We start from the raw sequence: 120,125 nt of genomic DNA on the forward strand, positions 1-120,125 counted from the left end.
TCATCTGCAGTCAACCAAGAACAAATCACAGGCTTGGTGAAATTGCAATCGATCACGGCCGGCCAGCAGTGTTTGTGCCGAAGACTCACCTTTGCCGACCTGAGCGACGTGGATGTTGAGCCCGCGGATGGGGAGGTGGGTGTGCTCGATCTCCTGCGCCATTGCTGCTCGCGCTGCTGCTCCTCGAGGCCGGCCGGAGACAGAGATGTTTCGTTCAGCTTACAGGGAGTGTGGACAGTGGAGTGCCCAGGCAGTGAAATAGATGTGCACCAACGGCTCGGCACTACTAGTTTATATTAAAAAAAAACCGGCTCGTCACTTGCCGTTGCCGATTTGTCTGGTGCCTCGGGTTTGTTTTTTTTCCTTCCTACACCCTTCCGCTACGTCGCTTGCAGCCTTGGTGTCTTCTCTTTTTTCTTTGTTTTTTTATCCTCGTTGCTGTCTTCTCATGAACAAGAGTACGGCTGTGTTTAGTTAATGCGAAAAGTATTTGCGAAAAACACTGTATCATTTTTCGTTTATATGTGGTAAATATTGTTTTACCATAAGCTAACTAGTCTCAAAAGATTCACCTCGCAATGTTCATCAAAACTATACAATTATTTTTTTATTTATCTATATTTAGTACTCCATACATGAGTCATTTGTTATATTTAATATTTCGATGTGATGGAAGATTTAGAAAGTTTGGAGGAGTCATCCGCACCGCTCTGGAGCAACGTGGCAGCGACCCTCCAGTCAGGCTGGCTCCCTCCTCCCACGGGGCCATGATGGTCGTCTTCCGGCATCCTTTTTTCCGGGAGGAGACCATTCGTCGCGGTCCGATCTGCTTCGATGGACACTTCCTCCGTCTGGTGCGCCACAAGGAGGCCGACTTCCGCTTCGTCTGCCGCTATCGCCGGCTCGCGGTGTTGGCGGCGAAGAACTTCCCCCCCGAGCACTGGACTAGGGCGCGCATCACGCGTGCCTTCCAAGTCTACGGCCAAGTCTGCTGCATCGACAAGGAGTGCCTGAAGGTGGTGACCGATCGCCCGGCCGACGACGTCTCCGGTGCGGACATCGCCGACTTCTCGGTCGTTCGGGTGCTGGTGCTCCTCGACAACGTGCGCGAGGTGAAGCCCTCCCTCGTGGTGCGCAACCTGGGCAGTTCCCTCGCTGGGATCGCCATGGTTCGTGTGGTGCGCTTCTGGTCGCATCCGGACGGCGCGCCACTCCCTGCCGAGGAGGACTTCCCCACCTGGGCAACACCCCCCTCCACTGGTGGGCCCCATTCCTTCAGCGGGCGCGGGTCCCCCCTCTTTGGCGGATCCGGGCCTCCGGCTAGAGCTCCTGGGCCTACTCCATCGGCCTGCCGTGAGTTGGGCCGTCCTTTGTACCCTTCCGTTCTCATTTGGTCCTTTGTTTCAGGTGCTGTTGGCGCGCTGGGGCATGCTCTCTCGCTTGCTGCTGTACCGCAGGTGGTGATCCGTGATCTCCCGCCGCCCGTGCGGTCTCCTTCTCTGCTGCTGGGGGCGCGGGAGATCAGTCGGTCGCCGTCTTTTGCGCCTTCCCTGAGCGATCTCTTGGCGGCTGAGGAACATGCGGTTAGCATTCGCCGTCGACGTGCTCGCCGCAAGCGGGCCCATGACTCTGCGGCCAGGACGCGCCGCCACAGCCTCCGCCTCGCCGCCAAGGAGGACCCGCTCTACGTCGATGCCACTTCCAAGGCAACTCGCGTCAAGGCGACCAAGATGGATCTTGCGCGTGCTTCCGCACGCATGCGGGAGGCGCTCGCTCGGTCCGGGGTTCTCAAGCGCCCTCCGCCTCGCCGCATCTCCTCCAACAAGCTGCGCTGCCTTGGGCGTGTGTGCGGCCTCCCTGACCTCTCCGACGACGACGAGGTGGCCGAGGTGGCCTGATGCTGATGCTGTGTGTAGTCAATAATTTGTACTGCGAACACCCTGCTAGAGGGTGCTCCTACGTCCGGCATGATCCTGTTTTTCATGTCCGGGCTCCTCCTCCTCTGCTGTGTGAGCATGTGAGTCCTTGGCCTGATGCTTTGCTCGGCCCCCCTGCGCTAGGTCGTGAGCGTATGGCGGTTTGTTCTGTGTGGTTGGGGTCCCGGCTTGGTGGCGGCCGGTGTAACTTGTATGCCTCATGTTTGTCTCGTGGACTCAGTTCTGTGTTGTGCTTGTGTCGTGCGTTCTGTTCCTCTTGTTCATGTTCTTGTTCTTCTGGTGCTCCTCACGTTCCCCATGAATAAGAACCTCTCTGTCTGCTCGTGGAACGTTCGTGGACTTGGCCATGTTTCCCGTCGGGACGAGGTGCTCGCTGAGCTCATCTCTGTTCGACCCACTATTGCGGCGCTTCAGGAAACCAAGCTCCTGTCCCTCTCGGTGCAACGACCGACGTCCTTTCTCCCTAGCCGGTTGCGGCACTGCGTGGCTCGTGACTCCACCGGTGCGTCGGGCGGGATTCTCACTGCTTGGAACGATGATACTTGCTGCCTCCGTGCCTCCAGTGCTGAGCAATTTACCCTCACCACCAGGTTCCTCCTCGCGCAAGACACAACTGAGTTTACTTTCACGAATGTCTACGCTCCTGCAAACCACGAGGACAAGCGATGCTTCTTTTCTGAACTTGCTGCGGTTGCTACCTCCGTGAATGGCCCCTGGGTGGTGATGGGAGATTTTAACCTCACTCGTGATCCTAGGGACAAAAACAATGATCGTTTCAACTTTGCCGAGGCAAATGAGTTTAACGAGTTAATCAACTCCCTCTGCCTAATTGAAATCTCGCTGATTGACCGGGCTTACACATGGAGCAACAAACGAGACGAGCCTACTCTGGTGCGCCACGACAGGTGTTTCGTCAACGTGGATTGGGATGCAATCTTCCCTAACACCACCCTCTCCTCTCTGACATGCTTCTGCTCGGACCATGTTCCTCTTCTCCTCACTGCTAGCACCAAAATCCCTCGTAGTGCTTGCTTCCGGTTTGAGAATTCTTGGCTACTCCACCGAAACTTCCGGGCGATCATCCACGATGTGCTTGCGCGACCTGCGCGTGGAGGAAGCAGCAAGGTGTTCGTCCAAAAGCTCAAGCATTGCCGTGGTGCTTGTCGCTCCTGGGCGAAACGTCTCATCCCAATTGACCAGCGGGCACAGGACACACGCATTTTGATCAACGCCCTTGATCTCCTTGAGGAACAACGTACCTTATAGCCAAATGAGAAGAAGCTACGGTGCATTGCAGTCCGAGGCCTGCAGGACATCCATGCGGAAAAGCTGGCGTTCTGGCGCCAGCGCTTCCATGTACGTCTTGCCGTTGAATGGGATGAGAATTCCCGTTTCTTCCATGCGGCTGCATCTGGGAGACGTCGGCGCAACAACATTGCTGTTTTGGAATGTGATGCTGTCATTGCCACGACGCACAGTGCCAAGAGTGCTATCCTCCACAACTTATACTCGGATCTGCTGGGAAGAACCAGGGGCACCTCTTGGAACTTCAACCTCGGCGACTTCTACCCCTCCCTGGATCTCGCCTCTCATAACCTCTCCACCTCAATCACTACAAGCGAGATCACTGCCGCTCTGTTCGCGATGGACATGCACGCGAGCCCTGGCCCAGACGGTTTTGGTCCTTCCTTTTACAAGCATTTCTGGTCGTCGATATGGGAGGATGTCGCACTTTTGTTCCAGGATTTCCATGGGGGGCGTCTTGACCTTGATGCGCTCAACAGAGCTTTGCTCGTCCTGCTCCCGAAGAAGGATGGCGCGCGCACTGCCGATGCCTTTCGTCCCATCTCCCTGCAGAACTGCCCAATGAAGCTATTCACCAAGGTGATGGTCAATCGGCTGAAACCAGTCATCCCGCTTCTCATTGACGCTGACTAGACTGGCTTCATTCATGGGAGGAGCATCGCCGAGAACTTCGTGTATGCAGCTGATCTCTTAAGCTGTTGCTACAAACGCAAAGCCCCCACGGCGGTTCTGAAGCTCGACTTTAAAAAGGCCTTCAACTCGGTCGAATGGGGGAGCTTGGACATGATTCTTGCTGCTAGAGGATTCGATGATCACTGGAGGAACTGGATCTCCAAGATTTTGACCAGCGATAAAACGACTGTCATGTTAAACGGGGTCCCCGGCCGTTGGATCACCTGTCGGCGCGGGCTCCGTCAGGGTGATCCCCTCTCCCCGTACCTCTTCATCATCGTGGTAGACGTCCTTCAACGACTTATCCAATGCGGCGCTGAGCGGGGGGAGCTGCAACACCCCATCGATGCTACGCTCCCGTGTCCCGTCCTTCAGTACGCGGATGACACGTTGATTCTCATGAAAGGGGATGTGGCGTCCATGACTGTGCTCAAGCGCATTCTTGAGGACTTCTCTGCCGCGACCGGCCTGACGATCAACTTCCACAAATCCACTTTCGTTCCTATGCATGTTGATGTCACCACCGCTGCGGCGATGGCCGAGATCCTGGGTTGCTATGTCTCTTCTTTCCCACAAACGTATCTGGGACTCCCTCTTTCCCCACACAAGCTTAAGTTTGCTGACTACCAGCCCCTCCTGCTCTCCTTTGATCGCTACCTTGCGGGCTGGAAAGCGAGGCTACTTAGCACTGGTGGTCGAATTGTACTGGTCAACTCTGTGCTTGGTAGCTTGCCCATATACTACATGTCCTCTATCATGCTCCCAAAGAAGGTTGTGGAAGCTCTTGATGCCAAGCGTCGAGCCTTTCTCTGGACTGGTGAGGAACAGTGCCATGGCTCCAGCTGCCTGGTGGCTTGGACGGACGTGTGCCAGCCTAAAGAGTTTGGTGGCCTTGGTGTCAAAAATCTCGCTGATATGAATCACTGCCTCCTCCTGAAGTTTGTGCACAAGCTCCATGACCCCGAGTCGCTCACCTGGAAACAATGGTTCCTCACACACTCGGATCTCAGCAGGGAGGCAGCCAGGGATTCCTATCTTGGCAAACTCATCTCTCACGACCTACAGCGCTACCAGGACCTGACGAGAGTGCGAGTGGGAACCGGGGATCACACCTCCTTCTGGCATGACCGCTGGCTCCTCAACACCCCGCTGTGCGACGTGTTCCCCGCTCTTTATTCTCATGTCCTACGAAGAGATCTCATTGTCCGGTTTGTTTTGGATGTTGGCCTCCAAGCACACTTGCGACCTCGGCTCACCAATGCTGCTAGGGCTGATGAGAACGTCCTCCAAAGCTGTCTGGAACAGGCGGAGCTCAGCGATGGTCCGGACACGCGCCTTCTTCACGCATTAGACCGGGAGCCATTCAACACGCGGGGGCGTACCGAGCCATGCAGGAAGGGACGTCTGCTGCGGACGTGACAAAGATTTGGTCTACCAAACTCCCTACTAAGATCAAGTTCTTCGCCTGGCTGCTTAGCCGTGGGCGCCTCAACACGCGCGCATACTTGCACTACAGAAACATCAAGACCCTGGAGGAATCTTGGTGCGCGCATTGCACTGGTGTGATGGAAACCGATGCTCACATCTTCTCTGAATGCCACAGGGCGCGCGATGTTTGGGCTAGACTGGGTTTCTTCGTGCCTGGTAACCTTGTGCAACGCCCTTGGGCTATAGGAGTCAGTACTCCTCTTCCTGACAATGTGCGGCTTGACATTGTCCTCCTGATCCTCTGGCACTTGTGGAAGTCTAGGAATGCTGCTATCTTCGATCAAGCGGACTCAAGTTCTCAGGATGTTATCAACCGCGTCGCTAGGGATATTGACAGTTGGATGAGCAGATACAGGAAAACCCTACCATGTATCCGTGAGTGGCGAACGTGGCTAGACCAGTTTGTAATTCCGTCTTGAAGTTTTCTCTCCTGTACCCTCTGTTTCCTAATTCCCTCTCATGTAACTCTCTTTCTGGGATGTCATGAACCTTTTTGTAACTATGAATGTTTCAAGTTAATGGTAGGTGGGGATCCCCCGATATTGCTCGAAAAAAAAGTTTGAAAGAGTTAGGGGAACTAAACACAGCCGTACAAGACACACCGCACAAGCACCAGTGGATCAGCATCGCTGCACCAGTGGCGTGTCTGGGGGCGTGCAAGGCCGTTTGTGCGCTCTGCTCAGAACACTGTTCGAGTGTCCTTCCCCACCAGTGTTTTCCTTACCGATCGGTAACCGGCGGTTACCGCCGATTTTTACCGATATCGGTAATAGGCGGTAACACAAACCGGCGGTAAATTTTGAAAAATTTCGCCCAGTTTTAAAATTTTCAAAAAAAATTGAAATAAAAAAGGAAAAAATATGGTAAGAAAGTAGAGATGACATACATCATTCTAATATAGAACATGTTCAAATATTTGACTGTTTGGGTACTCAAAAAAATAAAAAAAACTTTCGGAACCCATTAAGGCCCGTTTTCCGAGCAGTATTCGGCGTTTTCCGAGCGGTATTCGGCGTTTTCCGAGCGGAAATCGGCGCGTTTGGACCGGAAACCACTGCATTGTGAGTATTTCTTGATTTTACATTGATTTTTATATGTTTGTTGTGTAGCTATATTTAAAAACATGTGTTCATATTAGCTATATGGATCCATTTGTCCACCAATGTATGCTATTGGATAGAAGCTCATTTAGAATGACTAATTGAACTAGAACTTGAAAGCTAAAACCGGAAATTAAGGATATACTCTTAATGCTTTTCGGCAAAACAAACCCCTCCAGCCAAAAGTCGTGCATGTCTAGATAAAGGGCTAAGTATATACCCTTAGTCGGGTAAGCCTTGCTGAGTATAAGTATACTCAGCCTTGCTTGTGGCTCAACTTTATTTTCAGGTGATACGTTTGAAGATCAGATAGCTAGCTTGACTTGGCCGTGTACTTTACCTCCTGGTTGGTCGGTGGAGTGGGATACGGCTCCAGCCAACGATGACAATGCCGAGTGATGTCATGTACGGGCTTCATCATGACATCATGTATCGTCGTTTAGAACTCGCTTTATTTCCGCTGCAGTTGAACTCTGAACTACTTTCAATTTGAATTTCAAGTATCTTTTTAAGATTTCAAACTCGGTTTGTAATATTTAAGTTAAGACTCTGTGATGTAAGAATTTATGAAATGTTGTACTCTCCGGACTCACCTTCGTGTGAGTTGCATGTAAGCTTTGGGTTTCGAATGCAGCTCAGGTGGTTTTATCGGGACTCTACCCGACTGGACTGTCGGATTACTCCGTTTGAAGTGCGTGTTAGCCGGGATTACCATTATGGTGATGTTTAGCGCACTTGAGCAGGATTAATTCGGGCGGTTCTGCCACAAAATGCTACCAAAATTTTCAATTTTCCAAAGTCATACGGTGTTTACCGGTTAAAACCAACGGTTACCGGTCGGTAAACAGCGATTACCGGTCGGTAAACAACGGTTACCGGTTTTTTGAATTTGAATTGTCATTTCGAGTGGTTTCTAGCGGTTTCCGGCGATTTACCGCCGGTTTACCGATACCGCTAGTTGGCGAAAATCGCTTTACCGTCGGTAAGGTGAACCCTGTTCCCCACCTGCAGGGCGGTAAACTTCCATGGAAACATACGTAGCAGTAATTAAGGAACATCAAGTTCCTCATGCAGTAATTATTCTCAGCCGTTGATTGTAAAAGGAGAGGATTTTTATTAAGCAAGGGTAGTAGAGTAATTTTTCTCTGCTGATTAAGTTGTGACCGTTCAGCGAGAGCAGATCGGAGGTTGAAGAAATCTCTCCTTGCGTGGCTTACGGAGGGGCTTCAAAGTCCGGCTGCGCGTGCAGTCGCCGGCGGTGGCCGGCAAATCCCTCCTCCGCTCGACCTACGGAGGGAGTCGGCGGCGGCGGCCGGCCATGCAGTCCGAAGAAACTTGATGCCACCAGCAATTGCCATCGAGAGGCTATTTAATTTTTTTTCCGATAATGGGTAATTGGAGATTGACTAGATGTTGCCATGAAAATACTAATCTACCCTTTCAGTTAATTTCCCAACAATTCTTGGTCCACAAATTTAATAGGTTCCTTCTACTTTTTGACCATTGAATCTGTCTTTTTGACCACTGAATCTGTGTTGTCATTTCCTCTACCTGTATAAGCTCAAAATCATGCCGTACAGTAATTGTAGAATCAAACTGTAGGGTACTCCTTCTGTCCCAAAATATAAGTATTTGTTGACTTCTCTTGATCATTCGTCTTGTTCAAAAAATTTGAGAAAATATTATTTATTTTGTTATGACATGTTTTATCATCGTATATATTTGAAGCATATCTTAATTGTTTTTTCTCAAATTTTTTAAATAAGATAAATGTTCAAACATGATCAGCAGAAGTCAACAAATACTTATATTTTATATTTTAGGACGGATGTAAGTACATAGTCAGAACCACGAGGGCAACGAGAGCTACCTGTCAGTTTTCAGGCCTCAGTGCTACCCGTCTTTTTCCTCCAGAAATCACATGTTCGTTAGGGGGTGTTTAGTAGGTGAAAAAGTTTGGGGTTGGGTACTGTAGCACGTTTCGTTGTTATTTGACAATTAATGTCTAATTATGAATTAATTAATATCATTATATTCATCTCGTATGAATCAGTCAGACTGAGTAATTAGTTATTTTTTTAACTGCATTTAATGCTCTATGCATGTGTTCGAAAACTTAATGTGACATGCACTGTGCAAAAAAATTGGAAACTAAACGCTGCCTTAGCAAGTCTTGTCGACCGCTTGCTTCCAGGCTCCAGTCCAGAACCAGAAGTCCAGATGCCTCAGTAGTCAGTGTTGACGAATTGGGGAATATATTCCACATGGAAAGACCTTTTAACCATGAAATGAAGAACTAGCATAAACCTATGTGAATGGCTATATGTTTTCCTTTTCTACTTCCCGCCACCGAAGTGTACTGATGTGGGCTCGAGAATTGTTCAGGAAACTTCCTCTGCCTACACAGGAATTTCAGATTGATTTCCTTACCAATTTGACCTCATTCTTGGCACAATTAGTTCTGGGTTTAAGCAGGTTCATAATATCATATTCCGCTGCGGCGCTCTGGCACTCGTCGTTGGGCAGAGAGGTAGGCCGCGAGGAGGAGCTTTAGTAGGCGGCGCCCATCAACCTCGCGTGCGGATAAGGAGGTAGGCGAGGTAGGCGGCGCGTTGGGCCCTCGCCGGACGGCGGAAGTGGCGGAGGAGATTGTGGTGACTATGGTGGCGGCGGCCGCTGAGCGGCAGAGGGGACTGCAGTGACTGTGGTGGTGGCGGCGGCCGCCCCCTTGCGGTTCCGCCCAACATTGAACCCACAAAAGTATTGCAGCTGGGCTGCACTGCATCGGCCACTAGATTTGTTTTTGCGGGGCGGGTTAGCGGGCTCGTTTTAGAACCCACCCCGCATGCAATTTGAATAATATAAGTGGCACGTCCGCTACTGTGGAAATGGCCGGCGTTGGGGAATGCCTGTGCATCGATGGGAGCACAGTGCTGAGGCCTCCCCAGCGGAGGCGACGTCTGATGATGTGACGCCCTGGAGCTAATCTCATGCTTAATTTGCTAATCATGAACTTAAGTGGTCATTAGTAGGTTTCATCCTCGTTAGTGAGTTTTGCTATTAGTAACTTGGCTCAAGATTTTCTTTCTAAACTAAACCTCGAATTAACTTTCGCCCAACATCAAAGTTGTAGAATTACTTATTCTCTACAACTTTTATTTTGGCCGAATTTCAAGTTCTAATTGAGAAAATCGAGTTCTGGCAGTGGAAAGTTGAATCAGGAAATTGAACTTGGGCAGTGACCGGTCCGACCGGCGGCGAGCTCCGGTCAAACCGGTGTACGGCACCGCCACTGCCAGTGAAGCCACGCGTCGCCGCGCTGTTGGGCTGCCACCGCCTAAGCACCGCCATCCCGTTCGTGCTAATCCAATCGCCCTCAACTCCGTTCTTCTCCCTCGGGCCCGTGCAGAGCAAGCGGAGCTGCCAGTGCGCCGCCGCCCGCCGTGCCGGCCATCCTCCGCCGCCGTCCTTCGTATCCAAGCCGCCCGAGAGTCAATTTCCCTCACCCCGCACCTCCACAACCCCATCCCGAGCTCGATTTCGCAGTCTTTCTGCCGGAATCAAGCCCGCCACCACTGGCCGCCATTAACCCTAGCACTGAGCTCCGCCCCCTCCGTTGAATTCCCTCTCCCGGCCTTCCTCCGTCCAATCCAAGAGCACGGTGAGCATCCTAGTGACCCACTCATGCTCTCCGACCTTTTTCCCCTCGCTCCGGGCACCGCCGCCGCCAGAACACCGTCGCGCTGCCGCCCGCTCGTCGCCCCACACCCTGGGACGGGCTCCTGCGCCACGGCCGCGCGCACGGGTGCTGCCTTCCCTACAGAAACCGTTCCAACCTTTTCCGGCTGCCGCCCCACCCCACACCGGCGAGAACGCCGCCACCAGGCCGCCGCGCCGAGCAGAGCCCTGCTCTGCAGCGAGCGCTGCCTGGGGGCCGGTCTGACCGCTGGCAGGGACCGGTCAGACCGGTCCAGGCAGGCAATCCGGTCTGACCGGAATGGAAACCGGTCCAACCGGTTTTACTTCCATTTTTAGTGCTAAAATTCTAAAATTCATAGGAAATCATAGGAAAATGCAAAACGGCAAAACCAGTTGCATTAGCTTCATAATTTCATGTTCTATTTTGCTTGCTGGTTTTGCTTACTCTGGTATAAGAGTTGTTGAGGTCTAGAATAGAACCACTCATATATGCTTGGATTCGAGCCTGATGTAATCAAGGTGTCCTCTGGCCTTCTTTGATGGAGACACTTCATGCTAAAAGGAATTTGAAACCAGGATTCCATCTCAGCACTGAACCATCCCTTTGAACCATAGTTAAGACTGTTGTGTATCGGTTTTGTCCATGCATTTTTGTATGATTACTGCATTGCATTGCATTGCATCTTTTCATAAATCTCATGCATGGCATCATTCTTTGCTATAGACACTGCACCCGAGGTCGCTTACGAGCTGATTGCCGAGCCAGTTCAGGAACCTCCAGCAGAAGGCCAGCAGCAGGAAGAAGCCGTTGAGCCAGCGCCAGAAGAAGTTGCTAACCCCGCTGACTTGCAAGGCAAGCCCCGGAGCATATTCTTTACTTTTAATTATATCATGTTATATCTAAAGTATTGTGCATTTACGTTCAAGGACTTGATTGGAACTATAGATGCATAATCTCTTTTACCCAATGTCTTACTAGTTATTGGATCGATAGCACTGCTTTGCTTAATTAGGATTCGGTAGAAGACGGGTGATTTCCTGTCACCCACGAGATAGGGTTTGTTACTTCAAGGTTGTTTGAGAAAGAATCCTATGAGAATGAAATGGAGACCAGGCGGAGAGGATTGGACGTGATCAGAATATTAGGGAAGTTAAACCTCCACTTGTGTCGATTGAGGACCGTACCGTTGTTGGCCCTTTGACTGAGGATTGAATAGTACTAACCACATGCCAGAAGTAGGAGGTAGTCGAAACCGGTAAGCTAATTATCTAATTGCAATTGAATCTGACTCTCTATCCGCTACTCTGGCGTTGGGGGGAGGGGCGGATGATGTTGTCGTCCACGGGTTCACCGGGTGTTCGCACGTGTGGGACTCATCATCTGAGTGTTTGCGGCCACGAGTCAGACTTTGAGGTAATTATGGGAACAGTTGCTCGGTGTGACTCGACGGGGTTGCACTTGGTGTGTGAGTTAGGTCCACCTTGCAAGGTTAAATCGGATCGATTCGCCGTGACTCGCGGATATGAGAGCCTTGGCCAATGCGTCGCATCGTAGTAAAGATTGAAAGGACAGAAAGATGGAATTGGATTTATGATTGTGATACCTTATTATGTTCAACCAGGTTTGCTTTAGAGAAGTAGGCAAATCTAGTTTTTATAGCTACTAACTCAATTTGGGCTAGAATACTGAAAATAAGGATCTAGTATTAGCAGCTTTTCAGCAAAAGAGCTACAGAGCCAGGGGTGAAGCCGCAGTGTCTTTGCCTGGTGCACGTGCACCATGGTCAAAATCAAATTTCTAGTAGTTAACTCCATTTTTACCATGTAAATTATATAATTTTGTTCTAGCTAATGGAGAGTGCACCAGGGTCATTCCATTCCTAGCTTCGCCACTGTACAGAGCCAAAGAGCCTTGCATGTTAGGAGTCGGCTAAGTATATACCAATAGTCGGGTAAGTCTTGCTGAGTATTAGAGTATTCAGGCTTGTGGTTGTAACATTTTAAGCAGGTTGTGTGCCGGAGGATTTTGAGGAGATCTGCGCGTCATGGATTGGTCAACCTCCCCCTCCGGGCTGGACCGTCGAGTGGGTCTCATCCTCACCGTGAAGCCGGCAGTTTGACTTCACATCTGTGGGCTAGATGTGAAGCCCACCTTTTTATCAACACTGCTGGTTATCGTATTGTATTTGAAACTTGGTTTTACCTTCCGCTGTGTTTAAAAACTCTGTGGTTTGAGTTGTAAACCTGGTTTGTAAACTCTTGATGTAAATTAATTTGGTAACTACTGTTTGAACTGTTGTTGTAAATTAAGTTGAAAATCCTTATTGCTTGTAATCATCTGCGCTCGTCTTCGTGCGAGATTTCCAGTGTAGCCGATTCTGGTTTCGGCAGACTGTTCGGGTATGCCGTTTGGGTGCAATGAGCTATGGATTAAGTAAGAGATGATAATTATTGCACTTAAACCGGGTTTATTTGGGCGGTTCTGCGACAGATGATCCGCTTCAGCTTCCTCCGGCTCGACATGGTCGGCGCCGGCCGCCGGCCGCCGGCCGTGGGATATACACGTTTGCATCCTAGATTGGATTTTTAACGAAAATAGAACGGCACTGTGCGAGTATTTTTGGCGAAAATATAAAAGGTGCTCTATAAAGTATACTGGTGTCTCTCAGTCTGACTCTCAGGCTTCTAAGCAAGCCCTATTTGGACCTTGTTTGGTTTGTGCTAAGAAAATCCTAGAACACATTTGACCGTCCATTAGGGGTGTCAAACAAAGCCAGTTTACCAAATCAACTTCAGAACCGCGCTAGGAACCCTGAAGAATCTAATGAGTCCTTTGACAGAGTGATTAGAGAATGGTTACTGTAGCATTATTGTAGCCAATCATCGATTAATTATCGTTATTAAATTCGTCGCGAAAAATTACATCCATCTCTAAAAATATTTTGCAAATAGACTTCATTTAATACTTCATGCGGGCAAAATTCTCTTTTGAAATGCGTGCGCTAAGGATTCCTTAGTGCGAACCAAACACGGCCAAGGATCTCGTACCAATTTAAGCAGAATTTAGATACCAATTTAAGCAAAAAAAACCCCAAAAATTCTTAAAGCGAGCGACAATGCGGACGACGATAATCTGCAGTATGGTTACTGTTTAGGGGGTTTGATGAGTGAAAGGATTTTCCATTTCCACAAAAACTGCTCCGGATTACATCGAAGATATCCCGTAAACTTCAATATGTTGCATTCTGAAACAGCCGCAGGTGTACAATGGTACTCTTAACCGTGAAGGTTTCGTTCTAATCAAAAGTCGTAGGATCAAACTCATATTCAGCATAAACATGATCCTTATTGTCAGATCGTTTCACACATATACTTTACAAAAGGTCAAGTTTGCGACATCAGGAACACTAAAATTTACACAATAGTAAATGCTACCAAGGTCCAAGTTGCACGTTACAACAGAGTAAACGAAAACAAAAGACCAAGTTCTTCACACTCATGGATCACTGAACCTCACAACAACTCACAGGAAAAGTGTACAGTGTACAGATGAAGTCTATCAAAGTTCATAGGCTGGGAACCTTGATTCAGATGGGTCAATCATATCCAAGAGGAGGTATGCCATCCCAGCCTTCCCTTCAAACAGTGAAAACGGGCGATCACCGCCATGCATCGCCCCCTCAGCGATCAACTCATCAGCTTTCTCGAGAAGAAAGCATGCAAAAGCCTTTGCTCGATAGAGGTACTCGATGTTGCCAGTCAGCCTGTACAATGAGAGGAACACGTAGGCATTCCCGCTTACACCGTGACATATTCCAACTCTCTTCAGAAGCCCTCGGTTCCAGACAACCTCCGCAGCATCTGCAGCTGATTGCTTGAAATGATCATCATGGAAAACCTGAAATACAAATGTAGTACCCACGATGACATACAAAGATTAATCGATCAACAAGTGATTCACAGCTTCAGTCATCATTTAAACACAGCCAAATCTGAAAACCACATTGATTAAACATGCAGACACACAATGGGAGATGCACTAGAGCAAGCTGGTGCTAGGGATCTCCAGGGTCTGTTGCCAGGATAGGGCTGGTGCTTTTTCTTTCTGGACCTTGTTTTTCTTGTTGTTGCGTGTATGTACTTGAATTTTACCTTTTTTCTTCTATAATGAAATGATAGTATCATACCCAGCTCTCCAACGTGTTTTTGATAAAACAAAATGCATTAGAGCAAGTGTAACTGTAAACAGATGGATCAATCACCTCATATGCTTTAGCCAGTGTCAGCGCAACACCAGGGGCACCATGACACCAATGCACCAACCGATCAGAATCATTGCCTTCACTTGAGGGATAGTTGCCACTAGGAAATCTGTTCTTGATCATGTACAGCAGGGTGTTCTTCACATCATCCTGCTCATCCAGTTTAAGTTCAGTGTGCATGAGCACGTGCATGATTCCAGCAAGACCATGGGCAGCACCCCAGTACTTCTTCCCATGCCATTCGTACATCAGCGGGCTACTCCCCTTGCTTGACAGCTTTCTTCCCTCCTTAATGATGTCCTTTGCCACAGAATTCTACGCAATTGAAGTGGTTGATCCAGTAAGATTTCCAGTGCCTTTCGCACGAGCCTAATTAAAAAAAGGAAATGTGAAAGAAAATTATATAACAGAACTACATCATCAACATACAATGTGCTCAAGAGGGATCGTCTTCTCGCTGAGATGCTTATTCAAGAACAAGCAAGCCCATAGATACCCCGCCCTTCCATACAGCAGCTCATTTGGTACTTTCTCAGTGATTGTTATCTACAAAATCACAAACAGGAACAGCTGAGTCTACAACATCAGGACTACCAATTATGCCATCTGGTATGCCATCTGCTGTTGTACAGCCATGTAGCAACATCATATTGCACACACAAGCAACAAATCGCAATGCTTGGCAATCACCTCATCAGAAGCCTCACCTCATCAAAGGAGCTCAGATATTGGGTGACCCTCAACTAGTCATCGCAATGCTTGGCAATCACCGCCCCAAGAGCGCAGACACCGGCCCTCCCACATATGAATGTCAAGAACCTGCGCCTTACACACCCAGGCGGCCAGGCCAGAGGCCACGGCCACACCCCTCCATATCATTATCAAACAACCAGTAACCGAAAGACCCAACCAAAGCAACAAGCATCAAGCGCGACCAGAAAAGGGCTTCATCTTACGGCAGTCCCCGCGACGCGTCGTCGCAGGCGCGGACGATGTCGGCGGCGAGGGCGAGGTCCCCGCGGTCGCCGGTGACCCGGAAGGACTTGAACAGCAGGAGCGCCGTCCCGAGCGCGCCCGTGTAGAGCGTGTAGTCCGTCACCTGGCGCCCCGCCTTCACCCACGTCTCCTCCACCACCTGCAGCCAGTGGGGATGCGGGAGAAGCGGAACCGAGCAATCAGTCGAGCAGCTGGCGGGCGCGCGGCAGGAAACCGTGGAGAGCGATCGAGTAGCGGGGCGGCGTGCCTTGTCCTTGAGCCGGCGCGCGGCGCGGAGGAAGCGGTCGGAGAGCCTGGCGTACGGGAGCGAGAGCAGGCCCCGGAGCCCCGCGGGCCGGTCGCCGTCGCCGCCGGGGGCCTCGGCCTCGGCGACGAAGTCGGGGAAGTCGTTGGGGAAGAAGCGGTCGGCCATGGCGTCGCCGCGCGTGCTCCGACGCCGCTTCGATGCGTGAGAGGAAGAGGAGCAGCGTTCCCGACGGGTGGTGAGCCTTTCGGTGGCCTTCGTCTTCTCGCCAGTCCCACCGCCGTCCCCCATGGCTGCCGCGAGCTCGGTTTATAAAAACTGCTCGCGACTCGCGAGGTCGCTGGACGCCGCGGCGCTGGTGGGGTGCCTGGGTGGTGGCACGTCTGTCGCGAGCTCGGAGCAACGCGTGGAGCGCGCCGCTGATTTTCCTGTTCCCAACAAACTGCCGCTGCTGCTCGTCGCCTCGGCGTCGGTCAGCGTCTGGTTAGCCGTTACCCGAAAGCTGGTGCAAGCGTGTCGTCTGATCAAGCACGTCGTCTATTATTCAGTGGTGCGTTATTTTTTTCTTCTTTGTGGGACCCACCAGCTGAAGTTTCCCGCATTCCTTAATTTTATGATCCTCTGTTTTGCCACTCTATATTTTTTTCTATTTTTTATTTTGCATTCCTCCGTTCAGAAAAAAAAAATGGGAGCGTGTTCCTGCACGACAGCACGAGCTACCGCTTCCTCTACAAATTCTGTCGAAGGCCCTGCGAAATCAGAGTGCGCGGGAGGACTAGCCACAAACTGGCCTTCAATCATTTATGTTCGCCCGTGTCCCACCAGGGACACAGATGTGTGTCCGCTCACTCAAAAAAAAACTCGGCCGGGAAGGGGAAACAGCCCACACCCGTTCTTCATTAAGAGGAAACCTTTCGGCGCTCGACCGAGAAAACCCCCCGAACCCCGGCCTATACCCACTTGGGCCATGACCCTTGCGGACCGAGCACGGCGAGGGGTTTTTTTTTTACCCCGCACAGGAAATTCCCGAAAACTCCGCCGAGAGTGCACCGACTGGGGCTCGAACTCTGACTGCAGGGGTGCCGCTGGCGCGCTTCGACCATCCGGTCTAACGGCCTTAGGCGTGTCCTTCAATCAGAGTGCGCGGGAGGACTAGCCACAAACTGGCCTTCAATCATTTATGTTCGCCCGTGTCCCACCAGGGACACAGATGTGTGTCCGCTCACTCAAAAAAAAAACTCGGCCGGGAAGGGGAAACAGCCCACACCCGTTCTTCATTAAGAGAAAGCCTTTCGGCGCTCGACCGAGAAAACCCCCCGAACCCCGGCCTATACCCACTTGGGCCATGACCCTTGCGGACCGAGCACGGCGAGGGGTTTTTTTTTACCCCGCACAGGAAATTCCCGAAAACTCCGCCGAGAGTGCACCACCCGTTCTTCATTAAGAGAAAGCCTTTTCGGCGCTCGACCGAGAAAACCCCCCGAACCCCGGCCTATACCCACTTGGGCCATGACCCTTGCGGACCGAGCACGGCGAGGGGTTTTTTTTTACCCCGCACAGGAAATTCCTGAAAACTCCGCCGAGAGTGCACCGACTGGGGCTCGAACTCTGACTGCAGGGGTGCCGCCGGCGCGCTTCGACCATCCGGTCTAACGGCCTTAGGCGTGTCCGCTCACTGAGACTCCAAGCTTTGCAACAATGTTTTAATGTGATCCAGTCTCCGTTTAGGCCAACACAAACTCGTCTTAAGAAGCACAAGCTTCTTCAACTTGCCATTCCTTCCGCTTGGGACGTATTTCCTCCGTCCTAAATTATGTCATTTTAACATTTTTATTTAGATGCATAAAGTTTACTATGTACTTAGATATATATTATATCTAGATGCATAGTAAAATTCATGTATCTAGAAAAGCTAAAACAACCAATAATTTAGAACAAAGGGAAGTAGGAAATAATGCGTAGCAACACACCATTTTTTTTAAAAAAAAAAGAAGCTGTTTTCATCATCTATATACTGCATCCTATCTTGATTTGAATAAGGGCAATGGCAGTTTATACACCCACGCGTCCATCTCTTCTGAATGATCAAGTTCATCGGCCTAACATGTTAATGTACAACATAGTTCCTAAGACTAAGCCTCGGTAACAGCTAGAAGGAAAAACTGTAAATTAATTCTCTATGGAAAATCGACACCCTCAACATGTGCTAAAATGTCCGCAAATCTGAACCTGTGTGCGACCTGCAAAGTGTTGAAAAGAAAATCCAATAAATTTGGAATGTAGCTTCGGAGTTGACCTCAGGCATTTGAATATATGGAGGAATAATATTTTTGCAGTATGCAAACTAATAACATAGCTGAAGGACCATTCTGGTTTCTGAGCGAATTCTAGTACCTGAGGTCTGTGTTTTCTTGTATCTAAATTTTGTACTCATGAACGCGCATCCACTTTGTCGATGACCATTTATTGCCTTTTATCACCGGACATCCACCTAAAGAGAATTTGCAGTTGAATAGAAGAATCAGAGTACTGTGGCATAACACTACTGCTGGATAATATGCCATGTCATGAAGATTAGAAATTTCACCATGAAGGCTTGTGGGATCCAGGGATCCATCAGGCTTCATGCTCCAGAAGAGTAGCGCATCTCCCATCTTCGGTTTAACAGATAGACCATTCTTTGCACATTCAGATAGCTCATTATAAAATGGTGATGAGCTGCTGTTTACTGGCGCTGAAGGGAACACAGTCTCGCCACCATCTTCAACGTCCGAACTAGTAAATAACAATTGCCATGAAAAAAAGATAAGTGTCAATTTGCTCATCAATGGCACATATTCAAAGAATACCATACTATAGTACATACAGATACATAAGAAGAGTTGCTATACGCTGGCCTCCATTTTTGGTGTTGTAATCATCATGGAAGTAATCAAAGTGAGGCTCGTACTTCTGCCCAACTTCATAGTGGAGGACTTGAAGACCCTCTCCATGCTCTGCAAAATTACAGGGAAACTATGAAGAGAGGGGGTGATGGCAATTGAAGTAAAATTGTAAAAGCAAATAGTCAGGCACCGAGGCACCAATGGCCAAAGAAAGACTAATTGCATTTCATGATTAATTGCATTTCATGATTGTTATTTACATTTACGACTGGCCATCAAAATTTGTTGTAATGGGTTATTATTTGATTCTATTTGCTGAAATAGAGTTGATTCTTGTAGCTTGAGGACTTGTGTACCTCGCCATATTGTTGGGTATGTACCTCAATGTACCTTTTGGTTTGAAATGTATGTTTAGATGTCAAGCAATCAACATTTAGCTACTGCACATGCTGTACTGTTCTAAAAACACACTGGTCGGTGCACAAACAGTACATTCAATTTTTTTTTTTCACAGCATGCAGTCTTTAATGAAACCTTATAGAGCAACATGTATGGCATTGAAACCTCCAAATTATACTAAAGAACACAGCAAGCTATCCCAGAACTGTGAAAAAAATCAAGGATAGATCTACCTAATGCACTGTTTAGTACATTTGCAGATAGTGATTTTGTTAATAATCTCTAGTGCAGTACATCATGTACAATTTGGTGATTCATAAGGCAGTTAAAGCAGGAGTCATGAGTTTTTGAGTTCTAACACAGCCTATTTTATTTGTATGCTGGACCTAAAAGTGTACTTTGAAGGTAGGCACCATTTATTAATCATCAAGGCAGTAGTCAGGACTTTCAAGTCATTCCATGAAGCAGACTATTTCTGAAATAAAACTGATTTTTTTTTAAATGTACGAGTTAGCTGTGTCAACCAGCACAATCCAAGCATTAATCTAATGATTAAATGTCTGTTGACCATACCGGAATTTTGTTCACAAAATAATACACAGAAAATTCAACTTTTAAACCCATGGTAACTATACGTACCTACAGGTATGAAGGTGTAATCTGCTATCCTTTTCTCAATTGTACGAATAATTTTGTCCTGCCCTCTTCTAAGAAACATTCCTGAACTTGTCCGCACCCTGCATATATCGCATCATGCAAAATGAGCACCACAGGTGGTGTAACATCCATGAAATTGTAACTTCAGCTATGTTCAGACCTGCTATCCTTGCTCCCTCCAGTTGCTGAATCAACTACTGTCGACTTCTTCATGTGAGGCTTGGCCAGTGAAATCAAATAGTCACATTCTTCCTTGGACTGGGTAACATAAAATTCAGTCATAACTTAGTCTTGGTAGAGCAATTGCAAACAGTCAGCACTAAAAACAGAGTTGAATATGAGCAATTGAAAAAGAAACCAATCCTGACATTACTTCCTTTTCTATTATGCAGCCTCTGCAGCAGCAAACATGAATTCAATTGCATCACTCAAATGAATTGGCAAGAGGATAACTATGAGTTCAGATGATAAGCTTAACATGAAGGGAACATCCAGACCATATGGTTGAAAACCTGAGTTTAGACTCCAGATCCACCACTTTTAGCAATTCCCAAGCTGCGTGACACTATGAGACTATGACTATGAATGTCGAGTACAATGTAGCACCTGATGTACCCAAACTCTTGTGAAGCTCAATGACAGCTGTATCCCATATGTACACTAGCCATTTCAAGTAAACTGACAGTATAGCGGCCGCCCAGATCTGGAATAGAGTCATCAAAACTACATTTCCTGTATCCCACTCGCAGCCTCACTAGTAGAACCACTTCGGTGACAGGGCTGCCCAGAGCATTTGTAAACGATACTGAAAAAGGAGCAACGGATTTGGCAGAGGGCTCAGCAAATTCGATCGCATAATCGAGGTTTTCAACTAATGGTCTGGTGTCGCGCCAATTGCTCAACTAAGATTTCAAGGGGACTCGAGATCTCAAGATGCATGGAGCAAAATCGCATCTAGAACATGTGGTCCATTGTACCAAACAAAAACGAATGAAGCGAGGGACTCACGAGGAAGTTGTGGTACACGAACGCACGGGGCTCCCACGATAGCACCTCCGTCCACGGCTCCCCCTTCTCCCCGCGCACGTCCCTGCAGCACGCAACGCGAGCGCGAGCGACCACGCGGTTAGCATCTCGCAGGAAACCAAACGCGCGCGCAAGAGAGAGAGAGAGATCGCGGAGACGGAGGCAGGAGAGAGAAGGAACAAAAAAACGCACGACTCGGTGGCGGATCTGCGGGAGCGCGCGCGCGGGCGCGGGCGCGCGAGGCCCGCTCCTCGTGGCCCCGCGCCGTCGGAGGCCCCCGGCAGCGAGAGCGCGCCGAGCGCGAGGAGGAGGAGCAGCGCCGCGCACGCCAGCAGCAGCGCCGCCACGACGGCCATCGACGGCCTCGCGCCCCGCTTCCCGCCCCCGCCGCCGCCGACGCCGCCCAGCAGCGGCCTCACGGCCCGCCCCGCCGCCCGGCCCGCCATGCCACCCGCCCGCCCGCGTCGCAGCGCACGCACGTCGGGCCCGCTGCCTCTTGCCTCCCCCTCCCGCTCTCCACCTGCCTCTCTGACCTGAGTCGCGGGTTTTTTATCGCAAAGGATGCTGCGGGCTGCGGTGCGCTGATCCGTCGGTACTTGCCCCGCTATTCCATTCTAAAAGGGAATTTTTTATACATAAAAAAGTAAATAAAGTTAATTTTAAAAAAATAGGGATAAGTATAATTTTTGAATCTAACGACGGTAATTAATTAATAATTAGTTACATTGATGCTACAGTATTATTATCTAATCGCTTGGTTAAAAGCCTCATTAGATTCTTCGGGGTCATTAGTGCGAAGTTTTAAAATTGGTTTTGTAAACTGATTTTGTTTAATACAATAAGTAACGATCAAATTGTCACTATTCATTAGCAAAGTGTCACTATTCATTATATTCATTAGGACCGCACAAATCAAACCAAACGAGCCCACGATACGGCTAGGCGCGGCCGGGTTCGGTATGTGACGTGTCAGACTGGTAGGGGTGGGCCCGGTGTCGTCCAAGTCCATCCATCTGGGCCGTATCCCACCCGGCGCCACGTTGCTAATTTAGTTGGGCCGGAGAATTCATGGACTTGACCCAAGACCGAACAAGCCCCTGTCTAGGAATGGCAATGGGTACCTGAAATCCGAAACTCAATGAATTTTTGTTCCATTAGGGTACGGGTTTGGGTCAACTTTTAAACCCGTGGGTTTGTTAATGGGCACAAAGTCCTACTCGTTGGATTTATTGGCACGGATTTGTTCCTATAATATCCGAACTCGTGAACCCATGGGTTTTTTAAACCCGATCCAACATAAAATAATTGTCATTTTATTTTGTGAGATTATGACAAATTTGACATCTCTTTCCTTCAATTCTTATTTTAGTGACCCTTAAGTGGTGGGTATGGGTGTTGTGGCTTTTGCAGTTGTCATGTTTATATATGCATATGATTAATTTGTGACATTGTATGATGTTATGATCATTTAAATATAGAGCTTGTTATTTATATATTTATTTTCTTTTGTAATTTTTAGTAAACATATATTTCTTACTCATACTACGCTATAATGATGTTTACGATATTAAACTTATAGTAAAGTGTAGACCCACAAGTGATCCGTGGGTACCCGCTAACCCGATGGGTGTTGGTTTGGACAAAATTCAAAATTCGTCACGGGTATGAATTTTTTAATGGGTTCAAATATTTTTCATGAGTTTGGATTTGAGATGGCAAAACCCGATAGTTTTAAACCCGTTGCCATCCCTACCCCTGCCGTGTGGACCAAACGACCATGGTGCTCGCTAAACCGTACCAGTACATACAAAACCTTTCGAGTTTTGAACTCGAAGAAAGCCGAAAGGAATGCCGTGACTGTGAAGGAGGACGAGCTGCAAAAAGATAGGCACACACCAACCTGCTAATGGTTTTAAACCCAAACCGAATCCGCACCAACCCAAATTACCGTGGCTTGCTAAGCCCAAACCAAACCATCCATCGTTTTCCATCTCTAAACCAAACCGAATTAATCCATAAGCAAAAAATGAGGTCAAACCACACCAATCCAAAGTTTCAAACAGGTTAATTCATATCTCGCTTCAGAATCCTGCTGGCCTGTTTGATTGCGTGCTTTATTGCTGGGATCAGGTGCTTGACAGGGAGCTCCTTCCGCTCCACCGGGATGGCGAGCTCCTTCTGCTCCACCGGCGGGCCTCCAGCCCCATATCCCCTTCTTCTCCCCGGCCACGGACGACCTCGCGGTCACCGCGGCGAAGCTCTGGCTCTTTGACAGCAGCGCCACGCCCGCCGCGACGTCGTCGTCGTTCAAGTTCTTGTCCAGCTTGGGCCTCGACCGGAACGGAGTTACGGAGACATGGACAGGCAGCAGGAGAGCGGGCGCGCCTCTACGCGGGCGGCGTTAGCGCTGCCGGCATTGGCGTCGCCGGCCACGCGGGGGAGCGTGAGGGAGGCGGTGCGGCGCTTGGTGTGCGGCTGGTAGAGCGTGTGGCTGAGCGCGTCAATCTCTTGAGGGTCTGATCGTCGGACCTGCTATCCCCGGGCATGGCGATGCGGCAGCACTCGACCTCACTAGCGGCCGCTAGCAATCTAAGCTCGTCCACCTAAGAAGCAAGTGAAGTCTCCCAAGCGGATAAGTTAGGGAGAGGAGACGACGGCGCCGACCGTGCAGCCGCCACCGAGCGGATAAGGGCGACGATGGAATCGAACCAGTAGGGAACCAAGCCAGACTAGACCAATCCATTTTAATCCTCAATCCAAACCAAACCAGCCCAGTAGCTTTTTCAGCCCGGTTATTTCCAAATCAGATAGGCCCAAATAAACAAACCGAACCACAGACACCGGTTTTGATCCAAACTATTATCAGATTGAGGCACACATTGAGTCGTGCGCTTTAGCTTTATTTCATCATCAGGCAGCCTGCAGGGACATACGAGCTCAGCGCAACCGTGCGTAGGTGATCAGTTCGTGTTTTAATTCTTTTTATCCGCGTATCTATTGGAGTTCGAATATTCAATCATGCATAGCACTCTCTTTTTTTTCATTTTCTTTCTTTACGTCGTAGATGACGTGCTCGAGAGACTCCTACGACAAGTTTGTTATTCTCAAGATCTATTAGCTCAATCGGAATGCTCAAAAGGTCAGTGTGCGTGCGTTTATGTATGCATATATGTATTGTGTTTCGTTGAAAATTATAAATACATGAAAAAGTTTATTCAGAGTAAAATGTATAGAAAGAACAATGACATTACATAGTGTGCTTGGGGATATTCCAATAATTTCTTGAGTTGAAGATTGCTAACCACCTGTTTCACTGCACCAAGTGAATTCTCAATAATAGCTTTGGTGTGTTGGATGATAATTAGAGCAGTCTGGGCACTGCAAGTTTGTTTGTTTAGTTTGATTCGGTAGCTGTAGGGGTGAAAACGGGACGGGAACTCCGTATTTCATTTTACCCGATCATATACTATTTTCATCAGGAAAACAAGAAACCGGTCAGGAAACGGGAAGAAAGTCTCGGTTACAGGAACAGAAATGATTTTGCGTTTTTCCTACCGTTTCCTCGGATCCCGTTTTCCATTCAGGAATTACCGTTTTGTTCCTGTTTTAGTTCTCGTATTTTATATTTATTCAGTCAAGCCAACAGCCCACAAGTTTATGGAGGCCCAACCCCAATGGAGCTTGGCAGCGCATTTTGTAGCCGCTTATATAGCGAGTCCATTGCCGCACTCTCCTTTGCCTTCACGAGGTGGTACAAAACTAATGCTTCACCGATAAGAGCCGGTGCATATGTCTCTCTGCTCTCTGCTAAGTGGGCTGGATGGTGTGCTTGCTGCCGGGCCTGTCGAATTGAACAACAATCGAAGCCAAGCAGTAGTAGGATACCAGGGGCTAGGAGCATCGTGATTTGATCCAGATTTTTTATATATTAATTTTTTACTATTTAATTATTATCCTTGGTAGCTTTAAGTGAAAATGGACCCCAACCCTAGTCAGCGTCATTATACTTGGTTATTTAGTTATTTATTTTTTAGCCATGCATTTGGCGAAAGATAGTCTCGTTCTTTTTAGTTTTTACTATGGTTTGGCGTGAGCATAAAATGCCTTGTATGAACTATAGACATATAGTGTTCGATGAACATGTAAGTACTTGATCACATTGGTCTATGTTCAACTTAAAAACATATGTGACTATGTCGTTGTCATCATGTATGTATTTAGTGCTACTGCAATATCTACTACGTACTTGGCAATTCATAGTTATTTTCTTTATGTTGAGTTGAACGTATGAAGGGGTTATATGATTTGTTATTCCCGCTTCTAAGTACCGGTTCCCGACCATTATCGACATGTTTCCGATCGAATTGTATCGTTTCCGATATCCCGAATAACCGATTTCGTTTTCCCGACCGAGCATTCCCATTTCAGTTTCCGTTCCCGAATAAAAATATAAAAACGGAAGTGGTTGGGCAATTTTCCCGATCGATCCCGACCGTTTTCATCTCTAGGTAGCTGTGAGCTGTGCAGCCTGCATGTTGCTTGTCTTCTTTTGTTGGCTGCAGACATTCACTTGTGAATGATCGAGGCAGGGATTCTCTTTAATCTAAAAAAAATAAAAAATATAAGAAAAACAACACATATGAGAAAAAAGGATGAAGTAGGACAAAATGTAAAATATATAATTGACTCGTCTATTTTTCTTGCTTTGCTTCAACATATGTCATCCTTCAACAAAAATTTGTATACGTCGTCAAGAGCATTGTCTCTATGGGAGGTGATTCTCTAAGACAAGTGATTACATGGCTAACAGTGATTCTCCTTAATTTTCTAGCATAATCTTTTAAATTGGGATGGAGAATCAGTCAGAAATAGAAGATACTACTTTTTTGAACTCTCAGCCTCTTAATTCATCATAGAATTACTTTATAGAATCAACAGAAAATCACTTCTCTCTGAAAAACTGTTTTGACAGAAAATCAGGTTTAAAAACTCTGCCAAACGCATCTAAGTATATACATGGTTCTCCATGGTAAATTAGGAAAGGAACGCTTTTCATATTTATATCTGTTTCTCAAACATTCTCCGCTTTGTTTGTTTTGACTAGGGAAGATGTACGTGCCACAGTGTAGGGTCGAGATGGCGGACTAGAGGGGGGTGAATAGTCCTTTCTAAAATTAATTGCACCGGCTAACCGAAATTTATGCGGAATTGAAACTATTCGCTTAGCCAAGACTTCACCCCTCTAACTATAACTCAAAGACACCTCCAAAAGATCCTACACAAGACAAAAAGAGTGCCGGGCTAGGTAGAGCTCACCTACACAATTCTAGATTGCAAGGCCACACAAGCCTATGCAACTAGTACTTCACACACCGGGGAGCTCCTACACAATTCTAATGAGCAAAAGCACAAAGCCAACCTAAGCTCACTAGATGCACAATGGACAAGGTTACACAAACCAAATCCAAAGGCTCAAACTAACTTAGCTACACAAACTAAGTACGGCAACTAATTATACTACACAAGAAATGTAAGAAATAGCGGGCTAAGATATTTAGCGGAAGCCCTTCCAAAAAGCTAAAAGAGCTATAGCGGAAGCTAAATTATTTAGTGGAATAATAAAATAATCAATAATTACATACAAATTTAGAAGAATCATTGGTCTAACACTCTAAAATAGACTCAACACATATCTTGACTGTCCAACTGTGCCTCTACTGTTTTGTTTATGATCCACTCTAGTTATATTAATTCTTTATTTCTTTTGAATAAATTTTTAGCGGACATAGGGGACATTTATTACCGCTAAATCCTGTAAAACCTCCTTTAGCAGATATAGCAGACAAATATTGTATAGCGTAGCGGTAGGTCTTTTAAAAAACTAATAGCGGGCTATTTTATACATTGCACAAGATAATTAGCTACACTATGATCTCTATTTCTATGCTACACAAGCACGAAGATGATTAGCAAGCTACACAAGCTAACTAATCACTAGAGCAACTACACAAGCACAAGATATATATAAATGTAAATACAAGGCTTGTGATTTGGAGAATGTAAACCACCGAGAAGAGTAGACAAAGATGACACAGTGATTTTTATCCCGAGGTTCACTTGGTTGCCACCAAGTTAATCTCCGTTGAGACAAGCTCCAAGGTTGCCGCCGATCCTCTTGCTAGTGGTGACTCTCAAGTCACACTCTCCCACGTGGAGTGCTCACACCGAGCTCTAGCACATGATCCGGCCGGACCACTTATTGCTCTTCGCGTCTCGCTCAACTAAAGATGCTTTTCACGGCTCCCGCGGGGTGAGTACAATACCCCTCACAATCTCTTCTCCGAAGCACCGCACAATCTTCTTGCGGGCTTCACAACGGAGACACACCACCAAGCCGTCTAGGAGGTGACAACCTCCAAGAGTAACAAGCACTACCGGCTTGCAACACAATCACCTAGTGCCGACTCTTGCAATCTTTCAATTGCAAGCTCTAGAATCGCTTTATCACTTAGCGAATATGGTTTGCTCTAAGCACAAGTGAGTTGGAGGGATCTCAAGCACTCTCACACAAGGACACCAAGTCCCCAAGGTGCTCAGCAGCATCAAATGACCAGCCACACCCTCTATTTATAGAGAGAGGCCCCAAACTAGCCGTTACCTCAAAAACCTGTCAAAACAGAGCATTCGCGGACTATACGCCTCACAAAAACCGGACCGTCCGCAATTCAAACCCAACGGCTAGAAATGCAATGATTATGTGTCAGAGTCGATTGTTAGAGCCCTTCGCGGACTATCCGCGCCCTAGGGGCGGACCGTCCGACGTTCAGACACTCCGAACCACCAGAGATAAAATCGTCTCTGGTCATTTTCTCAAATGACCGGCGGACCGTCCGCGCCCCATGGGCGGACCCTCCGTAGTTCAACCTCAAATCCCACCAGAGACCCAATATGTCTCTGGTCATTTTTGTAAGTGACCGGCGGACCGTCCGCGCCCCTGAGCCGGACCGTCCACCGTTAAACCTTTCAGCCCTTGCCAGAGAAACAACCACTCTGGACGATTTCTTTAAAACACCTGCGGACTATCCGCGCCCCAAGGACGGACTGTCCGCAGCACGGCCTTCAAGCCCAAACAGAGCTGCAACCTCTCTGGACAAAAAGAATTATACTTGCGGACAGTCCGCCCAATCGGGCCGGACCGTCTGCCCGTCACTTCCTTTTCCCACAAGTTGATCAACATCAACTCCAACACTTTCTCCTTTGCAAATGTGCCAACAACACCAAGTGAACAACACCATGTGCATGTGTGTTAGCATTTTCACAATCATTTTCAAAAGATTTCACTTTATCTCATCACGCCACTCAATCCTAGCAACATCGCAATGTTAGATCGCTCAAGTGGCACTAGATGACCGATATGCAAACAAGATTGCCCCTCTTGATAGTACGGCCATCTATCCTAAATCCGGTCAAGCACTTCTCTACTCAACCTTAGACTAGTGAAATGAAATGTCCTACAAGTCATACCTTTGCCTTGCGCATTTCCATTTCATCTCCATTCATCAACTCCATCCTTCAAGTGTCGATGCAACCAATGCACCAACACAATCTTGAATGATATGATCCAATACATATCATCATATGACCTCTTTAGTCCATCGATCTTGACCTTGCCTGCTCTTTAACGTTGCCTCGGTCCATCGGCGCTGAGTCTTGCCCAAGCTTCACCGTCTTGCGGTCCATCGCTTCAAAGCCTTCACTTGCCCTTCTCCATTGCAACCGGTCCATCAAGCCAAGCCAAGCCTTGTCTTGATCTTCACCACCTTAGTCACATGACTCCATGTCATGAATCATATGCAATGAGTTCCTCCATCACACTATATGAGCATAGCATCAATCCTTTAGCCATTTCTCCTCCATGGCACATGTTGCTCATACTAGTGTCTTTGTGTGGACTAATCACATGTGTATCTCAACATGAACAGTTATTAGTCCACCTAAGTTGTCACTCAATTACCAAAATAAAACAAGGGCCTTTCAGTCTTCCCTTTTTTGGTAATTGATGACAATACTAATTTTTAAGTGATAAAAAGTTTCAAGTCAACTTTATACACAAGACATAAGGTAGACTTGGAATGGAACTTTGGAAGAACTTACTCATTTATCTTGAAAATTTCAGAATATGATATGAATAAATTCACCTAAGTTCGATGAATAGAGAGAACTCCCTCTTGATATGTGCTTATAAATTTGAATGAATACCAAGAGCACGTATTTATGAAATTTGAAAATTTTAACGGAGTTTCCCCTACAAATAGAAATCGAGGCATACAACATACAAGATATATATGATATAAGCTTGTAACGATTAGCACAACCTCATCAAACCACAAAGATGAACATAATCGATAAGAGTATCACAATCCAACGTAGTTCATCACGAATTACAAACCAAGTTCAAGTTCAAATCACAAACCAAGTCCACGCAAGACATAAAACATAGACGTGCAATGCAAGACAAAGTTCGACACAAATAACTCATGAGTGGCAAGCGGAAGCAAAAACAAAAGATCTCCATGCGAAGTCCATGAGCTCACCCTAGAACCATGCATCACTCCATGAGCTCCCCCTAGAACCATGTATCACTCCATGAGCTCCCCCTAGAACCATGTATCACTCCAAGCTCTTCTCATCCTTTGGCATCAATTTCCAAGAAGATCAATCCATCGGCGGTGGAGGCGGTGGCGGCGGGTAGAAGGGCTGATGTGGGTAGAACTCTGGAGGCGGCAATGGAGCCGGAAAGACCGAGTAGAAGTGGTCAGAAAACCCAGTGAAGTCAGCACTGAAAGTGTCAAACCGCTGCTCAAGCTGCTGCTTTATGGCCTCAAGCTGACCAAACTGCTCAGTAGAAGGCATATCCTCAAAGCGTGAGTCCAGGGCTGCTATGTCAGAGTGGAGACTCTCCTGAACCCCCTGCATCTGAGTCATCATGGGCTGGAACATCTGCTGCTGCATGTTCTGGAAGCCATGGTTCATCTGACTCTACATCTGGCTGGCCAAACCCTCAATCTGAGAAGACATGCTCTGCTGCATGGATGCAAAATACGAATCAAAGTAACCAGCTGAAGGTGCCCACTGTGGCTGCACTGGAGGTGGTGGATGCGGCATGGCATGTTGTGCTGCCTCTGCTCCCATGTGGCCCTCATCATCACTACCATCATCATCCTGATCATGCTGCTCCTCCTCCATATCATCTCCAGGGAAAGGAGTCAGTGGCCTCAAGAGAAAATCTGTGTCATTCTTGAAAGGCCTAAAAGGTATATGCCTACACTCACAAATGCCTCTGAAGCTGGTATTGGCCTTGATAATTGACATGATATATGGAGCAAAATACAAGTTCATCTCAAGACTAAGTCTCAGATCTACCAGCTGATCCATGATAAGAGCAACAATGTTGATTCTGTTTCCATTCATCACATGAGAGATCACATTCCAGTAGAGACCTCTGATCTTATCCTTATTTCCACTCTTAGGCATGAAAGTAACTCTTGCAATCTTGTTTATAACAGCTGGATGATGCCTAAGACCTTGAATGCCTCCAAACATTCTAGCTATCCCCACATTTGCAGGCTCATAGTAGATCGGATAATCATTCTCATCTAGTGGGTTTTTCAATACAACGTTCACACTTTGCTCACTTGTAATAAAATCATAATCCAACTGATTTGCAGTAGCAAACTGAGCAAAGCTAGCATATTATGTTCTCTTTCCAGTTGTCCACCAAATTGTTTCTTCTTCCATACTAATCTCTAGGGTGGCATAAAACTGACGAATGACAGTCTCATTCCAATCACATCTATGCTGAAAGAAATTGGCTAGACACATGTGCTCAAATCTGTCAACAAGTGCAGACATAACTGGCTGTGATCTCATGTATGCTAGGTCTATGGTCTGATGTTTGAATACATTTTTCTTAACTAGATGACCAAAGTAAGCATCTTGTTGTACCTCAGTTCTGAAGTACAGAACGTTGGTGTCCCGAGGCATGCTGAGCTGATTCACTGATCTTGCATTTGCACATGACTCAATCGTCCACTGTATGCTAGGAAGATCTAGCCCCATCAGGCCAGTGACACCATCATCTTCACCATCAACATCTTCCTCGGAAGAATCATCTCCTACACCACCCACTGAAGATGCTACAGCCAAGTCACTTGGGTCAGGAGCATAGTCAACATCATCTGAGTCATCACTGTCTCTTAGTCTCTTGGAGGACACGACCTTCTTGATCTTGGATGTAGTGGCCTTTTGTATCTTTCGAGATGGCCTGAGTTCAAGAATCAATTATAAGAAACAATCATGCAAGCGTAGTATCTCAGACAAGCCATATTGACACATCTTAGCACAAATCTGCAGGAAACTGCTCTGGCGGACCGTCCGCAGCCTGAGGGCGGACCGTCCGTGGGTTACAGAAACCCTACCGCGGACCGTCCGCAGTCAGGGGCGGACTGTCCGCGACCCATCTGTTTTGCGCAGTAACACAAGAATCGTCCCCAACTTTGATTCATCCATAATTTGAGTTTTGATTCAAATCTACCAACCAAATTTTAACCATAGTATCTCCTCATCACTAGGAACAAGATCCCCCAAATATTTTCATGAATCCATGGCCCAAAAACATATCAGAGCATCCCAAACCCTAGCCTCTTTTATGATGAAATCCAAGAACATAATGAGAGGAATCATTGAAATACCGAGAAGACATGATGGAGAGTTGCAAGAAGAGTCTGGGGATGTTCTTGGACCGTCCGGGAATCACGCCAAACACCCTTGACCTTGATGTCTCCCCCACGTGCTTGAGAGAGAAAGAGAGAAGCCTTTTGGGTGTTTGTGGTCAGTTTGGTGGGGAAGAGGAAAGAGACATCTCAATATAAGTCAAGTCTGGCCGACCCCACCTTTCTGCGCATAGGCGGACCGTCCGCGGTAATTGGCGGACCGTCCGCCAGTGCACACAGCGACCCAGTGTAACTGATCCATCGCGGACTGTCCGCGGACTAGTAGCGGATAGTCCGCAGTACATTGCTGCGGCTAGTTTCATCTCTGCAAAGCCTCTGGTGAAATTTGTCTCAACACAGGCGGATCGTCCGCGGACCCTTGGCGAACTGTTCGCGCTTCGCTCAGTGGACCCATCACCGGTGTATTCGAAGCTGACCGGTTGCACCGATGACCCGCGGACCGTCCGCGGTCCGTTGGCGGACCGTCCGCTTCATTCGATTTCAGCTGAGTCAGTCCTCTGGTGAAAAATCCCATGAACGGTGGACCGTCCGCCTCTAACCCGCAGACCGTCCGCGCTACCAAATTTCTGACAGCTCTGAATTTTGCCAACTTCTACAATTCCAACTTCAATTTTAGATCATTGCTCATATAAAATTCCTAAAATCTCAAAGATGGCATGAACATCATCCAAAGACTCATGTGAGTATGTAAGAACGAGAAATCGAAAATAAATCGAGTTAAATCAAGAAAACTCATAAATAGCCCAAAAATACCTCAAAAAAATTCAGAAATTTGAACCAAAGATTGCATAGGAGAACCAAATATCATGTGTACTAGTTTTCAAGCCACATTTATGAAGTCAATAACATTAACTCATTTTCCAATATGCAAAATGATTTTTCATCCAAAAGCAAGATTCAACACAAATAAGTTTACAAGCCAACAAATATATTCAATGAACCACCCACAATAAGATAATTGTGCTTATGTGTTGAAAGCACTTTGGACTTCATTAGCTTGACATGGCATTGGGATGAGAATAGCACTAGGCTTTAATTACTTGGCTCAATCATAAGATCAAAAATATGAATATCATTTGAATCAAGCCTCCAATGCCTTTGGTACCTACACACATTCATCCTCGTTTTGATGGTACCCAAACTAGGTTGGGTCCTCTCAAATTAGGAGCAACATACTTAAGCAATGCCTTAGTACAAATAGCGGGATGTTTTGCAATAGTAACAAATAAGGTACCATTACCATCCTTTCTAAGAATATTTGCATCAATTGAAATTGGCTTAGAATTGTTACCTAGGGAACATGAATTTGCCATGTGTCCCCTTTCCCAGCATAAGTAGCATCTTCTCTTTTGTTGAGCCTTTTCTTCCTTGCTCATTTGATGCTTCTCATTTCCTTGCTTCTCAATGTTTGCTTGATCCTTCTTCTCAAGCTTGTTTGGACAACCCGAAGCTAGGTGACCCAATGTTGCACAACTATAGCACTTGATGTGAGCAAACTCATTCATTTTTTTCTTGAATCTTGTTCTTGCTCATTATCTTGGCATCTGGGATATGCATTGGATGCCTTGCTCTTTTTCCACCCCTTCTTGTTCTCTTTTTCTTCATCTTTAAGTCATCAACTTGATCTTCATGATTAATCTTGACTTGATCTTGGGGTGTCTTCTTTTGCTCAACTTGTGACTTTGGTTGAGACTTCTCTTGTTGCTTCACCAATTACTTGGTTGGGCACATTGAGGTGAGGTGACCCCAATTGCGACACTTGAAGCATTTCACATGTTTAAACTTCTCTTCTTCCTTCTTTAACTTGAGCTTTTCTTTGTTGGGGCAACCATTTGCAAGATATCCCATCTCATGGCATTGAAAGCACATGAAATGAGAGAGCTTCATTTCTTCTTGCTTCTTCATCTTCTTATTATATTTCTTCTTGCCCCATTTCTTGTCTTTGACTTTGCACTTGTTGGAACCAATGACACTCATGTCACCGAAACTTCTTTGATTTTTGATTATGCTTTCAAGGGTGACTTTTGATTTTGTCCACCTCTCTATCTCGTTGCTCAAATACTTCACTTGACTTTTGAGCTTTTTGTTTTCTTCTACAATGTTAGTCTCATGTTGCATAGTAGAAGAAGAACAAGTATCTTTATGTGAAGAACATGGCATAGATAATAAACCATCACATGAGGTGGATACATGCTTCTTGCCTACATCACAAGGGTTAACAACATTTTGCAATTGATCATTTGACCCATGTGATGAGCTCTCACTAGTTTTAATTCCTTTATTAGAAAACTTGTTAGTGAGTAAAGCATGGTCTAGTACCAAATTTTCATGGGCAACACTAAGCTCCTCATAAGTCAATTTTAGCTCCTCATGTGAACAACTCATGACATAAAGTAGATGCTTTTGTTGTTCACATGTGTCTTTGAGAAAGGAGTTTTCTTTTTCCAATTTGATTGTTTTAGCTAACACTTTCTCAAATAGTTTGGTCATGCTAGCATATCTACTCAAAAGCTCCTCATACGAGTCAAGATCAATCACATCGCAATTTAATACCTTTGTGTCACCTTGTGACATGAAGCAATGTGGTGATGGAGATGAGCTTGATGTAGCAACATCATCTATGCCTAAACCAATTTGATCATCAAGTGTGCTTGGAGTAGAATCATCATTTGCAACACTTGAATCATCATCATCGATCATGTCAAGTGAACTTGTTGTAGATTGATCATCATCATCACTTGACCATGAGGTGGAGCAATCTTCCACAACCACCATGTCGTGGATGTGCTCATCATCCTCATGCACTTCCTCCTTGGTCTTATAATCATCATAATCATCGGAGGCCGCCCTATATTTCTCATTTAGATAACTCCAAATCTCATGGGCGGTTTCCTTGTCCATGATCTCACCAATAATGCAATTATGCAAAGATCTAAACAAGATGTTAGTAGCTTGGATGTCTAGATCTAGACATTTCTTTTGTGTTTGAGTTAGATTTCCTTCATCTAACCATATTTGAGGGCAAATAAATTTAAAATTGCATATCATCCAATTTTTCCACCGTGCAAAGTGTGTGCCATCAAAAATGTGTGGACACTCAACATCTAGCCCATAAGTCGCCATCCTCTCGGGTCGGTAAAGACCACAAATGAGAGACCTCGGCTCTGATACCACTTGTAGGGTCGAGATGGCGGACTAGAGGGGGGTGAATAGTCTTTTTTAAAACTAATTGCGCCGGCTAACCGAAACTTATGCGGAATTGAAACTATTCGCTTAGCAAAGACTTCACCCCTCTAACTATAACTCAAAGGCACCTCCAAAAGATCCTACACAAGACAAAAAAGAGTGCCGGGTTAGGTGGAGCTCACCTACACAATTCTAGACTGCAAGGTCACACAAGCCTATGCAACTAGTACTTCACACACCGGGGAGCTCCTACACAATTTTAATAAGCAAAAGCACAAAGCCAACCTAAGCTCACTAGATGCACAATGGACAAGGTTATACAACCCAAATCCAAAGCCTCAAACTAACTTAGCTACACAAACTAAGTACGACAACTAATTATACTATACAAGATAATTAACTACACTATGATCTTTACTTCTATGCTACACAAGCACGAAGATGATTAGCAAGCTACACAAGCTAACTAATCACTAGAGCAACTACACAAGCACAAGATATATATAAATGTAAATACAAGGCTTGTGATTTGGAGAATGAAACCACCGAGAAGAGTAGACAAAGATGACACAGTGATTTTTATCCCGAGGTTCACTTGGTTGCCACCAAACTAATCCCTGTTGAGACAAGCTCCAAGGTTGCCACCGATCCTCTTGCTAGTGGTGACTCTCAAGTCACACTCTCCCACGTGGAGTGCTCCCACCGAGCTCTAGCACATGATCCGGCCGGACCCCTTGTTGCTCTTCGTGTCTCGCTCAACTAAAGTTGCTCTTCGCGGCTCCCGCGGGGTGAGCACAATACTCCTCACAATCTCTTCTCCGGAGCACCGCACAATCCTCATGCGGGCTTCACAACGGAGACACACCACCAAGCCGTCTAGGAGGTGGCAACCTCCAAGAGTAACAAGCACTACCGGCTTGCAACACAATCACCAAATGCCAACCCTTGCAATCTCTCAATTGCAACGCTCTAGAATCGCTTTCTCACTTAGCAAATATAGTTTGCTCTAAGCACAAGTGAGTTGGAGGGCTCTCAAGCACTCTCACACAAGGACACCAAATCCCCAAGGTGCTCAGCAGCATCAAATGGCCGGCCACACCCTCTATTTATAGAGGGAGGCCCCAAACTAGCCGTTACCTCAAAAACCTGTCGAAACAGAGCATTCGCGGACTGTTCGCCTCACAAAAATCGGACCGTCCGCAATTCAAACCCAACGGCTAGAACTGCAATGATTATGTGTCAGAGTCGACCGTTAGAGCCCTTCGCAGACTGTCCGGGCGCTAGGGGCAGACCGTCCGCCGTTCAGACACTCCGAACCACCAGAGACAAAATCGTCTTTGGTCATTTTCTCAAATGACCGGCGGACTGTCCGCGCCCCATGGGCGGACCGTCCGCAGTTCAGCCTCAAATCCCACCAGAGACCCAAGACGTCTCTGGTCATTTTTGTAAGTGACCGGCGGACCGTCCGCGCCTCTGGGCCGGACCGTCCGCCGTTAAACATTTCAGCCCTTGCCAAAGAAACAACCTCTCTGGACGATTTCTTTAAAACACCTGCGGACTGTCCGCGCCCCAAGGGCGGACTGTCCGCAGCACGGCCTTCAAGCCCAAACAGAGCTGCAACCTCTCTGGACAAAAAGAATTATACTTGCGGACTGTCCGCCCAACCGGGCCGGACCGTCCGCCCATCACTTCTTTTTCCCACAAGTTGATCAACATCTACATCAACTCCAACACTTTCTCCTTTGCAAATGTGCCAACAACACCAAGTGAACAACACCATGTGCGTGTGTGTTAGCATTTTCACAATCATTTTCAAAGGATTTCACTTGATCTCACCACGTCACTCAATTCTAGTAATATCGCAATGTTAGATCGCTCAAGTGGCACTAGATGACCGATATGCAAACAAGATTGCCCCTCTTGATAGTACGGCCATCTATCCTAAATCCGGTCAAGCACTTCTCTACTCAACCTTAGACTAGTGAAATGAAATGCCCTACAAGTCATACATTTGCCTTGCGCATTTCCATTTCATCTCCATTCATCAACTCCATCCTCCAAGTGTCGATGCAACCAATGCACCAACACAATCTTGAATGATACGATCCAATACATATCATCATATGACCTCTTTAGTCCATCGATCTTGACCTTGCCCGCTCTTTAACGTTGCCTCGGTCCATCGGCGCCAAGTCTTGCCCAAGCTTCACCGCCTCGCGGTCCATCACTTCAAAGCCTTGACTTGCCCTTCTCCATTGCGACCGGTCCATCAAGCCAAGCCTTGTCTTGATCTTCACCACCTTACTCATATGACTCCATGTATGTCATGACTCATATGCAATGAGTTCCTCCATCACACTATATGAGCATAGCATCAACCCTTAGCCATTTCTCCTCCATGGCACATGTTGGTCATACTAGTGTCTTTGTATGGACTAATCACCTGTGTATCTCAACATGAACACTTATTAGTCCACCTAAGTTATCACTCAATTACCAAAACCAAACAAGGGCCTTTCACACAGGCACATATTTATTTTTTCTTCCATCAAGCAATGATGTTATTTATTTTTTTCCAAAAATAATACACATCTTTTTTTCTTCCTAAAACAATGGTGTCAATTAATATCCTTCCAAAACCATCAAGCAATAATGCCATTTATTTTTCTTCTAAAAATAATACACGTCTTTCTTTTCCTTCCATAAACAATGATGTCAATTATGATCCTTCTAAAAGAAAAAATGACGTGAATTATGGGTTAACGTATGTGCAAAGAAAAGTATGTGCAAAGAAAAGTATGTGTATACTGAAGGAAACTAATATGTGGGTACAAGAAGTGGGTATACAAAATTGCTGGTATAAAGAGTAATAGGATTTTGGTGGAAAACATCGACAAAATCAATCTCCCCCTCCCTTTCGTCAAGCCTTTTAGCCTGACAAGTGAGGCCTCCATGAGGGGTACGGTGGGCGTAATCTTGGTGAGAAATATTTTCAATTATTTTAACTTTTATAGTATAGAAAAGAGTGGGGCCATAGGTTTCTACTGATGGCTTTATTATTCTGTCAGATGATGGCCGATCTGTAGGGTTTCACACAATGAAATGAAAAAAAAAACGCTAAAGCACATCATGTAGTGTGTTTGGATTTTTCTCAATCTCAATAATGTTGAGGTTGCTAACCACGCACTCCGCGTGGTCTGGTCGCCGGGTTTTGTTGTTAGTCCCAGTGGCGAAGCCAGCTCGAGAATTCACCTAGGGCGGACTCATACTCTAAGATCCGCTGGCAGCCGGCGCAGCCGGCGGGAGGCGCCCTGCAGGCGGGCGCGGCTGGCCGGTGGCGCTGAGACGGGCTGCAGGTGTGCGTGGCCGACGTGAGGTGCGCGTGGTCGGTGAGAGGCGCTTAGGGGCGAGGGCTGAGGGGCTGCAGGCGCGGCCGGCGGGAGGTGCAGAGGTGGCCGGTGGGGCGAGGCTACGGGTGGGGCGCGCGCCCCGAGCAACCCTATCGGCCGCGCTGGGCTGAAGCCTAAAGAGGCTGCGGTCCACTGCCCACGAGGACATGAAGTGACAAAATGTCGACGGCTCGACGCGGTCGCCTCTCGCTGTCGTCCTCACATCCGGGACACCTCGAGCACTGCCGCGCCGCCATGCGCCAATGCCGGGGTTCCGAACCTGGGATATTCTCTCTCGGCCGAGGGGAGCTAGGGTGGACGCCCTAGCTTGCTCTAGTGGTGGCTCCGCCCCTGGTCACGACTACGTAGCCAACGTAGTACTTTATTTCCTTTATACCGCAGCCAATGTGGTATATAAGAGACTAAAAGGTTTCTACTCCCTCCATCCTGAATTATTAGTCATTTTGATTTTTTTAGATATATAATTTTCGTTATGCATCTAGATATATATTATATACAATATTAAAATCAATTTATCTAACAAAATAATTAATAATTTGGAATGGAATACCTTCTAAGCCCAGTTTCAATGGGTGTTTATAGTATTAAATATTATCAAATTTGCTAGCATGACAAGAAGAGAGAATGATAGAGTTTCATGTGATGTGAGGAGAGTTTCATCATTATAAAATTTATCTGATATAGTTACATAGTTTTCAATCCGAATAATTGTGCACTAAGAGTGGTCTAATTGCGAGACTCTACGATAAAAGACCCACCGCTAGGCCCGAAAGATTTTCAAGTGCCGTCCGCGAGCCCAACAGGTTCGATGTAGCCCAGCAGGAATGGCTAGTAGCCTGCTTCATGCACGACACTGATTTTGCATCAATCTTCACGTATTTTTTTTTTTTTGCCTTCAATCCTCACGTACCTGTGACGAATACAAGTCTCATGCCCCCCCCCCCCCCGGCCCCGGGGCTCGTTGTACTGAGGCGATGAGGCCGCATGCACAATTGGCTAACCGCTGTCCACTTACAGATTCTGCCATTCGGTAAGAGTACTAGAGAAGAGGCGATCCCCGATTCAGCATTTTTCTTTTAACTGTTCCCACAAAAAAAAGCATTTTTCTTTTAACAAAATGGTAGAAAGTATACGATTTCCTACCTTATAGATATTCATTGATAATCGCAAAGCGATAAACCGAGATTCATACAAAAACAAGAAAAGAAATAAATAGATAAAAAGACGATAGAGTAAAACGATGATAAAAAAACGATTCAGTTCGGAACCAGACACCGTCAAAGCTGCAAAAGTAGCAACCGACAAGTCTTGTTGGGAAGCCTACGGCCGGCTACCTCAAGAACCAGTAAAAGAAGGGGCTTTGATGCTCCCATGTTCGACTTTGAACCAAACTACTTTTCAAAGTGCCCGGTTGTCCAGTCAATGTCCAAACCAAGGGGGAATTCCATTGCAAAAATGGCAAATTTCACATTGGCTTTATTTTCCATCGAATGAAGATGACCTCTCTGCCTTTTACATCGCTGTTACTGTTACACAACAGAAAAATAAAGGGAAGGGGGGATCACAACATTGGACCGCAAGTTACAACTACCAATCCAGCTCCAGCCTTTACATCCTGCAGCAAAGATAAAAGCACATAAAACCTGATACAATCATACAAGCAATATGGAAGAGATCATATGGCTAATATTTGACGAATCAGGCATGTGATCTTTTATTGGCTAATATTTGCTAGTAAGAGATCATGCGTAGTGTTCACTGTGCTACATCTGTTTGAATGTAAGAACACTGCACATGTGTGAACATGCACCAAAATCACATTCTTCAGAGCACTGATGTACAAGCTAATTTGCACCTGCGGAGACAATGCACCTGATATTTGAAGTTGCTGCCCACAGGAAGAGCACATTTCATACTCCGGTCCCAAACACAAGTAGTTTTAGGTTTGCCCTAGGTCAAACTTGTTTACCTTTGACCACAAATAGTTAAAATTATAAATAGTTTGGCAAGACAAGGTTGATGCTACTATATTCATCATGTAAATAATTCCATGATATAATTCTATTTTTTAAAAAAATAAATATATCTTTTCAGAATTTGCTGGTAAAAGTTGCATCTTGTAGACAATATCGGTGTCCTAAACTTCTAATATTTGTGACCAGTGGGACTTGGGAGTACTAATAACTTATATATCAAATCAAAAGGATAGAAGGACAAAGAGCAAGTATAATTCCAGCGTTAATCAGTTCCATTATTTTCAAGTATAACTCCAGCGTCAATCAGTGGAGAACAGCCTCAAATATCTTCAGCACAGAAGGATCTCGGGCAATTACAGAGCATAAACAAACTTTTTTTGGGTGAAAACATAAACAAAACTATTCCACAAAGAGCAACCAGAACTCCTCAAGATCAAATATTGCCTAGCTTCTCGAAATATCAGAGTGGGTAGTTAGCATCAGTACCTGGCAACAAGCTTTGCCTCAAGTACTTGTGCCTTGGAATGTCTTCTTGGAAATAGACCAAAGCACCCAATTGCTTTAGTGCACTCCATAACCATGTAGAAGAATAGTGTCTGCAATCACATTCCTTGTTTCGGAACATAATGTTTCTGCATTATTCCCTTGAATAGGTCTGTGAATAATAACCTTTACTGAACCTGAATTGAGGATGCCTTCCATTCCAGAAGGCATCAATTTCCCAGTCCCGATAAGAGTAATAGGTATCACAGGAGCACCGGTCTTTGTGGCGACACTGAATGCGCCTCGCTGAGAATAATTATAAGAGCATGTCACTACTCCAAGAAAATTTAAAAGCATAAAATGCAGAGAAATAAGAACAACTCCTTTGATAGAACCTAACCTTAAATACACCTAACTTGCCATCTCTACTTCGAGTCCCCTCGGGAAAGAAGAATACAGAAGCTCCTTTTCCAACCAAGTCCACACACCGTTTGAGACAATCCTGCATTTACAAAACCAATTTTATGGCAAAACGTGGAGATAGTTAAAAAGTAAACAGTAAGATGGAAAGAACAAGAAAAGGCATTAACTGCAAAACATAATGTATATTAAAGCTAAAAAATGACACTACATAAAGTTGGTTATCTGGTTTGCTTATTTGTTTCAAACCACATGCCAAAGTGTGTTAACAGAAAAATAGAGCATGTTAGGCCAATTCTTAGTCACCGCGGAACGGGAACGATGCAGCGTTCCATGTTCCGGGAACGGTCGTTCCGGGACAGGAACGCGGGAACGTTTTCGTTCCCACAGTGTAAAAATGCATCGAAAACGTCATTCCTGTTCCGGGTTCGTCGTTCCTCGATCCATCGTTCCGGGAACTCCGGTGACTCCAATTACCAAACAAATTGTCCCATGTGTCCCTCTAAATAACATAGAGGGTCCAGAAAATATTGCTTCATAACAATTTTATCTAAATTATATCTAAAAGGGATGAATTTACTCATACCAGTTGGCTTCTGCTGTCCATGCGCCGCAGAGGAATCACACCCAGGAGATACATTGCCCAACCTATAATAGGGAACATAAAGATACTGGTCTTGCTTATAAACTTGAAGCACCTCCCTAGAGTTAGAAGGGTATAGATATCCAAGAAGCTCTGATGGTTAGCAACATAGACAGCAGGGCTACTATTTAGAGGTAGATTCTCCATTCCCTCAACCTCAAGCTTGTAGAACATGGAAATCGTCAAAGTAGCCCAAATCTTCGCAATGTAGTGCTGCGCTCTTCCGCGGTACCGATCAAATAGCAACACGAGTGGATGAACCACAACCATAGCAACAAACAAAACGATTGCTGCAACTGCAGTCACCAAATAGAAGCAAACCCCTCTGACTCTTGAAGCCACTTGCAGATCTGTTAAAATAATTTCAAGTTAGCACAAGGAAACCAATTCTAGAATTTGGTCTCTAGCATTTGTCTCCATAGACAGTTCACTTCACACAAGCTATGTGTTGCCTTATTGGACATGCGTGACTGCTTTCCCCAGTAAGTATGAGACATAGGTAGTACCTGACGTCTACTGATTCTTCTGTGATCATGAAACGGTGAAACACCATGGTGGGGTACTGCAATTGCATGCCAAGGCTACGCACTGCCATATTTCTCCCTGTTTCTATCGCAATGTTTCAAGGGTCACAACCGTTTGATTTTTGTGTCATCAATCTACCTAGAATGGTCTATAATGGACGGAGCATTAGCAACAGTAATCTAGTCAATCGAGGTCAGGAGGTGCAACAGCCGGGGGGGGCACGGGATTAGGGGGCCCAAAATCATATATATAATAAGCAATATTAGTAGATACATTAGTCCTTTAATTAAAAGCCCAATAGCCCATTAAGCCGAATGACCACGAGGCCAATACGTGAGGCTGCTCCGATCCGATGCTTGCTGCCCTGTATCGACGCTTCGCTTTCTCATTTTCTGCCGCTGCCGGCTGCCCTGGCCACAACTCCTCCGATCGTGTATTGCTAGTCGCCCTGCGCCCCTGCCCTACATCTGCACGGGTGATGATCTGCTAGAAAGTCTGCCCTGCGCCCCTCCTCCGAGCTGACGGGTGATGATCTGCATCTGCTGGGGAGTGGAGGCCGGAGAGGAGTAGAGGATTAGAGGAAACGATCGGACACGGCGAGCGGCAAGTCGGCAACCGGCAAGGAAGCAACGCGATCACAGTAAGCAATACATCAGCACCCATGATCGATTAGTACTTTCCCATTGTTTTTCTTATTTTCTCAACCGAGATTCTTCAGTTTGTTAAAGCTGCAGATTGCTATCCGAATGTCTCTATTGCATATCGGATTCTCTTAACTATTCCAGTGACAGTAGCATCAGCCGAAAGAAGCTTCTCCAAACTGAAACTGTTGAGAAATTGCTTAAGATCAACTATGTTACAAGAAAGATTGAATGGCTTGGCTATGTGTAGCATTGAGCAGGATATTTTGGATGACATTAATCTTGATACAGTTCTTGAAGATTTTGCATCAAGAAATGCCCGAAGACGGTTTTTTACAAAGAACTGAAGCACTATATTTTATTTGAGGTAATCATAATAGTTATTGTTCGTCTTTTTATTACACTATTGTTATATTTCAATTGAGCTATATATGTATTGCACAGTAATTTTATTATTCGTACCATATACTGTGGTTTTGACACCAAAAGTTAGTTCAATGGGCCCTTCTCTTGTTTCTCGCCCAGGGGCCCTTAAAATTATAGAGCCGGCCCTGATGATTTCTACGCTCATAACTTCCCCTTTCGCCGAGGTATAAGTCACCCCGCCCACTATTTCAATAAGTGAGATCATCTCCATTTTAAAACGGTAAAAACATTTCGACGGATTCAGCTGGATACCTGACAGCGCCTGCGTGGAATCCCCGGCTGCGGCGGCGGCCGCGCCGCCGGCGACAACATCCGAGCGCACAGCCGTATCACTCCGCCGCCGCCACCTCGTCGCCAGAACCTGCGGGCTCGGGGACCGGAAGGCCGCCACCGACACCCGATGCCGCGAGCTCCCTGCGCGTCCCCCGCCAGCCACCGCTACGAACCAACCATCCATCCATCAATAAGATAAGATGAGCACCGAAGCCTGCGCCGGAGAGAGCCAGGCGCCCGAGCAGAGCGGCGAGGCGGCAGTACCGTGGGCCGAGGAGGAGGCGATGGAGATTGGCGACGCGGCGGGCCCCGGCCGGAGGAGCGTCCCCATGGCCCGCCCGCCTCCTACTCGCTGCCGCGCCCTGCGAACGGCGGGCTCGCGATCTTGCGACGGAGGCGGCCGCGGCGAGGGAGGTGGCGCGCACGTGGCGAACGTGGAGGTGGGGTGGATCAGGCCGTGTTGCCGCGCGCGGCCTTTTCGGTGTGGGAGGGAGAGAGATTGGATGGGGGGGCGCCTTCGCTGGAGAGGATGGGATAAAACCGTGGGGACTCGAGCCGGGCGCGGCGAAGGAGACGAGACGGGAGGGGATTGGGCGGGGTTGCGTGCCTGCGCGCCAGCGGACGCGTGGGCGCGCGCGTGCGCTGGCGCCGGCGAGGCGAGGCCACCGGTGGGGCCGTGGCGGCGGCTGGGGTCTATAGATAAGCAGCACCAGCCTCCCCGGCCGGCGCTCGTGGGGCTCGTGGGCTTGGCTTGTCCGTTTTGTTTTGACGCGGCACGTTGGACAAGCTGGCGGCGGGCGTCGTGGTTTTCGAAGCTTCCTATGCGATTTGGAACTTCTTCACCCTTGGACGGCCGTGTTTTCCTTCCTGTCCCCGGGGCATGCTCGTGCTCGCTTCATCTCTTGTTTGTGCCGGACGCGGCGTTTCTGCCGTCATTGGCAAGGGGAAAGTGAGGAACGCACCGCGACATGCAGGCAAAACTCGAGCGCCAGGCCTCAGCCAGCGTGAGAGGAACAAGAGACACGCCAGCCTTTTTTGTTTGAACTGACGCTGTGCTAGCAGAGCAGATTGCCGGAACTCTGAAGCTTTACCGCAGGGGTATTGCTGCTGCTGCTGATACAGATAATCACCACTTTCATTGTGCATAACGAGAGCACCCACCTGAGCTCTCGTCAGGCCGTGCAGTACATAGCAGATAGCACAAAGTTAACAACCTGACAAACACAAGACTTCTATACCTGCAATTTTACATTGTTATGGGCGCACCACTTTCTGCGGCTGAGAAACGCCACATAACGAACTATCCACTGATTGTAGTGCAGCATCCACTCTAGTCAAAGGGGGCATTTCAATTCAGGGAGAGACAAACTAAAACTGCACGGCTATCATGAGATACGTTCTGATTTCTAGATCAGGCTTGTGTGGTCACAGATTGCATGTGACAAAAGTACAAACTGTATGGCTAGGCAGGACACGAAACAGACAAATTACATTCCCCATGCTGTTATTATACACTCAGCATATGCGCTATTCCTACGATATGAGAAACAACATTTGGAGGGAGGTGAACAGGGAACTAAAAACAGGATCAAAACAACAGCAGGACACAAAGGAAAGAATCAAATCACTGTTAGCTCCCAAAAACACACTGCAGGTCAGCCTCCGGTGTCCACCTACCGTGCCCCGGCCAGGTGATGAGCAACACCTGTGTGCGCTTTGGCTGCAAAGAGGCCAGTTAATCTGTACAGGCGGCCTCTTCACACTTCTATGATGATCTGCATCTTTCGATGACTTCAGTGACGGATGAATATGTCTCCTGCGACATCATGTTGAGCTGCAGATGAAATGTCTGCAGGAACAGAGGGTAAATTATCATTTTGAGCTCAAAGCAGTCACAGAAAGATATCAAATGTCTGGAGCAGCGGAAAATGGGAAGACACCACAAAATCTATTAAAGCTAGAGCAGTCAATATTATCTAGTAAGCATGCCAAACAAAAGTTTTCTAGAAACGAACATCATAAGGACTAGAAGTACAATCTATGGACATGAGAAACTGTTGATTCCACAAAATGGTAGCTCGTGTATCTTTCAAACTTTGCGCAAGACAGTTCTTGGCAGTTCAGAAATTTTGCACATACCACAAATTTCTCAAGCACAGGAACAAGAATCTTCAAGCTGTTGTCCGGAAGGCAACTGGTAATGGCTTCTCTAACCTTCATACTGTTCCAGCAAATAGACAATTCAAGTTAATCACCATGGGGATTAAATTATAATCATAACAATTTAACAAAAATTACTAAACAACGCAGATCACGAACCTTTCCGTTGAAAGAAAAGCAAGCACAAGTGCTGCATAGGCCTCCACAATCATCATTTCAGCTTCTCGCGCTCCTTGCAACAAAGATTCTTCATCATCCTAACAATTACAAACAGCAATTAAACAATGATTCACAAAAGCCAAAATGATATGCAGTTAAATCTTTCTAGGAAGCATGTACAAAAACATATAGAAGAGTCATATATTGCATTGCAAACCAAGGACTAAAAGGTGTTGATCTAAAGCTCTTGGCAATCTCTCTATAAACTTCTTATTACATTTCTTGTGTTCCTTTTGACAACATCACAACATAACTATCAACTGATACTCATTATATAGGTAAGATCAAAACAGGATACAAAATAGCAGGAATAGGAAGAAAAAGGATGGTATCGTCATGAAAATTCAGTGTTTTGATGAGGGGGGACAGGGGAGGGGAAAGTAAGATGACCAAAACATTGTAGATCATATTAACTGAAGAATCATACACCTAGGAATAGGTACTGTTTGAAATAGAACAACAGAGACATTAAGTGCACGGTCTATATATACAGTATGTGGTGGACTGCCAAGATAAGGGCAGCCTGTCATTGCTGATATAACAACATGTGCATTGGTTCTATGCCATTTGCAAGCATGCAAATCTATCTTGAAGTAAGTGAGATCCTAGCTTTGTTATGTTGTAATAACATACAAAAACTTGAGGATGAGAATTACCGGTGATATAGCTTCAGCAGTTTCCCCTGAACTTTGACTCCCTAAGAATATTGAACAGAGCAGGGGTATGACATCCCTCTGTACCTCTTCACTATCTGGATTTTGAGATGTGTTGACAGAAACACGGGCATTCGCAAGCCGTATCCTGTAGCCAGGTACATTTAGACTTACAGACATTGACTAGAGTAAGTATAGAAATGCGCCTGATTCAAGAAAAGGGCAGAATAGTAATATGGGCATGAATGAAGCAAATGAAATGGAGGCAAGAAAAGGTACTACCTACCTATTAAGGCTATCTTTCTCCACAAGGTTGACAATCAATCCCAATATAGCAACCAGAAAATCAAGTTCATGGTCTCGCAATTGCTTAGTTTTGAGTTGTTGTGCCTTGCTGTTCTGGGAAGACGACAGGTTTTGATTATTGACATCTTGACCAGAGGACACTCTTTCTTTCCGTTGATTGTTCTTGTTCAAGGAAAAATCAAATGACGGGAAATGCTTAATGATCAAGGAGGCCATGGTATTAATTCCACCACAAGACGCAATCTGTTCGCAACCAGATGGGTTGTCATTTGCCAAGTTCATAAGAACCTGCCATAAAATTAATGGAAGATGTCAGATACATCTCATTGCAAACATATAAAAACAAATACCTCTCACTAGTATGCCACCAGCCTACTTCAAAAGATGTCTGTTTGGTAAAGTTCCGCAAACTGTCAGCTGATCAACTCTAAAAACGACCAACAATGTAAAAGTAACAACTAAGTTCAACCCTTTTTTAAAAAAAAATCCACCTGGTCTTTTGTGAAATATCTTACCATTAATAACAAAAATAATAAGACAGGCTAAAACTAATGTGCAAGAATATTGTTGCAAGACTGAAGCAGTATGACACATGTACAGTTAAGCTTGGCTCTACAACAAAAATGATATTAAAAAATAGCCCCTCACTTAAATATAATCTCAAAAATATTTAGGATGCTGAAATTCTAAAACATCTCAGGCCGGTATATAAGCTTACTAAAGTTTGAAGGGCACTCATAAGTAAACAAGCTAAGGAAGATAAGTTACTTTTTCTATACAAATGAGCCGTATCTTATCTACTAAGCATTAATGCCTATGCAACTCTATCAACAGTTCAGCATCCTGTCTAGTATGAAAATTACAACTTTAACCACAATATTAAACATTAAATCATCAAGTATCAACAGTTAGGTAGGTGCTGAGTCAGTGGCAGCTTTATGCTAGTGCTTCAGCAAAAAGCATGCCATAATAATGCACCATACTGCACCTCACCGTTGCTCAAGCATAGACAGCATCCCACAAACAACTAATATCTGTCAGGAATGGTGAACGATCTTATGGTGGATGTGAATACATAGAATAAAAAAGATAAATGCCTGGCAAATTGTGCAGAAAAATCTCAGCAATTGGCAACCATCTAAAGGATAAACAACTTCAACATCTTTTTATCAAAAATTAAATAATGCCAGACAACAAAGAATATAGCTAAACCAAGACAAGAAAAACTAAAAAGAAACATGATTAATTACCTTAACAGATGCCAAAAGGCAATCTTCCAAAAGACTGGACTCATCTTCAGTCATGGAATCAGATGTTGTACCTGACTCATAAATATCATCAGGTTGAGAAGATTCGGGACTTACAATTGCTGCAGTCCCACATTCATGAAGCACTTTTCCATTAGCTCGTTTTGCTCGCTTCGGTGGTGATTTCCTTTTTGGATCAAACATATCCCAATTTGAATGTTCTTGATCAACATCATCAAATGCAAACGGATCATCACCACCATTGCCCAAATCTGTATCTGTATTTTCAGATAGACGGCGCTTTTTTGCCATTTCTCTGGAGTTCCCACCAGAAGTCTGTGCTTTTATAGAAATCCAACCAGTTGAGCCTCTGATCGGATTAGCTTTAGAACGATCCTTTCTTACATTGAACTTCAAACAAACACCGTTGCTGTGTTTCTCGACAAATGATTCACTTGATGCCCCATTGCTCGAAATTGAGGGAGAACAATCTAGCGTCCTTTGTGACTCACAGACATCACTACTAGAAGAGATAGTAATATGAGAAATTTCAGATTTGGAGGACGGGCAATTTTGGCGCCTTTGATTCAGCAAAAGGCTTTTTTCTGCTGAATTCTTGCACTTGCCATGACGATTCAATAAATTTGCACCTCTACTGTCTGCTGCACAATGCAATGTAGAAAATGTAACTATGTTAAACTTTTGAAGGGAACAAATATTTTTGACCATCACATTAGACTAGAAAGATAACAGCACAGTTCATCCACATTACTGGTGTGCCAGATAGCTTAACTACTGTACTGAAATTGAAACATAAAAGGGCGACTATATCCATATTCAGGATCACATAGCAAATACAATATAAATATGCAAAGAAATGGTACCTTTATTACCAGAGCAGCCCCCATTGGGTACTTTCGAAGATTTCGGATCTGCTTTTCTGGAACTGTTCTGAAGGAGAGAAAGAGCTGCAGCAAAGGATATTACGTCATATTTAATTATTAAAGGGTGCAACAGGCTTTTCATTTAAGTGTAAGTAGTAATATTAAATCCTTATAACCACATACCTGATAGTAATTCAATAGTATTGAGAACAACACCAATAAAAGGAAGTGAGGAGCACTTAGGGCTCAATTTACGACTCATGCAGAGCAAATGGGTCTGGAAGGGGGGAAATATGAGTTAAGAGCTTAAGACGCTTTGTACAGGAATAATAAAAGTTAGCAGCAGTACATGGTAACACTATTATTGCAGATAAGCACAAAAGGTTAGAAAACATTGTTGACAAGTAAGATACAAGGAAATCAAACAAACAGGGTTTGCAAAATTACCTTGTTATTGTCGCTTAGAATTGTGGCATTCTCCAAAATTTTGAAACATTTCAAGAGGAGTGCAGCACTTTGCAAAGGTGTTCCTTCCTTTAGGTCCACAGACGTAGTGGAGGTATCCTTTACAAGTCTCTGATACACAAGGTTTGCCATCAGTCACAGATTGTTATTGCAATAACTTAGCACAAGTACATGGTACAGGTGACATAAATTATGTAAATATGGGGACGAACGAATTGATTGTCACCCTACGGATAAAATATGAAAAATACTAAAGAAAGTCGGTATTAGAGTTCTGGAATATCCAGTCAAGGCGAATATCAACGGAATTGTAACACTCAACAGCATTAAAAAAAACCATTTGATCATTCTTTTGGATGGGATTCACATTAAGTATATATCATCTTGGGAGCATATCAGATGGGAAGTTAAAATTTCAAGGCGTATTACTTCATTGTTTCTCCAAAGTCCAAAATGATACTGCTACCCAAAGTTAGACAAGGTTCAAGTAATCTTTGTGCTGCAAACAGTAGAATCTAAAACATTTCAACCAAATCAATTTTCACATCATGACACTCTGATGCAACATGTTTTCAGGTGCTGAAAATAATCTTCTTTTGAATTGCGGCTTAAGCATATTGAAGACGGAAACATGCAAGGTTCCAAAGTTCATAATCCTTTGCCGTACCAAAACAAATAGTGCCAAATTAATAGTTTTGTCTAAACCTGTTAAAAAACAAAGGTAACACAAAAATGAGGTCTTACCACCAGTTCTGAATGACAATTCACCATAACATTAAAGATATTATCAAGTCCACCTGACTGCCTTAATGTTTCTTTGAAATTTCCCCCAATTCTGGTCACCATGTCAGATGTCTCTGGGAAAAAAGTTATAACACTTCAGTGTAACAATAGCAACATTGCTACTAGTGCAGGTTTGTTTAATGAACATCAGATGCACCCCCCCCCCCCCCCGCCCCCCAATTCTAAATAAGCCACCAAACAAAAGCCAGTGGTGAAACAAGAGCCAGACAAAAGCATCCGTGTGATGATTGTAAACATAAGTTACTTATTATTATTTGATTTGGTTGTTTGGATCAAAGGGATAGAGAACTTTACCCTCTAATGCAACAGCAGACAAGCAAGCCTTTTCCATTGTCAACAAAGCGAGCCACTTCGAACACAATTCTGGCCTTGCTGTTCTCCTGTCATCCCTGTCTAGTGGCTTGATCTCTTTGCAGCTTAAGAGGATTTCTTCAACTTTGGAAAGTACGTCCTCCGAACTAGAGTCACCATCTTTATTTGCACCATTAAGCATTTGAAATTTACTAATTCCAAGAAGTTTGGAACCTATTGATGGCGCTTTGGCATCAACTACATTCACCGGAGGGTTTAATAATTTTAGAAGGAAATGAACACAAGATTCTGAATCCAGCAAGTTATTGTCTTGGACCTGAGGAAAGAGGGCACAACAATAAGCAGAACTCATACTGATGCGAATATTCAGCAACATTCTAGAATCCTTGACATCAAATATCTACAAGTTGACCAGTTGGCCATTTATATGGTTAGAGGTATATAGATTTGCTAAATGAAAATACCATTACCTTTGTCATTACAATGCTTCCATAAAGTTATAATTTTATTATAGTGCCTTAAAATAAAGTTATAAAAATAATGGCCAAAGTTGAATTTCAAAGACGATGAAAAGTCAAAATGTCCAGTGAAAATGAACAGAAGTAACAAAAGAGAACTCCTCAAGGGTAATGAAATTTTACCTTTTAAAACAGGACACAGATTCATATTGGTCAAACCAATGAAAAAGATAAATACCAACTCTGCCTGAGATTTACTTCCACATAAATTCCAGTTACTACAAATTATGGAGATTAAAAGCATGGTATTTCTTGACTGATATTCTCATATGACATGTCAAGTCTTTGTAATGAGAAAACAAGTGGCTTCTTCTAAGAGAAACACAGCAGAACGAAATAGCTTTTCCACCTTGTTATTACCTTGGTGACTTAGAGATAGCGGAGGTATTTAATATGCATAACAAATTGGAACGCAGCATGCAGGGAAGCATGTAGACTGAGATTACGAGGTACTCACATCGCTTGCCAAAACAAATAAAAGAGCTCCTGCAGCAGTAGCGCAGGGAGGATCATCAATGTCCAGAACCAAAATAGCATCGATAATTTGCTGTAGTAATCTACAGGATATAACCAAAAAAAGGAAGGCATTTGTAAGTAATAAAATGGAAAAAGGTGAAAACTCCATAAAATGAAATCTAGTACTGTGTTTGTTGAATGGTGATAGTGATTTTAGCCAAGCATCTTTAGCACTGAACAAGTTGTGAACTTCAAAGATTACCTAACTATTTTTATGGTCTTTTGAGAGACTATGAACTGCCATTTGACCTTGCTACAGAAATTGAAGATCAATTCAGACAGCAAAATAGATACCACACAGCTCTTATGCAAACCAAGAAATTATGTCTTTAACTAAAAGTGCCGTCTACAGCATCACTGCTGATCCAATGTTGAGGATAAGAGTAAAACACTGATTTACAGCTCTGATTACATTTCCGGTTTACAAAACAATTGGCATTCTTGTTAAATCACAACAACTGGAAACCTGCCTCAGTCACCCAAAATATTCATAGAGGATTACGGAGGAACATTTAGCTACACTTCAATAGTTTGTGTTTCTGGCAGACACCATACTATAGATAATTGCAATGATGCTTGAGCTGAGCAGACATAATTCAAACAACAAAGATCAGTTTCTAGGCAATTGTAGTCACTAGCCATGGTACTGCTTCTGGAACCATGCAAGATAGGATGTTCAGCTAAAGAAGAGACCAAACTGCTAGAAATGTTCCTAGGCAGCTCAGATGCATACTCAAACCCAACGGTATTAAACACGATGAAGTGACCCTCAGGCTTGTTAGCATCAACAGAGAATTATACAACATAAGAGGAATAACAGCTCGTATATTCAAGCAATCGAACAGGAAATCATTGAGCCGCGACACCATTTTTGTGTCTTGGGTGAGGAATGAGCCGTATACCGCGAAACCAAGGAAACAGAGGAAGCCCGTGGTCCAAAGGCGGAAAGGTGGTTCCTTTCTCGAAAGAAACCCTAATCTTGAGCCCTAATCGTACGACAACGCCATTATGGTTCACGATTTTTAGGTCAAAATTGCCAAGAATGACGATCAAGAACCTAATTGTTGTTCTTTGCAGAGCGGAAAGGAAAAGAAACGCCTTTGGCGCACTCACCCCTGGACACGGAGCACGCGGCGGCGCTCGGCGGAGGCGCAGATCCCAAGCAGCGCGAGCAGGCTGACCCGTCGCGTCCGCCTCTGCGCGGCGGGGCGGAGGCCGTCGAGCGCGAACGTGACCTCGTCTACGCTCTCCATCATCTCCCCGTACTCTTCCGCCTCCATCAGCGTCGGCGTCGGCGCCGCCGCGGGGGGCTCCGCGAGCTCCCACCCTCCTCTTCTCGCCCCGCCCCGCCCGCGCCGCCTCGCCTCCTGCCGGGGCTGCGGCGGCAGCGGGGGTGGGTCCTCGTCGAATTCCCACATCGAGGAGGACTCCTGCGACGGCGGGATCGGGAGCGGCTGCGAGGCCGACGACCCCAGCACGTCGTCGTCGGCGTCGAAGTCGAACGCGTCCTGCGAGGACGAGACCCCGCCCCCGCCGTCGGAGAAGGAGCGGGATCTGCGCCCGTACGTGCGCACGATCATGGCGCCCGCGCCGTCGTCGATGCGCTCTGCGCCTGCGCGTGCACGGCGAGGGAGGGAGATTTGGGTGTGCCGGTGTGGTGTGGGTTCGGGTTCCGTCCGGGGCGTTTGCTTGGCGTTGCGGCTGATGCGGATTTGGGAATTGCGAGGGGGGACGGCACCTGCTTGGGGAATTGGGGGAGCTCGGCTCCGGCTCCGGCTTGCAGCGGATGAGTCGCTGAGGGGTGGGCCCCTGCGATGGGTTACGGGTTTGTCCGTTTCAGCCGTTTTCGGCTGCTTTCGTTTCGCCTCGGGTTGTTGGCAGCAAACGGGATGGAGGATGATGGCCTCGCCCTCACACTCGCAGGATGGCGGTTGCTGCAAGGCTTTCCAGCCGTCAGATCTCCCATGCTGATGTAAGCAACTTAGCATCGAGCGAACGGTAAACCACGAAAAGACTAGGATTTTTTTACTTTCTCAGATTTTTTTTTCTAACAGAGCTTGTCAGCACATCTTGTTTCAACAATTCTTTAGAGCAGTTTTATGGGTAAAAAACTTCATGAAAGCCGTATTAACTTTATTAGATACTCCATCCGTTTCAAATTATAGATCATTTGATTTTTTTAGTTCCAAATTCGACCACTAGTCTTATTTTAAAAAATTATGCAAATATAGTTAAATATATGTTATTTCTGAAAAACTTGTATTGATAAAGCAAGTCACAACAAAGAAAGTAATATTTTGCACAAACTTTTTAATAAGAGAGCGGTCAAATTAAAGATTAAAAAAATCAGATGATCTATAATTTGAAACGATAATTTGGAATGGAGAGAGTAGAAGAGAATTACATGTTCCAATAAGGTAAAGTCTATCCCTATTCATAGGCCCCGTTTAGTTCCCAAAAATTTTCACCTCCCCTTTAAAACACATGTATGAAGCACTAAATGTAATTAAATAATAAAACTAATTACACAGTTTGGATGTACACGACGAGACGAATCTTTTGAGCCTAATTAGGGCATGATTAGCCATAAGTGCTACAGTAACCCACATGTGCTAATGATGCGGTCAAAGGCCTCAAAATATTCGTCTCGCGGTTTCCAAGTGAGTTCTGAAATTAGTTTTTTAATTAGTGTTCGAAAAGCCCTCCCGACATCTGGTCAAACAACGACGAGACACCCAAAAATTTTTGATTTTGGGAACTAAACGCTCCCATAATGTGTGACATGTTCAAAAGAAATGAAATACTGTCATATGATCTGAATCAAAGCTTCGGCCTGATCAACTCATTTCTCCTGGCGATAGCAATTGGTATAGCGGGTTTGCCCCGCCTTTACGGCCCGCAGGCTTCAATCCTCGATCCGAGAGGACATTTCAAAATTCAAACACAAGAGAGCTGCTGATCATCTGCGTCTCCGTCACCGACGTGAATTTTTTTTTTTTTTTTGAACTCGTCTCAGTAGATTGCAGGCTCGCGGATCCATAGAACCGGTCCATGAGCAACAGCAGTGAGCGCGGCTATCGCCGTAGCATCGGCGTGGGACGCGTGGTGCTTGCCAGCGGCGAGGCCTGCGGTCTGTGGGTTCCGTCCAGACTCCAGAAGCCCCGATTTGCGGTAGCCGTTTGTTGGTCAGGCTCAGACGGCGTCAATAAAGTACTCCCCCGGGCCCAGCCAACCTATTTCGCCACGTCATCAAACAGGTGAAGCGCCCACGGATTTGCTGCCTCGTTTGCTGGTTTGAAACTTTCCCCTTCCAGGACTCTGGTAGACTGGTACTCCTTCCGTCCACGACAGAGCGTAGTTTTAGAAAATTCAGACATATAATTAAAACAAATAATTTTGTTGTCTTTAATTACTTCTACCAGTTATGATTGTAAACTGTGTTATTTATTTGATTTTTTGGGTCCTAATGCATATGCATTGAAATTAAAAAAATAATATTTACTAAATATTTGATTGGCTCTATGCGTTTTCCTGTACAATACTTTCTTGGTACTTGGTATTAGTTTAATTAAATGGATCTTATTACAAGCTAAAACTATACTCTTTGTAGGACAAAATTTGAATGTTAAAACTACACTTTTTGTGGAACAGAGGGAGTACTATACTACTGTAGACCTTTAATTACTCTGTATGCCCATGTACTGAATTAAATATTTTTTTATCAAAGCGAGTATTATGGATCCTAATGAGCAAGCTAAATAGTTGTCTATGTCACAAAAATCCTAGCTGGAAGAGAGAGAGGAGGAGGAGACGGAGAGGAGTGCAGGCGACTGCTTACTCGCTAGCGTGGAGCAGCATAACCGAGGAAATGTCTCGCAACATGCATTCGAGCAATTTTATTATATAAGAAATTTTTTGCCACAGGCGTTGAGTGAGTGGCTTGCTTATGCTCCGGCCGCCGGCGATTTCTATTATCCTTGCTCTCACGAGGAATGCGGGGCAATTTCTATTATTCTTGCTCTCATGAAGAATGCGGTGAACTAGGGAAAAATAAATTAAAGGGTGCTAGAAACATACTATTCTCTCTGTCCTAAAATGTAAGATATTTTGATTTATTCTAATTTAAACTGTTCTAAGTTTGATCAAATTCATAGAAAAAAATAATATTCTAAATATCAAATGAGAATAATTAGATCCATTATGAAATATATTTTTATAATTTAGTTATTTCATGTGTTAGATGCTAATATTCTTCTATATAAATTTGGTCACTTTTTTTAAAAAATATAAATTTTATCAAATTTAGACTAGTTTTAATTAGATAAAATATTTTATATTTCAGGACGAAGGGAGTACGACCCTTCGTACTGTTCTTGGAGCATTTGACAAAAAAAATAATTTGCTGAGTAAGAAATTCCTTAGGAACTCGAAGGAACAGAAGACTTGTCATATTCCCAAGAAAGAAAGGAAGAAAAATCTGAAGTTGCTGAAAGGCAATTGCTGATTTGATTTTGGTAGCCCAATAGTGACTTCTTATTACCCGTAATCAATGACCAAAAGCAGAGCAAAAGGCTAGAGTTACAGTCCACTGCAAAAACCATCACGGTGCAGTAGCATATATTGTACACGTGTACACACTTGTGTTCTTGGCACTCTTGACGCGGGGGCATTAACACTCTGTCTGAGATCAACTAACGAACTTGTCCTAGAGGGGAATTAAAAAAACTGTCACCGGCAGCCGGCGCCGGCCATGGTGATGTACATCGATCATGCCAAGCCGACGAGCTTCTCGCTGATCTCCCAGAGCTTCTTGGCCTTGTCGGCGTCGCTGGCCTCCTCGGAGAGCTGGTTCTCGAAGGACGCCGAGTTCTTGTTCCAGCTCCAGTAGACGCCGGACTTGGTGAGGCTGGGGTCGCTCACCACCTGCGCCAGCCGCTTCCCGGCCTCCTCCTCGGAGACGTACCCCTTGGTGATGTACTTCTGGAACGGCGGGAACAGCAGCCGGAACAGCGGGATGTGCTCCCGGAACAGCCCCGTGGTGGCGATGCACCCCGGGTAGAGCGACGCGAAGGTCACGCCCGTCTCCTCGTGGTACCGCCGGTGGAACTCCTGCATCGTCAGCATGTTGCACACCTTGCTGTCCTTGTACGCCTTGGCGCCGTCGAACTCCCCGCCGTCGATCATCACCGAGCTGCCCACGCCGTTCAGGCCGCCGGCGAGCCCGCGCAGGTCGCCCAGGTTCGCCTTCGGCGGCACGTTCCCGGCCAGCGTGTTCGTGTTCCCTGCTCAACGACCATTCAATTCGCAGCTTGGTTCAATCAGTTCTCTAATTGTCAGGCGTCCAAGAAAACAAAAGGGAATGCTCGCCGCCGTCGTGGCCGGAGGATCGTCACGTACCGGTGATGGAGCCGACGATGATGAGGCGCTTGGAGGGGTAGTCGGAGGACTGGAGGTCGCTGAGGAGCTCGCAGGCGAGGAGGAAGTGGCCGAGATGGTTGACGCCGACGCTCATCTCGAAGCCGTCGGCGGTGTAGGAGGGCTCCTTGGCGGTGGGCTGGTACACGGCGGCGTTGCAGACCACCACGTCGATGGGCATCTCCAGCTGCCGCACGTTCTTCACGAACTGGCGGACGCTGTCCAGGGACGCCAGGTCCAGGTGCACGATGGTGTAGCTGTCCTTGTCCATGCCCGCCGCCTTGGCCGCGCGCGACGCCTTGAGGAAGTCGCGGCACGCCATGATGACGTGCCACTTGCCGGTCTCCGCCAGGGCCTTCGCCGTGGCCAGGCCGAGGCCCGACGACGCGCCGGTGATGACCGCGGTGCCCTTGCGGAGGGTCTTCTTGCCCGACGGCGACGCGGGCGTCACCGACGGGGAGGACACCGCCGCCGTCTGCGCGCGGATGGCCACCGACGTGCTCGCCCTCTGCAGGTGTTGTGTGCACATTTCAGTTACTGGCATCATATCGTGAGTTATTGTGACTGAGTCGGAGACAACTGATAGAAACGCACGAGGAATAGCAAAACATGTACTACTAGTTCTGAAGCCAAATTTGGGCACACTGACATCGCTCACAAGACTGGTTGTGAATTGATGTCTGGTGATGATTAGACAGCTCTTCTAAATCTCAAATTTGAGCACAAGTGGCAAGGTGACAGTCACACAGCTCTTCTGCATCTAGTCAATCGAACAGTAACAATCTTGCGAGTTCTATATGACGAGGAACAGTAACAATCGAACAGTTGGACTCGGAGGCAGCAATAAGAGTACTCCCCGGTTACGAGTTAAAAGATTACCAGTTTCTTTCAGTGGCCATTACCAGCTACTTTCACAAGGATAGACCTGTGAATTAGACATGTATGTGGCCTCACTGACAGTGGACACAGACATGCAGTAACTAGTAGCTGAGCACATTCGCGTCAAAGGGAGTTGAATTGAAGCTCACAGAAACGGAGGGACTTGAGAACAGATAACAGAGCGGCAGAACTTATACCTTGGTGCGCTGGCCCAGAGCGCTGGTCTCCAGCTTGAGGCCATCCGCGAGACGAACACCCAGGAACGCCGAGTCCTTCACCGACCCCTGCACACCGCACCAGCATTGCAACCGCGGTCAGTACCACCGGAACACGCAACAACAATTCGCTCACCGCAATCGCAGCCGCGGCCGGGGTGCTCGCCGGGGGAAACGCACGCGCACGCACGGAGAAAGAGCTCCCGCGGCTCACCTCCTTGCGCGCGGAGAGGGCCGAGGGGAGGAAGGACGTCGCCGCCTGGAGCGCCATGGTCGACGGGGCGAAGGCAGGTGCGAGGTTATCACGGGCTGGGGGTTTGGCCGGGGGTTCTTCGGCGCGGGGCGGAGAGGAGAGGAGAGGATGGGAGGCGCGGCGGCGGGGATGTTTCTTATTCGGGGCCGGAGGCGGTGGCGATAACGAGATAGGGTGCGGGGTGGGATTCGCCACGTGGCGCCGAGCTGGCACCGGCCCGGCCAATGGGAGGCCGGCGGCGGGATTGCCCCCTCGTCCACAAGCGCCCTCGTGGTGGATGGGTGGGATACTTTTGGTGGTACGCGTTGATATTTTTTTCATGTTCTTCCTCCTGGCGCGGACATTGGTCGCTGTTCGCCGCGGCGACCGCGATCGTGGTTCTGGAGCGCGAGTTGTTGGTGGATGGGCTGGGCTCGTCGGGTCTCGCGGCGGCAGGACCGGTATCTGATTCGAGAGAGATGAGTTTCAGGCTCCGGCTCTCTCTTTTTCTTTCTGAACGTGTTCGATTTTTCTCGCCTGACTGCCTGACGGAAGCTAGTTTTCCACAGCAGACAGCACAGTTCCCTGCTCGAGTGATTCACTGATGATGAAAGTGCTGCCTGAGATCTGCGGACGAGGCCCTTCCCTCGTGTGAATCTCTCGTGATTGACGCGAGAGTTTGGGGGCAGCTCAGACTAGTTCCCAAAGAGCATCTCCAGGCGGGCCTGCAAAATTGAGCCCTCAAATTTCATTTTGCAAGTCGGCCTGCAATAAATAGGGGTTCAATTTGAGGCCCAACTCCAGCCGGGTCTGCAACTCAAGCCCCTATTCATGTGAGACCCATCTGTTAGTTCGCCTCCCATCTCCCACGCGCGGGCGCCCGCTCGTTGCCATCGGTCGATGGCACGAGTGGGCACGCGACGGCGGCGGTGGAGCGTGGCCGCGTGTGGGAGATGGAAGACGAACTGACAGATGGGTCCCATGTGAATAGGGGCTTGAGGTGCAGGCCCGGCTGGAGTTGGGCCTCAAATTAAGCCCCTATTTATTACAAACCGGCTTGCAAAATGAAATTTGAGGGCTCAATTTTGCAGGCCCGGCTGGAGATGCTCTAAATACGTGTGCTCAGTACTCTAGAATTTGCCGACGATTTCTTCAACTGGGCCGAAAGATTAGGTGGGCTGAAGGGAATCAGATCGTCTGACTTTTGGGGCAGGGACGTCACTGTACAGTCATGCGATATCTACCGTCAACCTCAGATCCTGCGGTGCCTCCCGTGCTGGCTCGCTCAAGCAGCTCTCCTGTCGGCTGCCTGTTTCTCGCGGCTCCCGTTCCTTGCGGCTGGCTTATTCTGCTGCTGGCTCCCAGCCTCCCACGATGGAACACAGGACACATTCGCGACGCTGGGCCTCGGCCCAACATGAGGACCCGCACTCCTCATTTTTTTACCGCGAACACAGCGCCTTTTGGCGGCACACCTCGCGTTTTGGCGCGAGGAAGAACCGTCGGCGGCGGCGTACCTCCAGGACGAGCAGTGGGCGGCGGCGATCGTACTGGTTGGATCATCCATCGATCACAAGTGAGTTAATCTCAATTTTCTTCTTCATGACGATTGTTTTCAGCAAACTCTGCTATCTGGGAATATTTGTGTTCTAATTTAATTCTTTTCCATCTCCCCTTGTTAGACTGTGTTAGAATTCATCGAAGAAGCGTGGAGCCAAGTAAATTCTGCATATTTGATATGGAAGAAAATAGGTCTGTAAACCCATGGTTGTTACTTTGTCACTAGATCAAATTGATTTAACTTGTTCAATGACCATGACCATGGAATCATTTTTTTTTGTTCCTGTAGTGTGGGTGTGCTGCCCAGTTTGTTACCTGAAATTGGCATGGAGTTCAATACTATTGATGAGGCTTGGATGTTTTGGATTTGCTATGGAGGCCAAAAAGGATTTGAAGTTAGAAAAAGGTACACAAACAAAAGAAAATCTGATGGGAAGGTTAGCTCCTGCAGATATGTTTGTGCAAATGAGGGTCATAGAAAGAAGATAAAAGGGATCATCTAACAAAATGTCCAAGAGCTGAAACTAGAACCGATTGCCGAGTTCGCATGGGTCTTATACTAGATCAAGAGAAGGGAAAATATAAAGTGGCTGATCTAGTGTTGGAGCACAATCACATCCTTCAGTTGCCAGAAACCTCGCACTTGATGGTGTCTCAAAGGAAAATTTTAGAGTTACAGGGTTTCGAAATTGAGACAGCCGATGATGCGGGAATTGGGCCAAAAGCAGCACATGAGTTGGCTAGTATCCAAGTTGGTGGCTCACTTAATCTCAGTTACACTCTCCGTGACCACAAGAATTATTTACGAGGCAAGCGTCAACGAGAGATGGCATATGGTCAGGCAGGAAGCATGCTCATGTATTTTCAAGACAAAATTGCCGAGAACCCGTCATTCCAATATGCATTGAAGATGGACCGGGAGGAACAAATAGCAAACATATTTTGGGTTGATGCCAAAATGATCACTGACTATGCATATTTTGGTGATTTTGTCAGTTTTGACACTACTTTTGGAACAAACAAGGAAAGCAGGCCTTTTGGTGTATTTGTTGGGTTCAATCAGTTCAGGGAAACAGTCGTTTTTGGTGTTGTTCTCATGTACGATGAGACATTTGAGTCCTTCAAGTGGTTATTTGCGACCTTTTTAAAAGCACATAATGGCAAGCAACCTAAAACAATATATACTAATCAAGATGCTGCAATGGGAAAAGCAGTTAAGGAAGTGTTTTCAGAAGCATGGCATGGTTTGTGCACTTTTCATATTATGCAGAATGTTGTCAAACATCTATCTGAAGCCGATGATGAAGAATCTAGTACTTCTCCCAAGCAGACAACCGAAGACAATGAGAAAGAATCAAGTATTCTTGCAGATTTTAGTGCATGTATGTTCGAGTACGAAGATGAGGAAACATTTGAGCAAGCATTTAATGCCATAAGGGCAAAGGCGAGCAAGCAAAGTTGGTTGGATAGTATATACAAGGTGAAGGAAAAATGGGCTGAGTGTTACCTGAAGGATGTGTTCACATTAGGTATGAGAAGTACACAATTGAGTGAGAGTCTAAATAGTGAGCTGGAGAGGCATTTCAAATCTGATTTTGATATCATTCGATTTCTTAAGCATTTTGAAAGGGTGGTGGAAGATAAGCGGAAAAAAAGAGCTAGATGCTGAATTTGAATCAAGGAAGAAAATACCCAGAATCAAAATGAGGACACCTATGCTAATCCAAATTAGCAATCTGTACACACCAATTATATTTGAAGCTTTTCAAGGTGAATATGAAAGGTCCATGGTAGCATGCACCACGGCATTGGACGGCAACAATTGCTATCTTATGGCAATTGGCAGTCTTGAAGAAAATTTTACCTTTGAGAAGGAGTACAAAGCCTTTGGTGATCCTTTAGAGCAAACTAGTACATGCAGCTGTGGGCTATTCGGTAGAACTGGAATTTTGTGTGGCCATGCTTTAAAAGTCCTTGATATGATGAAATATCAGAACCATACATGGAAGACACTGCAGTGGTGCAAAATATTTATCCTAATACTTCTTTGCCCATGGAAGAAATATCAGAACCATACATGGCCATCAATACCTTCTCTCAGATGTTGACGGTAATATTCGAAACTAATACACCATTTTCTATATCATACATGGCCATCAATACATTCTCTCAAATGTGCATCTGAACCTTTTATTTTGCAGGAGGCAATCACAGATGATGTTATTGCTGATTTCTAGTAGTATGGTCCTTTCATGCAATCTGAATGTAGGTGAGAATCAAGGGCACAAGAGGCTGTCTTTGCTTCCATACAGTTTTCGTTGCCCCTTGCGGCCTTTCTGCCAAACCAGTCTTGAGCTAACACCTTCATTCCACTCCTCTTTGTCTGAATTTTTATCAGAATGGCAGACAGGTTGGTTCAGAGATTTTGCAGTCGTCTACTTGTTTAGAGTTGTCTCCACTACTTGTTCAGAGATTTTGCAGTCCTCTCTTGTAAAGAAAGAAAGATATGGAGCTCAAAATTAGATGGGGCAATTTGTTCCGGCAGCATGGCATGTTATCTGAGTGCAAAATGTCTTTTGGAGAAAAGATTGTTTAGGAAATAGCTATGGGAATTGCATCTGTAAATAAACAGACCATTTTGTGCATCTCTGAACTTGCAACAATCAGCATTACTTTTTATTCAATTCCAAGAAAATTTACAACACAATGTCAATCTATACAATTTGCATGATTTTGCTTCTTTGGATAAAATCACAATTTACAGTATTTTTCTCGTGCTACTTTCTGCTTGGAATGATCCTACTTCCAGCTTTTTCATGCGATGGACTTTCAGGTAATCAGGTTCTTCAGAACTGTTTTTGTTGTTGCGCAAGGAGAAGCAGCAGCTGCGCGAGATCCCCTGAGCCGCACGCCGCCGTGCCGGTGGCCACGCGTGCTGGCGCTGGGCGGCCCGCCGTCCGCGTCGCCGCCGCCGGGGGCCACGGCTGCTGCCGCTGGGCGGCCTCCCATCCGCGCCGCCGCCGCCAATGGCCACGCGGCTGCTAGCGCTGGGCGGCCTGTCGTCCGCGCCGCCGTCTCTTGCGGGCCTCGAGGGTGGCGGCAGCAACGCGGGGTGCGTAGCAGGCCATCGAGCCGGGGAAGGAGGGAGGAGGCTCGACGGCGACAGAATCTGGCGGCGACGGATCCGACACTAAGGCTGACCACAGCGGAGGGAGCCAGAGCAAATTTGCTCCCTCCTCGTTTCCCACACCTTCTCTGTCTACAGTGCCAAACAGTACATCTACAGTGTCAAACATTGTATTTACTCTTGCTCCTTCCACTGGCCGGGGGAGGAGCATCGCGCCCTGTGCTCCATCGTGGGAGGCTGGGAGCCAGCAGCAGAACGAGCCATCCGCAAGGGAACGGGAGCCGCGAGAAACAGGCAGCCGGTAGGAGAGCTGCGTGAGCGAGCCAGCACGGGAGGCACCGCAGGATCTGAGGTTGACGGCAGATATCGCATGACTGCACAGTGACGTCCCTGCCCCAAAAGTCAGACGATCTGATTCCGGCTGGAGGGTGCGTTCGGGCAAACACCATCTTCAAGAAAAAAAAAAGAGAGAGTGAGACGGAAAAAAAGGATTGCCACAGATCTTCTAGCTATTCAAAGTTTCAGGCATACTCCCTCCGTTCTGAAATATAAGGTATTCTAGAGTTCAAATTTTGTACTTAAATGTAAGACATTCGAGGTTGAGAGTATAAATCGTTTTCGGGTCTTTTACAATAGAAAACATGCATGTAGCCATGTATGGGGAGGTGCATATGAAGAATGCGCATGAGAAAGAGCATGATACTTTAATTAACACATATTTAATTATTCAAATAGAATCCCAATGCTTAATGATTAGGGGTAGGAGAGTCTTTTCTCCATCTCCATAATCTGTTGGAAAAAACCTAGAATGACCTACATTTCAAGACGGAGGGAGTAAGGTTTTAAATCTCTGTTATGCTCGGAAGATAACTAAAGCAAATTACTTTTTAAAGTATGTTCGGCATAAATTAGGAGACTGTTAGAGCAACTCCAGTAGGGCTGCTAAATTTGGGTGAGCAAATGATCATTTAGAAGCCAATTTCTAAATTTTGCCCACCCAAACATGTGCCTCCACTTCAGCAGGGCTGAGTAAACAGACTTCCATTTTTTAACCTGACAACTTGGCCCCACGTGTCATTCTCCTTCCCCTCGCCTGCCCGTCTGAGCCCAGCGCGCGTGCCCTGCCCCCGTGCCGCCGACGCGCGCGCCACCGCCTGGCTCGACCCCGCACGGCCCGCCTCTCCTGCCGAACACGAACAACGCGGCGGCGTTGCCATTGCCGTAGCCGATGCTAGCCGCCTTCACGCACACCTTCATGCCCGACGACCACCTCCCTCCATGCGTACAGCGCCGTCCCACTCGCGCACGCCGCCCTTCTCGGCCCCGAGGGACCACACCTCCTCCCCCACACCGAGGCCAGGCACGTCTCGCCCGTGTCGGGGACCACCTTGCCCTCGTCGGTCCAGGTGCCGCCCGCGGTGGCGTAGCGCTCGACGGTCCTCCTGAACGCGCCTTGGGCCTCGGTCGGGTAGCCGCTGGCCGCGAGGACGCCGCTGGGGCCGCGACGAGCTGTGGCTCGTCGCGCTCCTCGGACATGTCCAGGAGCACGCGCCAGGTGTTGGCCACAGTGCTGTACGCGAGGGTGGAGCGGAGCGCGTTCTCGGACTCGTCGTGTCCGCTGGCGCACCCGAAGAAGCTCCGGTTGTCAGGTATCCACCGGCCGCGCCGCCACGTGCCGGCAGGGACGTCTAGCACACGGACGTCGTTGTTTCGGCGAAGCGTGTCCGGCTCCCAGCCTCCTACAACAGCAATGCGGCGCCTGTCGCTGGTGGCCACGCACTACGCAAACAGCGGCACGGGTCGCCACGCCTCGCCCAGCCCCTCCACGTGCCGCCACTCACCGATGGTGAGGTTCGCCGCCATCAGCGCGCACTCCAGCATCGATCCCTTCCCGTCGCTGGGCACGGCGCGGCCTGGACGAGGAACACGACGTCCTCTGCCAAGGAGGCTTGCGGCCGCCGGTGTGCGAGACGCAAGTGGTGGCAGTGGCGGCGAGCGGTGGGCTGGACGCGAGGGGGACCAGAGGAGGGCAGGCTAGAGCCGGAGCCAGGGAGGATGCGGACCAGAGGTGGCGACGCCTTGGCCGGCAGGGCCGCGCGGCGGCTAGGGCGGGGGCCGAGGCGGGGGCGGTAGGGCGGCCGGCGGTGTGGCGTCGGCTAGGGCGGCCGACAGCGTGGCGCTGGCGGGATCGGGTGCCGCTCACCGCTCGGGGATCGGGTTCGGGACCGCTCGGCTAAGAAATGAAAAAATATTGGTGGGGCCCTGACGGAGGTAGATCTACGTACCTCCTTGCCGAGTTGGCTCCCCGAACCTGGGCGTCTACCCTGCTCGGTGACTCGGCTACTACTACTCGGTGTGCAGGATTCGGCTGTGCGCGAAAAGGATCTTCAGTGGATCAGGATGAGAGGCTCCAGCTAGAAGTCCGGATATCTAGGGATCTTAACCGACCTCCTTCCTTGTAAAACAACTCGAGCATACCTTCCTTGTACCCCTACGGCTCCTAGTCTATATAAAGGAGACGTGGGAAGACCCATAGAGACTTCTTCTTTCGCAGCATTCCACAAACCCTAATACAACCCCTAACACAGGACGTAGGGTATTACACACATCGCGGCCCGAACCTGTCTAAATCCCTGCGTCTTTGTGTTACCATCGAGCTCTTGGTCCTGAGGTCCCAATCCTGAAATTCTACCGCCGGGTACACCCCTGGTGGACTGGCCGGAATAACAATCCGACAGTTGGCGCGCCAGGTAGGGGACTCAGGGCTCATACGTCGAGTTCAATGGCAGCCAACACCGGCGTCGTCTTCTCCGCCAGCGTCACCACCCAGATGGAGGCGACAGTCGGCTTCTCCTTCACCTTCGGGAGATTCCCGGAGGTCACGGTTCCCAGGAACCCCGCTTCCGGCCCCTCAACCGTCAGGGGAAACGTCTTTGCTGGGGTTAGATCCGATCTGACCCCCAGGTTTCCGTCACCTATCGGATTCCCGAATCCGAGAACTTCGACAAGACGACCATGCCAACCAGGGTGACCCGTCACCCTGCCGAATCTATTGACGATATGATCTTCCAGATAGATCGCGTTGGTAGATCAATCGCCGAGTGCATCAAACTCAGCGAACTCGCGCTTCACCACCGAGATGATCATGACCGAGTCCTCCTTGGACTCGGCAGTGCCTCCACCAGGACCAGATCCGATCTGGCTACCCCGAGACCCGTCACACCTCGAGTTCTCGAACCTGAGGCCGACTACGTGATGATCACTCCTTCCAGGGCGACCAGTCGCCCTGCCAGATCTGTTGATGATCTTATCTCCCAGATAGATCGAGTCGGCAGATCCATCGGCGAGTGCATCCAACTCGCAACAACCCGGATCGGGTCCCCTTCAGATTCCGCAATACCGCCACAATGTACTCGGATCAGATCCGAGTACAGCTCTCCGACCCGGCTACCTTGGGTCAGATCCGATCTGACTCGGCTTCGAGAACGAAACTCGGCTTCCAAGACGCTTCGTTCACCCTCCCACCCAACCGCTCATCGGCGAAGGAGCATCGCCAGATCTTCGTTGTCTCCGACGACTCCGACACTCGTGAAAACGAGACTGACGAGGAGAGGGCGCAACGACTCCACCGTAATGAGGTCCGTGCCGACATGAGGCGCAACGATGCGGCGATTCGTCGGTCCGAGCATGAGATGCTGGATGCCGACCACCGCAACCCAGGAACCGGCGCTCACCGATCCGGCCGCGCAACCTCGACGCCGACTTCATCCTAGACTACAACGGCCAAAGACATCTTCGCCACGCCATCGGCCAACCTCGCCGCGGTGTTCCAGGTGCTTGAGGGTCTCCAGGAGACCCCCGAGATCGTCAAGGCTCGTGCTCGTCTGCATGTGGCTGCCACGCAAGCCCAGCAGCTGCGCAAGGACGACTCAGCCTACCGCGCCCAGTCGAGTCACCACTCGACACGACCCCACGGCGACGACGAAGAGGAGGTCAACCAGAATGACCTCTGCCTCCAACTCAACCAACAGGATCTGTGCCCACACATCAACAACCGCCATCGTGAGCGCGTCGCCGCTGAGCGCAAGCGACATCGCCGGTACGATGAGGAACACGGCGTCCTCGATGCTGACAACCAGAACCGCGGCCGCCGGGGCAACAACCCTCCGCGACGACCGCGTTGCGACTAAGAAACCGACAAGGACCTCGACGGCTTCTCCGCTTTCTCCAACCGGCTTCGGGCCATCTAGTGGCCCGCCACCTTCAAGCCAACTGGGATCGAGAAGTACGACGGCGAGTCGGACCCCAAGACGTGGCTGCGCACCTACTCCATCGTCGTCCGAGCTGCGTGCAGCGACAACGACATCATGGCTGCCTACTTCCCGGTCATGATGGGCCGCCGTGCCCTCAACTGGCTCGAAGCGCTCCCGGCCGGCTCCATCAACAGCTGTCAAGATCTCTACAGCGCCTTCGTCCAGTACTATCAGGCATCCTGCCCGGGTTCCAAAACCAGATGGGATCCGGCCAGCATCATCCAGCAACCTAACGAGTCCCTCCGCGACTACATCGAGAGGTACTTCGCTAACCATAATACTATTACGGAGGTTGATGACAAGGATGTTATCCACCACTTCCACCAAGGCCTCCATAGCATCAAACCAAGGAGGAAGATGTTCGAGAGCAACCCCAAGACCGTGGGCGATATGATGGCGGTCGTCAACAAGCATGCCTACATGGAAGACGTCCAGCGAGCTCATCGCCGACATAAGACCAAGAACGACTCCTCCGAGCATCCCTCCCAGCGGGACAACCGCCCAGAACACCGACGCAACGATCGTCCACCTCGACACGGGAACAAGCACGACCGTGCCGAGTCGTCCAAGAACCGGGACCGCAAGCGTGGCCCCGAGAACAATGTCACCGTTGCCGAGAGGTCCCAGTTCTGTTCCACCCTCAACCAAGCGGACCTGGACTGGCTCCTGGATGGCAAGTGTCCTTGGCACAAGGACGCAAACCACACTGCCCGGAAGTGCCGAGCACTCTCCAACGGCGTCATCAAGGACGATGATTCCAAGCGACCCCGCCGCGACGACCGCGACGGGCCGTGTGGTTCCAGAACCACCCGGCCGCGCCCACGGAGGTGCAACTCGCCCAGGCGAGACGACGACGAGCAGAGGGAAGACTCCCTAGGGAACTTCCAGGAAGAAGAAAGGGCCGTCAACTTCATATTCGGCGGCCCCAGCAAGCCATCATGCTGGCGCAAGCTCAAGCTGGATGATCGCGAAGTCAACATGGTGTTCAAACACCAGGTTGAACCCCTGCGGTGGTCAGAGACACCGATCACCTTCGACCGCCGCGACCACTGGGTGTAGGAATATGGGGACGCAAAACAAAAATTTTCTACCCCATAACCAGGAACTACTGCTGTTATAGATCACGAGATTACCACTAGGCGCGCGGGTGCGGAACTTCTGTCGCGCATCGATGTAGTCGAACAGATGGAAGCCGGCAGTGTAGTTGCGAGAACCTCCTCACGTGCGGCTCGTCCTTGTGCAGCAGATGCGGCACCTCCAAGGTATCCACACGTATGGGAAGAAGCATCGCGATCCGGATTGCTAGATCCGCGAAGGTGACCTAGGGCTTGGGCGCGAAGGAGGGGAGGTACTGTAGCGCGCCGCGGCAACTGTTCACGGCGGCATTACTGTTCACGTAAGCAGTAACTGTGAATAGTAAATGGTCTAGGGTTTAGGCGCCCCCTTCTCCTCTGTTTATATAGCCCCTTAGGTAGGCTGCCTTGGGCCCCACCTTGGGCGCCCTCTTTTGGGCCGAAAAGGCCCATTAGTGCACCTAAGCCCAGTCTAATTCGGATCTCATCCTTATCAGGTTTCTTTTCCTTAAGTGTGTGACCCTATGGGCTCACATGCGAATATACATGGCCCGAGTACTCTTACTCGGCCCAATAGTAGACAGTAGCCTCTAGCAAGACATGTCAACTCTTATACGCACACAAAGATCATATCAGACGAGCCGCCACAATATCATATACATGTTGTTCCTTTTGCCTCACGATATTTGGTCTAGCTCCAAGCCAACCACTCTTTCTCGATCCTGTGATTCGGAATCCTTGGTTAACTCTTAACCCTAGCATGGCCATGCATTTCCTGATCCAAATCACTTGAGGGGCCCAGAGATATCTCTCTCTTGTAGAGAGGGGCAAATCTCATCCTGACCGACTATGTCTCACAGCATGCTTCTTGACAGACCTGAAAGCCACCTTTATGACTACCCTGTTACGGTGCAGCGTTTGATGGCTCCTAAGTAAGTCGGTTCACATCTTGAGTACATACGATGATCTCAGGTCTTAGGACACAGCGTACATATTGTGTAATGAGAAGTCATCATCTCGTGTTGGGTCAGTTCAGACTCATGTCCCACATGAGCCCACATTATTAGTTTGACATCTACATGTCCATGACTTGTGAAACATAGTCATTAACTAATACATGTGCTAGTCTAATATCCATGTGTGTCCTCACATGAACTCCGACTAGGAACAACTTTAAAATAACCATACAAGTAAAGAGTCTCACAGACAATTCACATAATTGTCAATCAATACAAGTTGCCTTTCATGGATATTCAAGGAACACTTCATTAATCATGAATACAAGGAAATATGATCATCTCTATGATTGCCTCTAGGGCATATTTCCAACAGTCTCCCACTTGCACTAGAGTCAATCTAGAATGTATCTTATACCCATTGCTCTTGTGTGCGCCTCATCTTGGACTGCGGGAGTGGCTTTGTCAACAGATTTGAGACATTCAAATCTGTATGTATTTTGCATATCTTAATTTCACCATGTTCGATGAACTCTCGAAAGAGATGAAATTGCCACATAACGTGTTTGCTCTTCTGGTGATTCCGAGGCTCCTTTGCTTGCGCAATAGTCCCACTGTTGTCACAGTAAAGGTCCAGTGGACTGGACGCATTTGGAAACACACCAAGCTCAATAAGGAACTTCCTTATCCAAACACCTTCCTTCGCAGCTTCCGAAGCTGTGATGTACTTGGCTTCCGTTGTAGAATCGGCCACGGTCTCCTGCTTGGAACTCTTCTAGCTTACAGCACCACCATTCATTGTGAACACATAACCTGATTGGGACTTTGAATTGTCTTTGTCGGTTTAGAAACTAGCATCGGTGTAACCCGTTACAACGAGCTCCTCCTCACCTCCATAGACAAGAAACACATCCTTAGTTCTTCTCAAGTACTTAAGAATGTTTTTCACAGCTGTCCAGTGACCTTCACCTGTATCAGACTGGTATCTGCTCGTAACTCTTAGAGCATAAGAAACATCTGGGCGTGTACTTATCACTGCATACATAATAGATCCAATTGCTGAGGCATATGGAACTTTGCTCATGCGCTCTCGCTCATCAGTCGTCATAAGACACTGAGTCTTGCTAAGATGTATGCCATGTGACATAGGCAAGAACCCTTTCTTTGCCTCTTCCATGTTGAACCGTTTCAACACTTTGTCAATGTAAGTATCTTGGCTTAATCCTATAAGCCTCTTTGATCTATCTCTATAGATCTTGATGCCCAGTATGTATGCTGCTTCTCCTAAATCATTCATCGAAAAACTATTTTTCAGTGAAGTCTTTGCGTACTCAAGCAAAGGAATATTATTTCCAATCAGCAGTATGTCATCTACATACAAGATTAGAAATGCAACAGAGCTCCCACTTTTCTTCTTGTAAACACAAGCTTTTTCTTCGTTTTTAATGAAGCCAAAACCTTGGACTACTTCATCAAAACGAATATTCCAACTCCGAGATGCTTGCTTTAATCCATAAATGGATTTTTTTTTGAAGCTTGCATATCTTTCCAGCATTGGTCGGATCGACAAAACCATCGGGCTGCATCATATACACGTCCTCGGTCAGATTTCCATTGAGGAAAGCTGTTTTGACATCCATCTGCCATATTTCATAATCGAAATATACAGCAATAGCTAGAATAATCCGGACAGATTTAAGCATCGCTACGGGCGAGAAAGTCTCGTCGTAGTCAACTCCTTGAACTTGTCGAAAACCTTTTGCGACAAGTCGAGCTTTATAGATGTGAATATTTCCATCCATATCTTTCTTCTTCTTATAGATCCATTTGCACTCTATGGTTCTCACACCATCGGGCGGGTCTATCAAGTTCCAAACTTGATTTTCCTTCATGGATTCTATTTCGGATTTCATGGCATCTTGCCATCTCTCGGAATCAGGGTCTGCCATCGCCTCTGCATATATCGCAGGCTCATCATTATCTATGCGCAGAGCCTTGCTGACCTTCGTGGTTGCGGAGGTGCTTCTGTTTCCATAGGCATCTCAACTTGTTTAGCTACATTAGCGTCACTTGTAGAGTCTTGTCCTATTGGCTCATCTCGAACTTCTTCAAGTTGCACCGTTCTTCCACTTTTCTCTCCTTTGAGAAACTCTTTCTCTAGGAAAACTTCGTTCCGAGCGACAAACACTTTTCCCTCAGATCGATTGTAGAAGTAATACACTAAGGTCTCCTTTGGGTATCCCACGAATATGCACTTATCCGATTTGGGTGCAAGCTTGTCAGACTGGAGTCGTTTGACAAATGCTTCACAACCCCAAATTTTTAGAAAAGACAAACTAGGAGACTTGACGGTCCATATTTCATATGGTGTCTTGTCTACGGATTTTGACGGCACCCTATTCAGTGTGAAAGCTGCTGTTTCTAGAGCGTAACCCCAAAACGATAACGGTAGATCCGACTGGCTCATCATTGATCGAACCATGTCCAACAGAGTTTGATTACGTCGCTCAGACACACCGTTTCTCTGAGGTGTTCCAGGTGGTGTAAGTTGTGGAACAATTCTGCAACTCTTTAGATGATTGCTAAACTCGTGGCTCAGATATTCGCCTCCACGATCAGATCGTAAAACTTTAATTTTCTTGCCACACTGATTTTCAACTTCACTCTGAAATTCTTTGAACTTTTTAAAAGTTTCAGACTTATGCTTCATCAAGTAGACATAGCCATATCTACTCAAGTCATCAGTGAAAGTTATGAAGTATTGGAATCCACCTCTAGCAATCGAGCTCATTGGTCCACATACATCAGTATGTATGAGTTCCAGCAAGTCCGATGCTTTCTCTGAAAACCTGTGAATGGCGTCTTGGTCATCTTGCCCAGCAAACAAGCTTCGCATGTCTCGTATGATTGAAAATCAAACGAAGTTAGAAGTCCATCCGCATGGAGCTTCTTCATGCATTTCTCGCTTATATGACTGAGACGATAATGCCACATGTAGGTAGGATTCAAATCAGTAAGCCGAGGCCTTTTAGCAATTATATTACAGACAGGTAAATCATCAAGATTTAGAATAAATATCCCATTCTTAATGGACGCCAGAGCCACAAACATGTTATTCTTAGATATCACACAACCATTGTTTTCACTCGCAAAAGAATAACCATCCTTCATCAGACATGAAGGAGACACAATGTTTCGACTTAAACTAGGAACAAAATAACAATTACTAAGCTCCAAGACAAATCCTGATGGTAGGTGAAGTTGCATCGTCCCGACGGCCACAGCAGCAACTCTTGCATTATTGCCGACGCGGAAGTCAACTTCTCCTCTTTCAACACTTCTACTCTTTGTCATTCCCTGCATCGAATTGCATATATGAGCAACCGATCCGGTATCAAATACCTAGGAATTAACATAAGAGTCAGCGAGAAATATTTCTGTAATATGAACAACAAGTGTACCCGAGGTGGAAGAACGGTTCTTCAACGAGGTGAAGTACAGCTTGCAATTCCTCTTCCAGTGTCCCTTCTCGTGACAATGAAGTCACTCATTATTTGCAGTTGGTCCAGGTTTAGCCTTGAGTGCGGGGTTTGGCTTAGGGTTCGCAACCTTAACCTTGCCCTTCTTCTTCCAAGAAGAACCTTTCTTCTTGAAGGTAGGCTTATTCTGGACATGGGGTATCTAGAACATCTTCCTTTTTCTCTGCCCTGAGAACAATTCTTAGGTTGCGGATCCAATCCGCATAGTTAGTCCCATTAAGTTTGTCCTTCTCAAGGACCGAACGCAATTAAAAGGATTGGGTGTTATTGCGGACCATGATCTACAACAAAATAATAATGCAAAATACTAAGACAAACGTATTCATGATGGAGTAAATCATATTAAACAATTTAACAAAATCTACTCCCACTAAAATCAATATCCCTCCATTGATTCTTAGTGATTCAAGACCCACAACTATCAAGTCGACTAGTGAGCTTTAGCATCACCGCTAGAGGACAAGGTAGATCGGTAAGCAACTCTTTGCTAATCATATCTCATATGACTTGTTGTTGGGTGACATCTCATGTCTCGGCGCCCAACCTTTATGCCCCAAGGTCCTTAACCGTTAAGCTAACCTTGTCAAGCTAACCAACCCTTATGCGTGTAAGTATCCGATACGAACCTGTCTAGCCAAGGAAAACTGGTGGCACCCTAATTTCATAGACCCACCACCAATTGTACAAGACATGTGACAGTGCAAGGTTTAGTTGGTAGGGCATGATAGCTCGAAATTTGTGAGGGGTCATTCTACTTCTACTATGACGCACGTAGTAGTTAAATGTCAAGAACGGCAAGCACATAATTGTGAATCAGTATGACCCTTGTTCTCATGGTGATCTCCATCACCATAGAACTTGTTCGCCATGTAGATCTCCATCTTCATAGAACTTGTTCATCATGTTGATCTCCATCTCCATGTACATGTGCACCATTCTTCATGTGATGAAAACTCCAAGAATTAGAACTTGCTATTACACCTAATAGCTAGTAAATAAAATTACATTCACGACTTGGATCATCACAGATTGGCACGCAGGCCATTACATCAAATGCAACAATTCAAATGGCTACGGCCGAATTGTCATAATCACGGCACGCAGGTCATGCAATAATTACACACATGCATCACATACACATAGGGGCCATACCGATCACTAAACCTGCAAAACAGAGTTATGTGATTCCGATGTTCGAAATTAAATCGCCAAAAACTCTATCTTCTGGGATGAATTTCGCAAATCTAAATATCGTGAAAACAGAAGTTCTGTTCTGAACGAACTCTAACTTTTTCTGTAGATACAAATCGATATAAAGTTCGCCTAAATCCGAGTTCGTATGCAAAAGTTATGACTGTTTTACTGTAAAACACGCTTTTGCAACAAAACGGAATTCGCAGTAGATCCAATCTACTGCCCTATGCATCTCATGCATCTGGCTTATGCCCTAAGTTTCGATTCGACCAATCACATTGATCTCCAACCGCAGAGACCGGGTTTATGTGCATCACTTAACTCCTATGGCGGAAAACCGACCGGTAGGAGTATGTCGTTGCACAACCTTCGCAGCTAGTTTACGAAACTAGGTCATAGATCGATCTGAAACTACGCATATCTCCATATGCACATATCCGAATCTATAACGAGTCAGCACTGGCTCTTGATACCGCTGTAGGAATATGGGGACGGAAAACAAAAATTTTCTACCCCATAACCAGGAACTACTGCTGTTATAGATCACGGGATTACCACTAGGCGCGCGGGTGCGGAACTTCTATCGCGCGTCGATGTAGTCGAACAGATGGAAGCCGGCAGTGCAGTTGCGAGAACCTCCTCACGTGCGGCTCATCCTTGTGCAGCAGATGCGGCACCTCCAAGGTATCCACACGTATGGGAAGAAGCGTCGCGATCCGGATTGCTAGATCCGCGAAGGCGACCGAGGCCTTGGGCGCGAAGGAGGGGAGGTACTGTAGCCCGCCGCGGCAACTGTTTACGATGGCATTACTGTGCACGTAAGCAGTAACCGTGAATAGTAAATGGTCTAGGGTTTAGGCGCCCCCATTCTCCTCTGTTTATATAGCCCCTTAGGTGGGCTGCCTTAGGCCCCACCTTGGGCGCCCCCTTTTGGGCCGAAAAGGCTCATTAGTGCACCTAAGCCCAGTCTAATTCGGATCTCATCCTTATCAGGCTTCTTTCTCTTAAGTGTGTGACCCTATGGGCTCACATGCGAATAGACATGGCCCGAGTACTCTTAGTCGGCCCAATAGTAGACAGTGGCCTCTAGCAAGACATGTCAACTCCTATACGCACACAAAGATCATATCAGACGAGCCACCACAATATCATATACATGTTGTTCCTTTTGCCTCACGATATTTGGTCTAGCTCCAAGCCAACCACTCTTTCTCGATCCTATGATTCGGAATCCTTGGTTAACTCTTAACCCTAGCATGGCCATGCATTTCCTGATCCGAATCACTCGAGGGGCCCAGAGATATCTCTCTCTTGTAGAGAGGGGCAAATCCCATCTTGACCGACTATGTCTCACAACATGCTTCTTGACAGACCCGAAAGCCACCTTTATGACTACCCTGTTATGGTGCAGCATTTGATGGCTCCTAAGTAAGTCGGTTCACATCTTGAGTACATACGACGATCTCAGGTCTTAGGACACAGCGTACATATTGTGTAATGAGAAGTCATCATCTCGTGTTGGGTCAGTTCAGATTCATGTCCCACATGAGCCCACATTATTAATTTGATATCTGCATGCCCTTGACTTGTGAAACATAGTCATCAACTAATACATGTGCTAGTCTAATATCCATGTGTGTCCTCACATGAACTCCGACTAGGAACAGCTTTAAAATAACCATACAAGTAAAGAGTCTCACAGACAATTCACATAATTGTCAATCAATACAAGTTGCCTTTCATGGATATTCAAGGAACACTTCATTAATCATGAATACAAGGAAATATGATCATCTCTATAATTGCCTCTAGGGCATATTTCCAACATTGGGTTCACCTGCACAGGCCGGGTGCTTACCCCCTTGTGGTCAGCCCGGTGGTTAGCTAGGTCCGCCTGGCCAAAGTACTCGTCGACGCTGGCAGCGCCCTCGACATCATCTTCGCCAGCACGTTGGAGAGCATGGGCTATGACATGACCACCCTAGTGCCATCCGACCAGGCCTTCTACGGCATCATCCCCGGAGCCAGGTCGACTCCGGTCGGCCGGGCCACTTTGCCGGTCACCTTCGGCACCCGCGATAACTACCGCACCGAGTACGTCAACTTTGAGGTCGTCGAGTTCGAGACCTCCTACCATGCCATCCTGGGAAGACCCTCCCTCACCAAGTTCATGGCGATCCCCAACCACACGTATCTTCTCTTGAAGATGCCAGCTCCAAAGGGGGTCCTCTCGGTCGACGGAGATTTGCAGACCTCCTACGCGTGCGAGGCCAAGAACATCGAGCTCTCCGACACCTTAGAACGATCCAAGAACTCGGTTCTTGTTGCCCAGGTAGCAAAGAACCTCCCGGAGGACCAGCAGCGGATCCCCGCCAAGGAGTTGACTTCCGAGTCGCAGCTCGCGCCAGCCGTGGCGACCAAGACCATCGTCCTCCGGGACGATGAGCCGCACAAGACCGCCGTGATCGGGGCCAGCCTCGACCAGGCATAAGAAGGCGCGCTCACCTTCTTCCTCCGGGAAAACTGGGACATCTTTGCATGGAAGCCATCTGACATGCCGGGAGTTCCAAGGGAGGATGCTGAGCACTCCTTATACCTTGACACGAAGGCGAGACCCATCAAGCAACGGCTCCGCCGCTTCGCGCAGGATCGAAAGGAGGCTATTAGGGTAGAAATAACCCGGCTCATTGCCGCTGGTTTTAAAAGAGAAGTCGCACACCTAGATTGGCTGGCAAACCCAGTCCTTGTAAAAAAGAAAAATGGTGAATGGAGAATGTGTGTTGACTATACTGATCTTAACAAACACTGCCCTAAAGACCACTTTCCTCTACCACACATCGACCAGGTCGTCGACTCGACGGCCGGGTGCGTTCTCCTCTCTTTTCTTGACTGTTACTCAGGGTACCACCAGATAGCCCTCAAGGAGTTGGACCAAGAGAAGACGTTCTTCATCACCCCTTTCGGGGCCTACTGCTACAACACAATGATGTTCGGCCTCAAGAATGCCGGCGCCACATACCAGAAAGCCATTCAGAGATGCCTCCAGAGGCAGATCGAGCGCAACGCCGAGGCCTATGTCGATGACATCATCGTCAAGACAAAACGTAATGATTAGTTCATTACGGATCTCTCTGAGACATTTGAAAATCTCAGAAAATTCAAATGGAAGCTCAACCCGACCAAGTGTGTGTTCGGTGTCCCGTCCGAAAAACTACTTGGCTTCATAGTCAGTAGCCGGGGCATCGAAGCCAATCCCACCAAGGTCAACGCCATCAGGTTCATGAAACCTCCCAGGAGCAAAAAGGACCTAATGAAGCTCACAGGGTGTATGGCCGCCTTGAGTAGGTTCATAAGCCGACTCGGCGATAGAGGCATACTGACGGAGGTAGACCCAGGTACCTCCCTGCCGAGTAGGGTCCCTGATTCCTGGAGACTACCCTGCTCGATTACCCGGCGGACAGGCACTCGGCCGGACGACAAAAGGGTCCTCTGCGGATCAGGATGAAGGATAGAACAGACTACCCCGGATTCTTAGGGATTCTATCCGACCTATTTCCTAGTAAACAACCTTAGATCTAAAACTCTTACTTGTAACCCAAGGCTCCTAGACTATATAAAGAAGTCGTGGGGGAACCCATAGGGGACATCCCAACAGTTCGCAACTTTGTACTCCACAGCAGCCTCGACAGCTCCTCATCCCGAACGTAAGGCAATACAAATCCACCCCAAACAGGACGTAGGGTATTACGCGCATCGCGGCCCGAACCTGTCTAAACCGTTGTCTTGTGTTAACATCAAGTTCTTGGCTCCGAGATCTCTCCTCCTAAACTCTACCGCCGGGTACACCCCTGGTGAACTTGCCGGATAAGCAATCCGACACATACCCTTCTTCAAACTTCTCTGGAAGTCTGACAAGTTCGAGTGGAACGACGATGCTTCCAAAGAATTCCAGGAGCTCAAGGATTTTCTCACCTCGCCACCTGTCTTAACAGCACCAGAAGACAGGGAAGTCCTCCTCCTGTACATCGCCTTTACCACCAACGTGGTGAGTACCGTCCTGGTCGTCGAACGAGACGAGCCGGGTCACATCTACAAGGTCCAGCGACCGGTTTACTTTATCAACGAAGTACTCGGCGAGTCCAAGGCGTGCTAACCCCAAGTGCAGAAGCTATTGTACGCCATCCTCATCACGTCAAGAAAGCTTCGGCACTACTTCCAGGCTCACAAGATCAAGGTGGCCTCTTCCTACCCACTCGGCGACATCCTGCAGAACAGGGACGCTAACGGCCGAGTCGTCAAATGGTCAGTAGAACTCGGCGCCTTCACGATTGAGTTTATGCCGCACTCTACAATCAAATCGCAGGCCTTGGCCGACTTCATCGCTGAATGGACCGAGATCCAAGATCCTCCACCCGACAACAGATCTGAGCACTGGATCATGTACTTCGACGGCGCTCTCAACCGTGATGGAGCTGGTGCTGGAGTTCTCTTCATCTCTCCCTAAGGTGAACAACTTAAATATGTCCTCTAGTTACTTTTCAAGGCTACCAACAACGCCGCCGAGTACGAAGCTCTTATTCATGGTCTCCGGATCGCCATCACACTCAGCATCAAGAATCTGTTGGCTTATGGTGACTCCAAAGTCGTCATACAATAAGTCAACAAAGACTAGGAATGCACCAAGGAGAATATGGACGCCTATTATAGGGAGATCAGGAAGCTCGAAGGCAAATTCTATGGCCTGGAGTTCCACCACGTCCCCAGCGACGACAACGTCGCAGCAGATGCCCCGTCCAAACTCGGATCCAAGCGATCCATCATACCATCCGGCGTGTTCATTCAAGCACTCAACAGCCCAACAGTGAAGATTGAAGAGGAACCTCCCACAAAGCCCGACTTGGTCCAGGCCATAGGGCAGCAGGTTCTGACTCTCAACACCGATTGGCGCTCCCCCATTATCGACTTCATCAAGAACAACAAAAGCTACCCAAAAGGAAAGGAGCACGAGAAGCTTGCACGCCGATCCAGCAACTATGTCGTCATAGGAACCGAGTTGTTCAGGTACTCGATATCCTCAGGAACCCTGTGCAAATGCATCACACAGGATGAAGGAGTCCGACTCCTTAGCGATATCCACTCGGGTATCTGCGGCAACCATGCGGGCGCCTCCACCCTCATGGGGAAAGCCTTCCGATCAGGCTTCTACTGGCTCACCCCTGGCCGACGCTCGGAACATCGTCAGGTGATGTCTCGGGTGCCAGTTCTTCTCCAAGTAGCAGCACATCCCGGCTCTGGCCCTACGGACTATACCGCCTTCCTGGACATTCGCCTGCTGGGGTCTCGACTCCGTGGGACCCCTAAAGACAGCCGTCGGCGGATACAATCACATATTCGTGGCAATCGACAAGTTCACAAAGTGGATTGAAGTCAAGCCCGTGACGGCCACTACAACAGCTAAGGCAGCCGGGTTCATCGAGGAGATATCACACCGGTTTGGAGTGCCTAATCGGATCATTACAGACCTGGGCACCTCGTTCATGGGGTCTGAGTTCTGGGACTACTGCCAAGAGAGCAGCATCGACATCTACTACGCCTCCGTGGCCCACCCAAGGTGCAACGGCCAAGTCGAAAGGGCTAATGGCTTGATCCTCCAGGGGCTCAAGACCAGAATTTTTGACCCGATCGGAAAATACGGTGCAAAGTGGCTCCCAGAACTACCCAGAGTAGTATGGGGACTCCGCACACAAAGAAGCCGGGCCACTGGCTACTCGTCATTCTTCATGGTGTACGGTTCTGAAGCAGTCCTGCCATCGGACATAGCTTTTGGTGCTCCGCGCATCCAGAACTACGACGAAGACGAATCCGAGTCGACTCGATGCACTGACATTGACTCGGCAGAGGAGCACCGCCTGACGGCCTCCATACAACACGTGAGATATGAACAGCAGCTCCGGCGCTATCATGATCGCTACATCCACGAGCGAGATTTCAACGTCGGCGACCTGGTTCTACGACGAATCCAGTCGACTACCGGCACTCATAAGTTGTCTTCTCCATGGGAAGGACCCTTCATCATCAGTGGGTAGTGGTTCCAGGAACCTACCAATTACAAAGGCAAGGCAACACACACGTGGGCAACTCATGGAATATCAAACGCCTACGCCGCTTCAATCCGTAGAAGCATAGAAAATGCAAAGCTATGTACCTATCTACTCATTTAATAAAGTTCGTTGCATTTGATACATCATATTTTACTGCCTTTCATTCTTTACCGAGTCGTTTTCAACACGCTCGGGGGCTGCGTCTCGGCCACCCACCCAGCCCCTACTCGGAGTCCGACCAGTCGGACAAGAACAACCCGGTCCACTCTTAACGAACACAGCCGAGTATGTCCTGGAACCACTCTGTGTCACCCTAACCTACTGCGCACATTAATGATCAGCTCTCAAGCGCTATCAGAAAGGACTCAGAGTCCGCCTTCCACCTACTCGGCAAATTCAGAAAGAACTCAGACAGTGGGCATAACTTAAAAATGACTAAAAATAAACATTATTTACATAAATATTGTTTTAAGTCGGTTCACCCTGACCAACTCTACTTGCAGCAAAATAAACAACAGAAAGTCCTAGAGGCCGACAGCCTACAAGTCGGCCACGACTCGCTCGGCGATCTCCAGGACAGCAGCGTGGTTGGTCTCCCAATCCGCCTCGGAGCAGTCAGTAGGAACGCCGTCCCCCATCGGATCCAGATCCGCCTCCGGGTGATGGGACTTCACCAGTCCCAGTGTGTGCTGCACGGCATCCCTAGCCGCTCCCTTGACGACGGCCTCCAGTCGGCCATGGAACGCCTCCAGCCTCTCAGACAGGCTGTCAGCCGCCACCATGCCCTCGGGCTCTAACGCCCCGAGCAGAGCCTCCAATGGCCCGCTCAGGCAATCCAGCGTCGCCCGGCCCTGCGCCGCCTGATCCTCCGCTTCTGCAGAGAAGCACTCGGTTGGGTCAGCCGCAGCCACAAAAACTATGGACAATCAACAGCCGTATGATTTCCGAATCGTACCGCGTCGAGCCTGCTGCTCCGGGCGAAGCTTCTCCTCGATAGAGGCCTCTCAAGCTTCAGCTACCTCCCAGAGCTTCTGCAGCTCCTCGTTGGCCTTGGTGCAGGCCTCCAGCTCTAAACAACAAGCAAGTCAAAGACCAACAATGCAAAAAGGACTCGGCAGACGTTGATCCGACTCCTTACCGCGCTTCTCCTTCCGAAGAGCTTCCTCGGCCTTCACCTTCTCGGCCTCTAACCGGCGGCCCTGTGCCTCCAACTCGGCCACCCTGGCCTCGAGCTCCGCCACCCGACTGATGGCGGTGCTCCCCTCGGCCAGCTCCTGGGTAGCCTGCTCCGACAACTCCACTAGAGCCTGGAGAACAACTCGGTGTTACAAGGCGACATCTACAAGAACAAGTCGGCCACACAAAGAGCGAGGCAGGAGACCTACCTCGACCCACTCATGGGTCACCTTGGGGCACTCGACCAGGTGGCCGCCGAGTGACTCGTCCTCCACGGCCTCCTCCTTCAACGGCGGAGTCTTGGCTCCCCCCGAGGACTTCGCCTGGGTCCTCCCGACCTCGATGGCTGGGACCTCCTCGGTCCTCGCCACCTCAATGGCCGGGACCTCGCGGGCCTCGACCACCACCTGCGCCGCCCTTCGTCACGGGGTGGGTCCTGCATCTCCGCATCCTAGAGAGGAGGGGAGACCCTGTTGCTGGCCTCGTCCTCCTCCTCCTTCTTCTCCACCTCACGGCGAGCGTGGCTCTTCGCCGGACTCACCTGCGGCGAGGTCAGCATCGTGGCATCACTGGAGCCACCCTCGGTAGATGACCCCTCCGCCTTCCTCTTGGCGCCGCTAAGCGACGCCCTCCTACATCAACAAATAAGGCGCTCAGCACAGGTCTAGGAAAGAGAATTCAAGCAAGAATGACTACAAATGATCAAGACATTTACCCACCGCTCCGGTGCAGTGCGAATTTGAGCTTCAGCGCGCGGCCAGCTGAGCCCCAGAACCAGGGCGCGGGGGCGTCACTTCCCCGCGCAGTTGGCCCAGTCCCTGGGCTGCTTCCTTCTCGGCTTGGGGGCCGGCCGACACCGCTCCAGCAGTAGCCGGGGGCGCCGACGCTCCCCGAACTTTGCCCGTACCCTTGGGGGGCGAGCTCCTCAGCGACCTTTGCGCCGCCATCAATCCCACCTTCGACAGTGGGATCTTCTTCATGGCGCAGCGCGTCTTCCTCCTCGGGCCGGCCGAGATCGGCGGCCTCGAGGCACCAGTGATCTCCACCTCCGACTCGCTCCCCACAGAGGAGTCGGAGGAGAACTCTTCCTCCTCCTCCGCCGACTGGAACCGCTCGGCGGGGGCGGCGGCATCCTTGCCAGGCTCCCCCTCAGGCAGAGGAGCGGGGGGCCAGTACTCCAAGACCTTGGCCTGCAAAGAATCCGAGTTGTATCATAACCCAACGGGTGCAGTCGGAAAAACAGAGCAAAAGCAGAGGAAACTACTTGGAAATGAAGAAAACAACCAGGAAGATTCAAGAAAACTTACGGCATCGGTCGGCCGCTTCAGGCAGAGGGCTTTCGGGCAGTCCTTGTCCCGGATCTGCCCTGCCATGATGCGGGCGACCCGGTTTGCAATCTCCTCCTGGGGGACTTTGCGCTTCTGTCCCCGGATTGGGTCATCATGACCCCAGTACTTGTAGGCCGGTTGAACCCTCTCCTGGATCGGCTGCGTCAGCCGCTTGCAGAAGGAGAGGGCCATTGTGGCCCCTGTCAGCTTCTGCACCGACAAGTCGGCGATCTCCTTGAGGAGGCGCTCTACTTGCGCCATCTCCTCGGCGGTCGGCGGCTCCTCCCAGCACGCGTTGTACTCTGGCGCGCGGCCAGTGCGCGCCGGGAGGCATGGTGCCGGGTTCGACATCACGAACCATTCCCGCGCCCACCCCTTGTTGGTGTCGCCGAGCTTGAAGTCGGGGTAGACGCTCCCCTGGCGCAGCGAGAAGGCGGCTCCACCCACGACATTCCGGCGAATGTTGGACGGGTGCCCCTTCAGGCAGTACAGAGCCCGCCACAAGTTGAAGTGGCGAGCGATCCCCAGGTACCCCTCGCAGAGGTGCATGAAGATGGCGATTTGGGCGATTGAGTTGGGCTTGAGATGTGTTACCTCGAGCCCGTAGAAGTGAAGGAGCCCACGGAAGAAGGCCCCCACGGGCAGCACGAAGCCCTTCTCATAGAAGGACTTGAACACGATCGTCTGGTCCGTGTCCTCCGACGGGAATTCCTCCCCGTAGCAGCACCGCCACCCGGAGATCTGCTTCTCCGGGAGGATGCCGCACACCACCATGTCCTGGATGTCGCTCTCCTAGAGCGTACACTTCTGCCATGATGATGAAGGCGGCGGAGCGTCTTCGGTGCTCCCCAAGGTCGAAGACAATGAAGCAGCAGGAGTGGCGGCCATGGCGATGGCGGCAAAGCTCAAGAAAGGGGTGGAAATCGATAGGAACAGGAAAGCCGAGAGCTCTGGAAACTAGCCGAGTCGGCAAGGCGGCGGAAAGCACTAGAGAGCTCGGGAACAGGGTGGCCGCTCCGCGCAGCTTCCCCTGTTTAAATATCGGAGGTGGCACAATGGGCAAATCCGAAATCAACGGTCGGATCAGATCGGGCCGAGAATCTTACGGCGGACGGAGCGGGATAAATGGTAACTTTCTTTTTACCGTTGCCCCTGATAGCCCCACTCCTCTATCAGGCGCATCAGATTCGCTCAGGGAGATAACAGTTTGATTTTTACCGTAATGCGAATATGCTTCGAATATTCCTCTTACGACCTGGTGTGTCTCCGTGGCCCAGGCAGGGCATCAGGGCCCGGACGCCGCAACTACTCGGCGTGTCTCCGTGACTCTGCCAGCAACCCTGCTCGGGGGCTGGGCGACACCTATGACCCGGTGTGTCTTCGTGACCCAGCTAGGGCCTCAGGGCCCGGACGCCGCGACTACTTGGCGTATCTCCGTGACTCCGCCAGCGACCCTACTCGGGGGCTGGGCTCCACCTATGACCCGGCGTGTCTCCGTGACCCAGCCAGGGCCTCAGGGCCCGGACGCCGCGACTACTCGGCGCGTCTCCGTGACTCCACCAGTGACCCTGCTCGGGGGCTGGGCGCCACCTACGACCCGGCATGTCTCCGTGACCCAGCCAGGGCCTCAGGGCCCGGACGCCGCGACTACTCGGCGCATCTCCGTGGCTCCGCCAGTGACCCTGCTCGGGGGCTGGGCGCCACCTACGACCCGGCGTGTCTCCGTGACCCAGCCAGGGCCTCAGGGCCCGGATGCTGGAACCACTCGAAAAGTCTCAGTGACTCAAACCCGGACTTCAGGGTCAGGGAACCGAGTCGGGTTCGTATCTTACGGCCATCTCAAGGTAGCTAAGGACCGATGTCCTCAATGGATTGGTGTAACGAAAATGTTTGCTGAGTGCTCAGGCATTCAGATTGATAGGAGTCGGAGATCAGTTCTTTGACCCTCGAAATGCTTCTCCGAAACCTTCTGAGGCTCGGGGGCTACACCCAACGGGTGCGCCCAGGGGCGCATCCCGTTCTGGATCTACAAATGGTAGTGAACACTTATAATGAGCACCGAAGGACTTCATTCGTGTGACAAGAAACAACTCGGCCCTCCAGCGCTCGGGGGCTTGACGGAGGTAGATCTACGTACTTCCCTACCGAGTGGGGTCCCCGAACACGGGCGACTACCCTGCTCGGTGACTCGGCTACTACTACTCGGCGTGCAGGACTCGGCTGTGCGTGGAAAGGATCTTCAGTGGATCAGGATGATAGGCTCCAGCTAGAAGCCCGGATATCTAGGGATCTTAACCGACCTCCTTCCTTGTAAAGCAACCCGAGCATACCTTCCTTGTACCCCTACGGCTCCTAGTCTATATAAAGGAGATGTAGGAAGACCCATAGAGATTTCTTCTTTCGCAGCATTCCACAAACCCTAATACAACCCCGAACACAGGACGTAGGGTATTACACGCATCGCGGCCCGAACCTATCTAAGTCCCTGCGCCTTCGTGTTACCATCGAGCTTTTGGTCCAGAGATCCCCATCCTGAAACTCTACCGCCGGGTACACCCTTGGTGGACTGGCCGGAATAACAATCCGACAGGACCACAGTTGGCAGTTCAAATAGAGGTCCACCAAATTGGGTGTAGGGGTAGAAATTTGTAAGGCCTACCAAAATGGCAGCCCATTTGCTCACCCTACTGGAGATTGATTTTTTATATCCACCGACTAAATTTTCATATGACAATCCATTTGCTCTCCCTACTGGAGTTGCTTTTAGGTTCCCAAAGATGAGATCATTGTTTTTGCATCCAGATGCACCGACACATATGATATCACTTAAACTTCGTGCAAATCATTCCACCTCATGGATCCAACCATGATCGGAATCGGTTCCTCTGCAGCGACTGCAGAGAAACTGCTCTCACTGACGTGTAGATCCTACTGCCGTGAGGTCCACCCGTCAGTGGAGAGTCCTGGTATGGTACTGCATGGAAGACTCGCCCGTGCCGATTATCTTTCCAGTTTCCACTAGTTGTCTAGTTGTGTATCCCAGCTAGAAGCAGAGAAACAGTATCACAGAGGGAAGAAAGATAAAGGGGAGAGGGACGAAACGTGTCGACCATGTACAGTGTCGCGATAAACCCCACAGCCCAACTTGACTTAGGGGGTGTTTGTTTTCGCTTATAATCCGATTCTAGATGGAAATAATCCAAAATCCCACCCAAACGGTTTGCTTATTTTTCGATTATGTGGGTCGCTTCTCCCGAAATCCTGGGTACAACGTGAAATAGGATTCTCCCCACCGCGTCCCAAGAGTCGCGCACCCGAGAAGCGAGGGGATTTTCCTCACCCTGCCCTCGATACCCCCTCGTCCCCGAGAGTCTCCATCCCCGATACCCCCTCGCGCATCAAGAGGCCGTTTTACCCATTGAGGTAAATCTGGACGCTTATAGATTAGCAAAACAAAATGATCTCTCCCCTGTTGATTACCATGACTTGATGATGGATAACATTGATGAGGTGACCGACAAGCGTTTGAAGGCTTTAAAGGAAATTGAGAAGGATAAGCTTCGGGTGGCCAGAACTTACAACAAGAAGGTAAAAAATAAATCTTTTCAGGTTGGAGATCTGGTTTGGAAGACAATTTTGCCTCTTGGGATGAAAAGCAACAAGTTTGACAAGTGGTCGCCAAGTTGGGAAGGACTATACAAGATTATCAAAGTTATCTCCGAGAATTCATATGTGATGGAGACGGTGCAGGGTGAGCGTCTACCTAGTGCTATCAATGGGAGATACTTAAAGAAATTCTACCCCAGCGTATGGCAAAGTGCGTGAAGATGAAGATGGCCGGTATTAGATATCACCCTTAGCTTTATTTTTAGGCTGCTATGTTCTGTGTAAAACATGTATATCAGGTTAGTTCGTGCTTTTTGCCTTGTGAAACTCACCAAAAAGTAGGGGGGCATATGTTGACAGCCAAATGTGGTTGGCCCAGAGGCCGACGGTCAGACCGGTCGGGCCAACCGGTCAGACCGGTCTGTTTAGTTGTAATCCGAGTAGGCTTTATTTTATTTTATAAATTCTTGTATAAACCGACTTGGAAAGGGGTACGATTTTCTCGAACTATAAATATAAAGGCTAGAGCCGATTGAGGTATTCCCAATCGAATCAATACAATTTACATCTACTTTTTGTTCCTCTCAAACCCTAGCTTTTCCAAACCCTAATTTGCTATTCTCCTCGCGTCCCGGCGACGTTCGAAAGCGTTCTGAGCGGCCTTGCCAATCTCAGGACAACCCTAGCTGCGCGAGCTCCGACGGAGTCCCTCCCGAGCTCGCATTTCTAGGCTCGTCGCGGTTCTCTGCTCCACACCGGTCAGACCGGTCTGTGGAACCGGTCAGACCGGTCCGCCAGGGCATCGCTGGTTCAGATCGTTTTGATAATCGTTCGCGCGTTCTAGCGCATTCGAGTGTGTTTGCGCGATTCTGTGTCAACTCTTAGCCTGGCCGAACTTTCTGACGACGAGCGGGCACCGATCCTAAGCTGCCTGCGTTGGCTCCGAGCTGTGGCGAGCATGCTAAAAAGGCACAGCTAGTGACGTATCCAAGAATTAGATTGAAGGGGGTTTATTTCTTCTTCTTCCTCCTCTCTTCTCTCTTTTTCTTCTTATTTTCTTCTTCCTCTCCTCTTTGTCTATGACTGAAAAATGTTAGAGAACCTTGGGGGGCTTCATGAGATTCATGTGGGTAGGGGTGCCCCAGCACCCCTGCCCCCACATTGGATCCGCCCCTAGGCACAGCCATGCGCATCTAGCAAGGCAACTAACCATTCAACAGCGACCACCGGGCTAAGACACAAGCTTGGTTTGGTGGACGACTTGCGACGACGAGGAGCAGCGCTGGCCAAACCAGCCAGCCAGCTCGCGACAAGACAAGAGCTCGCCGTAGTTTTCATCCTACTCACTCGTCAGGAGCTGGGGGCCTAAAAAGCGCGCACTTTGGGGCGCCGGCCAGCCACTCCTCGCCGGTACCTGTCGCCGTCGCGTCGCCGGCCACCACCGGAGCAACCGAGTAAACTATACACGCGCGTGGCGTGGCTTGCACACTGGACACTGGTTGCATTTTGCATCCCCATGCCGTCGCTCCTCTCTTCTTCGACCGCAAGGAAACGGTGATCGGCGCGCTGCTAGCTCGCGGCGCCCAGCAGCCGGCCTCCTACCACGCCACAGGCTCGACGGCCTAGCACCGCCTTTCACGGCACGAGAAGGATAGCTGTGCCTGTGCAGCCTCTCGCCGTGCAAGCCCCGCGCCGCGAGCGAACCCCGCCCCCCCCCCCCCCCCCCCCCCCCGCGCGGCACGTGTACCTGGCGAAAAGCGTGGATGGCCGTGGTGCCCACAGCCAGGAGCCAGCCACGTCGGCTCGCGCTCGCTTTCCCCGTCGCGCTGGCCCTGGTCTCTGCGCGCTCCACTATGACCTTAACCCTTAAGGAAGCAAGCAATCAACTAAGCAAGCCAATTATCTCACCGAACAAAACGAGGAACCTTCGCTCGCGCCCGCGGTGGCGGCGTCGCGCGCGCGCTCGATCGATCGCCTATAAAAGCACCACCAGGTCGAGCACTCAGACGCCTCCATTGGCTCGCAGCCTTCGCCTCAAGGCCTGAGCTGTCCGTGCTTCTTCATCCATTCTACTAGCTCGAATCGAAGCTACACTGATCGTACGAGAGGCTCGTAGCACAGTCACACGCTCGAGAGTCGAGAGACATTGTTAAGCTGCAGCTGCGGACTTGAGGCGAGAGTAGTGAGGAGGGGAAGGGAGCTGGAGGAGGAGTCGTGCGCGGTGGCGGCTGACCGGCCCGGCACCGACATGCGCGGAGCGTCACAGTGGCACTCCCACCGCAGCAAGCGCGCCCCGTCCGACTGCGACGCCGCCCTCCTCCCCGCCGCCGGCAACAAGCTGCCCTGGCCGTCGCCGCGGCGCCCGGCCAACCATGCGGTCTTCCTTTCCGGCCTCGCCTTCCTCTTCCGCTTCGTCGCACCTCTCTTACCTGATCCCTGCTAGGCCGCCGCCGCCTCCTCCACCCCTTGCCATGGTACACACACACACACACACACACACACACACACACACACACACACACACACACACACACACACACACACACACACACACACACACAGTCACACACTGTCTGGTGTAATTCATGGAATGGAACTATGCTCGTGAGATGACCCGCGGCGTGTTCTTCTTCTCAGGGACAGGGATACTGTGCGGCCGGTGGCATCAGTGTGCCGGCAAGTGTGGCCATGGACGCGGCGAGTGCCGCGGCGGCGGCGGCTGCTGCGCCGAGGCAGGGCGCCCGGAACGCGGGCGCGGGCCACCCACCGCTGCCGCGCCCGCCGCCGAGGCAGTGCCCGCGCTGCCAGTCCGGCAACACCAAGTTCTGCTACTACAACAACTACAGCCGCACGCAGCCGCGGTACCTCTGCAAGGCGTGCAGGCGCCACTGGACCGAGGGCGGCACGCTCCGCGACGTGCCCGTCGGCGGCGGCCGCAAGAACAGGCGCGGCGGCAGTAAGGGCCCCGCCGCCGCGAAAGCGTCTGCCTCCACCGCGGCCGCGACGCTGCAGGGCGGGGGCGCCGCCGATACGTTCCCGGACCTCCTGCGGCAGCTGGTCCACTTCCAGCCGGGCGCCGCGGCCGTGGGCGGGGGCGGCTACGCAATCGACCTGAGCGCGTGGCAGCAAATGGCCGCTGCCACGGCGCCGCCGCAGGAGGCTGGCGATGTCAGCGCACTCGGAGGAGCGGCGGCGGCGACAGCAGCGGAGGCCAACTGCGGCGCGTTGCAATACTGGGGCGGATGGCAGCAGGATGACATGCCCGGCCTGGACGGGGCTTGCTAAGTACTACGTACTACTCCAGTAGACTACTAATAGTGCTTGTATCAGTGAGTATACTCTATGTTAGTAGTACCTATACGTATATATGTATGCGTGTACTGCAAACGTAATACATACTACTATACGCTCAGCATGTTTTCGCTAGTTTTTGTGTGCACGTATTCTGTGTTCTTAGTTGAAACTGTGTGTTTGCTAATATAATATCGCTATGATCCAATCATCCTACTTGCAAGGTAGTTTCTTTCACCGTTTAGAGTTTTGGATAAATAGTGCACAACTGTAACCTTATTTTCATGAAGTATATTTAAAAATATTTTCATGGTCCTATGCATTTGTCCACTGTGGGTCAATTTATCAACCAATTCAAAGATAAGTGAAAACTCTAAGCTATTCATGTCGATAATACAATTCAAACATTTTCCATGTGCATATAAAATTATATGGCTAGTAAAAACTACTGGACAAAAAAGGAAGCCATGGCAGGCACAGGGAACCTCCATTCAATCAAGACAAGCATTCTCCTACATGTGCAGAAGCTAATAACACAGTTACCAGCCGGAAACAAATACACAATATGTGCAGAAGCTAATAACACAAATCATTGCTATCAAAACTGTTACTACAACACAACTGGTGCACGTTTCCATTTTTTTCTGTGGCAAATAATTGATTGTATTTGTAGCAGAGAGAAAGTTACAAAGGGGTCATGCCAATGGTGGCTTCCCGGCGGTGGAAGTTGACCCGCGCCTTGGAGAAGCAGTAGTAGTAGGCCGAGGTGAGCACGCAGGTGAACAGCGCGAACGCCGCGCTGGCTACAAAGGTGCCCCTCCGCACCGTCGCGCAGTCAGGCGGGTTCTCGAAGATCACCGTCCGGTAGCCGGTGTGGTAGGCGGACTGCACCATACCAGCCAGCAGGCACGCCTCAGCGATGATGAATGTCACCCTGTGTAGGACAAGCCAAAAAAGTTGTATGTCCTGGTTACTTGTATGATTATTATCCAATGGTGTTTAGGAAGTATAGTTTGGCTAAAAATATCAGAAGGCCAGCATTAGGAATTTCTAACTTCCATCGGTTACATTCTTTGTTCCCGATCCATCATGAGATATACGCAATCCTAACCTAGCCAAATGCATTCCCATGACACAAAACTGATCAGCTAAATAAGTTCCATACCAGCATGACGGCATCAACCGGACACGTGCAATGTCGAGGGCATGGATATCTACATTGGGATACATATACTTTAACACCACCATGCCTGCCTGACTGGTCAGTACTTGACCGTCTCAATTCTTGGGTAACAGAAAGGCAAACAACACTAGGGAAAATGAACGAATGTTGATACAGTGCCAACACAACTGAATTTGGAGCTCATGCTGGCAGTGGCATATGGGTGACATGAATTTTACTACACCGCAATTTTTATCAAGTAAACTTAAGATTTAAGAAACTGGTTATCTCACTAGATCAGTCTCAGAATACTCCCAAGAGATAAACCCCAGAATCCACAAATCAAACCATGCAGTCGGCATAGCGAATATTAATCATTGATTCATTGACTGAGCATGCCCTTAACCAATATGACATTGATTAGGCCTATCTTTTTTCAACAAAACTCAGAAGCTAGCTGTTATGGCTGTTGTTGGGATTGAGATAGTGAGAGAGGGAGAGCGCGGTGGCTGCTGGCGCGCTACAGTGCCCGTGGTGCTACAGTGCCGCGCGGGTACTGTTCACGAGATGTAGGGCCGTGAGGGCGAGAGAGCGGCGGCTAAGGTTGGGGGCGCTGGGAACGCCGGCCGCGGGGCTTCGCCCACGGCCGGCAAGAGGGAAGGGATTTCCTTCTAATCTCTTCCTTGATTAGATTGATACATCTCCTCTCCTTATATAGAGAGGTTTACTTGACCCCTAAGCAAGCGACTAATTAACCCTAATGGGCTAAGGCCCAATAGGCCCTTGACTCCTCTAACACTAGCAAATAAGTTTGGTGGTCTTTCTTATTGTCATTGACATTATCCATGACCTCTTCATTTTGACCAATTCAGCAGAATCGGTCACAGATGACCCAAAGGCTAGAGTACAAAATACTACTTAACATTTTTGGCATTTTAATCTTTCATAAATAGAGCTGATACCAAGCTTTGGATCCCACTGGAGCACCCACCAGTTGCACCATACTATCACTCCAATAATTATGTCCACATGTGCAAATGCGCAAAACTTTTAAAATACTTTTTTTTCAAATACATTTTTTCATGATCAAGATCAGTGGGATACCATTAAGCTTTGTTTGTCTATAAAATTCATTTGTTAACCTTTCTGGTTGATGAATGTGATGAGTTTATGAAAGAATCAAATAACACGTTGCCCAACTAGAAATCTAGGAAACTCTGCTAGTCTAAAAGAACTGTTTGAACATCTTAGAAGGCTTTGCAACAAGAAGGGCAGCTCTCTTGATGCTAAAAAATTACTAGCAGCTTATAAGCACGGAAATTTCATAATTCGCTACATGTGAACAAGCATGTGACCAATCAGATCACTACTCATCAAATTGCTTGTACAACATGCTGGATCTCTAGCAATTTTAGCACAGAATTGTCTACATGTGAACAAGAATGTGCACAATCAGATCACTACTCATTGAATTGCTTGTACGCTAGATCTCAAAGATTATTTCGCTGCACATGGGACGACCATTTACAATTGAGCAGATCGCATCAACCACATGAGATTTCCAGCAAGCCTCAATAATAGTCAATATTTCTGCTAAGCTTGGGTTGAGTCGTTGATCTAACACGCATTCTATTTACTTTTTGGTAGCTCGATACGGATAGCTAATCGCTAAATTTGCGCGACGCTGCTTACAAACAAACCACCGAAAGCACCACCAAAACAAAAGGAATCGGCGCGTGGGCCCTCCGTGTCAGCCTCACGTGGGAAGTCAAGGTGACGAGCCCGAGCAGGGGAGAGGAGATTCGGATCGGCGGGGAAGTAGTAGTACCAGGAGGAGAGGAAGAGGACGAGCGCACAGGCCCGGGCGCCGCCGGGCCGCAGCGCGGCGCCGCAGCAGAAGCACCGGCTGGCGAACGCGGCCACCGCCTGGCCCACGAGCAGCAGCGCGAGCGCGACGCCGCCCAGCGCCGTGGCCGCGTCCGGGCGGTACGCGCAGTATGTAAACTCCTTCCGCTCGTCCGTCTCCAGCCTCGCCTGCGACAGGGAGAAGAGCGGCGGCGGAGGCGGCGGCGGGGTCAGAAAAGGAAAGCATGAAACGCAGCCATGGAAGGAAGAGGGAATGTACCGAGGGGCGGCTCTGCACGGCGCCGATGGCGAGGCCGAAGGCGGCGAGGTCAACGAGCAGGATGGCGGCCAGCACCGCGGTGGAGCCGGCCATGGGGTGCGGTCGGCGCGGTGGCGCCGCGGTCAGCGGAAGCGCTGGGGGAAAGGCTTTTGGTCGGTCCCGGGATTTCAGATGTGCGAAGCGCGTCTTGTCGCGGGCGCTTTGGCTAGTTGGCTGTCGAGTCGGGACGGGACAAATGTGGGGGGGAAGGCGTGCACGCGCGTATATGGTCTGGTGGGGGTTCGGCGTGCCGCGCGGTGTCAACCCAAGAGTTCTTTTACCCTTTTTCCCTCGAGAATGCGCACACACCTCAGTCTTAAAAACAAAGTATAGACACGCGCATCTTAATCTCACGAGTTTCTCTAATTGTAAATCGAGAATAGCAAGAATATATTTAAAAATATGAGCACCATTGCTAGATAAAATTCGGGTTCATATAGGTGGAGATTCTTTTAAAGAATGGCATTAAAAATTTAACTCATCTCTTCTATGGCATCCAAATTTAGACCATTCTTTCAACACAATTAAAAATAATTCAGCCTCTTATACTATTACCACTTTTTGGCCAAGTGTGTAAGAGCAACTCCAGCAAATCTTATCAAGCTTTTTACCCCAAATTTCAAGGGTGTAATCAAGAAAAACAACTCTAGCAGGCCCTCTACTTAAGTTTCTAAATTAGGGAGGCCAATCTCCCCTTCCACCCGCTAAGTCCGGGGTCTCCAAGGAGCTCTCCATCCATGGATCCCACTTAACAGCCCTCGCTGGATGGGTGCGGGCTGAAATATGGGGATTCTTTCTGGACTTGGGGCCCGTTCGGATTGCTGGAGAACCGGCTGGCTGGGGCTGGAATCTACTGTAGCAGCTGGAAATCACTATAGAAACTATAGAAGGGCCCACTGGCTAGCTGGACAGGTACCTTTTGCTGGCTGGACGTGGTGCCCTTTGCTTATTCCAGCCGAACAGCTGGTGTTGCGTTGGCTGTGACTGGGCTGATCAGCCAGTCCAAGCCAGCCATCCGCCTTGGATGAATCGTTTGAAGGCTGTGAAATAGGGGTCATTCCCTAAAACCATATGAAAATGTGATTTGGGGGCTATTGCTGGAGATGTTCCCTCCCCCCACCACAACCACCAGCCACATCCTATCCTCTACCATGCCCGCGACCCTAGGACGGCGCATCCACGCCCCCCATGCGGCGTCCCCTTGGGTGAGTGCGTTGTAGCCCTAGCACGCGGTTGCTCCATAGCGGGTGAGCGCACCGGCGCGGCTGCCCCTCGTACGAGCACATTCCATGTACCGACGGACACCGGCCTTGCGCGCACCGCATCGAGCCAGGGCGTTGTGGCGTGCATGTGGGTGCTCATGCCATTGAGCTCCTTGAGCGCGCCATGGTCCTTTGTGCATGCGATCAACGCTAGCTCGATTGCGCGTGCATCAATGCCGGACGGCAAGAATCGGCTATGACTGCGAAGGCCTGCATCTCAAAGCTGTGGAACCCTTGCTGGGAGTGATTAGGGGAGGAGGAAGCAGCGAGGGTCTCACTACCTAATGAGGGGCCGATGAGAAATCTATTAATCGCGTGTGCGATTGCAATCCGCAGCATCGTTGAAGATCTGCCACTACCTAATTAGGGCGGTTAGGGTTTGGGGTTGCTGAATTCCAAGGGGGCTGACCTTTAGAGGGTCGTCGGGAGGTTACCAGACCGACAATGTGGTTGGTCGAGACGGCGGTGAGGTGAAGCGGCAATAGGAGATTGCAGTCGGGCAGGACCGGTGGCGAGGGAGCCTAGGTCAAAAGTGGAATCGCAAAGAGATTGGCGATGGAGGTGCAGGAGCCGGGGGAGGTGGTGGAGAGCGGGAAAGCAGCACCCGGACGGTGTGCTAGAGGAGCGTGAGGTGTGCTAGAGGAGCGTGAGGTAGCAGCATGAGAGGTAGCTCGTAGTGCACGTGAGTAGAATCTGATGTAATTTACCCTATAAATACAACAATTGCAATAGTAAGATTTCATTTTACACCTCGATTTCTTTTCTCTGAGGTGGATGACGAGTCTTGTGCGCCTCCAAGCATCGGCTCGCAGGTCGTCCAAAACAACACTCGCATTAGATAAAGACGGTGTCCCGCTTGCGTTGCTTGCCAATTGGAGAGTAGGCTCTACTGGATGGAAACAATTTCTCTACACAAGTGCATGGTCACAACGTGTGGGATCAGCCCCACATGTCAGTGAGCCAACGGCATTCCGAAGTACTGCAGCGGAGTCTCGCGGCTGCCGGATGTGCTTGGACTCCATGGATTGCTTGCTCTATGCAGGCGGTTGCGTGCAAGAAGTCAAGAACAACAAACGGCGATGTTGCTCTGCTTTTTGCCTCACGGGAGAAAACGACACAGGGATGAGGAAGGAGTCAGGAAGCTGGTGTTTAGCGGATGGAAGAGATGATTTGGGAAGCTGCACCAGGGTGGTGCTCGCCTGGCTGCCTGCGTCGTGCGCCCGGAACATAGCTTAGCTCATGTAAATACCGATTCGAGTCATCAAGTCGGTACGTATGCTCGTCTTTTCTCGAGTTTAATTTAGAGTTCAATTAAAGTTATTTTTAGTGGTAGGTCACGTGCCTGAAGTGTCCGAGACTTCTTCAATTTTAAAGGATTCACCATCTCAATATATCATCGTTTTAAGTAGCGTCAAACACGCGCCACATGTTGATTAGACGTGCATGGTGTGGACATTCCGTGCCCCGGACGGTCTCGGTGGCACTCGTGCCGCTCTCTCTGTCATCGATTGGAAGTTGGTGTGTAGCCTATGCATATCAAAGCGGAGAGCAAGGTTCCGACGGGAAAACCTTGACGCCAACGGTAAACCATATTGCAATTAACTGAACCAATTGGTTCCGCGTACATTTTAAAGTTTTGGAAAAGTGTCTTGACGTTTGAGAGCTCGTGTTTCATGAAATCAAGCGTGTTCCGGGTAATTTTACATTGATAAAGGAAAGCTAAATTTCAATGATTATCGAGAAGAAAATGTATAATTCTACCCTTTTTTATCTTCCACAATTTTGTTTTTTATGACAGTTTTCCCTAGTGGCATCTGTTGGCCTATGCCAATATGTTTTGGTTCCTCTTCCTCGTAGTCCATTTGAGGACCACCGATCTTGATGTTGAGAATTTGGGAGGCTGGAAACACACAAATACGATGTCCAAGTCTGCATTTGTCGGAAAATATCGCTCTTTCAGGCAGCATTCCACCTTGCTAATATAGATATATGAATGTAATTTTTTGGGGCGTTGGATCCTGAGGGAACGGCTCAGATGTTGCCAAGCTTCACCAACTTGGGCCGGCTGGCCGGGTTCTTCTGTCGGATCGGATGTGGACTAGTTTTTTCAAGCAAACGCACGAGCCAGCTCTTTGTTTCCTCTCCCTTCAGGCCTGCACTCTGCAGCAGCCTTAAACCCCTCCGCCGCCGCCTCCTCCCTACTCTAGGGTTTTATTCTTCCCGCCGAAACCAAGCGCTGGGCCGCCGCCGCCGCTCACCGTAGACGCAGCTCGGAGCCCCGCTGCCCCTCCGGCCATGGACAAGGCGACGAAGTCGGCGTCGCCCGCGGGAGCCAAGGAAGGCGACTACGCGGCGCTGCGGGAGCTGTTCCGGCCGCACGTGGAATCGTTCGACTACTTCCTCGACGCGGGGCTGGAAGAGATGCTCACCAGTATCCGCCCCATGGAGATCAAGGACCCCAACTCCAGCACCATCCTAAAAAATATCCTCATGCTCTAAATTCGTTTTTTTCCCCTTTGCGTGGAATTGTTTTGCTCACGTGAAAGGTAACACCGTCTGAATTCAAGTTGCTATTACTAGTTGGTAGCTATAGCAGGGCACAACAGCTGATTACGATTTTATACCTAGTTAGTAGCTATTGCTGATTTACTGTGAAATGGTTCATGTCTGAATGAAATTATGATACACTGGAATTTTGTTTGATTTTCTGGGTGAGGATACTGAATTGCACTGAAACCAGTCAGCACTCAAATAGTCAATTACAGTTTGCAGAGGATGTTAAGCTTGTTGATATTTATATTTAAATATCTCTTTTGGCCCCCTTAACTATTGTGTATACTATCCTTGGAGAAGGGTCATGTGCTACCACCCATGAGGGATGGTCGGTTGGGTGTACCACTCTACCCCCAGGAGGTTTGTCATATTTCTTCCGGAATTAACATACTCTTATCTTAGACATTGGGAGTATATGTTTTTTTTCCTATTTTACTAGTAACATACTCTTTTGGTAACTTAGCGAGGTGTTTGGTAGTCTGATCTTTTTCCCATTTCCTTCGGTTGGAGCAGTGCAGGCAAGCAAGAATTACATATCATGGGGAGTTTAAACTGGACGTCTGCCTCCAGTGTAATGAAAACGGGGCACAAGTCAGGCATACCTTAAATTTTGGCCATCTGCCTATTATGTTAATGGTTGTTACCCTTTCCTTTCTACTCGTGAAATGGCATTTCCTGTGGAATAATTTTGTAATGGATAAGGTTTCTATGCTTTTGGACTTTGGAGTTTATAGGTCTAATAGAAGCTAAAAACTGAGTTGATTTTAGTGCTTTAGTTTGTCTTTCGGTGCCATCTTAGTGATCGATCCCTCTAGCCACAAAAGGGCGTCATTTTGATCATCTGTGGTGTTCCAAAACTAATCTATGATCGATTAATTCTGTTGTAGTATTAGAGCCTAGTAAAACTATATCATTATGGAAGTACTATCCAGGACAAATCTTTGCACATTATATTCACACATTAGTACATTATTTATAGAGAGATCAAAACATAATGGTTCACAAATTATATGACAATCAACTATTCTCCCTGACTTAAGCTCTTGCAATTTCAGTCAAAACTGTGCCATCTGAGAGATGCTGATCCACATAAATTAGTTTTCCATGGTGAAGAGTCTACCGAAATGGGAGGGTGAGTACGTTTCATTTGCATCCACTTGATCGTATCAGCGCATCCTTTCTTTGTTATTCTTAATGTGCTACTGTAATAGAGCATCAAATCTGTAACTTTCCCATTATCTTTGACTGCTGAACTTGCTATTTAGGTACTATCTTACTTTTGCGATTCTCATTAGCGTCATGCTTCCTTTTTTCATTCTCTTGCATGTGGATGAGGGAGTTGATGGTCAGTTTTGTTGCATTGTACTGTGCTTTTTTAGTATTAGTTTACTGAACTTGCTTCTGGGGAAAAAGATTACTTTGTATGGTTAGGAGAAATATTCAGCGTTTGGACTGTTCAAATTAATGATTTTTTCTTGTTATTGTCTATTTTCCTGTTCTTTCAAAGGCAGTACACCGAACTGAAACTATTCCATATTTGATATGGGTTACACATTGAATAAAAAAATAAAATAGTTTCTGAAGCATTTATTTGTTGTGCCCCACGGGTTTACAGTTCAAATGTCTGCCTTTTCTTTTGAGCATGCTGTATTGCAAAGTGGAAATCTAAAGTTGTGATGAACTTATTCCCTATGTTGCTGGAATAATTTGGGTACACTTTTGAAATTCTGTTTAGGTACTTCATATGTGGCGGGATGGAGAGACTTATAAGGATTCTTATATTACAAAAGCGTAACTATGTAAGGCAGATTCAGATTTGCTACAAGGCCAGCATTTTAAGCTAGATAGCATCATACCTGATGAGTTCTTTTTTATTAATTTTTCAGCCTATGGGCATGGTGCGTGGTTCTTTCCTTAAACGTGGGGCTGGATACACTGACAAAGCAGTTGTCATAAGGTTGTACACTAATAAGTGAGGCATGATGCTTGAATAGCTTATGGTCTAATCTTTGGGTGTAGCTTTTTTTTTGTCATTCTAGCAATATCCGACTGCAATGTACCTTCCACTATTTTGACTCCAGTTATATTCATGTTTCCACATAATTCCTACTTTTACTTACTATCCAATTTGATTATCTTTGCAAAACCTTTATGTTTGCTGAATACCGATTATAATTACCCAGTACAACTTTTCTGCTAACTTTGAAATATATTTTAGTTAAGACAGAGTTAGTGGACAAGCTATTTGTATTTGCAAAAGACGTGGTGCAATCTATTACTACAATATTACAAGATACTGTACTTGTAACTTGGTAAAATGCAAGAAAAATTTTCACAGTGACAAGATCTGAACAATCATAATTCTAGAGCCTGTATTGCCTAATGTTTTTTTTAGCATGGATCATATACACAAATGCTATTAACGCACAAGAGGAGACAGCGCTGGGCAATATCTAAAAATTAGTGACTGAAAGCCATTGCTCTTTTCCTCTGCATTTTCTTCTCAAAGAACCTTGTTTTTTTGTAGCTTTTCCTGATCCCTTAGTGTATTCCTTTGATCTATTGTGCATGTTGCCTACTAGGTATAACTATAACATCAGAGTTGCAATTGTGTGCGCTGCCTTATTATTCCTTTCTGTTTTGTTTTCTACAGATGTGTCCATAAAGACCAGTCAAGTGTGACAATAAAGTTGTATTACCTCCAAAATGGAAGTGCAAGGCTTGGGTTTTGGTAAGATCTGTGCTGGTAAACAGTGAGTAAAAATGTGTAACCCCCCCCCCCCCCCCCCCCCCGATTTGACCTTTTGAATTTGTGTTGAACAGGTTGGGGGGTAGAGAGTTTCTGCTTCCTGTTGGGATTGTCCTCAAGGTATATAGGCTATCAATGTCTCCTTAAGCATGCTCACCATTTCTAACCAGCAATACACTACATAACATCGTGCGAATGACATATTCTGTATGGATAAATGCTAATTAGCATTGGCTAAGCATCTGCTAATGTTGTACCCTTGGCACGCATTGTATAATGCAGCAAGTGCATATAAAGAGGATCTTGAGTTCTCTGTTGGTGCATTCCATTTTTAGCTGTTGAATTGTGTTGTACGAAATTGTCAATCCACAAACTTGTTTCGTTCTTTGCCCTAAGGTTATGAATCTGCTTATTTTTTCCTTCTGTTTTTTTTTTGTGTTGAGATGATCAATCTGTTTATTCAATTTCTAGTAAGTTAGTGCATTTATATATCTATTCCCATCTTCTGGAAGTCTTGGGATCTTTCCATTGAAGTAGGCATCATGCACTTGTGTAGTGTTCCACTTGTCGCATGTTTTGCTCATCATGCTCCTTTCTTTATAATATTTTACTCTAGATTGTATTGTTAATGTTGCTTCAGCATTACATTGACTTGATTATGAATTTTCAATGACAGGCCCTTATTGATACGAGTGACCGGGAAATCTTTACAAGCTTGACATGCTGCTACAGTGATAAATATGGAAGAGGAAAGGGTGTTGTCAGTACTCAACTAATTGGTGAAAGGGCACAAATAATTCTTGACGAAGTCAGAGATCTGTCCCTTTTGACTCACATGCAATGCTTGATGCATATTGGTACTTTATGAGTTCAATTTTCTTCTGTATTTAGAATCCCTTGAACACGTCGTGCGTGCTGACATTGATTATGATCTTCCAAATGCAGGAAAGTACTTCCGATCTGTGATGGAAGGATTTGAACATAATGACTATGAAACTGTAATGTGCAATATTTTCTTAGTGTTTACATTGACATACTGCTGATGGATCATGCTTCACTTTGGCCATTCTACATTTTGTAGGTTGCTAAAGCGGTTCTGAAGGACTATGTTTTTGTGCACCTGGAAAACAACCACGATAAATTTAATCTATTGATGTGAGTTTAAATTTGAATTTATTATCTTACTTTTTTTTGGTAAAAGTTTTATCTTCTTAACCTCTATTTTTGCATTCTTATTACATTTGCTGCTTTAGATTTATGCTGCAGAAACTTTATGCTATCGTAGACCAAACTGCTTCGCCTGACAATCCTGACGCACTACAATTCCAGGAGGCTCTCTTGCCTGGGCACTTAATCACAGTTTTTCTGAAGGTTACTAACTCTCTGGTGCTTTGCATGTTTTTTTTTTGGAAAATAACCCCATATCATTGGAAAAATGCCCCCTATAAAAGTTCTTTGCATTATAACTAATCCAGCTTTAAGAATGGCGATTTACCCTTCTTTCTCTCTACCTTCATTTCCACATTTCCATGAACCAGTGAATAATTGATGTTTGTAATGTGGGTTACAAGATGTTCATTTGAAACTACCTCGAGCGATTGCTGCCTCTCCCTAGTGAGGTTTAGATTCTATGGATGACCCAAAATCAGCCACTTTGTGCTCACCTTTGCCATGAACCTTGCCATCTTGAGCCAGCTGCCTCAGTGAGGCATGTAGAACATTGAACCTTCGCCAACTGAACTTATTTCATCCATGTACATCTTGCTGTCTACTTAATATTTTGTCCTCTCATCGCATCATCTAAGATTTGGGATTAGATAACTTAGGCAACAAATGTGTCGTCAATGTGGTTGGAAATGAAGATTGGAGGGCATCTACGTTAAAGCTGTAATGATGTTAAACTGTTGTACTAAAGTTGCACTTTCGCCATGCTATCTAACTTTTTCCCATACTTGGTACTGTTTTCTTATATATATATATATATATATATATATATATATATATATATATATAAGAGCAAAGATATGTTTTTGTGCAAAACATGATTCCTTAACCTCAATATTTTTTTCATTATTCGATTTTGTTGCTGACATCTGCAGGATAGACTTCAGGATTGGCTAAGAAAGTCTAAACGTTTAATCATTGAAGAGGCTACAAAGAACAAAAATTTTGATCTCAGCAATGGTATGCTATTCTCTTACTGTTTTTATGCCGAAAATTTTTAGCTTATGTACTCTGTTATGTGTGGCAAAACAGTTGAATTCATTGAAAAATAAATTGAACCACTTATGTACTCTGTTATAGTAACAGCAGCCGCATGCAAGTGCAACAGTCAAACTTTGTCTCTGTAGACTGGTACACATAATTGCATTTGCAGCTGTGTCCCCACTAATTGTGTGGTTCTGGATTCAGCTGCAATATTTACCATAAGATCTTTTGTTGATGTGGTGATGACTGGTGATGATGAATATAGATAGTAATAAGGGTCTATATTTGGCTCTGGGTTCTTCGAAAAGGAGAGTGCAGTACAATATTTTTAGAGGATATGACCCTTACCTCCCATGACCATTGGTAATACAAGAGTTTGAATCCTATCTTCATCCTTTATCCCTGCTATTGAAATATGATTGAGATTTTCACATTTAAAAGAATTTGTTCTTGACTCTAACTCTGTTCCTTCAATGAGGAAGGGATAAGAAGAATCCATTATGAATGAATGCAAATACTGGGGTAGTATCTTCATTGGCCTGAAGGAGTTAAGTGACAGATGCTTATAAACTTTGGACAACGTTGAGAATCTTGTTTTTTTGAAGGCTGGGGATGTGAGATGTTGATATGAGAGCATGCTGGTACAATTTTTTACTTTGAAGGTCTCGACTTGATTCCACTTTTTTGGACTGGTTTAAATCACAGTTTAAATCACAGCTAGAGTAGTCACATAGTTCCCGGGTCGATCGGGTTGTGGATCGGGGTCGAGGATTGAGGGTCGAATGTGTATAAAAATGCGGGTCGAAGGGAGTAGTTTGGAACGAATGACCCCGATTAATCCGGGTCAATCCGGGTCGACCCTCCGGGTCGATGACACAAGTCACGTAGATCTCATATGTCCTACAATTAGAGATGTGTGGTCTGGCAAAGATATAAAAGCAAAAAGGAGAGAAAAGAAACTTGGGCTGCCCATGTTGGCCCACATAGCCCATTACTCATCTAACGTAACCCTATCTTTGAGTCGCTGGCTGCTGCACGTCGCATGCTGCAGCCGCCGCCGCCATCTCTTTCCTCTCCGTTCTGCCTCTGCTCTGCACCGCTTTCACCAATATGGTAGCTGACTGCAGCATCTGGCACCATCCGAGAACAAAATTGGTAGTCCATGGCTCTCTCATGCCTCCGCAGTCCGCACTCCACCAGCGAGACCCGCCGGCATGGTCCGTCATCTGCGCTCTACTGGGAGGCCGGTCGTGTGCCGGTGGTGAATCGGGATGTGAACCAGCTAGAATCGGGTCGACGACCCTGGTCGTCCCCGACCCTCGATTTGGGACGACGTTCCCGGGTCGAGGAACGTGAGGTCGACCCCGAATCTGGTGACTAATAGACAACCCAGCAGTCTTGAGAATGTTGTCACCTGAGACCCTCGTGCATAAGATATATTTTCTAGCATGTGGGACTGAAATGTGCGGCCATGAAATTTTTCTGTATATTTTGGTTTTTCCAGTTGGGTAATGCCATAAAGCATAAACCAAGCTAACTGAACACTGAATAATGAAGCCAGGTTAAAATATTATCGTCCTCGTCCATATAAATTATGAATACTGTGGTTCGATTAGTCTGTTTAATTTTCCAGTTTATTTGCTCACATAATCAATTAGGTTGTCTTCTCTGTTTCTTGATGTGTTGAGCGCTTTCTTTTGGTATATCAACATGATTTACATTTATGCAATAATAATATGCGGTTGATTGTGCAGCATTGGAAGTAAGAAAATTTCTTACTAAACACACAACACATGTTGGTAGAGCTATCGAGAGTATGATAAAGATAGGGAAAGTGAATTCACAATCAGGATTGGATCTTCCACAGGTGCATCTCTTACAATGCCTTTAATTTTATTTGTTGAAATCACTTTTTTTTCTTCTTCTTGTGATTAAGAGAAGCCAGACATGGGTTATAAGTATACTACCTGTTTCTATAAAGCTGAATGTTGACAATATGTTATGCATCTAATGTTGCTAGGTTTATTCATAATATTTGGAACTTAAAATGTTTTTTGTGGTTAAATTTGCAGAGTGATGGGATGACCATTCATGCTGAACGGCTCAATTTTCATCGTTATATTTCACACTTCCGTTCTGTTCATAGGGGTTCTGCTTTTGCTAAAATGCGCACAACATCTGTTAGAAAGTTACTTCCCGAGTATGTTATCCTCTTAGTGCCATTCAGCTGTTGTTTCCTTGCATCCATTTTACTGAAAATTCCCATGTAGGTCCTGGGGTTTCCTTTGTCCAGTTCATACACCTGATGGAGAGCCTTGTGGTTTATTGAACCATATGACTTCCACATGCCGTAAGATATTCTCATCTTGCCATTTCTCTAGAATTTAAATCCGCACAACCTCCCTAAAACACCACTTTCTTTCACATGTTTCATTTTTGCAGCATATTGTGTCTGCATTTTCTGTCTAAATGCTTTTATACTTGTGTCCTTGTCTTTTTGGGGACAGTGCAGCTAAAATCCATCGTTGTCATTTTCTTAGCTCCAGCTTATATTTGGTCTGTCAGGTATTTCATCATTCTACAATTCAGAAGGGGTGGTTAAAGATTTTGAGAAAATAAAGAAGTCACTTTCTGCTGAGTTGGTTCGTGTTGGAATGAACCCTGTGTTTCCTAAGATTGAACGATCTGGTCCCCCAGAAGTACTACATGTACATTTGGATGGATGTATTCTTGGTACCATGTCTGCTGCTAGGATTGAGGAAGCAGTTAATTTTCTTCGAAAGTTGAAATTTCTTGCACACTCTGGGGTCTGTTCTCTTTTGTTATCATGCTTTTGTTTAATTGGAATCATATTTTGAAATTTTGCCATCATGTTCAAACTCGGGCATGTTTTAATTTTTTTTATCAGATTCCTGAAGATCTGGAAGTTGGCTACGTTCCTCTTAGTCTTGGTGGAGCTTATCCTGGCCTTTACCTTTTTACAAACCCAGCAAGATTTGTTCGACCTGTCAAAAATCTTTTTAGTGTACCTGGTGGAGAGCAAAGTATTGAGCTTATTGGACCATTTGAACAGGTTTGCTTTTAATCAATTTCTGTGTTTCTTATATTACTTCTTACCAATAGCATAATACTTCATTTTTATATTCTAAATTAGGCATTTATGGAGATACGGTGTCCTGATGGTGGGGATGGTGGGAGAAAAGAAAAGTTTCCTGCAACTCATGAAGAAATCCACCCTACCGCTATTCTTAGTGTAGTTGCCAATCTGACACCTTGGTCTGATCACAACCAAAGTCCTAGGAACATGTACCAATGCCAGGTTGGTAGGCACATCTTGTCTTTATGGTGATCAGTTGATTTTGCTTGATGATGGGTAATGGTCTTCCCTTTTGGACTGACCAATCTTCATGCTTGTTTGCAGATGGCAAAGCAAACCATGGGTTTTTGTGGACAAGCTCTAAAATTCCGCACTGATGTAAAAGCATTCCACCTGCAGGTTTGTTCTTTTGTAAAATTATTAAACAATTACTCCCTCCGTTTTTATTTACATGTCGTATTAGGTTTGTCCTAAGTCAAACTTAGCCAACTTTGACGGACTATAGAAAAATAGAGCAACAACTATACTAACCAACATATGCACTATCAACATATATTTCATGGTGAATTCAATTAAACAAATTTGGTATTATAGTAATAATTATTATTTTTCTATAAATTTGGTCAGAGTTGGTTAAGTTTGACTTAGGACAAATCTAATGTGACATGTAAATAAAAACAGAGGGAGTATTACAAAAGAGCTTCATTGTTTGGTTCTTTAAAGTTGTCTACTTGTAGTGGACATGTAGGCTGATGGCATATGCATGTGCATGTTTCTCAAGGAAATAATGATTTTAAATCCTCAAGCATATACATTTATTTTTTTACTAGTGGTAATGTAGCCAGGTTTACCGGATAGTTTTAAGTCATCACTAGATGTAGGCAATCTCTGCTTGATTAGATTTCCAGTGTAGGCCAAAAGCTTTATGATGTATGGGGAAGCTATATATCATCAATCTCATAAGCATGAGATATGCTAAGTTTTACAAATACCCTCTGCTCCTTGCAATATGATTAGTCATCTTTCCGATTCATTTTGGTATTGTCTGGTGCTTAGTTATGTGATACAGACTGACATGGGTGTAAACTTTTTGTCCAATTTGCACCAATTCCTGGAAATCATAGCTAACCTTCTCTACTGTCATTGATGCTCTGTAGACCCCTCAGACACCAATTGTTCGGACAGCTACATATAGTAAATATTGTATGGATGAATTTCCATCAGGAACAAATGCTATTGTTGCAGTGCTAGCATACACAGGGTATGCCTTTCATATATAGTATCATCATTTTTTTAATCTTGCTTTATGTGATGAAATCATTCTTCCGATATAGTTATGACATGGAGGATGCCATGATACTGAATAAATCAGCCGTTGATCGTGGAATGTTCCGTGGACATATTTACCAGGCAAGTTATGTTTCATTATTCGTAACTACTCATTGTCTGATTTATAATCTAATGCAGTCAGTGTTGGAGAGAATATTGTGTCTATTCTTCCAAACCCTAGAAGGGTGCGATATATAGTTTCTGTACATGGGCCTCTATACATTAGGCTCACATATACACCAACCCCCCCCCAGTCTGAACTACCGGCGCAGCGGTGTTCAAGACTGGACAACAAGAAAGCCAACACCCTCTCGTAGTCTGAACTACCGACGCAGCGGTGTTCAAGACTGGACAGGAAGAAAGTACAAAGAGCAAATACCTCCCCGCAGCCACAACTAGCCACCGGCTACGTTGAGGCTGGAGCGAAACTCCGAGAACGTCGAGAAGGGAAGACCCTTGGTGAAGATGTCGGTAAACTGGGAGGTGGTCAGGACATGGGGAACCCGAACATCGCCGACGGCGACCCTGTCGCGCACGAAGTGCAAGTCGATCTCCACATGCTTCGTCCGCTGATGCTGGACGGGGTTAGTGGAGAGATACACGACGCTGACGTTGTCGCAGTAGACGAGCGTGCTCTTGTCAAGCGGGTTGTGGAGCTCCGCCAAGAGCTGTTGTAGCCAGGACGCCTTCGCCACGCCGTTAGCGACAGCCCGATACTCCGCCTCGGCATTGGAGCGGGAGACAACCGGCTGCCGCTTGGACGACCAGGAGACCAGGTTGCCGCCCAGGAAGACGGCATAGCCGGAAATGGAGCGGCGAGTGTCCGGACAGCCTGCCCAGTCAGCGTCGGTGTAGACAACCAGCTCAGCAGAGGACAAGCGGTAAAAAACCAGTCCGAGGTCCACAGTGCCACGGACGTAGCGGAGGAGACGCTTCAGCGCAGTAAGGTGTGACTCCCGGGGATCATGCATATGGAGACAGACCTGCTGAACAGCGTAGGTGAGGTCTGGCCTGGTGAAGGTGAGGTACTGCAAGGCACCGGCCAGACTCCGGTAGGCAATAGGATCAGCCACTGGATCCCCCAGGTCAGCAGACAGCTTCGCCTGAGTGTCGACAGGAGTGGAGCAGGGCTTGCAATCAGTCATCCCAGCCCGCTCCAGAATGTCAAGTGCGTACTGCCGCTGGTGTAGGAGAAGACCAGACGGGCGAGGCTCAACAGTGACGCCCAAGAAGTGGTGGAGCTGACCAAGATCCTTCATTGCAAACTTCTACTGCAGAGAGGAGATGATGCGATGAAGCAACTGCTGACTGGAGGCTGTGAGCACAATGTCATCGACATAGAGCAGCAGATAGGCAGTCTCATCCCCACGGCGGTAGATGAAGAGAGAGGTGTCAGACTTGGCCTCGGTGAACCCCAATGTCAGCAAAAACATGGCGAATCGAGAATACCAAGCCCGAGGAGCCTGCTTCAGATCATAGAGAGACTTATTGAGCCGGCAGACCATGTCCGGACGACTGGAGTCCACAAATCCCGCTGCCTGAGAGCAGTATACTGTCTCTGACAGAGTGCCGTGAAGAAACGTATTCTTCACATCCAGCTAGTGCACAGGCCAAGAGCGAGAGCGCAAGCGAGAGGACCGTGCGCACAGTAGCAGGCTTCACCACTGGACTGAAAGTCTCATCATAGTCCACACCAGGTCGCTGGGTGAAACCCCGAAGAACCCAGCGAGTCTTGTAGCGCTCCAGGGTGCTGTCAGCCCGACGCTTATGCGTCCAGATCCACTTGCATGTGACCACATTGCCACCAGACGGACGCGGTACGAAGTCCCACGTCTGGTTAGCAAGAAGAGCCGCGTACTCTTCCATCGCGCGACGCCAGTGAGGATCCGCCAAGGCGTCACGGACAGAAAGAGGGTACCGGAGAGACCCGCGGCTCTCCTTCGATGGCGCGGAGAGTCGCGGCCTGAGTCGCCATCCGCCGAGTCACCATGGGATGGGTATGCCGAGGATCCCGATGGACGACTGGAGGGTGATACACCGCCGGCTCGACCCGAGAGCGAGGAGGCGGCGGCGACGGCTCCGGTGTAGGCGTCGCAGGAGCCTCCAGAGTCGGAGGCGGCGCCGGTGTCGGCGCCGAACGACGCCGGTACACCTGCACCGGCTGAGCGTACCGCGGCGGCGCCGGCGCCAGCGCCAAACGACGCTGGTACACCTGCACCGGCTGAGTGTACCGCGCAGATGCAGGGGGAGGCACCGGGGCCGCGCGTGGCACAACAGGAGACCCCGGGGCCGCGCACGACACGATAGGAGGTCCGGGGGGCCGCGCATGGCGCGACCGCGGGCACCGGGGCCGCGCTCGGCGCAGCAGGGTTCACGGAAGCGGTGCCGGTGTACCGGGAAAACCTGCAGGGAAAGGACAGATAGGTAACGTTGGCTGAACCACCGGGTCAGTCGAAAACAGTGAATCCAGCTCGGTGTCAGGAGAAAGTGTGGAGGAGGTGGAGTAGGGGAAATCCGACTCGTCAAACACGACGTGTCGGGAGATTAGGACGCGGCGAGTCGAGAGGTCAAAGCATCGGTACCCTTTGTGGTCAGGGGAGTACCCAAGGAACACACAACGAGTCGAGCGGGGCGCCAACTTGTGAGAAGCGGTAGCGGAGGTGTTAGGGTAACACGCACACCCGAAGACCCGAATGTGGTCGCAGCGAGGGGTACCGAAAAGAGCATGGTGTGGAGTGGGAGCAGGAGAAGCAGTGGACGGAAGACGGTTAAGCAAGTAGGTGGCGGTGTGGAGGCTCTCAGCCCAGAAGCGCGGGGGCAGAGAGGCCTGGATCAGAATGGTGCGCACGACGTCATTCGTCGTGCGAATCATCCGCTCAGTCTTGCCGTTCTGAGGAGAGGTATACGGACAAGACATACGCAGCTGAACACCCCGAGAGAGGAAGAAGGAACGGGAGGTGGAGTTATCGAACTCCCGCCCATTGTCACACTGGACGGCCTTAATGGTGAGGCCGAACTGAGTAGACACCCAGGCAAAGAAGTGAAGGAGGGTGGGGAAGGTCTCAGACTTGGCGCGCAAAGGAAAAGTACAAGAGTAGTGAGAAAAATCATCAACCACCACTAGATAATATTTATAACCCGACATGCTGAGTACAGGAGAAGTCCACAGATCACAGTGAACAAGATCAAAGGCATGCGCAGCATGCGAAGAAGAAAAAAAAGAAAGTCTAACATGACGACCTAACTAGCACGCATGACAAAGGTGCTCAGCAGGAGTCCGAGTACATGGAACATCGGTACTACAACCGAGCTGAGCCAAAACGTCGCGGCCGGTGTGACCAAGCCGGCGGTGCCAGGTGGTGGAAGATGGCGTCACGCCAAAAGCAGCAGACGAAGAAGAAGTCGAAGGCGGAGCATCGGAAGCAGAAAGACGAAGGGTGTAAAGGGCCCCGAGCTGTCACATCGGAGGAGCGGACGCCAGGAAGCCGCATCCTTCACAGTAAGACCAGAAGAGTCAAATTCCATGGAATAAGAATTGTCAGCAGTAAACTGGCGAATGGAAAGAAGGTTGTGAACCATCTGAAGAGCAACAAGGACATTGGGAATACGAAAAGAGCCAGGAGCAGAACCCACGGCGGTGACAGGGAGACAAGATCCATCACCAACCATGATAGAAGAAGGACAAGAGGGGTGTGAGGGTCGGACAGATGAGAGGATACCGGCATCTGGGGTGGTGTGGAAGGAGGCACCCGAGTCGGCGATCCACTCGGTGCTGACCGGCGGCGTCAGTCCCATGGTGCTGAAGGACTGCGCCAGAGCGGCCTGGTCCCACCCCCTGGCCAGGTCGGCTGCTGGCTGGGCTGAGCGGGCGGGGGTCCAGGACGGCGCGAGGAGAGCAGCACCGGTGAACATGGCTGCCGGCTGGAGCTGAGGACGAGCCCCCCCCGAACCCTGGAACGGCCACATCGAGATGCGCCCTGACCATGGGTTGCTGAAGGCTGGCCAGGGCGTACCTCCAAGGGCAGGGGCAAAAGCGGGAGCGGGGGCCGGAGTCGGCGCGCCCCGACAGCCCCCACCGGTACCGGTACCCCCAAGAGCAGGGCCACCAGTACCACCACCACGTCGTCCCCCCCCCCCCCCCCCGCCGACGACGTCCACGCCCCCCCCACCCCACACACACACACACCCCTCCGGTCTGTCTAGCGGGAGCAGCACTAAGGAGGGAGGTGGCAAGAGCGGCGGAGGAAGCTGCTGGAGCAGCAACTAGCGCGGTGGGGGTGGACGAGGACGATCCGGTCGCGAGACCCCTGGTGATCTCTTCGAGAGCGAGGTCGTCCCGGACCTGCAGGAAGGAGGGGAAGGGCCGCTGGCGGGGGATCCATGTCTTCAGGTGGTCATAGGTGCTGCTCAGCCCGCGCACGACATTGAGCACCAAGACCCGACCGGACACCGAACACCCGAGGTCGTGAAGAGCATCAGCCATGCCCTTCATCCGCCGGCAGAACTCACCGACGGAGAGGTCCCCCCTGCTCGAAGGTGCGGAAGCTGGCGTCGAGCTGGAGAGCGCGGAACTCGGCGTTGCCGAGGAACTGCCCCCTCGAGCGCCAGCCAGGCCTGTCGCGCGGTGCCGCCATGGGTCCTGACGAGGCCGATGGTCCCAAAGATCCAGGACAGGGCGACGCTGTCGAGGCGCAGCCACTCCACGTTCCGCGCCTCGATCGGCGAGTCGATGAGGACGTGGTCGTCGAGGGCGAGGACATGGTCCCGCCAGCGTCCGTAGGAGGAGGACGTGGGGTCGAGGAGGACGGTGACCAGGGCCCTGATGCTTTGGACGCCGGCCGCCTGGAGGTGGAGCTGAGCGACCATGAGGTCGGCCGGGTCGTGCCGGGGTCCAGAGCCAGCGGGCGGGGGCCTGGACGTAGGAAGAGGCGCCGTGCTCGGGGATGACAGGCAGCTGGCCGGAGGCGGCGCGGAAGTAGTGCTCCGCCTCGGCGACCCGGAGAGCATGGGCGTCGGCCGTGGCACGCTCGCGCTCCCAAGCGAGGGCAGCCACGCGGACCCGCTCCTGGGCCGCCGAAGCCTTCGACTTGGCGGCGAGGAGGGCCGCGGCGAGAGCGGCGTCGACCTGCTGCCCACGGAGGGCCGCGGGATCGAGCGCGGTGTCGGCGGCAGGCTGCTTGCCGGCAGCAACGGCGGCGTGGTAGGCGGCGGCCTGCGCAGCGGCGGAACCCGCTGCAGCGGCGGCGGTGTCGGGCTGCACAGGCTGCACGGGCGGAGGCGGCGTCCCCTGTAGCAGATCGGCGGCACCCGCTGCGGCCTCTGGTGCTGGTCCGAGGAGGACCAGGTCGGCGGCCGGGGTGCGCGGCGGCGGGGTGGCCCGCCCGGTAGCGGCAGCACCGCCCGCTTCAGGGGCGGCCGCGACCCCCGCGGCCCGGGCGCGCCAGGTGGCGGCGGGATCTGGCAGGGGGACCGCGGCGACGGCACGAGCAGGGCGGGATCCGCGGCGGCAGGATCCGGCGGCGGCTGCGCGACCAAGGACCAGGCGGCGGCGGCAGGGGTGCCGGCGGCCGGCCCGGCAGCAGCAGCAGAGGAGGACCAGGCGGCAGCGGCAGAGGATCTGGCGGCCGACCTGGCGGATGCAACAGAGGAGGGGAGGGGAGGGGAGGGGATGGGAGGGAAGGAGAGAGGAGGGGGCGCCGGCGGCTGGGTAGGAGAGGGAGGAGAGGGAACCTAACCTTAGACTAATGATACCATGTCGGAGAGAATATTGTGTCTATTCTTCCAAACCCTAGAAGGGTGAGATATATAGTTTCTGTACATGGGCCTCTAGATGGGCCTCTATACATTGGGCTCACATATACACCAACAATCAGGTTTAGTAGAATTTCTTTCACATGGTGTATTGGTGTAATGGGTGCAATCCAAGGCGTGCTTTAGTTCTTACTGCCTTAGCATTTGTAGACAGCCATTTCATTTTTCCAACTTTTCTTTCATAATTTAGGCGATGTTGGCTGCATTATCTTCTAGTGTGGCTAGCCAAAAAAATTCTGAGTCTTGAATGTTATAAATATAAATCTGACCCCTCACTCTGTTTTCACATATGGCCAAGGAAACCAAAAATTGATTGAAAAAGCAATAAATAAATTATCCCAAGATTTGGTGCGCACCCCTTGAAGCACTCAAACTTACTTTAAGTGCTCTACGTGATTGGTTTTCCCTTACAAAAACTACTCTTTGCTTTCGAAATATATTGAAAATGAGAGTGATACTCCTAATGCCATGGACATACATTGCGAATCCACGTGAGTGTTTTATGTGAGCATATCGAATTCGGGGAGTGTGTAATCATCTGTTGTACCATGTCATTGTTTGAGCATTCAATGATATTATATTCACAAGAAAAGGAGAGCATATAGACCATATTTTTATTTGATTTGTTTTAAATGTTAATGTGAAATTGTGTAACTTAAAAAATATGGTAAATTGTTTTGCTATACAAACTATGTAATGTACATAATGGCTATATTTAGTTCCTCACATTATGATGCATATTGAAAATATCCTCCAGGCGAAAGCTTGGAAAATTTTGACTCGACCAACTAATTTGGAACTAAATATTTCCCAGCAGCCATTCAATTTTTTTTAAAAAACATTAAAAATAACCCTTTCCTTGTGCAAACTTTCTGCAGACCGAATGCATTGACTTATCCAAGAAAAACAGAGAAAATGTTCCAGAAATCTTTGCAAAGAGTGTATTATCCAGGGATACAAACACTGCCATTGATTCAGATGGCCTTCCTCGGCTTGGACAGGTAGTTATCTGTTTATTCTATATTAGAAGTTATTTCCTTGTGCAAGAACAGTTATGGAATTCCTTGTACATGTATTTTCATTGACAGACAGTACATCCAAATGAGCAGTACTATAGTGTCTATAACAGACTCACAGGCGCAATAAGGCCTGTCAAACTAAAAGGCTCGGAGCCAGCGTATATTGACTATGTTGCTGTGAATGGGACAAGTTCAAAAGGTGACTTTCAGAAGGTATGCGAACACATAAGTAACCCAGTAGAATTTCAATTGGCAGAAAGATATCAGAACGATCACACACAAGTTGTGGATTTTCCGAGTTCCTTAAAATCACAAACCATCCTCACATTTTATGTATCATTAAATTTAAAAATAGCATTTTGTGCTAAGAGTGTCGGAAACGTGTATTTCTGACTATAGGCATCTCAAATTTGTTTTTGTGATCTTGTCATGTGTTGGTCTTTCTACAGGCGAACATTCGTCTGCGTCGTGTAAGAAACCCCATAATTGGTGACAAGTTCAGCAGCAGACATGGGCAGAAGGGTGTTTGCTCTCAGTTGTGGCCTGACATTGACATGCCATTCTCTGCAAATACTGGCATGAGGCCAGATCTTATCATTAACCCTCATGCATTTCCTTCAAGAATGACTATTGCAATGCTCTTAGAGTCTATGGCAGCAAAGGTACACATATTTACTTCTCTGTCTCTAGGTTCTGAGAAAACCTGTATCATGTGGCAAGTAAAAAAATATAGCAAATTAATAACTGAGTTTATTTCACAGATGGAATATCTGAAATGAAGTTAATTTGATACTGCATAAATTTAACACCATATGTTTCTAGGTACTAAAGATTTGTTGGCATATTGACATTTCTACAGCAATGATCTTGTACAGCTGTTGGCATCCTTTGATTTGATCTTATAGTTTTTGGTTTGATCTTGTAGTTTCTAGGTACAAACTTTTGATTTCCTTTTGTGTGGGACTGTAGCTTTTGGTTTGATCTTATAGTTTCTCGAATTAAACCTATTTTAGTAAATGCTTATGCGCTATTGAAAAGTTAAACCGCACAAAAATAGAAACAGTATTGTTTGTATTTTGAATGGTGTATGGTTGTCTTTTATTCACTTTGGAAAGTGTCCCTAGTCACCTTTGGTGGTCATTGACATACTGGACAGGTTTGGTCCTTCTAAAAGTTCCGTGCCTGTATAGAAATATTTGTTCCTAGATACTCCCTCTGTTTGAAATTAAAAGGCTTTGACAAACAATAACTCTATTAGTACATATTTTTTTGTGACACAAAATTGATGTTATTAGATTCTAATTCAAAAGATACCTGTGATCAAAATTCTATTCGTATTCAAATAATATTTGTGATTAAAATTTGTATCACATAGATGAAATATTAACGAAACAAAATACGCCTTGTAGAAAAAAAGGGGAGGAGTATGCCTATCGTAGCAGTGCCCCTGCCTAAATATACCTCGAATTTGTCCTTGCAGGCTGGAAGTCTGCATGGAAAGTTCATTGATGCCACACCTTTTTCAAGCTCTGTCAAAAAGGAGGGCAAGGATTCCCATAAACCTGATTCGATCGTGAATGAACTGGGTCCCATGCTCGCATCTTATGGGTTTAATTATCATGGAACAGAGGTCCTTTATAGTGGATTTTTTGGCACTGAGATGGAGTGTGCGATTTTCATTGGACCTGTTTATTACCAGCGTCTTAGGCATATGGTCTCAGATAAATTCCAGGTGAGCAATTGTTGCATTTGACATGTGGGCATCTATACTATATTTAAAAGCTCCAAGAATTGGAGCTCCCTCATGAATTGAGGCCCCACGTGGGACCCACGTGCTGTTTAGGAGGGGCCCATATGGGACCCGCGTGCTATTCACGTGGAACCCATGTGGGACCCGCGCAATGTTAGGTGGGACCCGCGCACATTTTAGTGGGACCCACACTTTGGGGGCCCACTTAGTGGGACCCACATCATTTGAGACCCATGCACATTTAGTGTGGCCCACTTAGTGGACCCACGGTACTATTAAGTGCCTCTATCATTTAAAAAAATTATTGATGGTGACTTCATATGGAAAATATAAAATAAATTTATCTTTTCCTATATATGAAAATAATACCTTTGTACACCACGTTCATGCTCTAATACTTTTTGTAATTTGTTTCCCGTACATAAATTCCAAAAATAGGATCGAATTATTCTTTCATCACTAATTTTAACTTTTTATAGTACGTTAATCTGTCAGCTATTTTTACTAACATCTAAAAGTCAACGGATTTCTAAAAAAAATGTTATACTGTGTTTAGATGACCATAAAGATAGCATAAAATATCTAAATTTAATATTGGATTGAGTACAACAGGAAAATAAATTTATATTTCATCATTTTTTTCAAGTTAATACCTTTCGGATAGACGCTCATCACGCATCAACCTGCCTAGTGTTATCAATATCTTCATGCACCCAATATCCATTAGCTTAACCTTTCTTTTTTTTAAAAAAAATGTGAGGCAAGAGTTTTCTCCAAAGTAGGTAGCTAGCCCCCCGTCTTCTTTGGTATTGAATTGGAGAACCTTAGCCCCCAATGTATTTATTTGACTGACCATGAAAAAGAAGCCCCGTAGTTGCGCCTGCCAAGTGTATATATATTTAAAAGCTCCAAGAATTGGAGCTCCCTCATGAATTGAGGCCCCACGTGGGACCCACGTGCTGTTTAGGAGGGGCCCATATGGGACCCGCGTGCTATTCACGTGGAACCCATGTGGGACCCGCGCAATGTTAGTTGGGACCCACACTTTGGGGGCCCACTTAGTGGGACCCACATCATTTGAGACCCATGCACATTTAGTGTGGCCCACTTAGTGGACCCACGGTACTATTAAGTGCCTCCATCATTTAAAAAAATTATTGATGGTGACTTCATATGGAAAATATAAAATAAATTTATCTTTTCCTATATATGAAAATAATACCTTTGTACACCACGGTCATGCTCTAATACTTTTTGTAATTTGTTTCCCGTACATAAATTCCAAAAATAGGATCGAATTATTCTTTCATCACTAATTTTAACTTTTTATAGTACGTTAATCTGTCAGCTATTTTTACTAACATCTAAAAGTCAACGGATTTCTAAAAAAAATGTTATACTGTGTTTAGATGACCATAAAGATAGCATAAAATATCTAAATTTAATATTGGATTGAGTACAACAGGAAAATAAATTTATATTTCATCATTTTTTTCAAGTTAATACCTTTCGGATAGACGCGCATCACGCATCAATCTGCCTAGTGTTATCAATATCTTCATGCACCCAATATCCATTAGCTTAACCTTTCTTTTTTTAAAAAAATGTGAGGCAAGAGTTTTCTCCAAAGTAGGTAGCTAGCCCCCCCCCCCCCTCTTCTTTGGTATTGAATTGGAGAACTTTAGCCCCCAATGTATTTATTTGACTGACCATGAAAAAGAAGCCCTGTAGTTGCGCCTGCCAAGTGTACCAGAAACCAAAATTTCACTTTCTTTGTACTAGCATCAGTGTTTGCAATTTTGGATTGCAACTGAATACTGATGTAATTTGTCTATGCAGGTCCGCACAACTGGTCGTATAGACCAGGTGACAAAACAACCCATTGGAGGAAGGAAGCACGGCGGAGGGATCCGATTTGGTGAGATGGAGCGCGATGCGCTCCTCGCCCATGGGTCTTCCTACCTCTTGCACGACAGGCTCCACTCCTGCTCGGACTACCACATCGCAGATGTGTGCTCCTTCTGCGGGAGCCTACTGACCGCGACGGCGATCAAATCCGATACGCAGAAGAAAGCCAAGCGTGAGATGCTCGGGGTATCCACGGTGAGGCCGGCGAAAAACTTAGTGTGCCACGCCTGCAAAACGAGCAAGGGGATGGAGACTGTGGCGATGCCCTACGTGTTCAGGTACCTGGCCGCCGAGCTGGCCGCCATGAACATAAAGCTGGAGCTCCGGCTGAGCAACAAATCATGAGGGCATGAGGTCCCTCCGCCTGAACAACCGCTAGTTCATCTCGAGGCGCCCGGCAGGAGGAAGTGTGGCCGTTGCAATTGCAACGCCGTGCCCGTGCGGGGGACTGCAAAATTTTGTTCGAGGGAAATGTAGCTTCCCCCCAGTTGAGCCATGCGTCGCAGTTTGTATTGTTCTATACGTACGTGGGCGTAATGTATCGTCGCAACTTGTAACAAAACATCATTGATTCAACGTGAATCCGTGTTATGCTTTGCTTGGCCATCGTTTTGCACTAGTACGCTTTGATATACGGTTGGATGATAATCTTGGTGGCTCCTCTCGCTACGCTGCCGTTTCCTATAAGCCCGTTAGGGCAAGTACAACAATGTAGGCGGCAGCTGTTTTTTATCACAAACAGACAGTTAAGCAGATAGCTTGTACAATGAGTTGTTTGTTTGGCTATCTGCAGAGTGATTAATTTAGGTTGACTCACAAACTCATAGTGATCTAATGTATAATTGATCTTTGTAGCTATTTTGTTGTATACATGATGGAATGCACAATACATTTAAATAATTTGTATGATTCTTCACATAAGCATATATTATATATATGTACTTATTTATTTATATATATAGTATAATATATATTCAAGGTGGGCCTAGGGGGGATCAGGGATCCAGGCCCGAGTCAAAGGCAGGCCACGGGCCTTACTCGCGGCGAGGCGCGGCCAGAATGCGCAAGCACGCGCGCGGCCGGCACGGCGAGGTCGGCCGAGCGGGGAAATGGGCTAGGGAAGCCAGCGGGGGCCGGCGAGCAGGCGCAGGGTATGGTCCGGGGTGAGGCGAAGCTCACCAGAGGCGTGAACGGGAGGACTACGCGTCAAGCGGGCGGCGTGGCGAGCAGATGCGGCGCCGGCGGGAGAGCTCCGCCGGGAGGCCCTGCACGGCAAGGGAAACGACGGGATTAGCATCGGAATGGGTAGAGGAGGGCGAGGAGAGGCCGGAGCTGCGAGGAATCGAACAGAAACTCGCCACAGGTGGCGAATCGAAGGTGGCCGGGCCGGGGTTGGGGAAGAACAGAGATGGCTGCTGCAATGTTGAACGGGAAAGAAATGTTCGCGGGAGGAAGGCGCGAACCTGGACGCCAAAACAAACCCCCTCCCTCCCCCGTGCGCGCAGCGGATCATGGTCGCCGCCGTCTCCCGCAGCGCGTCCTACAACGGGGGTCTTCGACGCCGCTTCGTCTGGGAGCACGCGCTCGAGCAGTAGACGGATGAAGCGACGAGTGGGCAGTAACTGCTGCTCGGGGGGGGGGGGGGGGGAGGGGTTGAAAAAAAAATGTTGCATGTCTACAGCTCTCGACGAGCCGTTGTATCGCGCTGCCCGGCCACGCCACGGTGCACAAGAACAGTGTCTTCCGCAATGGATAACCAATGCTGGTTAAGGTTGTTCAAAAATCACGACTCCATCTTCGTTTTTTTTGCAAAATCGTTGCTCTCGCTCTCTTTTGTAGGTTTGGAAGCCGCCACGTTTTTGCTGAATGTTTAGGTGGTTACTTTTTTTAACCCTCTCACACTTCATTGCATAATTGTAGAATCTGTTCATGTACATAGAGACATACACGCACCCCTACCTACATTACCAGACCTATAACTACACAACACTAAAACAAACACGTCCTTCTTGAGATCGACGAAGTCCTTTGAACTCCGCAGGCAACGGGGACGATGCACTCCCTCTTGCGGCACCACACGTGAGAGAGGGTACCGATTGAAGGTCACAGGAGATTACAGAGGAGCCGCCAGCTCCGTCGCCGACGAAACACACCACCAGACGATGGAGACAAGCCACCAGCGCCAGCCGCGCCGCCAACAGCCAGAACCCACCGGCTGCACCTTTGCAACACCTGGACCAAGCCGACGACCACCGCCGACTATCTCTCCTGAAGACTCCACAATCCCACCGACGGCACCGGAGAGGAAAACGTCGTCGACACGGAGAAGGATTGGGAAGCTAATTCCGCAGACGCACCAGCGTCTCCGCATCGCTGGCACGAGGACTCAGCTGTCGGTGAAGCACGTCGGCCACCTCCAGCAACTCCATCCGACGTCTCCAGCTCGAACCGGACGAGGTGGCAGGCCGCGGCAAACACCACGCCCAGCTCGGGGCCCGGCGAGAGCACCGTGGCAGCACCGACACCGGCGTCGCCACCTTTGGCTACTGTAGCGTGGGGAACTGACCGAATAGACCAGAACCTCCTGGGTACCACCTTCTTTTTTTTTTGAAAAGGGCAATACATTAGTCACAGGCTCCAGTCAAATCGTTGGAAACCAGGGCTGATACAAAGTCCGGAATATGACTCATGTACTTAGATGAGCCATCCTCCAAAGTACAACCAAAGCTAGCTAGAGCATCAGCAACCCTATTACATAGTCTTGAGCAAATGGACACAGTGCAACACACAAACTGTGACACCATAAACTCTCTAATCTGCCTAAATAGGCAGCCATTTGTGCTTCGGTCTAGAGTTGTTGATGTGATTGCCTTCCCGACAACTGCTACATCTGTCTCAAGAATTATTCTCGTCATTCCCAAAGCTGCAGCACGTCCTAAACCCTAAACCCTACTTTGAACCTCATGCACTCATGCATTTCTGGGTTTGGATTGTCCGTCTTTCTGGTTGCTAGGCCCAAGATCGAGTTTGGCCTCGGACCTTCCACCACGGCCCAAAAAACGCCACCAGTCGGCGGCAGGGAAATTGTGCAAATAATTACCACCGTTGGATCTCGCTCGAAACCTAACACCGCCCATCCATCCTCTCACGCCTGCGCCAGCTGCCGCCCATCCATCCTCCCACCCGAGCGCCTCTCGCGCCGCCGCCAGGGTTTTTTATCCCGACCGGTTAACCCAAACCGCCGGCCACCGGTTCCGGTTTACCGGACCGGTTGGACCGGTAACCGGTGGAAACCGGTTGAATTCAAATCCAAATTCAAATAAATTCAAAAACTCCCGTGCAACCGGTTCCGACCGGTTTACCGGCCGGTTTGACCGGTTTACCGGTCGGTTTGACCGGTTTGAATTCGAATCCAAATTCAAAAGCTCCCGTGCAACCGGTTTACCGGCCGGTTTGACCGGTTTACCGACCGGTTTTACCGGTTTACCGGCCGGTTTTACCGGTTTGCCTGGTGGGCCTTAATGGGCCGGTCCATTTTTTTCTTTTTCTTTTTTGATGTAACTTCAACTCCTCGCAAA

At 48.1% G+C, this 120,125-nt stretch overlaps 10 protein-coding genes, 1 long non-coding RNA gene and 2 pseudogenes across 17 annotated transcripts in view; 4 read left to right on the plus strand and 9 right to left on the minus strand.

Annotated features, from left to right (window-relative positions):
• LOC120692537 (bifunctional epoxide hydrolase 2-like) overlaps positions 1 to 266 on the minus strand; it is a 1,727-nt gene extending 1,461 nt beyond the window's left edge. Inside the window, exons 1-2 of the mRNA XM_039975862.1 lie at positions 90 to 266; positions 1 to 4 (exon numbers count right to left, since the gene is read on the minus strand). The exon at positions 1 to 4 is cut by the window's left edge and continues 214 nt beyond it. Coding sequence (XP_039831796.1) covers positions 1 to 4; positions 90 to 162 — 77 coding nt within the window. The 5' untranslated portion in view covers positions 163 to 266. The remainder of the gene's footprint in view (positions 5 to 89) is intronic.
• Positions 267 to 13,527: 13,261 nt separating this feature from the next.
• On the minus strand, positions 13,528 to 16,187 carry LOC120691525 (annotated as a pseudogene).
• A 1,468-nt stretch (positions 16,188 to 17,655) lies between these two features.
• On the minus strand, positions 17,656 to 21,165 carry LOC120691526 (probable prolyl 4-hydroxylase 3). Its single transcript, XM_039974602.1, has 8 exons — positions 20,863 to 21,165; positions 20,653 to 20,734; positions 19,805 to 19,902; positions 19,627 to 19,724; positions 18,570 to 18,699; positions 18,291 to 18,478; positions 18,098 to 18,194; positions 17,656 to 17,943 (listed from the first exon to the last, which is right to left on the minus strand). The coding sequence occupies exons 1-7, from the start codon at positions 21,114 to 21,116 to the stop codon at positions 18,121 to 18,123; spliced, it is 924 nt and encodes a 307-aa protein (XP_039830536.1). The 5' UTR covers positions 21,117 to 21,165; the 3' UTR covers positions 17,656 to 17,943; positions 18,098 to 18,120.
• An 18,317-nt stretch (positions 21,166 to 39,482) lies between these two features.
• LOC120690772 (1-acyl-sn-glycerol-3-phosphate acyltransferase BAT2, chloroplastic-like) lies at positions 39,483 to 44,271 on the minus strand. 3 transcript variants are annotated; one of them, XR_005681924.1, is made up of 6 exons: positions 43,711 to 44,048; positions 43,426 to 43,611; positions 41,525 to 41,931; positions 40,919 to 41,020; positions 40,522 to 40,824; positions 39,483 to 39,674 (listed from the first exon to the last, which is right to left on the minus strand). XR_005681924.1 is itself a non-coding variant. In XM_039973576.1 (5 exons), exons 1-5 carry the CDS (start codon positions 43,775 to 43,777, stop codon positions 40,597 to 40,599), a joined length of 990 nt encoding a protein of 329 aa, XP_039829510.1. In that variant the 5' UTR covers positions 43,778 to 44,271; the 3' UTR covers positions 40,298 to 40,596. The 3 variants fall into 3 exon arrangements, 1 of the variants encoding a protein (XP_039829510.1); XR_005681925.1 differs by lacking the exon at positions 39,483 to 39,674 and adding an exon at positions 39,682 to 40,028 and having other exon boundaries at positions 43,711 to 44,049; XM_039973576.1 differs by lacking the exon at positions 39,483 to 39,674 and having other exon boundaries at positions 40,298 to 40,824; positions 43,711 to 44,271.
• Positions 44,272 to 44,811: 540 nt separating this feature from the next.
• Positions 44,812 to 53,240, minus strand: LOC120688318 (wings apart-like protein 1). Of its 3 annotated transcripts, none has more exons than XR_005681035.1 (13): positions 52,644 to 53,240; positions 51,472 to 51,571; positions 50,479 to 50,812; positions 50,125 to 50,237; positions 49,363 to 49,491; positions 49,099 to 49,192; positions 48,916 to 48,999; positions 48,035 to 48,693; positions 46,765 to 47,072; positions 46,482 to 46,684; positions 45,766 to 45,863; positions 45,586 to 45,667; positions 44,812 to 45,295 (listed from the first exon to the last, which is right to left on the minus strand). XR_005681035.1 is itself a non-coding variant. In XM_039970585.1 (13 exons), the coding sequence occupies exons 1-13, from the start codon at positions 53,108 to 53,110 to the stop codon at positions 45,212 to 45,214; spliced, it is 2,694 nt and encodes an 897-aa protein (XP_039826519.1). In that variant the 5' UTR covers positions 53,111 to 53,238; the 3' UTR covers positions 44,812 to 45,211. The 3 variants fall into 3 exon arrangements, 2 of the variants coding, with proteins under 2 accessions (XP_039826519.1, XP_039826518.1); XM_039970585.1 differs by having other exon boundaries at positions 46,482 to 46,626; positions 48,035 to 48,690; positions 52,644 to 53,238; XM_039970584.1 differs by having other exon boundaries at positions 46,482 to 46,626; positions 52,644 to 53,237.
• A 2,773-nt stretch (positions 53,241 to 56,013) lies between these two features.
• Positions 56,014 to 58,433, minus strand: LOC120691501 (protochlorophyllide reductase B, chloroplastic-like). Its single transcript, XM_039974575.1, has 4 exons — positions 58,254 to 58,433; positions 58,022 to 58,108; positions 56,928 to 57,453; positions 56,014 to 56,812 (listed from the first exon to the last, which is right to left on the minus strand). The coding sequence occupies exons 1-4, from the start codon at positions 58,308 to 58,310 to the stop codon at positions 56,298 to 56,300; spliced, it is 1,185 nt and encodes a 394-aa protein (XP_039830509.1). The 5' UTR covers positions 58,311 to 58,433; the 3' UTR covers positions 56,014 to 56,297.
• An 848-nt stretch (positions 58,434 to 59,281) lies between these two features.
• LOC120691502 (protein FAR1-RELATED SEQUENCE 5-like) lies at positions 59,282 to 62,544 on the plus strand. Of its 3 annotated transcripts, none has more exons than XM_039974577.1 (5): positions 59,282 to 59,847; positions 59,954 to 60,023; positions 60,121 to 61,941; positions 62,033 to 62,100; positions 62,230 to 62,544. In XM_039974577.1, the coding sequence occupies exon 3, from the start codon at positions 60,379 to 60,381 to the stop codon at positions 61,498 to 61,500; it is 1,122 nt and encodes a 373-aa protein (XP_039830511.1). In that variant the 5' UTR covers positions 59,282 to 59,847; positions 59,954 to 60,023; positions 60,121 to 60,378; the 3' UTR covers positions 61,501 to 61,941; positions 62,033 to 62,100; positions 62,230 to 62,544. The 3 variants fall into 3 exon arrangements, with proteins under 3 accessions (XP_039830511.1, XP_039830512.1, XP_039830510.1); XM_039974578.1 differs by having other exon boundaries at positions 62,033 to 62,096; XM_039974576.1 differs by having other exon boundaries at positions 62,033 to 62,544.
• A 1,667-nt stretch (positions 62,545 to 64,211) lies between these two features.
• LOC120688841 lies at positions 64,212 to 67,052 on the minus strand (annotated as a pseudogene).
• A 10-nt stretch (positions 67,053 to 67,062) lies between these two features.
• LOC120688842 lies at positions 67,063 to 68,330 on the plus strand. The gene is made up of 2 exons (XM_039971204.1): positions 67,063 to 67,137; positions 67,209 to 68,330. Exons 1-2 carry the CDS (start codon positions 67,063 to 67,065, stop codon positions 68,328 to 68,330), a joined length of 1,197 nt encoding a protein of 398 aa, XP_039827138.1.
• Positions 68,331 to 88,195: 19,865 nt separating this feature from the next.
• Positions 88,196 to 89,851, plus strand: LOC120692119 (dof zinc finger protein 2-like). The gene is made up of 2 exons (XM_039975349.1): positions 88,196 to 88,718; positions 88,882 to 89,851. The coding sequence occupies exons 1-2, from the start codon at positions 88,617 to 88,619 to the stop codon at positions 89,527 to 89,529; spliced, it is 750 nt and encodes a 249-aa protein (XP_039831283.1). The 5' UTR covers positions 88,196 to 88,616; the 3' UTR covers positions 89,530 to 89,851.
• A 139-nt stretch (positions 89,852 to 89,990) lies between these two features.
• Positions 89,991 to 93,058, minus strand: LOC120692120. Its single transcript, XM_039975350.1, has 3 exons — positions 92,823 to 93,058; positions 92,526 to 92,731; positions 89,991 to 90,469 (listed from the first exon to the last, which is right to left on the minus strand). The coding sequence occupies exons 1-3, from the start codon at positions 92,913 to 92,915 to the stop codon at positions 90,220 to 90,222; spliced, it is 549 nt and encodes a 182-aa protein (XP_039831284.1). The 5' UTR covers positions 92,916 to 93,058; the 3' UTR covers positions 89,991 to 90,219.
• Positions 93,059 to 96,255: 3,197 nt separating this feature from the next.
• LOC120688745 (DNA-directed RNA polymerase I subunit 2-like) lies at positions 96,256 to 116,892 on the plus strand. Its single transcript, XM_039971123.1, has 27 exons — positions 96,256 to 96,605; positions 96,963 to 97,036; positions 97,190 to 97,312; positions 97,732 to 97,808; positions 98,412 to 98,475; positions 98,563 to 98,633; positions 99,330 to 99,407; positions 99,500 to 99,545; positions 100,102 to 100,282; positions 100,371 to 100,423; positions 100,507 to 100,580; positions 100,679 to 100,796; positions 101,525 to 101,609; positions 103,388 to 103,500; positions 103,706 to 103,833; positions 103,904 to 103,983; positions 104,199 to 104,440; positions 104,542 to 104,706; positions 104,788 to 104,952; positions 105,055 to 105,129; positions 105,888 to 105,991; positions 106,065 to 106,140; positions 112,749 to 112,871; positions 112,959 to 113,102; positions 113,339 to 113,551; positions 114,370 to 114,621; positions 116,479 to 116,892. Exons 1-27 carry the CDS (start codon positions 96,419 to 96,421, stop codon positions 116,890 to 116,892), a joined length of 3,525 nt encoding a protein of 1,174 aa, XP_039827057.1. The 5' UTR covers positions 96,256 to 96,418.
• Positions 116,893 to 117,355: 463 nt separating this feature from the next.
• Positions 117,356 to 118,164, minus strand: LOC120688746. Its single transcript, XR_005681176.1, has 2 exons — positions 118,011 to 118,164; positions 117,356 to 117,812 (listed from the first exon to the last, which is right to left on the minus strand). It is a non-coding gene; the product is annotated as an uncharacterized LOC120688746 (long non-coding RNA).
• Between the last annotated feature and the right edge of the window lie 1,961 nt (positions 118,165 to 120,125).

The sequence above is a fragment of the Panicum virgatum genome, chromosome 9N, assembly GCF_016808335.1.
Source record: "Panicum virgatum strain AP13 chromosome 9N, P.virgatum_v5, whole genome shotgun sequence".
NCBI classification, from domain to species: Eukaryota; Viridiplantae; Streptophyta; class Magnoliopsida; order Poales; family Poaceae; genus Panicum; species Panicum virgatum.

Bases quoted from the DNA above. Each gene is read 5' to 3' on its own strand.
- LOC120691502 (XM_039974576.1), top strand. From the start codon at position 60,379: ATGGGTCTTATACTAGATCAAGAGAAGGGAAAATATAAAGTGGCTGAT.
- LOC120692119 (XM_039975349.1), top strand. From the start codon at position 88,617: ATGCGGTCTTCCTTTCCGGCCTCGCCTTCCTCTTCCGCTTCGTCGCAC. The intron at 88,719-88,881 runs GTACACACACAC...TCTTCTTCTCAG, and splicing joins CTCCTCCACCCCTTGCCATG to GGACAGGGATACTGTGCGGC.
- LOC120691526 (XM_039974602.1), bottom strand. From the start codon at position 21,116: ATGGCGGGCCGGGCGGCGGGGCGGGCCGTGAGGCCGCTGCTGGGCGGC. The intron at 20,735-20,862 runs GTGCGTTTTTTT...TGCGTGCTGCAG, and splicing joins CGCAGATCCGCCACCGAGTC to GGACGTGCGCGGGGAGAAGG. The intron at 18,479-18,569 runs GTATGTACTATA...GTTATTTACTAG, and splicing joins GCAACTCTTCTTATGTATCT to TTCGGACGTTGAAGATGGTG.
- LOC120690772 (XM_039973576.1), bottom strand. From the start codon at position 43,777: ATGGGGACGCTCCTCCGGCCGGGGCCCGCCGCGTCGCCAATCTCCATC. The intron at 41,021-41,524 runs GTATGAGTAAAT...TTGTAAATGCAG, and splicing joins TGGACAGCAGAAGCCAACTG to GATTGTCTCAAACGGTGTGT. The intron at 40,825-40,918 runs GTTAGGTTCTAT...AATTATTCTCAG, and splicing joins GCAAGTTAGGTGTATTTAAG to CGAGGCGCATTCAGTGTCGC.
- LOC120692120 (XM_039975350.1), bottom strand. From the start codon at position 92,915: ATGGCCGGCTCCACCGCGGTGCTGGCCGCCATCCTGCTCGTTGACCTC. The intron at 92,732-92,822 runs GTACATTCCCTC...TCCCTGTCGCAG, and splicing joins CCGTGCAGAGCCGCCCCTCG to GCGAGGCTGGAGACGGACGA. The intron at 90,470-92,525 runs GTACTACTACTT...TGTCCTACACAG, and splicing joins GTCCTCTTCCTCTCCTCCTG to GGTGACATTCATCATCGCTG.
- LOC120688842 (XM_039971204.1), top strand. From the start codon at position 67,063: ATGAGGAACACGGCGTCCTCGATGCTGACAACCAGAACCGCGGCCGCC. The intron at 67,138-67,208 runs GTTGCGACTAAG...CGGGCCATCTAG, and splicing joins CAACCCTCCGCGACGACCGC to TGGCCCGCCACCTTCAAGCC.
- LOC120688745 (XM_039971123.1), top strand. From the start codon at position 96,419: ATGGACAAGGCGACGAAGTCGGCGTCGCCCGCGGGAGCCAAGGAAGGC. The intron at 100,797-101,524 runs GTTACTAACTCT...TGACATCTGCAG, and splicing joins TAATCACAGTTTTTCTGAAG to GATAGACTTCAGGATTGGCT. The intron at 113,103-113,338 runs GTATGCGAACAC...GTCTTTCTACAG, and splicing joins CAAAAGGTGACTTTCAGAAG to GCGAACATTCGTCTGCGTCG.
- LOC120688318 (XM_039970584.1), bottom strand. From the start codon at position 53,110: ATGATCGTGCGCACGTACGGGCGCAGATCCCGCTCCTTCTCCGACGGC. The intron at 49,193-49,362 runs GTAATTTTGCAA...CCCCCCTTCCAG, and splicing joins TTCTAAGCGACAATAACAAG to ACCCATTTGCTCTGCATGAG. The intron at 47,073-48,034 runs GTAATTAATCAT...ATTTTATGGCAG, and splicing joins GCCTTTTGGCATCTGTTAAG to GTTCTTATGAACTTGGCAAA.
- LOC120691501 (XM_039974575.1), bottom strand. From the start codon at position 58,310: ATGGCGCTCCAGGCGGCGACGTCCTTCCTCCCCTCGGCCCTCTCCGCG. The intron at 58,109-58,253 runs GTGAGCCGCGGG...TGCGGTGTGCAG, and splicing joins CCCTCTCCGCGCGCAAGGAG to GGGTCGGTGAAGGACTCGGC. The intron at 56,813-56,927 runs GTACGTGACGAT...GTCGTTGAGCAG, and splicing joins CATCGTCGGCTCCATCACCG to GGAACACGAACACGCTGGCC.